Raw genomic sequence first — 122,697 nt, forward strand, 5'->3', positions numbered from 1 at the left:
GTGTGGTAGAAATGCCACCACAACTGTGATTGTGTGAGCAAAGCCAGCCAGCGCTTTTTGGGGCAGCAGCAGCAGCTGAGAGTGTGGCAGAGCGGTTTTGATACTCTTTTTAGAGTCCTGCAAGCATTGTTCCCGAAACAACCCACAGCTTTGCAAATGTGCCCGAAGAAAATGCAAAGAGAACTGGGGTGTGAAAATCAAAGACTGTTTATCTGTAGAAGAAAAGGAACAAGAATGAACTACACCACATATTTACACTGTAAGAATATTGGTAACAACAACAACAAACTATAGAACCTATTTACCTGAGAACAGATCTAACAAAACTCTATGAAACGTATTTACAGACAACTTAAACAAACTCTAAAACCTCTATCCTGAACACAACAACTGTAAAACGTATGTACAGCAGGGTGGCATCTGTGTCTGTGATGTCCCTAAGTCCTGGAAGGAAAAACAAGTAGCACGGTCAGTGCAGTCAGGCACGGAAGGGTGTTCCATGTGCTGCCGGGCTGGGACACTGGCCCAGTGGGACTCTGCTGCCAGAAGGGAGCCTGGCTGGGGGCTGTGGCCCAGGCACTGGAACAGGGCTTGTGTGGCCCACAGCAAGCCCAGGCCAGGCCAGGGATGGCCAGCAGAATCCAGTGCATGGGCTAGCGTGTCCCTGAGCAGGGAGTGCCCAGCCCGGCCCCAGGCTGGCAGCAGGGGACCCACTCTGCCTGTGGGGAGCACCTGCCTGTTCTGCTGCTGGCATCGGTCTTCATCCCAAGACCATGTCTTCCTCCTTGTCTTTTAGATCAATATCCATCTCTTCAATATAATCTTTCGTTTCCACCTCCATCTCTTCCTCTGTCTCGTACATATCCACATCCATCTCTTGCTCTCCAGTATCCTCTCCGTCCACTTCCATGGCTTCTTCTCTATCAGTCTGTGTATCGACGTCCGTCTCCTCCTCTCCGTCTGTGCCAGCCTGCAGAGGTAGCAAAATTTCAGCGTGGGGTCCCTTTCCCACCCTGTCCCACAGAGCTCCAGCCCAGCCAGGCAGCTGCAGGGTGTCCGCCTCCATGGAATAGTACCATACCTCTTTTGGAACAAATGCACACATCCTGCAGGGATGGAGAGCAAAATCCAAGCGATGGGGAGCTTTGGGGACTGCTGGGGGAATCAGGGAGCAGGTGGCAACAAGGTGACAGGGGTAGGCTTGGAGCAGGGTGAATGAAGAGCGTGCTGGCACAAAGAGCCAAGGGTTGTGTTGTGGCCGTTGCTGGATGCTGGAAGTTCTAGCTGGAGCGTGCACTGTGACATCACCGCCAGGAGTTCAGGCCCAGGCTGAAGAGGACAACGGAGACCGTAGAATGAATGACGGAATCCCTGGGTGCTTGGGCTTGGAAGGGACCCTAAAGACCATCTTGTTCCAAGCGGAGCAATCTTCGCCCAGAATAGGTTGCTCAGAGCCCCGCTCCCAGCTGGCCTTGGATGTTGCCAAGGATGGAGCATCCCCAGCCTCTGTGCACAGCCTGGGCCAGTGCCCCAGCAGCCGGAGTGGAAAAGAGCAGCTTCATTAGATCCAACTTCAAGCTCACTCCTGCAGTTGAAAGGCTTCTCCTCTCTGTGCCCATCTTTCCTAGAGCTGCAGGGAGGCCTCGCCAGCCCCCTTCTCTTTCCAGGCTGAGCATCCCCAGCCCCACACGGACAGCAGTCCGACGCGTGGCAGTCAAGGCTAAAGGCTAGCAAATGGCTACATCAGGAAGTGAGAGATGGAAGCTTTTGCAGATGGAAGCTTTACCTCTAAATGTAGAAAAGAAAGAAAAGTGGAGGGGGAAATGGTGGGACTCTGGCTCTGTTCTAACTGGCGAAGATTTTCTTCTCTTCTTTTCTGTCGTGCTAACCCAAGTTTTGTTGTTTGAAAGGAGGTTTAGCAAAATATCCATCGTCTTCTCCACTGCTGAAACACTGAACAACATCTGGGCAGGCTGAGGATGCAGAGCAAAACCTGCGCAAATATCTACTGCTGATCGTGATCCTGGGGAATGCAGCTAAAGCCAGCCAAAAGCAATTTCTGGAAAGTCAAGCCTGCTTTACGTTTTCTGGAGTTTGCTTGTGCCAACTTCACCAGTCATTTCTAAAAAAGGAAAAGAAACTCCAAGCAAAACAGAGAAAAACACAAAGAAACCAACCCAAAGAAACCAATCAAACAAACAGATAAAACACCCCCAATCAAACCAAAGGCAATGAGAAGTTAGGACTAGTTGTAAGGATATCACAGCAGGCGAATGGCTGCTTCCTACTTGGATCACCATCCAAAGCCACCTAGAACAACTTCTCCAAAACATATCCAACAGCAGAAATGGAAAAAGTGATCCATGGCAGCTCTGCATTGTGGTGAAGGATGAGCATGCAGTGGTCCAGATGCAGCATTGCCCACCCTCCAGGCTGCTGTTTGCTCTGCTGAAAGACTCTTGCAGGACTGTGGCCCCTCTCCATGCAATGGAAATCATTGCCACAGCTCTCAGTTGAGGCACTGGCATTTCCAGAGCCAGATTCAGGCACAATCCTACTGCCTGCTGAGCATCTGGGAAAGGTGCTGAGCATCTTCAGGCCTAGAAGCACAAAAGAGCTCAGGCTCTCCCCGAACTGGGTTTTCAGGGCAGCTTTCCATATCTCTGCAAGATTTCTTCAGCCCTCAACACGTCTGACTTTATTATGTCCAACGATGCATTTGGGCTTCTTCCGTCCTCTTGTGTGCCCGTGAGTAACCTTCCACGTGGATGAAGGAGATTGTGTACAGGACAATTGATTGCGGCATTGCCATTTGGCTTCACTGTCACTCAGTTGAACACGGTCCTTATCTAAGAAGGACTTCCAAGAAATGGGTAGGAGTTTTGGCTGTGAGAGGAGCAGAAAGCACATTTTCTACAGCAAATTGCTAGCTGATGCACTTTCCTCCCTGCCAAAATAGTGATTGCCATTCATCTTCCTGGGAAGAATGTAAAGACCCATTCAGAGATGCCAGGTTCAGCTGGCCTGTGGCTTTGTGTACCTCATTTCACATGTCCAGTTTCAAGGGCCACTAAAAGAGGCTCATGTTTGCCTTGCTACCCACAAGTGCTGTAGGTATTTCCAGGAGAAGAGGGAAAACATCGCTGTCCTGTGGTGTGGTAGAAATGCCACCACAACTGTGATTGTGTGAGCAAAGCCAGCCAGCGCTTTTTGGGGCAGCAGCAGCAGCTGAGAGTGTGGCAGAGCGGTTTTGATACTCTTTTTAGAGTCCTGCAAGCATTGTTCCCGAAACAACCCACAGCTTTGCAAATGTGCCCGAAGAAAATGCAAAGAGAACTGGGGTGTGAAAATCAAAGACTGTTTATCTGTAGAAGAAAAGGAACAAGAATGAACTACACCACATATTTACACTGTAAGAATATTGGTAACAACAACAACAAACTATAGAACCTATTTACCTGAGAACAGATCTAACAAAACTCTATGAAACGTATTTACAGACAACTTAAACAAACTCTAAAACCTCTATCCTGAACACAACAACTGTAAAACGTATGTACAGCAGGGTGGCATCTGTGTCTGTGATGTCCCTAAGTCCTGGAAGGAAAAACAAGTAGCACGGTCAGTGCAGTCAGGCACGGAAGGGTGTTCCATGTGCTGCCGGGCTGGGACACTGGCCCAGTGGGACTCTGCTGCCAGAAGGGAGCCTGGCTGGGGGCTGTGGCCCAGGCACTGGAACAGGGCTTGTGTGGCCCACAGCAAGCCCAGGCCAGGCCAGGGATGGCCAGCAGAATCCAGTGCATGGGCTAGCGTGTCCCTGAGCAGGGAGTGCCCAGCCCGGCCCCAGGCTGGCAGCAGGGGACCCACTCTGCCTGTGGGGAGCACCTGCCTGTTCTGCTGCTGGCATCGGTCTTCATCCCAAGACCATGTCTTCCTCCTTGTCTTTTAGATCAATATCCATCTCTTCAATATAATCTTTCGTTTCCACCTCCATCTCTTCCTCTGTCTCGTACATATCCACATCCATCTCTTGCTCTCCAGTATCCTCTCCGTCCACTTCCATGGCTTCTTCTCTATCAGTCTGTGTATCGACGTCCGTCTCCTCCTCTCCGTCTGTGCCAGCCTGCAGAGGTAGCAAAATTTCAGCGTGGGGTCCCTTTCCCACCCTGTCCCACAGAGCTCCAGCCCAGCCAGGCAGCTGCAGGGTGTCCGCCTCCATGGAATAGTACCATACCTCTTTTGGAACAAATGCACACATCCTGCAGGGATGGAGAGCAAAATCCAAGCGATGGGGAGCTTTGGGGACTGCTGGGGGAATCAGGGAGCAGGTGGCAACAAGGTGACAGGGGTAGGCTTGGAGCAGGGTGAATGAAGAGCGTGCTGGCACAAAGAGCCAAGGGTTGTGTTGTGGCCGTTGCTGGATGCTGGAAGTTCTAGCTGGAGCGTGCACTGTGACATCACCGCCAGGAGTTCAGGCCCAGGCTGAAGAGGACAACGGAGACCGTAGAATGAATGACGGAATCCCTGGGTGCTTGGGCTTGGAAGGGACCCTAAAGACCATCTTGTTCCAAGCGGAGCAATCTTCGCCCAGAATAGGTTGCTCAGAGCCCCGCTCCCAGCTGGCCTTGGATGTTGCCAAGGATGGAGCATCCCCAGCCTCTGTGCACAGCCTGGGCCAGTGGCCCAGCAGCCGGAGTGGAAAAGAGCAGCTTCATTAGATCCAACTTCAAGCTCACTCCTGCAGTTGAAAGGCTTCTCCTCTCTGTGCCCATCTTTCCTAGAGCTGCAGGGAGGCCTCGCCAGCCCCCTTCTCTTTCCAGGCTGAGCATCCCCAGCCCCACACGGACAGCAGTCCGATGCGTGGCAGTCAAGGCTAAAGGCTAGCAAATGGCTACATCAGGAAGTGAGAGATGGAAGCTTTTGCAGATGGAAGCTTTACCTCTAAATGTAGAAAAGAAAGAAAAGTGGAGGGGGAAATGGTGGGACTCTGGCTCTGTTCTAACTGGCGAAGATTTTCTTCTCTTCTTTTCTGTCGTGCTAACCCAAGTTTTGTTGTTTGAAAGGAGGTTTAGCAAAATATCCATCGTCTTCTCCACTGCTGAAACACTGAACAACATCTGGGCAGGCTGAGGATGCAGAGCAAAACCTGCGCAAATATCTACTGCTGATCGTGATCCTGGGGAATGCAGCTAAAGCCAGCCAAAAGCAATTTCTGGAAAGTCAAGCCTGCTTTACGTTTTCTGGAGTTTGCTTGTGCCAACTTCACCAGTCATTTCTAAAAAAGGAAAAGAAACTCCAAGCAAAACAGAGAAAAACACAAAGAAACCAACCCAAAGAAACCAATCAAACAAACAGATAAAACACCCCCAATCAAACCAAAGGCAATGAGAAGTTAGGACTAGTTGTAAGGATATCACAGCAGGCGAATGGCTGCTTCCTACTTGGATCACCATCCAAAGCCACCTAGAACAACTTCTCCAAAACATATCCAACAGCAGAAATGGAAAAAGTGATCCATGGCAGCTCTGCATTGTGGTGAAGGATGAGCATGCAGTGGTCCAGATGCAGCATTGCCCACCCTCCAGGCTGCTGTTTGCTCTGCTGAAAGACTCTTGCAGGACTGTGGCCCCTCTCCATGCAATGGAAATCATTGCCACAGCTCTCAGTTGAGGCACTGGCATTTCCAGAGCCAGATTCAGGCACAATCCTACTGCCTGCTGAGCATCTGGGAAAGGTGCTGAGCATCTTCAGGCCTAGAAGCACAAAAGAGCTCAGGCTCTCCCCGAACTGGGTTTTCAGGGCAGCTTTCCATATCTCTGCAAGATTTCTTCAGCCCTCAACACGTCTGACTTTATTATGTCCAACGATGCATTTGGGCTTCTTCCGTCCTCTTGTGTGCCCGTGAGTAACCTTCCACGTGGATGAAGGAGATTGTGTACAGGACAATTGATTGCGGCATTGCCATTTGGCTTCACTGTCACTCAGTTGAACACGGTCCTTATCTAAGAAGGACTTCCAAGAAATGGGTAGGAGTTTTGGCTGTGAGAGGAGCAGAAAGCACATTTTCTACAGCAAATTGCTAGCTGATGCACTTTCCTCCCTGCCAAAATAGTGATTGCCATTCATCTTCCTGGGAAGAATGTAAAGACCCATTCAGAGATGCCAGGTTCAGCTGGCCTGTGGCTTTGTGTACCTCATTTCACATGTCCAGTTTCAAGGGCCACTAAAAGAGGCTCATGTTTGCCTTGCTACCCACAAGTGCTGTAGGTATTTCCAGGAGAAGAGGGAAAACATCGCTGTCCTGTGGTGTGGTAGAAATGCCACCACAACTGTGATTGTGTGAGCAAAGCCAGCCAGCGCTTTTTGGGGCAGCAGCAGCAGCTGAGAGTGTGGCAGAGCGGTTTTGATACTCTTTTTAGAGTCCTGCAAGCATTGTTCCCGAAACAACCCACAGCTTTGCAAATGTGCCCGAAGAAAATGCAAAGAGAACTGGGGTGTGAAAATCAAAGACTGTTTATCTGTAGAAGAAAAGGAACAAGAATGAACTACACCACATATTTACACTGTAAGAATATTGGTAACAACAACAACAAACTATAGAACCTATTTACCTGAGAACAGATCTAACAAAACTCTATGAAACGTATTTACAGACAACTTAAACAAACTCTAAAACCTCTATCCTGAACACAACAACTGTAAAACGTATGTACAGCAGGGTGGCATCTGTGTCTGTGATGTCCCTAAGTCCTGGAAGGAAAAACAAGTAGCACGGTCAGTGCAGTCAGGCACGGAAGGGTGTTCCATGTGCTGCCGGGCTGGGACACTGGCCCAGTGGGACTCTGCTGCCAGAAGGGAGCCTGGCTGGGGGCTGTGGCCCAGGCACTGGAACAGGGCTTGTGTGGCCCACAGCAAGCCCAGGCCAGGCCAGGGATGGCCAGCAGAATCCAGTGCATGGGCTAGCGTGTCCCTGAGCAGGGAGTGCCCAGCCCGGCCCCAGGCTGGCAGCAGGGGACCCACTCTGCCTGTGGGGAGCACCTGCCTGTTCTGCTGCTGGCATCGGTCTTCATCCCAAGACCATGTCTTCCTCCTTGTCTTTTAGATCAATATCCATCTCTTCAATATAATCTTTCGTTTCCACCTCCATCTCTTCCTCTGTCTCGTACATATCCACATCCATCTCTTGCTCTCCAGTATCCTCTCCGTCCACTTCCATGGCTTCTTCTCTATCAGTCTGTGTATCGACGTCCGTCTCCTCCTCTCCGTCTGTGCCAGCCTGCAGAGGTAGCAAAATTTCAGCGTGGGGTCCCTTTCCCACCCTGTCCCACAGAGCTCCAGCCCAGCCAGGCAGCTGCAGGGTGTCCGCCTCCATGGAATAGTACCATACCTCTTTTGGAACAAATGCACACATCCTGCAGGGATGGAGAGCAAAATCCAAGCGATGGGGAGCTTTGGGGACTGCTGGGGGAATCAGGGAGCAGGTGGCAACAAGGTGACAGGGGTAGGCTTGGAGCAGGGTGAATGAAGAGCGTGCTGGCACAAAGAGCCAAGGGTTGTGTTGTGGCCGTTGCTGGATGCTGGAAGTTCTAGCTGGAGCGTGCACTGTGACATCACCGCCAGGAGTTCAGGCCCAGGCTGAAGAGGACAACGGAGACCGTAGAATGAATGACGGAATCCCTGGGTGCTTGGGCTTGGAAGGGACCCTAAAGACCATCTTGTTCCAAGCGGAGCAATCTTCGCCCAGAATAGGTTGCTCAGAGCCCCGCTCCCAGCTGGCCTTGGATGTTGCCAAGGATGGAGCATCCCCAGCCTCTGTGCACAGCCTGGGCCAGTGCCCCAGCAGCCGGAGTGGAAAAGAGCAGCTTCATTAGATCCAACTTCAAGCTCACTCCTGCAGTTGAAAGGCTTCTCCTCTCTGTGCCCATCTTTCCTAGAGCTGCAGGGAGGCCTCGCCAGCCCCCTTCTCTTTCCAGGCTGAGCATCCCCAGCCCCACACGGACAGCAGTCCGATGCGTGGCAGTCAAGGCTAAAGGGTAGCAAATGGCTACATCAGGAAGTGAGAGATGGAAGCTTTTGCAGATGGAAGCTTTACCTCTAAATGTAGAAAAGAAAGAAAAGTGGAGGGGGAAATGGTGGGACTCTGGCTCTGTTCTAACTGGCGAAGATTTTCTTCTCTTCTTTTCTGTCGTGCTAACCCAAGTTTTGTTGTTTGAAAGGAGGTTTAGCAAAATATCCATCGTCTTCTCCACTGCTGAAACACTGAACAACATCTGGGCAGGCTGAGGATGCAGAGCAAAACCTGCGCAAATATCTACTGCTGATCGTGATCCTGGGGAATGCAGCTAAAGCCAGCCAAAAGCAATTTCTGGAAAGTCAAGCCTGCTTTACGTTTTCTGGAGTTTGGTTGTGCCAACTTCACCAGTCATTTCTAAAAAAGGAAAAGAAACTCCAAGCAAAACAGAGAAAAACACAAAGAAACCAACCCAAAGAAACCAATCAAACAAACAGATAAAACACCCCCAATCAAACCAAAGGCAATGAGAAGTTAGGACTAGTTGTAAGGATATCACAGCAGGCGAATGGCTGCTTCCTACTTGGATCACCATCCAAAGCCACCTAGAACAACTTCTCCAAAACATATCCAACAGCAGAAATGGAAAAAGTGATCCATGGCAGCTCTGCATTGTGGTGAAGGATGAGCATGCAGTGGTCCAGATGCAGCATTGCCCACCCTCCAGGCTGCTGTTTGCTCTGCTGAAAGACTCTTGCAGGACTGTGGCCCCTCTCCATGCAATGGAAATCATTGCCACAGCTCTCAGTTGAGGCACTGGCATTTCCAGAGCCAGATTCAGGCACAATCCTACTGCCTGCTGAGCATCTGGGAAAGGTGCTGAGCATCTTCAGGCCTAGAAGCACAAAAGAGCTCAGGCTCTCCCCGAACTGGGTTTTCAGGGCAGCTTTCCATATCTCTGCAAGATTTCTTCAGCCCTCAACACGTCTGACTTTATTATGTCCAACGATGCATTTGGGCTTCTTCCGTCCTCTTGTGTGCCCGTGAGTAACCTTCCACGTGGATGAAGGAGATTGTGTACAGGACAATTGATTGCGGCATTGCCATTTGGCTTCACTGTCACTCAGTTGAACACGGTCCTTATCTAAGAAGGACTTCCAAGAAATGGGTAGGAGTTTTGGCTGTGAGAGGAGCAGAAAGCACATTTTCTACAGCAAATTGCTAGCTGATGCACTTTCCTCCCTGCCAAAATAGTGATTGCCATTCATCTTCCTGGGAAGAATGTAAAGACCCATTCAGAGATGCCAGGTTCAGCTGGCCTGTGGCTTTGTGTACCTCATTTCACATGTCCAGTTTCAAGGGCCACTAAAAGAGGCTCATGTTTGCCTTGCTACCCACAAGTGCTGTAGGTATTTCCAGGAGAAGAGGGAAAACATCGCTGTCCTGTGGTGTGGTAGAAATGCCACCACAACTGTGATTGTGTGAGCAAAGCCAGCCAGCGCTTTTTGGGGCAGCAGCAGCAGCTGAGAGTGTGGCAGAGCGGTTTTGATACTCTTTTTAGAGTCCTGCAAGCATTGTTCCCGAAACAACCCACAGCTTTGCAAATGTGCCCGAAGAAAATGCAAAGAGAACTGGGGTGTGAAAATCAAAGACTGTTTATCTGTAGAAGAAAAGGAACAAGAATGAACTACACCACATATTTACACTGTAAGAATATTGGTAACAACAACAACAAACTATAGAACCTATTTACCTGAGAACAGATCTAACAAAACTCTATGAAACGTATTTACAGACAACTTAAACAAACTCTAAAACCTCTATCCTGAACACAACAACTGTAAAACGTATGTACAGCAGGGTGGCATCTGTGTCTGTGATGTCCCTAAGTCCTGGAAGGAAAAACAAGTAGCACGGTCAGTGCAGTCAGGCACGGAAGGGTGTTCCATGTGCTGCCGGGCTGGGACACTGGCCCAGTGGGACTCTGCTGCCAGAAGGGAGCCTGGCTGGGGGCTGTGGCCCAGGCACTGGAACAGGGCTTGTGTGGCCCACAGCAAGCCCAGGCCAGGCCAGGGATGGCCAGCAGAATCCAGTGCATGGGCTAGCGTGTCCCTGAGCAGGGAGTGCCCAGCCCGGCCCCAGGCTGGCAGCAGGGGACCCACTCTGCCTGTGGGGAGCACCTGCCTGTTCTGCTGCTGGCATCGGTCTTCATCCCAAGACCATGTCTTCCTCCTTGTCTTTTAGATCAATATCCATCTCTTCAATATAATCTTACGTTTCCACCTCCATCTCTTCCTCTGTCTCGTACATATCCACATCCATCTCTTCCTCTCCAGTATCCTCTCCGTCCACTTCCATGGCTTCTTCTCTATCAGTCTGTGTATCGACGTCCGTCTCCTCCTCTCCGTCTGTGCCAGCCTGCAGAGGTAGCAAAATTTCAGCGTGGGGTCCCTTTCCCACCCTGTCCCACAGAGCTCCAGCCCAGCCAGGCAGCTGCAGGGTGTCCGCCTCCATGGAATAGTACCATACCTCTTTTGGAACAAATGCACACATCCTGCAGGGATGGAGAGCAAAATCCAAGCGATGGGGAGCTTTGGGGACTGCTGGGGGAATCAGGGAGCAGGTGGCAACAAGGTGACAGGGGTAGGCTTGGAGCAGGGTGAATGAAGAGCGTGCTGGCACAAAGAGCCAAGGGTTGTGTTGTGGCCGTTGCTGGATGCTGGAAGTTCTAGCTGGAGCGTGCACTGTGACATCACCGCCAGGAGTTCAGGCCCAGGCTGAAGAGGACAACGGAGACCGTAGAATGAATGACGGAATCCCTGGGTGCTTGGGCTTGGAAGGGACCCTAAAGACCATCTTGTTCCAAGCGGAGCAATCTTCGCCCAGAATAGGTTGCTCAGAGCCCCGCTCCCAGCTGGCCTTGGATGTTGCCAAGGATGGAGCATCCCCAGCCTCTGTGCACAGCCTGGGCCAGTGCCCCAGCAGCCGGAGTGGAAAAGAGCAGCTTCATTAGATCCAACTTCAAGCTCACTCCTGCAGTTGAAAGGCTTCTCCTCTCTGTGCCCATCTTTCCTAGAGCTGCAGGGAGGCCTCGCCAGCCCCCTTCTCTTTCCAGGCTGAGCATCCCCAGCCCCACACGGACAGCAGTCCGATGCGTGGCAGTCAAGGCTAAAGGGTAGCAAATGGCTACATCAGGAAGTGAGAGATGGAAGCTTTTGCAGATGGAAGCTTTACCTCTAAATGTAGAAAAGAAAGAGAAGTGGAGGGGGAAATGGTGGGACTCTGGCTCTGTTCTAACTGGCGAAGATTTTCTTCTCTTCTTTTCTGTCGTGCTAACCCAAGTTTTGTTGTTTGAAAGGAGGTTTAGCAAAATATCCATCGTCTTCTCCACTGCTGAAACACTGAACAACATCTGGGCAGGCTGAGGATGCAGAGCAAAACCTGCAAATATCTACTGCTGATCGTGATCCTGGGGAATGCAGCTAAAGCCAGCCAAAAGCAATTTCTGGAAAGTCAAGCCTGCTTTACGTTTTCTGGAGTTTGGTTGTGCCAACTTCACCAGTCATTTCTAAAAAAGGAAAAGAAACTCCAAGCAAAACAGAGAAAAACACAAAGAAACCAACCCAAAGAAACCAATCAAACAAACAGATAAAACACCCCCAATCAAACCAAAGGCAATGAGAAGTTAGGACTAGTTGTAAGGATATCACAGCAGGCGAATGGCTGCTTCCTACTTGGATCACCATCCAAAGCCACCTAGAACAACTTCTCCAAAACATATCCAACAGCAGAAATGGAAAAAGTGATCCATGGCAGCTCTGCATTGTGGTGAAGGATGAGCATGCAGTGGTCCAGATGCAGCATTGCCCACCCTCCAGGCTGCTGTTTGCTCTGCTGAAAGACTCTTGCAGGACTGTGGCCCCTCTCCATGCAATGGAAATCATTGCCACAGCTCTCAGTTGAGGCACTGGCATTTCCAGAGCCAGATTCAGGCACAATCCTACTGCCTGCTGAGCATCTGGGAAAGGTGCTGAGCATCTTCAGGCCTAGAAGCACAAAAGAGCTCAGGCTCTCCCCGAACTGGGTTTTCAGGGCAGCTTTCCATATCTCTGCAAGATTTCTTCAGCCCTCAACACGTCTGACTTTATTATGTCCAACGATGCATTTGGGCTTCTTCCGTCCTCTTGTGTGCCCGTGAGTAACCTTCCACGTGGATGAAGGAGATTGTGTACAGGACAATTGATTGCGGCATTGCCATTTGGCTTCACTGTCACTCAGTTGAACACGGTCCTTATCTAAGAAGGACTTCCAAGAAATGGGTAGGAGTTTTGGCTGTGAGAGGAGCAGAAAGCACATTTTCTACAGCAAATTGCTAGCTGATGCACTTTCCTCCCTGCCAAAATAGTGATTGCCATTCATCTTCCTGGGAAGAATGTAAAGACCCATTCAGAGATGCCAGGTTCAGCTGGCCTGTGGCTTTGTGTACCTCATTTCACATGTCCAGTTTCAAGGGCCACTAAAAGAGGCTCATGTTTGCCTTGCTACCCACAAGTGCTGTAGGTATTTCCAGGAGAAGAGGGAAAACATCGCTGTCCTGTGGTGTGGTAGAAATGCCACCACAACTGTGATTGTGTGAGCAAAGCCAGCCAGCGCTTTTTGGGGCAGCAGCAGCAGCTGAGAGTGTGGCAGAGCGGTTTTGATACTCTTTTTAGAGTCCTGCAAGCATTGTTCCCGAAACAACCCACAGCTTTGCAAATGTGCCCGAAGAAAATGCAAAGAGAACTGGGGTGTGAAAATCAAAGACTGTTTATCTGTAGAAGAAAAGGAACAAGAATGAACTACACCACATATTTACACTGTAAGAATATTGGTAACAACAACAACAACAAACTATAGAACCTATTTACCTGAGAACAGATCTAACAAAACTCTATGAAACGTATTTACAGACAACTTAAACAAACTCTAAAACCTCTATCCTGAACACAACAACTGTAAAACGTATGTACAGCAGGGTGGCATCTGTGTCTGTGATGTCCCTAAGTCCTGGAAGGAAAAACAAGTAGCACGGTCAGTGCAGTCAGGCACGGAAGGGTGTTCCATGTGCTGCCGGGCTGGGACACTGGCCCAGTGGGACTCTGCTGCCAGAAGGGAGCCTGGCTGGGGGCTGTGGCCCAGGCACTGGAACAGGGCTTGTGTGGCCCACAGCAAGCCCAGGCCAGGCCAGGGATGGCCAGCAGAATCCAGTGCATGGGCTAGCGTGTCCCTGAGCAGGGAGTGCCCAGCCCGGCCCCAGGCTGGCAGCAGGGGACCCACTCTGCCTGTGGGGAGCACCTGCCTGTTCTGCTGCTGGCATCGGTCTTCATCCCAAGACCATGTCTTCCTCCTTGTCTTTTAGATCAATATCCATCTCTTCAATATAATCTTACGTTTCCACCTCCATCTCTTCCTCTGTCTCGTACATATCCACATCCATCTCTTCCTCTCCAGTATCCTCTCCGTCCACTTCCATGGCTTCTTCTCTATCAGTCTGTGTATCGACGTCCGTCTCCTCCTCTCCGTCTGTGCCAGCCTGCAGAGGTAGCAAAATTTCAGCGTGGGGTCCCTTTCCCACCCTGTCCCACAGAGCTCCAGCCCAGCCAGGCAGCTGCAGGGTGTCCGCCTCCATGGAATAGTACCATACCTCTTTTGGAACAAATGCACACATCCTGCAGGGATGGAGAGCAAAATCCAAGCGATGGGGAGCTTTGGGGACTGCTGGGGGAATCAGGGAGCAGGTGGCAACAAGGTGACAGGGGTAGGCTTGGAGCAGGGTGAATGAAGAGCGTGCTGGCACAAAGAGCCAAGGGTTGTGTTGTGGCCGTTGCTGGATGCTGGAAGTTCTAGCTGGAGCGTGCACTGTGACATCACCGCCAGGAGTTCAGGCCCAGGCTGAAGAGGACAACGGAGACCGTAGAATGAATGACGGAATCCCTGGGTGCTTGGGCTTGGAAGGGACCCTAAAGACCATCTTGTTCCAAGCGGAGCAATCTTCGCCCAGAATAGGTTGCTCAGAGCCCCGCTCCCAGCTGGCCTTGGATGTTGCCAAGGATGGAGCATCCCCAGCCTCTGTGCACAGCCTGGGCCAGTGCCCCAGCAGCCGGAGTGGAAAAGAGCAGCTTCATTAGATCCAACTTCAAGCTCACTCCTGCAGTTGAAAGGCTTCTCCTCTCTGTGCCCATCTTTCCTAGAGCTGCAGGGAGGCCTCGCCAGCCCCCTTCTCTTTCCAGGCTGAGCATCCCCAGCCCCACACGGACAGCAGTCCGATGCGTGGCAGTCAAGGCTAAAGGGTAGCAAATGGCTACATCAGGAAGTGAGAGATGGAAGATTTTGGAGATGGAAGCTTTACCTCTAAATGTAGAAAAGAAAGAGAAGTGGAGGGGGAAATGGTGGGACTCTGGCTCTGTTCTAACTGGCGAAGATTTTCTTCTCTTCTTTTCTGTCGTGCTAACCCAAGTTTTGTTGTTTGAAAGGAGGTTTAGCAAAATATCCATCGTCTTCTCCACTGCTGAAACACTGAACAACATCTGGGCAGGCTGAGGATGCAGAGCAAAACCTGCAAATATCTACTGCTGATCGTGATCCTGGGGAATGCAGCTAAAGCCAGCCAAAAGCAATTTCTGGAAAGTCAAGCCTGCTTTACGTTTTCTGGAGTTTGCTTGTGCCAACTTCACCAGTCATTTCTAACAAAGGAAAAGAAACTCCAAGCAAAACAGAGAAAAACACAAAGAAACCAACCCAAAGAAACCAATCAAACAAACAGATAAAACACCCCCAATCAAACCAAAGGCAATGAGAAGTTAGGACTAGTTGTAAGGATATCACAGCAGGCGAATGGCTGCTTCCTACTTGGATCACCATCCAAAGCCACCTAGAACAACTTCTCCAAAACATATCCAACAGCAGAAATGGAAAAAGTGATCCATGGCAGCTCTGCATTGTGGTGAAGGATGAGCATGCAGTGGTCCAGATGCAGCATTGCCCACCCTCCAGGCTGCTGTTTGCTCTGCTGAAAGACTCTTGCAGGACTGTGGCCCCTCTCCATGCAATGGAAATCATTGCCACAGCTCTCAGTTGAGGCACTGGCATTTCCAGAGCCAGATTCAGGCACAATCCTACTGCCTGCTGAGCATCTGGGAAAGGTGCTGAGCATCTTCAGGCCTAGAAGCACAAAAGAGCTCAGGCTCTCCCCGAACTGGGTTTTCAGGGCAGCTTTCCATATCTCTGCAAGATTTCTTCAGCCCTCAACACGTCTGACTTTATTATGTCCAACGATGCATTTGGGCTTCTTCCGTCCTCTTGTGTGCCCGTGAGTAACCTTCCACGTGGATGAAGGAGATTGTGTACAGGACAATTGATTGCGGCATTGCCATTTGGCTTCACTGTCACTCAGTTGAACACGGTCCTTATCTAAGAAGGACTTCCAAGAAATGGGTAGGAGTTTTGGCTGTGAGAGGAGCAGAAAGCACATTTTCTACAGCAAATTGCTAGCTGATGCACTTTCCTCCCTGCCAAAATAGTGATTGCCATTCATCTTCCTGGGAAGAATGTAAAGACCCATTCAGAGATGCCAGGTTCAGCTGGCCTGTGGCTTTGTGTACCTCATTTCACATGTCCAGTTTCAAGGGCCACTAAAAGAGGCTCATGTTTGCCTTGCTACCCACAAGTGCTGTAGGTATTTCCAGGAGAAGAGGGAAAACATCGCTGTCCTGTGGTGTGGTAGAAATGCCACCACAACTGTGATTGTGTGAGCAAAGCCAGCCAGCGCTTTTTGGGGCAGCAGCAGCAGCTGAGAGTGTGGCAGAGCGGTTTTGATACTCTTTTTAGAGTCCTGCAAGCATTGTTCCCGAAACAACCCACAGCTTTGCAAATGTGCCCGAAGAAAATGCAAAGAGAACTGGGGTGTGAAAATCAAAGACTGTTTATCTGTAGAAGAAAAGGAACAAGAATGAACTACACCACATATTTACACTGTAAGAATATTGGTAACAACAACAACAACAAACTATAGAACCTATTTACCTGAGAACAGATCTAACAAAACTCTATGAAACGTATTTACAGACAACTTAAACAAACTCTAAAACCTCTATCCTGAACACAACAACTGTAAAACGTATGTACAGCAGGGTGGCATCTGTGTCTGTGATGTCCCTAAGTCCTGGAAGGAAAAACAAGTAGCACGGTCAGTGCAGTCAGGCACGGAAGGGTGTTCCATGTGCTGCCGGGCTGGGACACTGGCCCAGTGGGACTCTGCTGCCAGAAGGGAGCCTGGCTGGGGGCTGTGGCCCAGGCACTGGAACAGGGCTTGTGTGGCCCACAGCAAGCCCAGGCCAGGCCAGGGATGGCCAGCAGAATCCAGTGCATGGGCTAGCGTGTCCCTGAGCAGGGAGTGCCCAGCCCGGCCCCAGGCTGGCAGCAGGGGACCCACTCTGCCTGTGGGGAGCACCTGCCTGTTCTGCTGCTGGCATCGGTCTTCATCCCAAGACCATGTCTTCCTCCTTGTCTTTTAGATCAATATCCATCTCTTCAATATAATCTTACATTTCCACCTCCATCTCTTCCTCTGTCTCGTACATATCCACATCCATCTCTTCCTCTCCAGTATCCTCTCCGTCCACTTCCATGGCTTCTTCTCTATCAGTCTGTGTATCGACGTCCGTCTCCTCCTCTCCGTCTGTGCCAGCCTGCAGAGGTAGCAAAATTTCAGTGGGGTCCCTTTCCCACCCTGTCCCACAGAGCTCCAGCACAGCCAGGCAGCTGCAGGGTGTCCGCCTCCATGGAATAGTACCATACCTCTTTTGGAACAAATGCACACATCCTGCAGGGATGGAGAGCAAAATCCAAGCGATGGGGAGCTTTGGGGACTGCTGGGGGAATCAGGGAGCAGGTGGCAACAAGGTGACAGGGGTAGGCTTGGAGCAGGGTGAATGAAGAGCGTGCTGGCACAAAGAGCCAAGGGTTGTGTTGTGGCCGTTGCTGGATGCTGGAAGTTCTAGCTGGAGCGTGCACTGTGACATCACCGCCAGGAGTTCAGGCCCAGGCTGAAGAGGACAACGGAGACCGTAGAATGAATGATGGAATCCCTGGGTGCTTGGGCTTGGAAGGGACCCTAAAGACCATCTTGTTCCAAGCGGAGCAATCTTCGCCCAGAATAGGTTGCTCAGAGCCCCGCTCCCAGCTGGCCTTGGATGTAGCCAAGGATGGAGCATCCCCAGCCTCTGTGCACAGCCTGGGCCAGTGCCCCAGCAGCCGGAGTGGAAAAGAGCAGCTTCATTAGATCCAACTTCAAGCTCACTCCTGCAGTTGAAAGGCTTCTCCTCTCTGTGCCCATCTTTCCTAGAGCTGCAGGGAGGCCTCGCCAGCCCCCTTCTCTTTCCAGGCTGAGCATCCCCAGCCCCACACGGACAGCAGTCCGATGCGTGGCAGTCAAGGCTAAAGGGTAGCAAATGGCTACATCAGGAAGTGAGAGATGGAAGCTTTTGCAGATGGAAGCTTTACCTCTAAATGTAGAAAAGAAAGAAAAGTGGAGGGGGAAATGGTGGGACTCTGGCTCTGTTCTAACTGGCGAAGATTTTCTTCTCTTCTTTTCTGTCGTGCTAACCCAAGTTTTGTTGTTTGAAAGGAGGTTTAGCAAAATATCCATCGTCTTCTCCACTGCTGAAACACTGAACAACATCTGGGCAGGCTGAGGATGCAGAGCAAAACCTGCAAATATCTACTGCTGATCGTGATCCTGGGGAATGCAGCTAAAGCCAGCCAAAAGCAATTTCTGGAAAGTCAAGCCTGCTTTACGTTTTCTGGAGTTTCTTGTGCCAACTTCACCAGTCATTTCTAAAAAAGGAAAAGAAACTCCAAGCAAAAGAGAGAAAAACACAAAGAAACCAACCCAAAGAAACCAATCAAACAAACAGATAAAACACCCCCAATCAAACCAAAGGCAATGAGAAGTTAGGACTAGTTGTAAGGATATCACAGCAGGCGAATGGCTGCTTCCTACTTGGATCACCATCCAAAGCCACCTAGAACAACTTCTCCAAAACATATCCAACAGCAGAAATGGAAAAAGTGATCCATGGCAGCTCTGCATTGTGGTGAAGGATGAGCATGCAGTGGTCCAGATGCAGCATTGCCCACCCTCCAGGCTGCTGTTTGCTCTGCTGAAAGACTCTTGCAGGACTGTGGCCCCTCTCCATGCAATGGAAATCATTGCCACAGCTCTCAGTTGAGGCACTGGCATTTCCAGAGCCAGATTCAGGCACAATCCTACTGCCTGCTGAGCATCTGGGAAAGGTGCTGAGCATCTTCAGGCCTAGAAGCACAAAAGAGCTCAGGCTCTCCCCGAACTGGGTTTTCAGGGCAGCTTTCCATATCTCTGCAAGATTTCTTCAGCCCTCAACACGTCTGACTTTATTATGTCCAACGATGCATTTGGGCTTCTTCCGTCCTCTTGTGTGCCCGTGAGTAACCTTCCACGTGGATGAAGGAGATTGTGTACAGGACAATTGATTGCGGCATTGCCATTTGGCTTCACTGTCACTCAGTTGAACACGGTCCTTATCTAAGAAGGACTTCCAAGAAATGGGTAGGAGTTTTGGCTGTGAGAGGAGCAGAAAGCACATTTTCTACAGCAAATTGCTAGCTGATGCACTTTCCTCCCTGCCAAAATAGTGATTGCCATTCATCTTCCTGGGAAGAATGTAAAGACCCATTCAGAGATGCCAGGTTCAGCTGGCCTGTGGCTTTGTGTACCTCATTTCACATGTCCAGTTTCAAGGGCCACTAAAAGAGGCTCATGTTTGCCTTGCTACCCACAAGTGCTGTAGGTATTTCCAGGAGAAGAGGGAAAACATCGCTGTCCTGTGGTGTGGTAGAAATGCCACCACAACTGTGATTGTGTGAGCAAAGCCAGCCAGCGCTTTTTGGGGCAGCAGCAGCAGCTGAGAGTGTGGCAGAGCGGTTTTGATACTCTTTTTAGAGTCCTGCAAACATTGTTCCCGAAACAACCCACAGCTTTGCAAATGTGCCCGAAGAAAATGCAAAGAGAACTGGGGTGTGAAAATCAAAGACTGTTTATCTGTAGAAGAAAAGGAACAAGAATGAACTACACCACATATTTACACTGTAAGAATATTGGTAACAACAACAACAACAAACTATAGAACCTATTTACCTGAGAACAGATCTAACAAAACTCTATGAAACGTATTTACAGACAACTTAAACAAACTCTAAAACCTCTATCCTGAACACAACAACTGTAAAACGTATGTACAGCAGGGTGGCATCTGTGTCTGTGATGTCCCTAAGTCCTGGAAGGAAAAACAAGTAGCACGGTCAGTGCAGTCAGGCACGGAAGGGTGTTCCATGTGCTGCCGGGCTGGGACACTGGCCCAGTGGGACTCTGCTGCCAGAAGGGAGCCTGGCTGGGGGCTGTGGCCCAGGCACTGGAACAGGGCTTGTGTGGCCCACAGCAAGCCCAGGCCAGGCCAGGGATGGCCAGCAGAATCCAGTGCATGGGCTAGCGTGTCCCTGAGCAGGGAGTGCCCAGCCCGGCCCCAGGCTGGCAGCAGGGGACCCACTCTGCCTGTGGGGAGCACCTGCCTGTTCTGCTGCTGGCATCGGTCTTCATCCCAAGACCATGTCTTCCTCCTTGTCTTTTAGATCAATATCCATCTCTTCAATATAATCTTACGTTTCCACCTCCATCTCTTCCTCTGTCTCGTACATATCCACATCCATCTCTTCCTCTCCAGTATCCTCTCCGTCCACTTCCATGGCTTCTTCTCTATCAGTCTGTGTATCGACGTCCGTCTCCTCCTCTCCGTCTGTGCCAGCCTGCAGAGGTAGCAAAATTTCAGCGTGGGGTCCCTTTCCCACCCTGTCCCACAGAGCTCCAGCCCAGCCAGGCAGCTGCAGGGTGTCCGCCTCCATGGAATAGTACCATACCTCTTTTGGAACAAATGCACACATCCTGCAGGGATGGAGAGCAAAATCCAAGCGATGGGGAGCTTTGGGGACTGCTGGGGGAATCAGGGAGCAGGTGGCAACAAGGTGACAGGGGTAGGCTTGGAGCAGGGTGAATGAAGAGCGTGCTGGCACAAAGAGCCAAGGGTTGTGTTGTGGCCGTTGCTGGATGCTGGAAGTTCTAGCTGGAGCGTGCACTGTGACATCACCGCCAGGAGTTCAGGCCCAGGCTGAAGAGGACAACGGAGACCGTAGAATGAATGACGGAATCCCTGGGTGCTTGGGCTTGGAAGGGACCCTAAAGACCATCTTGTTCCAAGCGGAGCAATCTTCGCCCAGAATAGGTTGCTCAGAGCCCCGCTCCCAGCTGGCCTTGGATGTTGCCAAGGATGGAGCATCCCCAGCCTCTGTGCACAGCCTGGGCCAGTGCCCCAGCAGCCGGAGTGGAAAAGAGCAGCTTCATTAGATCCAACTTCAAGCTCACTCCTGCAGTTGAAAGGCTTCTCCTCTCTGTGCCCATCTTTCCTAGAGCTGCAGGGAGGCCTCGCCAGCCCCCTTCTCTTTCCAGGCTGAGCATCCCCAGCCCCACACGGACAGCAGTCCGATGCGTGGCAGTCAAGGCTAAAGGCTAGCAAATGGCTACATCAGGAAGTGAGAGATGGAAGCTTTTGCAGATGGAAGCTTTACCTCTAAATGTAGAAAAGAAAGAAAAGTGGAGGGGGAAATGGTGGGACTCTGGCTCTGTTCTAACTGGCGAAGATTTTCTTCTCTTCTTTTCTGTCGTGCTAACCCAAGTTTTGTTGTTTGAAAGGAGGTTTAGCAAAATATCCATCGTCTTCTCCACTGCTGAAACACTGAACAACATCTGGGCAGGCTGAGGATGCAGAGCAAAACCTGCAAATATCTACTGCTGATCGTGATCCTGGGGAATGCAGCTAAAGCCAGCCAAAAGCAATTTCTGGAAAGTCAAGCCTGCTTTACGTTTTCTGGAGTTTGCTTGTGCCAACTTCACCAGTCATTTCTAAAAAAGGAAAAGAAACTCCAAGCAAAAGAGAGAAAAACACAAAGAAACCAACCCAAAGAAACCAATCAAACAAACAGATAAAACACCCCCAATCAAACCAAAGGCAATGAGAAGTTAGGACTAGTTGTAAGGATATCACAGCAGGCGAATGGCTGCTTCCTACTTGGATCACCATCCAAAGCCACCTAGAACAACTTCTCCAAAACATATCCAACAGGAGAAATGGAAAAAGTGATCCATGGCAGCTCTGCATTGTGGTGAAGGATGAGCATGCAGTGGTCCAGATGCAGCATTGCCCACCCTCCAGGCTGCTGTTTGCTCTGCTGAAAGACTCTTGCAGGACTGTGGCCCCTCTCCATGCAATGGAAATCATTGCCACAGCTCTCAGTTGAGGCACTGGCATTTCCAGAGCCAGATTCAGGCACAATCCTACTGCCTGCTGAGCATCTGGGAAAGGTGCTGAGCATCTTCAGGCCTAGAAGCACAAAAGAGCTCAGGCTCTCCCCGAACTGGGTTTTCAGGGCAGCTTTCCATATCTCTGCAAGATTTCTTCAGCCCTCAACACGTCTGACTTTATTATGTCCAACGATGCATTTGGGCTTCTTCCGTCCTCTTGTGTGCCCGTGAGTAACCTTCCACGTGGATGAAGGAGATTGTGTACAGGACAATTGATTGCGGCATTGCCATTTGGCTTCACTGTCACTCAGTTGAACACGGTCCTTATCTAAGAAGGACTTCCAAGAAATGGGTAGGAGTTTTGGCTGTGAGAGGAGCAGAAAGCACATTTTCTACAGCAAATTGCTAGCTGATGCACTTTCCTCCCTGCCAAAATAGTGATTGCCATTCATCTTCCTGGGAAGAATGTAAAGACCCATTCAGAGATGCCAGGTTCAGCTGGCCTGTGGCTTTGTGTACCTCATTTCACATGTCCAGTTTCAAGGGCCACTAAAAGAGGCTCATGTTTGCCTTGCTACCCACAAGTGCTGTAGGTATTTCCAGGAGAAGAGGGAAAACATCGCTGTCCTGTGGTGTGGTAGAAATGCCACCACAACTGTGATTGTGTGAGCAAAGCCAGCCAGCGCTTTTTGGGGCAGCAGCAGCAGCTGAGAGTGTGGCAGAGCGGTTTTGATACTCTTTTTAGAGTCCTGCAAGCATTGTTCCCGAAACAACCCACAGCTTTGCAAATGTGCCCGAAGAAAATGCAAAGAGAACTGGGGTGTGAAAATCAAAGACTGTTTATCTGTAGAAGAAAAGGAACAAGAATGAACTACACCACATATTTACACTGTAAGAATATTGGTAACAACAACAACAAACTATAGAACCTATTTACCTGAGAACAGATCTAACAAAACTCTATGAAACGTATTTACAGACAACTTAAACAAACTCTAAAACCTCTATCCTGAACACAACAACTGTAAAACGTATGTACAGCAGGGTGGCATCTGTGTCTGTGATGTCCCTAAGTCCTGGAAGGAAAAACAAGTAGCACGGTCAGTGCAGTCAGGCACGGAAGGGTGTTCCATGTGCTGCCGGGCTGGGACACTGGCCCAGTGGGACTCTGCTGCCAGAAGGGAGCCTGGCTGGGGGCTGTGGCCCAGGCACTGGAACAGGGCTTGTGTGGCCCACAGCAAGCCCAGGCCAGGCCAGGGATGGCCAGCAGAATCCAGTGCATGGGCTAGCGTGTCCCTGAGCAGGGAGTGCCCAGCCCGGCCCCAGGCTGGCAGCAGGGGACCCACTCTGCCTGTGGGGAGCACCTGCCTGTTCTGCTGCTGGCATCGGTCTTCATCCCAAGACCATGTCTTCCTCCTTGTCTTTTAGATCAATATCCATCTCTTCAATATAATCTTACGTTTCCACCTCCATCTCTTCCTCTGTCTCGTACATATCCACATCCATCTCTTCCTCTCCAGTATCCTCTCCGTCCACTTCCATGGCTTCTTCTCTATCAGTCTGTGTATCGACGTCCGTCTCCTCCTCTCCGTCTGTGCCAGCCTGCAGAGGTAGCAAAATTTCAGCGTGGGGTCCCTTTCCCACCCTGTCCCACAGAGCTCCAGCCCAGCCAGGCAGCTGCAGGGTGTCCGCCTCCATGGAATAGTACCATACCTCTTTTGGAACAAATGCACACATCCTGCAGGGATGGAGAGCAAAATCCAAGCGATGGGGAGCTTTGGGGACTGCTGGGGGAATCAGGGAGCAGGTGGCAACAAGGTGACAGGGGTAGGCTTGGAGCAGGGTGAATGAAGAGCGTGCTGGCACAAAGAGCCAAGGGTTGTGTTGTGGCCGTTGCTGGATGCTGGAAGTTCTAGCTGGAGCGTGCACTGTGACATCACCGCCAGGAGTTCAGGCCCAGGCTGAAGAGGACAACGGAGACCGTAGAATGAATGACGGAATCCCTGGGTGCTTGGGCTTGGAAGGGACCCTAAAGACCATCTTGTTCCAAGCGGAGCAATCTTCGCCCAGAATAGGTTGCTCAGAGCCCCGCTCCCAGCTGGCCTTGGATGTTGCCAAGGATGGAGCATCCCCAGCCTCTGTGCACAGCCTGGGCCAGTGCCCCAGCAGCCGGAGTGGAAAAGAGCAGCTTCATTAGATCCAACTTCAAGCTCACTCCTGCAGTTGAAAGGCTTCTCCTCTCTGTGCCCATCTTTCCTAGAGCTGCAGGGAGGCCTCGCCAGCCCCCTTCTCTTTCCAGGCTGAGCATCCCCAGCCCCACACGGACAGCAGTCCGATGCGTGGCAGTCAAGGCTAAAGGGTAGCAAATGGCTACATCAGGAAGTGAGAGATGGAAGCTTTTGCAGATGGAAGCTTTACCTCTAAATGTAGAAAAGAAAGAAAAGTGGAGGGGGAAATGGTGGGACTCTGGCTCTGTTCTAACTGGCGAAGATTTTCTTCTCTTCTTTTCTGTCGTGCTAACCCAAGTTTTGTTGTTTGAAAGGAGGTTTAGCAAAATATCCATCGTCTTCTCCACTGCTGAAACACTGAACAACATCTGGGCAGGCTGAGGATGCAGAGCAAAACCTGCAAATATCTACTGCTGATCGTGATCCTGGGGAATGCAGCTAAAGCCAGCCAAAAGCAATTTCTGGAAAGTCAAGCCTGCTTTACGTTTTCTGGAGTTTGCTTGTGCCAACTTCACCAGTCATTTCTAAAAAAGGAAAAGAAACTCCAAGCAAAAGAGAGAAAAACACAAAGAAACCAACCCAAAGAAACCAATCAAACAAACAGATAAAACACCCCCAATCAAACCAAAGGCAATGAGAAGTTAGGACTAGTTGTAAGGATATCACAGCAGGCGAATGGCTGCTTCCTACTTGGATCACCATCCAAAGCCACCTAGAACAACTTCTCCAAAACATATCCAACAGCAGAAATGGAAAAAGTGATCCATGGCAGCTCTGCATTGTGGTGAAGGATGAGCATGCAGTGGTCCAGATGCAGCATTGCCCACCCTCCAGGCTGCTGTTTGCTCTGCTGAAAGACTCTTGCAGGACTGTGGCCCCTCTCCATGCAATGGAAATCATTGCCACAGCTCTCAGTTGAGGCACTGGCATTTCCAGAGCCAGATTCAGGCACAATCCTACTGCCTGCTGAGCATCTGGGAAAGGTGCTGAGCATCTTCAGGCCTAGAAGCACAAAAGAGCTCAGGCTCTCCCCGAACTGGGTTTTCAGGGCAGCTTTCCATATCTCTGCAAGATTTCTTCAGCCCTCAACACGTCTGACTTTATTATGTCCAACGATGCATTTGGGCTTCTTCCGTCCTCTTGTGTGCCCGTGAGTAACCTTCCACGTGGATGAAGGAGATTGTGTACAGGACAATTGATTGCGGCATTGCCATTTGGCTTCACTGTCACTCAGTTGAACACGGTCCTTATCTAAGAAGGACTTCCAAGAAATGGGTAGGAGTTTTGGCTGTGAGAGGAGCAGAAAGCACATTTTCTACAGCAAATTGCTAGCTGATGCACTTTCCTCCCTGCCAAAATAGTGATTGCCATTCATCTTCCTGGGAAGAATGTAAAGACCCATTCAGAGATGCCAGGTTCAGCTGGCCTGTGGCTTTGTGTACCTCATTTCACATGTCCAGTTTCAAGGGCCACTAAAAGAGGCTCATGTTTGCCTTGCTACCCACAAGTGCTGTAGGTATTTCCAGGAGAAGAGGGAAAACATCGCTGTCCTGTGGTGTGGTAGAAATGCCACCACAACTGTGATTGTGTGAGCAAAGCCAGCCAGCGCTTTTTGGGGCAGCAGCAGCAGCTGAGAGTGTGGCAGAGCGGTTTTGATACTCTTTTTAGAGTCCTGCAAGCATTGTTCCCGAAACAACCCACAGCTTTGCAAATGTGCCCGAAGAAAATGCAAAGAGAACTGGGGTGTGAAAATCAAAGACTGTTTATCTGTAGAAGAAAAGGAACAAGAATGAACTACACCACATATTTACACTGTAAGAATATTGGTAACAACAACAACAACAAACTATAGAACCTATTTACCTGAGAACAGATCTAACAAAACTCTATGAAACGTATTTACAGACAACTTAAACAAACTCTAAAACCTCTATCCTGAACACAACAACTGTAAAACGTATGTACAGCAGGGTGGCATCTGTGTCTGTGATGTCCCTAAGTCCTGGAAGGAAAAACAAGTAGCACGGTCAGTGCAGTCAGGCACGGAAGGGTGTTCCATGTGCTGCCGGGCTGGGACACTGGCCCAGTGGGACTCTGCTGCCAGAAGGGAGCCTGGCTGGGGGCTGTGGCCCAGGCACTGGAACAGGGCTTGTGTGGCCCACAGCAAGCCCAGGCCAGGCCAGGGATGGCCAGCAGAATCCAGTGCATGGGCTAGCGTGTCCCTGAGCAGGGAGTGCCCAGCCCGGCCCCAGGCTGGCAGCAGGGGACCCACTCTGCCTGTGGGGAGCACCTGCCTGTTCTGCTGCTGGCATCGGTCTTCATCCCAAGACCATGTCTTCCTCCTTGTCTTTTAGATCAATATCCATCTCTTCAATATAATCTTACGTTTCCACCTCCATCTCTTCCTCTGTCTCGTACATATCCACATCCATCTCTTCCTCTCCAGTATCCTCTCCGTCCACTTCCATGGCTTCTTCTCTATCAGTCTGTGTATCGACGTCCGTCTCCTCCTCTCCGTCTGTGCCAGCCTGCAGAGGTAGCAAAATTTCAGCGTGGGGTCCCTTTCCCACCCTGTCCCACAGAGCTCCAGCCCAGCCAGGCAGCTGCAGGGTGTCCGCCTCCATGGAATAGTACCATACCTCTTTTGGAACAAATGCACACATCCTGCAGGGATGGAGAGCAAAATCCAAGCGATGGGGAGCTTTGGGGACTGCTGGGGGAATCAGGGAGCAGGTGGCAACAAGGTGACAGGGGTAGGCTTGGAGCAGGGTGAATGAAGAGCGTGCTGGCACAAAGAGCCAAGGGTTGTGTTGTGGCCGTTGCTGGATGCTGGAAGTTCTAGCTGGAGCGTGCACTGTGACATCACCGCCAGGAGTTCAGGCCCAGGCTGAAGAGGACAACGGAGACCGTAGAATGAATGACGGAATCCCTGGGTGCTTGGGCTTGGAAGGGACCCTAAAGACCATCTTGTTCCAAGCGGAGCAATCTTCGCCCAGAATAGGTTGCTCAGAGCCCCGCTCCCAGCTGGCCTTGGATGTTGCCAAGGATGGAGCATCCCCAGCCTCTGTGCACAGCCTGGGCCAGTGCCCCAGCAGCCGGAGTGGAAAAGAGCAGCTTCATTAGATCCAACTTCAAGCTCACTCCTGCAGTTGAAAGGCTTCTCCTCTCTGTGCCCATCTTTCCTAGAGCTGCAGGGAGGCCTCGCCAGCCCCCTTCTCTTTCCAGGCTGAGCATCCCCAGCCCCACACGGACAGCAGTCCGATGCGTGGCAGTCAAGGCTAAAGGCTAGCAAATGGCTACATCAGGAAGTGAGAGATGGAAGCTTTTGCAGATGGAAGCTTTACCTCTAAATGTAGAAAAGAAAGAAAAGTGGAGGGGGAAATGGTGGGACTCTGGCTCTGTTCTAACTGGCGAAGATTTTCTTCTCTTCTTTTCTGTCGTGCTAACCCAAGTTTTGTTGTTTGAAAGGAGGTTTAGCAAAATATCCATCGTCTTCTCCACTGCTGAAACACTGAACAACATCTGGGCAGGCTGAGGATGCAGAGCAAAACCTGCAAATATCTACTGCTGATCGTGATCCTGGGGAATGCAGCTAAAGCCAGCCAAAAGCAATTTCTGGAAAGTCAAGCCTGCTTTACGTTTTCTGGAGTTTGCTTGTGCCAACTTCACCAGTCATTTCTAAAAAAGGAAAAGAAACTCCAAGCAAAAGAGAGAAAAACACAAAGAAACCAACCCAAAGAAACCAATCAAACAAACAGATAAAACACCCCCAATCAAACCAAAGGCAATGAGAAGTTAGGACTAGTTGTAAGGATATCACAGCAGGCGAATGGCTGCTTCCTACTTGGATCACCATCCAAAGCCACCTAGAACAACTTCTCCAAAACATATCCAACAGGAGAAATGGAAAAAGTGATCCATGGCAGCTCTGCATTGTGGTGAAGGATGAGCATGCAGTGGTCCAGATGCAGCATTGCCCACCCTCCAGGCTGCTGTTTGCTCTGCTGAAAGACTCTTGCAGGACTGTGGCCCCTCTCCATGCAATGGAAATCATTGCCACAGCTCTCAGTTGAGGCACTGGCATTTCCAGAGCCAGATTCAGGCACAATCCTACTGCCTGCTGAGCATCTGGGAAAGGTGCTGAGCATCTTCAGGCCTAGAAGCACAAAAGAGCTCAGGCTCTCCCCGAACTGGGTTTTCAGGGCAGCTTTCCATATCTCTGCAAGATTTCTTCAGCCCTCAACACGTCTGACTTTATTATGTCCAACGATGCATTTGGGCTTCTTCCGTCCTCTTGTGTGCCCGTGAGTAACCTTCCACGTGGATGAAGGAGATTGTGTACAGGACAATTGATTGCGGCATTGCCATTTGGCTTCACTGTCACTCAGTTGAACACGGTCCTTATCTAAGAAGGACTTCCAAGAAATGGGTAGGAGTTTTGGCTGTGAGAGGAGCAGAAAGCACATTTTCTACAGCAAATTGCTAGCTGATGCACTTTCCTCCCTGCCAAAATAGTGATTGCCATTCATCTTCCTGGGAAGAATGTAAAGACCCATTCAGAGATGCCAGGTTCAGCTGGCCTGTGGCTTTGTGTACCTCATTTCACATGTCCAGTTTCAAGGGCCACTAAAAGAGGCTCATGTTTGCCTTGCTACCCACAAGTGCTGTAGGTATTTCCAGGAGAAGAGGGAAAACATCGCTGTCCTGTGGTGTGGTAGAAATGCCACCACAACTGTGATTGTGTGAGCAAAGCCAGCCAGCGCTTTTTGGGGCAGCAGCAGCAGCTGAGAGTGTGGCAGAGCAGTTTTGATACTCTTTTTAGAGTCCTGCAAACATTGTTCCCGAAACAACCCACAGCTTTGCAAATGTGCCCGAAGAAAATGCAAAGAGAACTGGGGTGTGAAAATCAAAGACTGTTTATCTGTAGAAGAAAAGGAACAAGAATGAACTACACCACATATTTACACTGTAAGAATATTGGTAACAACAACAACAACAAACTATAGAACCTATTTACCTGAGAACAGATCTAACAAAACTCTATGAAACGTATTTACAGACAACTTAAACAAACTCTAAAACCTCTATCCTGAACACAACAACTGTAAAACGTATGTACAGCAGGGTGGCATCTGTGTCTGTGATGTCCCTAAGTCCTGGAAGGAAAAACAAGTAGCACGGTCAGTGCAGTCAGGCACGGAAGGGTGTTCCATGTGCTGCCGGGCTGGGACACTGGCCCAGTGGGACTCTGCTGCCAGAAGGGAGCCTGGCTGGGGGCTGTGGCCCAGGCACTGGAACAGGGCTTGTGTGGCCCACAGCAAGCCCAGGCCAGGCCAGGGATGGCCAGCAGAATCCAGTGCATGGGCTAGCGTGTCCCTGAGCAGGGAGTGCCCAGCCCGGCCCCAGGCTGGCAGCAGGGGACCCACTCTGCCTGTGGGGAGCACCTGCCTGTTCTGCTGCTGGCATCGGTCTTCATCCCAAGACCATGTCTTCCTCCTTGTCTTTTAGATCAATATCCATCTCTTCAATATAATCTTACGTTTCCACCTCCATCTCTTCCTCTGTCTCGTACATATCCACATCCATCTCTTCCTCTCCAGTATCCTCTCCGTCCACTTCCATGGCTTCTTCTCTATCAGTCTGTGTATCGACGTCCGTCTCCTCCTCTCCGTCTGTGCCAGCCTGCAGAGGTAGCAAAATTTCAGCGTGGGGTCCCTTTCCCACCCTGTCCCACAGAGCTCCAGCCCAGCCAGGCAGCTGCAGGGTGTCCGCCTCCATGGAATAGTACCATACCTCTTTTGGAACAAATGCACACATCCTGCAGGGATGGAGAGCAAAATCCAAGCGATGGGGAGCTTTGGGGACTGCTGGGGGAATCAGGGAGCAGGTGGCAACAAGGTGACAGGGGTAGGCTTGGAGCAGGGTGAATGAAGAGCGTGCTGGCACAAAGAGCCAAGGGTTGTGTTGTGGCCGTTGCTGGATGCTGGAAGTTCTAGCTGGAGCGTGCACTGTGACATCACCGCCAGGAGTTCAGGCCCAGGCTGAAGAGGACAACGGAGACCGTAGAATGAATGACGGAATCCCTGGGTGCTTGGGCTTGGAAGGGACCCTAAAGACCATCTTGTTCCAAGCGGAGCAATCTTCGCCCAGAATAGGTTGCTCAGAGCCCCGCTCCCAGCTGGCCTTGGATGTTGCCAAGGATGGAGCATCCCCAGCCTCTGTGCACAGCCTGGGCCAGTGCCCCAGCAGCCGGAGTGGAAAAGAGCAGCTTCATTAGATCCAACTTCAAGCTCACTCCTGCAGTTGAAAGGCTTCTCCTCTCTGTGCCCATCTTTCCTAGAGCTGCAGGGAGGCCTCGCCAGCCCCCTTCTCTTTCCAGGCTGAGCATCCCCAGCCCCACACGGACAGCAGTCCGATGCGTGGCAGTCAAGGCTAAAGGGTAGCAAATGGCTACATCAGGAAGTGAGAGATTGAAGATTTTGGAGATGGAAGCTTTACCTCTAAATGTAGAAAAGAAAGAAAAGTGGAGGGGGAAATGGTGGGACTCTGGCTCTGTTCTAACTGGCGAAGATTTTCTTCTCTTCTTTTCTGTCGTGCTAACCCAAGTTTTGTTGTTTGAAAGGAGGTTTAGCAAAATATCCATCGTCTTCTCCACTGCTGAAACACTGAACAACATCTGGGCAGGCTGAGGATGCAGAGCAAAACCTGCAAATATCTACTGCTGATCGTGATCCTGGGGAATGCAGCTAAAGCCAGCCAAAAGCAATTTCTGGAAAGTCAAGCCTGCTTTACGTTTTCTGGAGTTTGGTTGTGCCAACTTCACCAGTCATTTCTAAAAAAGGAAAAGAAACTCCAAGCAAAACAGAGAAAAACACAAAGAAACCAACCCAAAGAAACCAATCAAACAAACAGGTAAAACACCCCCAATCAAACCAAAGGCAATGAGAAGTTAGGACTAGTTGTAAGGATATCACAGCAGGCGAATGGCTGCTTCCTACTTGGATCACCATCCAAAGCCACCTAGAACAACTTCTCCAAAACATATCCAACAGGAGAAATGGAAAAAGTGATCCATGGCAGCTCTGCATTGTGGTGAAGGATGAGCATGCAGTGGTCCAGATGCAGCATTGCCCACCCTCCAGGCTGCTGTTTGCTCTGCTGAAAGACTCTTGCAGGACTGTGGCCCCTCTCCATGCAATGGAAATCATTGCCACAGCTCTCAGTTGAGGCACTGGCATTTCCAGAGCCAGATTCAGGCACAATCCTACTGCCTGCTGAGCATCTGGGAAAGGTGCTGAGCATCTTCAGGCCTAGAAGCACAAAAGAGCTCAGGCTCTCCCCGAACTGGGTTTTCAGGGCAGCTTTCCATATCTCTGCAAGATTTCTTCAGCCCTCAACACGTCTGACTTTATTATGTCCAACGATGCATTTGGGCTTCTTCCGTCCTCTTGTGTGCCCGTGAGTAACCTTCCACGTGGATGAAGGAGATTGTGTACAGGACAATTGATTGCGGCATTGCCATTTGGCTTCACTGTCACTCAGTTGAACACGGTCCTTATCTAAGAAGGACTTCCAAGAAATGGGTAGGAGTTTTGGCTGTGAGAGGAGCAGAAAGCACATTTTCTACAGCAAATTGCTAGCTGATGCACTTTCCTCCCTGCCAAAATAGTGATTGCCATTCATCTTCCTGGGAAGAATGTAAAGACCCATTCAGAGATGCCAGGTTCAGCTGGCCTGTGGCTTTGTGTACCTCATTTCACATGTCCAGTTTCAAGGGCCACTAAAAGAGGCTCATGTTTGCCTTGCTACCCACAAGTGCTGTAGGTATTTCCAGGAGAAGAGGGAAAACATCGCTGTCCTGTGGTGTGGTAGAAATGCCACCACAACTGTGATTGTGTGAGCAAAGCCAGCCAGTGCTTTTTGGGGCAGCAGCAGCAGCTGAGAGTGTGGCAGAGCGGTTTTGATACTCTTTTTAGAGTCCTGCAAGCATTGTTCCCGAAACAACCCACAGCTTTGCAAATGTGCCCGAAGAAAATGCAAAGAGAACTGGGGTGTGAAAATCAAAGACTGTTTATCTGTAGAAGAAAAGGAACAAGAATGAACTACACCACATATTTACACTGTAAGAATATTGGTAACAACAACAACAAATTATAGAACCTATTTACCTGAGAACAGATCTAACAAAACTCTATGAAACGTATTTACAGACAACTTAAACAAACTCTAAAACCTCTATCCTGAACACAACAACTGTAAAACGTATGTACAGCAGGGTGGCATCTGTGTCTGTGATGTCCCTAAGTCCTGGAAGGAAAAACAAGTAGCACGGTCAGTGCAGTCAGGCACGGAAGGGTGTTCCATGTGCTGCCGGGCTGGGACACTGGCCCAGTGGGACTCTGCTGCCAGAAGGGAGCCTGGCTGGGGGCTGTGGCCCAGGCACTGGAACAGGGCTTGTGTGGCCCACAGCAAGCCCAGGCCAGGCCAGGGATGGCCAGCAGAATCCAGTGCATGGGCTAGCGTGTCCCTGAGCAGGGAGTGCCCAGCCCGGCCCCAGGCTGGCAGCAGGGGACCCACTCTGCCTGTGGGGAGCACCTGCCTGTTCTGCTGCTGGCATCGGTCTTCATCCCAAGACCATGTCTTCCTCCTTGTCTTTTAGATCAATATCCATCTCTTCAATATAATCTTACGTTTCCACCTCCATCTCTTCCTCTGTCTCGTACATATCCACATCCATCTCTTCCTCTCCAGTATCCTCTCCGTCCACTTCCATGGCTTCTTCTCTATCAGTCTGTGTATCGACGTCCGTCTCCTCCTCTCCGTCTGTGCCAGCCTGCAGAGGTAGCAAAATTTCAGCGTGGGGTCCCTTTCCCACCCTGTCCCACAGAGCTCCAGCCCAGCCAGGCAGCTGCAGGGTGTCCGCCTCCATGGAATAGTACCATACCTCTTTTGGAACAAATGCACACATCCTGCAGGGATGGAGAGCAAAATCCAAGCGATGGGGAGCTTTGGGGACTGCTGGGGGAATCAGGGAGCAGGTGGCAACAAGGTGACAGGGGTAGGCTTGGAGCAGGGTGAATGAAGAGCGTGCTGGCACAAAGAGCCAAGGGTTGTGTTGTGGCCGTTGCTGGATGCTGGAAGTTCTAGCTGGAGCGTGCACTGTGACATCACCGCCAGGAGTTCAGGCCCAGGCTGAAGAGGACAACGGAGACCGTAGAATGAATGACGGAATCCCTGGGTGCTTGGGCTTGGAAGGGACCCTAAAGACCATCTTGTTCCAAGCGGAGCAATCTTCGCCCAGAATAGGTTGCTCAGAGCCCCGCTCCCAGCTGGCCTTGGATGTTGCCAAGGATGGAGCATCCCCAGCCTCTGTGCACAGCCTGGGCCAGTGCCCCAGCAGCCGGAGTGGAAAAGAGCAGCTTCATTAGATCCAACTTCAAGCTCACTCCTGCAGTTGAAAGGCTTCTCCTCTCTGTGCCCATCTTTCCTAGAGCTGCAGGGAGGCCTCGCCAGCCCCCTTCTCTTTCCAGGCTGAGCATCCCCAGCCCCACACGGACAGCAGTCCGATGCGTGGCAGTCAAGGCTAAAGGGTAGCAAATGGCTACATCAGGAAGTGAGAGATTGAAGATTTTGGAGATGGAAGCTTTACCTGTAAATGTAGAAAAGAAAGAAAAGTGGAGGGGGAAATGGTGGGACTCTGGCTCTGTTCTAACTGGCGAAGATTTTCTTCTCTTCTTTTCTGTCGTGCTAACCCAAGTTTTGTTGTTTGAAAGGAGGTTTAGCAAAATATCCATCGTCTTCTCCACTGCTGAAACACTGAACAACATCTGGGCAGGCTGAGGATGCAGAGCAAAACCTGCAAATATCTACTGCTGATCGTGATCCTGGGGAATGCAGCTAAAGCCAGCCAAAAGCAATTTCTGGAAAGTCAAGCCTGCTTTACGTTTTCTGGAGTTTGGTTGTGCCAACTTCACCAGTCATTTCTAAAAAAGGAAAAGAAACTCCAAGCAAAACAGAGAAAAACACAAAGAAACCAACCCAAAGAAACCAATCAAACAAACAGGTAAAACACCCCCAATCAAACCAAAGGCAATGAGAAGTTAGGACTAGTTGTAAGGATATCACAGCAGGCGAATGGCTGCTTCCTACTTGGATCACCATCCAAAGCCACCTAGAACAACTTCTCCAAAACATATCCAACAGGAGAAATGGAAAAAGTGATCCATGGCAGCTCTGCATTGTGGTGAAGGATGAGCATGCAGTGGTCCAGATGCAGCATTGCCCACCCTCCAGGCTGCTGTTTGCTCTGCTGAAAGACTCTTGCAGGACTGTGGCCCCTCTCCATGCAATGGAAATCATTGCCACAGCTCTCAGTTGAGGCACTGGCATTTCCAGAGCCAGATTCAGGCACAATCCTACTGCCTGCTGAGCATCTGGGAAAGGTGCTGAGCATCTTCAGGCCTAGAAGCACAAAAGAGCTCAGGCTCTCCCCGAACTGGGTTTTCAGGGCAGCTTTCCATATCTCTGCAAGATTTCTTCAGCCCTCAACACGTCTGACTTTATTATGTCCAACGATGCATTTGGGTTTCTTCTGTCCTCTTGTGTGCCCGTGAGTAACCTTCCACGTGGATGAAGGAGATTGTGTACAGGACAATTGATTGCGGCATTGCCATTTGGCTTCACTGTCACTCAGTTGAACACAGTCCTTATCTAAGAAGGACTTCCAAGAAATGGGTAGGAGTTTTGGCTGTGAGAGGAGCAGAAAGCACATTTTCTACAGCAAATTGCTAGCTGATGCACTTTCCTCCCTGCCAAAATAGTGATTGCCATTCATCTTCCTGGGAAGAATGTAAAGACCCATTCAGAGATGCCAGGTTCAGCTGGCCTGTGGCTTTGTGTACCTCATTTCACATGTCCAGTTTCAAGGGCCACTAAAAGAGGCTCATGTTTGCCTTGCTACCCACAAGTGCTGTAGGTATTTCCAGGAGAAGAGGGAAAACATCGCTGTCCTGTGGTGTGGTAGAAATGCCACCACAACTGTGATTGTGTGAGCAAAGACAGCCAGCGCTTTTTGGGGCAGCAGCAGCAGCTGAGAGTGTGGCAGAGCGGTTGTGATACTCTTTTTAGAGTCCTGCAAACATTGTTCCCGAAACAACCCACAGCTTTGCAAATGTGCCCGAAGAAAATGCAAAGAGAACTGGGGTGTGAAAATCAAAGACTGTTTATCTGTAGAAGAAAAGGAACAAGAATGAACTACACCACATATTTACACTGTAAGAATATTGGTAACAACAATAACAACAACAACAACAACAACAACAAACTATAGAACCTATTTACCTGAGAACAGATCTAACAAAACTCTATGAAACGTATTTACAGACAACTTAAACAAACTCTAAAACCTCTATCCTGAACACAACAACTGTAAAACGTATGTACAGCAGGGTGGCATCTGTGTCTGTGATGTCCCTAAGTCCTGGAAGGAAAAACAAGTAGCACGGTCAGTGCAGTCAGGCACGGAAGGGTGTTCCATGTGCTGCCGGGCTGGGACACTGGCCCAGTGGGACTCTGCTGCCAGAAGGGAGCCTGGCTGGGGGCTGTGGCCCAGGCACTGGAACAGGGCTTGTGTGGCCCACAGCAAGCCCAGGCCAGGCCAGGGATGGCCAGCAGAATCCAGTGCATGGGCTAGCGTGTCCCTGAGCAGGGAGTGCCCAGCCCGGCCCCAGGCTGGCAGCAGGGGACCCACTCTGCCTCTGGGGAGCACCTGCCTGTTCTGCTGCTGGCATCGGTCTTCATCCCAAGACCATGTCTTCCTCCTTGTCTTTTAGATCAATATCCATCTCTTCAATATAATCTTACGTTTCCACCTCCATCTCTTCCTCTGTCTCGTACATATCCACATCCATCTCTTCCTCTCCAGTATCCTCTCCGTCCACTTCCATGGCTTCTTCTCTATCAGTCTGTGTATCGACGTCCGTCTCCTCCTCTCCGTCTGTGCCAGCCTGCAGAGGTAGCAAAATTTCAGCGTGGGGTCCCTTTCCCACCCTGTCCCACAGAGCTCCAGCCCAGCCAGGCAGCTGCAGGGTGTCCGCCTCCATGGAATAGTACCATACCTCTTTTGGAACAAATGCACACATCCTCTGCAGGGATGGAGAGCAAAATCCAAGCGATGGGGAGCTTTGGGGACTGCTGGGGGAATCAGGGAGCAGGTGGCAACAAGGTGACAGGGGTAGGCTTGGAGCAGGGTGAATGAAGAGCGTGCTGGCACAAAGAGCCAAGGGTTGTGTTGTGGCCGTTGCTGGATGCTGGAAGTTCTAGCTGGAGCGTGCACTGTGACATCACCGCCAGGAGTTCAGGCCCAGGCTGAAGAGGACAACGGAGACCGTAGAATGAATGACGGAATCCCTGGGTGCTTGGGCTTGGAAGGGACCCTAAAGACCATCTTGTTCCAAGCGGAGCAATCTTCGCCCAGAATAGGTTGCTCAGAGCCCCGCTCCCAGCTGGCCTTGGATGTTGCCAAGGATGGAGCATCCCCAGCCTCTGTGCACAGCCTGGGCCAGTGGCCCAGCAGCCGGAGTGGAAAAGAGCAGCTTCATTAGATCCAACTTCAAGCTCACTCCTGCAGTTGAAAGGCTTCTCCTCTCTGTGCCCATCTTTCCTAGAGCTGCAGGGAGGCCTCGCCAGCCCCCTTCTCTTTCCAGGCTGAGCATCCCCAGCCCCACACGGACAGCAGTCCGATGCGTGGCAGTCAAGGCTAAAGGGTAGCAAATGGCTACATCAGGAAGTGAGAGATGGAAGATTTTGGAGATGGAAGCTTTACCTCTAAATGTAGAAAAGAAAGAGAAGTGGAGGGGGAAATGGTGGGACTCTGGCTCTGTTCTAACTGGCGAAGATTTTCTTCTCTTCTTTTCTGTCGTGCTAACCCAAGTTTTGTTGTTTGAAAGGAGGTTTAGCAAAATATCCATCGTCTTCTCCACTGCTGAAACACTGAACAACATCTGGGCAGGCTGAGGATGCAGAGCAAAACCTGCAAATATCTACTGCTGATCGTGATCCTGGGGAATGCAGCTAAAGCCAGCCAAAAGCAATTTCTGGAAAGTCAAGCCTGCTTTACGTTTTCTGGAGTTTGCTTGTGCCAACTTCACCAGTCATTTCTAAAAAAGGAAAAGAAACTCCAAGCAAAACAGAGAAAAACACAAAGAAACCAACCCAAAGAAACCAATCAAACAAACAGGTAAAACACCCCCAATCAAACCAAAGGCAATGAGAAGTTAGGACTAGTTGTAAGGATATCACAGCAGGCGAATGGCTGCTTCCTACTTGGATCACCATCCAAAGCCACCTAGAACAACTTCTCCAAAACATATCCAACAGGAGAAATGGAAAAAGTGATCCATGGCAGCTCTGCATTGTGGTGAAGGATGAGCATGCAGTGGTCCAGATGCAGCATTGCCCACCCTCCAGGCTGCTGTTTGCTCTGCTGAAAGACTCTTGCAGGACTGTGGCCCCTCTCCATGCAATGGAAATCATTGCCACAGCTCTCAGTTGAGGCACTGGCATTTCCAGAGCCAGATTCAGGCACAATCCTACTGCCTGCTGAGCATCTGGGAAAGGTGCTGAGCATCTTCAGGCCTAGAAGCACAAAAGAGCTCAGGCTCTCCCCGAACTGGGTTTTCAGGGCAGCTTTCCATATCTCTGCAAGATTTCTTCAGCCCTCAACACGTCTGACTTTATTATGTCCAACGATGCATTTGGGCTTCTTCCGTCCTCTTGTGTGCCCGTGAGTAACCTTCCACGTGGATGAAGGAGATTGTGTACAGGACAATTGATTGCGGCATTGTCATTTGGCTTCACTGTCACTCAGTTGAACACGGTCCTTATCTAAGAAGGACTTCCAAGAAATGGGTAGGAGTTTTGGCTGTGAGAGGAGCAGAAAGCACATTTTCTACAGCAAATTGCTAGCTGATGCACTTTCCTCCCTGCCAAAATAGTGATTGCCATTCATCTTCCTGGGAAGAATGTAAAGACCCATTCAGAGATGCCAGGTTCAGCTGGCCTGTGGCTTTGTGTACCTCATTTCACATGTCCAGTTTCAAGGGCCACTAAAAGAGGCTCATGTTTGCCTTGCTACCCACAAGTGCTGTAGGTATTTCCAGGAGAAGAGGGAAAACATCGCTGTCCTGTGGTGTGGTAGAAATGCCACCACAACTGTGATTCTGTGAGCAAAGACAGCCAGTGCTTTTTGGGGCAGCAGCAGCAGCTGAGAGTGTGGCAGAGCGGTTTTGATACTCTTTTTAGAGTCCTGCAAGCATTGTTCCCGAAACAACCCACAGCTTTGCAAATGTGCCCGAAGAAAATGCAAAGAGAACTGGGGTGTGAAAATCAAAGACTGTTTATCTGTAGAAGAAAAGGAACAAGAATGAACTACACCACATATTTACACTGTAAGAATATTGGTAACAACAACAACAACAACAACAACAACAACAACAAACTATAGAACCTATTTACCTGAGAACAGATCTAACAAAACTCTATGAAACGTATTTACAGACAACTTAAACAAACTCTAAAACCTCTATCCTGAACACAACAACTGTAAAACGTATGTACAGCAGGGTGGCATCTGTGTCTGTGATGTCCCTAAGTCCTGGAAGGAAAAACAAGTAGCACGGTCAGTGCAGTCAGGCACGGAAGGGTGTTCCATGTGCTGCCGGGCTGGGACACTGGCCCAGTGGGACTCTGCTGCCAGAAGGGAGCCTGGCTGGGGGCTGTGGCCCAGGCACTGGAACAGGGCTTGTGTGGCCCACAGCAAGCCCAGGCCAGGCCAGGGATGGCCAGCAGAATCCAGTGCATGGGCTAGCGTGTCCCTGAGCAGGGAGTGCCCAGCCCGGCCCCAGGCTGGCAGCAGGGGACCCACTCTGCCTGTGGGGAGCACCTGCCTGTTCTGCTGCTGGCATCGGTCTTCATCCCAAGACCATGTCTTCCTCCTTGTCTTTTAGATCAATATCCATCTCTTCAATATAATCTTACGTTTCCACCTCCATCTCTTCCTCTGTCTCGTACATATCCACATCCATCTCTTGCTCTCCAGTATCCTCTCCGTCCACTTCCATGGCTTCTTCTCTATCAGTCTGTGTATCGACGTCCGTCTCCTCCTCTCCGTCTGTGCCAGCCTGCAGAGGTAGCAAAATTTCAGCGTGGGGTCCCTTTCCCACCCTGTCCCACAGAGCTCCAGCCCAGCCAGGCAGCTGCAGGGTGTCCGCCTCCATGGAATAGTACCATACCTCTTTTGGAACAAATGCACACATCCTGCAGGGATGGAGAGCAAAATCCAAGCGATGGGGAGCTTTGGGGACTGCTGGGGGAATCAGGGAGCAGGTGGCAACAAGGTGACAGGGGTAGGCTTGGAGCAGGGTGAATGAAGAGCGTGCTGGCACAAAGAGCCAAGGGTTGTGTTGTGGCCGTTGCTGGATGCTGGAAGTTCTAGCTGGAGCGTGCACTGTGACATCACCGCCAGGAGTTCAGGCCCAGGCTGAAGAGGACAACGGAGACCGTAGAATGAATGACGGAATCCCTGGGTGCTTGGGCTTGGAAGGGACCCTAAAGACCATCTTGTTCCAAGCGGAGCAATCTTCGCCCAGAATAGGTTGCTCAGAGCCCCGCTCCCAGCTGGCCTTGGATGTTGCCAAGGATGGAGCATCCCCAGCCTCTGTGCACAGCCTGGGCCAGTGCCCCAGCAGCCGGAGTGGAAAAGAGCAGCTTCATTAGATCCAACTTCAAGCTCACTCCTGCAGTTGAAAGGCTTCTCCTCTCTGTGCCCATCTTTCCTAGAGCTGCAGGGAGGCCTCGCCAGCCCCCTTCTCTTTCCAGGCTGAGCATCCCCAGCCCCACACGGACAGCAGTCCGATGCGTGGCAGTCAAGGCTAAAGGCTAGCAAATGGCTACATCAGGAAGTGAGAGATGGAAGATTTTGGAGATGGAAGCTTTACCTGTAAATGTAGAAAAGAAAGAAAAGTGGAGGGGGAAATGGTGGGACTCTGGCTCTGTTCTAACTGGCGAAGATTTTCTTCTCTTCTTTTCTGTCGTGCTAACCCAAGTTTTGTTGTTTGAAAGGAGGTTTAGCAAAATATCCATCGTCTTCTCCACTGCTGAAACACTGAACAACATCTGGGCAGGCTGAGGATGCAGAGCAAAACCTGCAAATATCTACTGCTGATCGTGATCCTGGGGAATGCAGCTAAAGCCAGCCAAAAGCAATTTCTGGAAAGTCAAGCCTGCTTTACGTTTTCTGGAGTTTGGTTGTGCCAACTTCACCAGTCATTTCTAAAAAAGGAAAAGAAACTCCAAGCAAAACAGAGAAAAACACAAAGAAACCAACCCAAAGAAACCAATCAAACAAACAGATAAAACACCCCCAATCAAACCAAAGGCAATGAGAAGTTAGGACTAGTTGTAAGGATATCACAGCAGGCGAATGGCTGCTTCCTACTTGGATCACCATCCAAAGCCACCTAGAACAACTTCTCCAAAACATATCCAACAGCAGAAATGGAAAAAGTGATCCATGGCAGCTCTGCATTGTGGTGAAGGATGAGCATGCAGTGGTCCAGATGCAGCATTGCCCACCCTCCAGGCTGCTGTTTGCTCTGCTGAAAGACTCTTGCAGGACTGTGGCCCCTCTCCATGCAATGGAAATCATTGCCACAGCTCTCAGTTGAGGCACTGGCATTTCCAGAGCCAGATTCAGGCACAATCCTACTGCCTGCTGAGCATCTGGGAAAGGTGCTGAGCATCTTCAGGCCTAGAAGCACAAAAGAGCTCAGGCTCTCCCCGAACTGGGTTTTCAGGGCAGCTTTCCATATCTCTGCAAGATTTCTTCAGCCCTCAACACGTCTGACTTTATTATGTCCAACGATGCATTTGGGCTTCTTCCGTCCTCTTGTGTGCCCGTGAGTAACCTTCCACGTGGATGAAGGAGATTGTGTACAGGACAATTGATTGCGGCATTGCCATTTGGCTTCACTGTCACTCAGTTGAACACGGTCCTTATCTAAGAAGGACTTCCAAGAAATGGGTAGGAGTTTTGGCTGTGAGAGGAGCAGAAAGCACATTTTCTACAGCAAATTGCTAGCTGATGCACTTTCCTCCCTGCCAAAATAGTGATTGCCATTCATCTTCCTGGGAAGAATGTAAAGACCCATTCAGAGATGCCAGGTTCAGCTGGCCTGTGGCTTTGTGTACCTCATTTCACATGTCCAGTTTCAAGGGCCACTAAAAGAGGCTCATGTTTGCCTTGCTACCCACAAGTGCTGTAGGTATTTCCAGGAGAAGAGGGAAAACATCGCTGTCCTGTGGTGTGGTAGAAATGCCACCACAACTGTGATTGTGTGAGCAAAGCCAGCCAGCGCTTTTTGGGGCAGCAGCAGCAGCTGAGAGTGTGGCAGAGCGGTTTTGATACTCTTTTTAGAGTCCTGCAAGCATTGTTCCCGAAACAACCCACAGCTTTGCAAATGTGCCCGAAGAAAATGCAAAGAGAACTGGGGTGTGAAAATCAAAGACTGTTTATCTGTAGAAGAAAAGGAACAAGAATGAACTACACCACATATTTACACTGTAAGAATATTGGTAACAACAACAACAAACTATAGAACCTATTTACCTGAGAACAGATCTAACAAAACTCTATGAAACGTATTTACAGACAACTTAAACAAACTCTAAAACCTCTATCCTGAACACAACAACTGTAAAACGTATGTACAGCAGGGTGGCATCTGTGTCTGTGATGTCCCTAAGTCCTGGAAGGAAAAACAAGTAGCACGGTCAGTGCAGTCAGGCACGGAAGGGTGTTCCATGTGCTGCCGGGCTGGGACACTGGCCCAGTGGGACTCTGCTGCCAGAAGGGAGCCTGGCTGGGGGCTGTGGCCCAGGCACTGGAACAGGGCTTGTGTGGCCCACAGCAAGCCCAGGCCAGGCCAGGGATGGCCAGCAGAATCCAGTGCATGGGCTAGCGTGTCCCTGAGCAGGGAGTGCCCAGCCCGGCCCCAGGCTGGCAGCAGGGGACCCACTCTGCCTGTGGGGAGCACCTGCCTGTTCTGCTGCTGGCATCGGTCTTCATCCCAAGACCATGTCTTCCTCCTTGTCTTTTAGATCAATATCCATCTCTTCAATATAATCTTACATTTCCACCTCCATCTCTTCCTCTGTCTCGTACATATCCACATCCATCTCTTCCTCTCCAGTATCCTCTCCGTCCACTTCCATGGCTTCTTCTCTATCAGTCTGTGTATCGACGTCCGTCTCCTCCTCTCCGTCTGTGCCAGCCTGCAGAGGTAGCAAAATTTCAGTGGGGTCCCTTTCCCACCCTGTCCCACAGAGCTCCAGCCCAGCCAGGCAGCTGCAGGGTGTCCGCCTCCATGGAATAGTACCATACCTCTTTTGGAACAAATGCACACATCCTGCAGGGATGGAGAGCAAAATCCAAGCGATGGGGAGCTTTGGGGACTGCTGGGGGAATCAGGGAGCAGGTGGCAACAAGGTGACAGGGGTAGGCTTGGAGCAGGGTGAATGAAGAGCGTGCTGGCACAAAGAGCCAAGGGTTGTGTTGTGGCCGTTGCTGGATGCTGGAAGTTCTAGCTGGAGCGTGCACTGTGACATCACCGCCAGGAGTTCAGGCCCAGGCTGAAGAGGACAACGGAGACCGTAGAATGAATGATGGAATCCCTGGGTGCTTGGGCTTGGAAGGGACCCTAAAGACCATCTTGTTCCAAGCGGAGCAATCTTCGCCCAGAATAGGTTGCTCAGAGCCCCGCTCCCAGCTGGCCTTGGATGTAGCCAAGGATGGAGCATCCCCAGCCTCTGTGCACAGCCTGGGCCAGTGGCCCAGCAGCCGGAGTGGAAAAGAGCAGCTTCATTAGATCCAACTTCAAGCTCACTCCTGCAGTTGAAAGGCTTCTCCTCTCTGTGCCCATCTTTCCTAGAGCTGCAGGGAGGCCTCGCCAGCCCCCTTCTCTTTCCAGGCTGAGCATCCCCAGCCCCACACGGACAGCAGTCCGATGCGTGGCAGTCAAGGCTAAAGGCTAGCAAATGGCTACATCAGGAAGTGAGAGATGGAAGCTTTTGCAGATGGAAGCTTTACCTCTAAATGTAGAAAAGAAAGAAAAGTGGAGGGGGAAATGGTGGGACTCTGGCTCTGTTCTAACTGGCGAAGATTTTCTTCTCTTCTTTTCTGTCGTGCTAACCCAAGTTTTGTTGTTTGAAAGGAGGTTTAGCAAAATATCCATCGTCTTCTCCACTGCTGAAACACTGAACAACATCTGGGCAGGCTGAGGATGCAGAGCAAAACCTGCAAATATCTACTGCTGATCGTGATCCTGGGGAATGCAGCTAAAGCCAGCCAAAAGCAATTTCTGGAAAGTCAAGCCTGCTTTACGTTTTCTGGAGTTTGCTTGTGCCAACTTCACCAGTCATTTCTAAAAAAGGAAAAGAAACTCCAAGCAAAAGAGAGAAAAACACAAAGAAACCAACCCAAAGAAACCAATCAAACAAACAGATAAAACACCCCCAATCAAACCAAAGGCAATGAGAAGTTAGGACTAGTTGTAAGGATATCACAGCAGGCGAATGGCTGCTTCCTACTTGGATCACCATCCAAAGCCACCTAGAACAACTTCTCCAAAACATATCCAACAGGAGAAATGGAAAAAGTGATCCATGGCAGCTCTGCATTGTGGTGAAGGATGAGCATGCAGTGGTCCAGATGCAGCATTGCCCACCCTCCAGGCTGCTGTTTGCTCTGCTGAAAGACTCTTGCAGGACTGTGGCCCCTCTCCATGCAATGGAAATCATTGCCACAGCTCTCAGTTGAGGCACTGGCATTTCCAGAGCCAGATTCAGGCACAATCCTACTGCCTGCTGAGCATCTGGGAAAGGTGCTGAGCATCTTCAGGCCTAGAAGCACAAAAGAGCTCAGGCTCTCCCCGAACTGGGTTTTCAGGGCAGCTTTCCATATCTCTGCAAGATTTCTTCAGCCCTCAACACGTCTGACTTTATTATGTCCAACGATGCATTTGGGCTTCTTCCGTCCTCTTGTGTGCCCGTGAGTAACCTTCCACGTGGATGAAGGAGATTGTGTACAGGACAATTGATTGCGGCATTGCCATTTGGCTTCACTGTCACTCAGTTGAACACGGTCCTTATCTAAGAAGGACTTCCAAGAAATGGGTAGGAGTTTTGGCTGTGAGAGGAGCAGAAAGCACATTTTCTACAGCAAATTGCTAGCTGATGCACTTTCCTCCCTGCCAAAATAGTGATTGCCATTCATCTTCCTGGGAAGAATGTAAAGACCCATTCAGAGATGCCAGGTTCAGCTGGCCTGTGGCTTTGTGTACCTCATTTCACATGTCCAGTTTCAAGGGCCACTAAAAGAGGCTCATGTTTGCCTTGCTACCCACAAGTGCTGTAGGTATTTCCAGGAGAAGAGGGAAAACATCGCTGTCCTGTGGTGTGGTAGAAATGCCACCACAACTGTGATTGTGTGAGCAAAGCCAGCCAGCGCTTTTTGGGGCAGCAGCAGCAGCTGAGAGTGTGGCAGAGCGGTTTTGATACTCTTTTTAGAGTCCTGCAAGCATTGTTCCCGAAACAACCCACAGCTTTGCAAATGTGCCCGAAGAAAATGCAAAGAGAACTGGGGTGTGAAAATCAAAGACTGTTTATCTGTAGAAGAAAAGGAACAAGAATGAACTACACCACATATTTACACTGTAAGAATATTGGTAACAACAACAACAAACTATAGAACCTATTTACCTGAGAACAGATTTAACAAAACTCTATGAAACGTATTTACAGACAACTTAAACAAACTCTAAAACCTCTATCCTGAACACAACAACTGTAAAACGTATGTACAGCAGGGTGGCATCTGTGTCTGTGATGTCCCTAAGTCCTGGAAGGAAAAACAAGTAGCACGGTCAGTGCAGTCAGGCACGGAAGGGTGTTCCATGTGCTGCCGGGCTGGGACACTGGCCCAGTGGGACTCTGCTGCCAGAAGGGAGCCTGGCTGGGGGCTGTGGCCCAGGCACTGGAACAGGGCTTGTGTGGCCCACAGCAAGCCCAGGCCAGGCCAGGGATGGCCAGCAGAATCCAGTGCATGGGCTAGCGTGTCCCTGAGCAGGGAGTGCCCAGCCCGGCCCCAGGCTGGCAGCAGGGGACCCACTCTGCCTGTGGGGAGCACCTGCCTGTTCTGCTGCTGGCATCGGTCTTCATCCCAAGACCATGTCTTCCTCCTTGTCTTTTAGATCAATATCCATCTCTTCAATATAATCTTTCGTTTCCACCTCCATCTCTTCCTCTGTCTCGTACATATCCACATCCATCTCTTGCTCTCCAGTATCCTCTCCGTCCACTTCCATGGCTTCTTCTCTATCAGTCTGTGTATCGACGTCCGTCTCCTCCTCTCCGTCTGTGCCAGCCTGCAGAGGTAGCAAAATTTCAGCGTGGGGTCCCTTTCCCACCCTGTCCCACAGAGCTCCAGCCCAGCCAGGCAGCTGCAGGGTGTCCGCCTCCATGGAATAGTACCATACCTCTTTTGGAACAAATGCACACATCCTGCAGGGATGGAGAGCAAAATCCAAGCGATGGGGAGCTTTGGGGACTGCTGGGGGAATCAGGGAGCAGGTGGCAACAAGGTGACAGGGGTAGGCTTGGAGCAGGGTGAATGAAGAGCGTGCTGGCACAAAGAGCCAAGGGTTGTGTTGTGGCCGTTGCTGGATGCTGGAAGTTCTAGCTGGAGCGTGCACTGTGACATCACCGCCAGGAGTTCAGGCCCAGGCTGAAGAGGACAACGGAGACCGTAGAATGAATGACGGAATCCCTGGGTGCTTGGGCTTGGAAGGGACCCTAAAGACCATCTTGTTCCAAGCGGAGCAATCTTCGCCCAGAATAGGTTGCTCAGAGCCCCGCTCCCAGCTGGCCTTGGATGTTGCCAAGGATGGAGCATCCCCAGCCTCTGTGCACAGCCTGGGCCAGTGCCCCAGCAGCCGGAGTGGAAAAGAGCAGCTTCATTAGATCCAACTTCAAGCTCACTCCTGCAGTTGAAAGGCTTCTCCTCTCTGTGCCCATCTTTCCTAGAGCTGCAGGGAGGCCTCGCCAGCCCCCTTCTCTTTCCAGGCTGAGCATCCCCAGCCCCACACGGACAGCAGTCCGATGCGTGGCAGTCAAGGCTAAAGGGTAGCAAATGGCTACATCAGGAAGTGAGAGATGGAAGATTTTGGAGATGGAAGCTTTACCTGTAAATGTAGAAAAGAAAGAAAAGTGGAGGGGGAAATGGTAGGACTCTGGCTCTGTTCTAACTGGCGAAGATTTTCTTCTCTTCTTTTCTGTCGTGCTAACCCAAGTTTTGTTGTTTGAAAGGAGGTTTAGCAAAATATCCATCGTCTTCTCCACTGCTGAAACACTGAACAACATCTGGGCAGGCTGAGGATGCAGAGCAAAACCTGCAAATATCTACTGCTGATCGTGATCCTGGGGAATGCAGCTAAAGCCAGCCAAAAGCAATTTCTGGAAAGTCAAGCCTGCTTTACGTTTTCTGGAGTTTGCTTGTGCCAACTTCACCAGTCATTTCTAAAAAAGGAAAAGAAACTCCAAGCAAAACAGAGAAAAACACAAAGAAACCAACCCAAAGAAACCAATCAAACAAACAGGTAAAACACCCCCAATCAAACCAAAGGCAATGAGAAGTTAGGACTAGTTGTAAGGATATCACAGCAGGCGAATGGCTGCTTCCTACTTGGATCACCATCCAAAGCCACCTAGAACAACTTCTCCAAAACATATCCAACAGGAGAAATGGAAAAAGTGATCCATGGCAGCTCTGCATTGTGGTGAAGGATGAGCATGCAGTGGTCCAGATGCAGCATTGCCCACCCTCCAGGCTGCTGTTTGCTCTGCTGAAAGACTCTTGCAGGACTGTGGCCCCTCTCCATGCAATGGAAATCATTGCCACAGCTCTCAGTTGAGGCACTGGCATTTCCAGAGCCAGATTCAGGCACAATCCTACTGCCTGCTGAGCATCTGGGAAAGGTGCTGAGCATCTTCAGGCCTAGAAGCACAAAAGAGCTCAGGCTCTCCCCGAACTGGGTTTTCAGGGCAGCTTTCCATATCTCTGCAAGATTTCTTCAGCCCTCAACACGTCTGACTTTATTATGTCCAACGATGCATTTGGGCTTCTTCCGTCCTCTTGTGTGCCCGTGAGTAACCTTCCACGTGGATGAAGGAGATTGTGTACAGGACAATTGATTGCGGCATTGCCATTTGGCTTCACTGTCACTCAGTTGAACACGGTCCTTATCTAAGAAGGACTTCCAAGAAATGGGTAGGAGTTTTGGCTGTGAGAGGAGCAGAAAGCACATTTTCTACAGCAAATTGCTAGCTGATGCACTTTCCTCCCTGCCAAAATAGTGATTGCCATTCATCTTCCTGGGAAGAATGTAAAGACCCATTCAGAGATGCCAGGTTCAGCTGGCCTGTGGCTTTGTGTACCTCATTTCACATGTCCAGTTTCAAGGGCCACTAAAAGAGGCTCATGTTTGCCTTGCTACCCACAAGTGCTGTAGGTATTTCCAGGAGAAGAGGGAAAACATCGCTGTCCTGTGGTGTGGTAGAAATGCCACCACAACTGTGATTCTGTGAGCAAAGACAGCCAGTGCTTTTTGGGGCAGCAGCAGCAGCTGAGAGTGTGGCAGAGCGGTTTTGATACTCTTTTTAGAGTCCTGCAAGCATTGTTCCCGAAACAACCCACAGCTTTGCAAATGTGCCCGAAGAAAATGCAAAGAGAACTGGGGTGTGAAAATCAAAGACTGTTTATCTGTAGAAGAAAAGGAACAAGAATGAACTACACCACATATTTACACTGTAAGAATATTGGTAACAACAACAACAACAACAACAACAACAACAACAAACTATAGAACCTATTTACCTGAGAACAGATCTAACAAAACTCTATGAAACGTATTTACAGACAACTTAAACAAACTCTAAAACCTCTATCCTGAACACAACAACTGTAAAACGTATGTACAGCAGGGTGGCATCTGTGTCTGTGATGTCCCTAAGTCCTGGAAGGAAAAACAAGTAGCACGGTCAGTGCAGTCAGGCACGGAAGGGTGTTCCATGTGCTGCCGGGCTGGGACACTGGCCCAGTGGGACTCTGCTGCCAGAAGGGAGCCTGGCTGGGGGCTGTGGCCCAGGCACTGGAACAGGGCTTGTGTGGCCCACAGCAAGCCCAGGCCAGGCCAGGGATGGCCAGCAGAATCCAGTGCATGGGCTAGCGTGTCCCTGAGCAGGGAGTGCCCAGCCCGGCCCCAGGCTGGCAGCAGGGGACCCACTCTGCCTGTGGGGAGCACCTGCCTGTTCTGCTGCTGGCATCGGTCTTCATCCCAAGACCATGTCTTCCTCCTTGTCTTTTAGATCAATATCCATCTCTTCAATATAATCTTACGTTTCCACCTCCATCTCTTCCTCTGTCTCGTACATATCCACATCCATCTCTTGCTCTCCAGTATCCTCTCCGTCCACTTCCATGGCTTCTTCTCTATCAGTCTGTGTATCGACGTCCGTCTCCTCCTCTCCGTCTGTGCCAGCCTGCAGAGGTAGCAAAATTTCAGCGTGGGGTCCCTTTCCCACCCTGTCCCACAGAGCTCCAGCCCAGCCAGGCAGCTGCAGGGTGTCCGCCTCCATGGAATAGTACCATACCTCTTTTGGAACAAATGCACACATCCTGCAGGGATGGAGAGCAAAATCCAAGCGATGGGGAGCTTTGGGGACTGCTGGGGGAATCAGGGAGCAGGTGGCAACAAGGTGACAGGGGTAGGCTTGGAGCAGGGTGAATGAAGAGCGTGCTGGCACAAAGAGCCAAGGGTTGTGTTGTGGCCGTTGCTGGATGCTGGAAGTTCTAGCTGGAGCGTGCACTGTGACATCACCGCCAGGAGTTCAGGCCCAGGCTGAAGAGGACAACGGAGACCGTAGAATGAATGACGGAATCCCTGGGTGCTTGGGCTTGGAAGGGACCCTAAAGACCATCTTGTTCCAAGCGGAGCAATCTTCGCCCAGAATAGGTTGCTCAGAGCCCCGCTCCCAGCTGGCCTTGGATGTTGCCAAGGATGGAGCATCCCCAGCCTCTGTGCACAGCCTGGGCCAGTGCCCCAGCAGCCGGAGTGGAAAAGAGCAGCTTCATTAGATCCAACTTCAAGCTCACTCCTGCAGTTGAAAGGCTTCTCCTCTCTGTGCCCATCTTTCCTAGAGCTGCAGGGAGGCCTCGCCAGCCCCCTTCTCTTTCCAGGCTGAGCATCCCCAGCCCCACACGGACAGCAGTCCGATGCGTGGCAGTCAAGGCTAAAGGGTAGCAAATGGCTACATCAGGAAGTGAGAGATGGAAGATTTTGGAGATGGAAGCTTTACCTGTAAATGTAGAAAAGAAAGAAAAGTGGAGGGGGAAATGGTGGGACTCTGGCTCTGTTCTAACTGGCGAAGATTTTCTTCTCTTCTTTTCTGTCGTGCTAACCCAAGTTTTGTTGTTTGAAAGGAGGTTTAGCAAAATATCCATCGTCTTCTCCACTGCTGAAACACTGAACAACATCTGGGCAGGCTGAGGATGCAGAGCAAAACCTGCAAATATCTACTGCTGATCGTGATCCTGGGGAATGCAGCTAAAGCCAGCCAAAAGCAATTTCTGGAAAGTCAAGCCTGCTTTACGTTTTCTGGAGTTTGGTTGTGCCAACTTCACCAGTCATTTCTAAAAAAGGAAAAGAAACTCCAAGCAAAACAGAGAAAAACACAAAGAAACCAACCCAAAGAAACCAATCAAACAAACAGATAAAACACCCCCAATCAAACCAAAGGCAATGAGAAGTTAGGACTAGTTGTAAGGATATCACAGCAGGCGAATGGCTGCTTCCTACTTGGATCACCATCCAAAGCCACCTAGAACAACTTCTCCAAAACATATCCAACAGCAGAAATGGAAAAAGTGATCCATGGCAGCTCTGCATTGTGGTGAAGGATGAGCATGCAGTGGTCCAGATGCAGCATTGCCCACCCTCCAGGCTGCTGTTTGCTCTGCTGAAAGACTCTTGCAGGACTGTGGCCCCTCTCCATGCAATGGAAATCATTGCCACAGCTCTCAGTTGAGGCACTGGCATTTCCAGAGCCAGATTCAGGCACAATCCTACTGCCTGCTGAGCATCTGGGAAAGGTGCTGAGCATCTTCAGGCCTAGAAGCACAAAAGAGCTCAGGCTCTCCCCGAACTGGGTTTTCAGGGCAGCTTTCCATATCTCTGCAAGATTTCTTCAGCCCTCAACACGTCTGACTTTATTATGTCCAACGATGCATTTGGGCTTCTTCCGTCCTCTTGTGTGCCCGTGAGTAACCTTCCACGTGGATGAAGGAGATTGTGTACAGGACAATTGATTGCGGCATTGCCATTTGGCTTCACTGTCACTCAGTTGAACACGGTCCTTATCTAAGAAGGACTTCCAAGAAATGGGTAGGAGTTTTGGCTGTGAGAGGAGCAGAAAGCACATTTTCTACAGCAAATTGCTAGCTGATGCACTTTCCTCCCTGCCAAAATAGTGATTGCCATTCATCTTCCTGGGAAGAATGTAAAGACCCATTCAGAGATGCCAGGTTCAGCTGGCCTGTGGCTTTGTGTACCTCATTTCACATGTCCAGTTTCAAGGGCCACTAAAAGAGGCTCATGTTTGCCTTGCTACCCACAAGTGCTGTAGGTATTTCCAGGAGAAGAGGGAAAACATCGCTGTCCTGTGGTGTGGTAGAAATGCCACCACAACTGTGATTGTGTGAGCAAAGCCAGCCAGCGCTTTTTGGGGCAGCAGCAGCAGCTGAGAGTGTGGCAGAGCGGTTTTGATACTCTTTTTAGAGTCCTGCAAGCATTGTTCCCGAAACAACCCACAGCTTTGCAAATGTGCCCGAAGAAAATGCAAAGAGAACTGGGGTGTGAAAATCAAAGACTGTTTATCTGTAGAAGAAAAGGAACAAGAATGAACTACACCACATATTTACACTGTAAGAATATTGGTAACAACAACAACAAACTATAGAACCTATTTACCTGAGAACAGATCTAACAAAACTCTATGAAACGTATTTACAGACAACTTAAACAAACTCTAAAACCTCTATCCTGAACACAACAACTGTAAAACGTATGTACAGCAGGGTGGCATCTGTGTCTGTGATGTCCCTAAGTCCTGGAAGGAAAAACAAGTAGCACGGTCAGTGCAGTCAGGCACGGAAGGGTGTTCCATGTGCTGCCGGGCTGGGACACTGGCCCAGTGGGACTCTGCTGCCAGAAGGGAGCCTGGCTGGGGGCTGTGGCCCAGGCACTGGAACAGGGCTTGTGTGGCCCACAGCAAGCCCAGGCCAGGCCAGGGATGGCCAGCAGAATCCAGTGCATGGGCTAGCGTGTCCCTGAGCAGGGAGTGCCCAGCCCGGCCCCAGGCTGGCAGCAGGGGACCCACTCTGCCTGTGGGGAGCACCTGCCTGTTCTGCTGCTGGCATCGGTCTTCATCCCAAGACCATGTCTTCCTCCTTGTCTTTTAGATCAATATCCATCTCTTCAATATAATCTTACATTTCCACCTCCATCTCTTCCTCTGTCTCGTACATATCCACATCCATCTCTTCCTCTCCAGTATCCTCTCCGTCCACTTCCATGGCTTCTTCTCTATCAGTCTGTGTATCGACGTCCGTCTCCTCCTCTCCGTCTGTGCCAGCCTGCAGAGGTAGCAAAATTTCAGTGGGGTCCCTTTCCCACCCTGTCCCACAGAGCTCCAGCCCAGCCAGGCAGCTGCAGGGTGTCCGCCTCCATGGAATAGTACCATACCTCTTTTGGAACAAATGCACACATCCTGCAGGGATGGAGAGCAAAATCCAAGCGATGGGGAGCTTTGGGGACTGCTGGGGGAATCAGGGAGCAGGTGGCAACAAGGTGACAGGGGTAGGCTTGGAGCAGGGTGAATGAAGAGCGTGCTGGCACAAAGAGCCAAGGGTTGTGTTGTGGCCGTTGCTGGATGCTGGAAGTTCTAGCTGGAGCGTGCACTGTGACATCACCGCCAGGAGTTCAGGCCCAGGCTGAAGAGGACAACGGAGACCGTAGAATGAATGATGGAATCCCTGGGTGCTTGGGCTTGGAAGGGACCCTAAAGACCATCTTGTTCCAAGCGGAGCAATCTTCGCCCAGAATAGGTTGCTCAGAGCCCCGCTCCCAGCTGGCCTTGGATGTAGCCAAGGATGGAGCATCCCCAGCCTCTGTGCACAGCCTGGGCCAGTGCCCCAGCAGCCGGAGTGGAAAAGAGCAGCTTCATTAGATCCAACTTCAAGCTCACTCCTGCAGTTGAAAGGCTTCTCCTCTCTGTGCCCATCTTTCCTAGAGCTGCAGGGAGGCCTCGCCAGCCCCCTTCTCTTTCCAGGCTGAGCATCCCCAGCCCCACACGGACAGCAGTCCGATGCGTGGCAGTCAAGGCTAAAGGCTAGCAAATGGCTACATCAGGAAGTGAGAGATGGAAGCTTTTGCAGATGGAAGCTTTACCTCTAAATGTAGAAAAGAAAGAAAAGTGGAGGGGGAAATGGTGGGACTCTGGCTCTGTTCTAACTGGCGAAGATTTTCTTCTCTTCTTTTCTGTCGTGCTAACCCAAGTTTTGTTGTTTGAAAGGAGGTTTAGCAAAATATCCATCGTCTTCTCCACTGCTGAAACACTGAACAACATCTGGGCAGGCTGAGGATGCAGAGCAAAACCTGCAAATATCTACTGCTGATCGTGATCCTGGGGAATGCAGCTAAAGCCAGCCAAAAGCAATTTCTGGAAAGTCAAGCCTGCTTTACGTTTTCTGGAGTTTGCTTGTGCCAACTTCACCAGTCATTTCTAAAAAAGGAAAAGAAACTCCAAGCAAAAGAGAGAAAAACACAAAGAAACCAACCCAAAGAAACCAATCAAACAAACAGATAAAACACCCCCAATCAAACCAAAGGCAATGAGAAGTTAGGACTAGTTGTAAGGATATCACAGCAGGCGAATGGCTGCTTCCTACTTGGATCACCATCCAAAGCCACCTAGAACAACTTCTCCAAAACATATCCAACAGGAGAAATGGAAAAAGTGATCCATGGCAGCTCTGCATTGTGGTGAAGGATGAGCATGCAGTGGTCCAGATGCAGCATTGCCCACCCTCCAGGCTGCTGTTTGCTCTGCTGAAAGACTCTTGCAGGACTGTGGCCCCTCTCCATGCAATGGAAATCATTGCCACAGCTCTCAGTTGAGGCACTGGCATTTCCAGAGCCAGATTCAGGCACAATCCTACTGCCTGCTGAGCATCTGGGAAAGGTGCTGAGCATCTTCAGGCCTAGAAGCACAAAAGAGCTCAGGCTCTCCCCGAACTGGGTTTTCAGGGCAGCTTTCCATATCTCTGCAAGATTTCTTCAGCCCTCAACACGTCTGACTTTATTATGTCCAACGATGCATTTGGGCTTCTTCCGTCCTCTTGTGTGCCCGTGAGTAACCTTCCACGTGGATGAAGGAGATTGTGTACAGGACAATTGATTGCGGCATTGCCATTTGGCTTCACTGTCACTCAGTTGAACACGGTCCTTATCTAAGAAGGACTTCCAAGAAATGGGTAGGAGTTTTGGCTGTGAGAGGAGCAGAAAGCACATTTTCTACAGCAAATTGCTAGCTGATGCACTTTCCTCCCTGCCAAAATAGTGATTGCCATTCATCTTCCTGGGAAGAATGTAAAGACCCATTCAGAGATGCCAGGTTCAGCTGGCCTGTGGCTTTGTGTACCTCATTTCACATGTCCAGTTTCAAGGGCCACTAAAAGAGGCTCATGTTTGCCTTGCTACCCACAAGTGCTGTAGGTATTTCCAGGAGAAGAGGGAAAACATCGCTGTCCTGTGGTGTGGTAGAAATGCCACCACAACTGTGATTGTGTGAGCAAAGCCAGCCAGCGCTTTTTGGGGCAGCAGCAGCAGCTGAGAGTGTGGCAGAGCGGTTTTGATACTCTTTTTAGAGTCCTGCAAGCATTGTTCCCGAAACAACCCACAGCTTTGCAAATGTGCCCGAAGAAAATGCAAAGAGAACTGGGGTGTGAAAATCAAAGACTGTTTATCTGTAGAAGAAAAGGAACAAGAATGAACTACACCACATATTTACACTGTAAGAATATTGGTAACAACAACAACAAACTATAGAACCTATTTACCTGAGAACAGATCTAACAAAACTCTATGAAACGTATTTACAGACAACTTAAACAAACTCTAAAACCTCTATCCTGAACACAACAACTGTAAAACGTATGTACAGCAGGGTGGCATCTGTGTCTGTGATGTCCCTAAGTCCTGGAAGGAAAAACAAGTAGCACGGTCAGTGCAGTCAGGCACGGAAGGGTGTTCCATGTGCTGCCGGGCTGGGACACTGGCCCAGTGGGACTCTGCTGCCAGAAGGGAGCCTGGCTGGGGGCTGTGGCCCAGGCACTGGAACAGGGCTTGTGTGGCCCACAGCAAGCCCAGGCCAGGCCAGGGATGGCCAGCAGAATCCAGTGCATGGGCTAGCGTGTCCCTGAGCAGGGAGTGCCCAGCCCGGCCCCAGGCTGGCAGCAGGGGACCCACTCTGCCTGTGGGGAGCACCTGCCTGTTCTGCTGCTGGCATCGGTCTTCATCCCAAGACCATGTCTTCCTCCTTGTCTTTTAGATCAATATCCATCTCTTCAATATAATCTTTCGTTTCCACCTCCATCTCTTCCTCTGTCTCGTACATATCCACATCCATCTCTTGCTCTCCAGTATCCTCTCCGTCCACTTCCATGGCTTCTTCTCTATCAGTCTGTGTATCGACGTCCGTCTCCTCCTCTCCGTCTGTGCCAGCCTGCAGAGGTAGCAAAATTTCAGCGTGGGGTCCCTTTCCCACCCTGTCCCACAGAGCTCCAGCCCAGCCAGGCAGCTGCAGGGTGTCCGCCTCCATGGAATAGTACCATACCTCTTTTGGAACAAATGCACACATCCTGCAGGGATGGAGAGCAAAATCCAAGCGATGGGGAGCTTTGGGGACTGCTGGGGGAATCAGGGAGCAGGTGGCAACAAGGTGACAGGGGTAGGCTTGGAGCAGGGTGAATGAAGAGCGTGCTGGCACAAAGAGCCAAGGGTTGTGTTGTGGCCGTTGCTGGATGCTGGAAGTTCTAGCTGGAGCGTGCACTGTGACATCACCGCCAGGAGTTCAGGCCCAGGCTGAAGAGGACAACGGAGACCGTAGAATGAATGACGGAATCCCTGGGTGCTTGGGCTTGGAAGGGACCCTAAAGACCATCTTGTTCCAAGCGGAGCAATCTTCGCCCAGAATAGGTTGCTCAGAGCCCCGCTCCCAGCTGGCCTTGGATGTTGCCAAGGATGGAGCATCCCCAGCCTCTGTGCACAGCCTGGGCCAGTGCCCCAGCAGCCGGAGTGGAAAAGAGCAGCTTCATTAGATCCAACTTCAAGCTCACTCCTGCAGTTGAAAGGCTTCTCCTCTCTGTGCCCATCTTTCCTAGAGCTGCAGGGAGGCCTCGCCAGCCCCCTTCTCTTTCCAGGCTGAGCATCCCCAGCCCCACACGGACAGCAGTCCGATGCGTGGCAGTCAAGGCTAAAGGGTAGCAAATGGCTACATCAGGAAGTGAGAGATGGAAGATTTTGGAGATGGAAGCTTTACCTCTAAATGTAGAAAAGAAAGAGAAGTGGAGGGGGAAATGGTGGGACTCTGGCTCTGTTCTAACTGGCGAAGATTTTCTTCTCTTCTTTTCTGTCGTGCTAACCCAAGTTTTGTTGTTTGAAAGGAGGTTTAGCAAAATATCCATCGTCTTCTCCACTGCTGAAACACTGAACAACATCTGGGCAGGCTGAGGATGCAGAGCAAAACCTGCAAATATCTACTGCTGATCGTGATCCTGGGGAATGCAGCTAAAGCCAGCCAAAAGCAATTTCTGGAAAGTCAAGCCTGCTTTACGTTTTCTGGAGTTTGGTTGTGCCAACTTCACCAGTCATTTCTAAAAAAGGAAAAGAAACTCCAAGCAAAACAGAGAAAAACACAAAGAAACCAACCCAAAGAAACCAATCAAACAAACAGATAAAACACCCCCAATCAAACCAAAGGCAATGAGAAGTTAGGACTAGTTGTAAGGATATCACAGCAGGCGAATGGCTGCTTCCTACTTGGATCACCATCCAAAGCCACCTAGAACAACTTCTCCAAAACATATCCAACAGGAGAAATGGAAAAAGTGATCCATGGCAGCTCTGCATTGTGGTGAAGGATGAGCATGCAGTGGTCCAGATGCAGCATTGCCCACCCTCCAGGCTGCTGTTTGCTCTGCTGAAAGACTCTTGCAGGACTGTGGCCCCTCTCCATGCAATGGAAATCATTGCCACAGCTCTCAGTTGAGGCACTGGCATTTCCAGAGCCAGATTCAGGCACAATCCTACTGCCTGCTGAGCATCTGGGAAAGGTGCTGAGCATCTTCAGGCCTAGAAGCACAAAAGAGCTCAGGCTCTCCCCGAACTGGGTTTTCAGGGCAGCTTTCCATATCTCTGCAAGATTTCTTCAGCCCTCAACACGTCTGACTTTATTATGTCCAACGATGCATTTGGGCTTCTTCCGTCCTCTTGTGTGCCCATGAGTAACCTTCCACGTGGATGAAGGAGATTGTGTACAGGACAATTGATTGCGGCATTGCCATTTGGCTTCACTGTCACTCAGTTGAACACGGTCCTTATCTAAGAAGGACTTCCAAGAAATGGGTAGGAGTTTTGGCTGTGAGAGGAGCAGAAAGCACATTTTCTACAGCAAATTGCTAGCTGATGCACTTTCCTCCCTGCCAAAATAGTGATTGCCATTCATCTTCCTGGGAAGAATGTAAAGACCCATTCAGAGATGCCAGGTTCAGCTGGCCTGTGGCTTTGTGTACCTCATTTCACATGTCCAGTTTCAAGGGCCACTAAAAGAGGCTCATGTTTGCCTTGCTACCCACAAGTGCTGTAGGTATTTCCAGGAGAAGAGGGAAAACATCGCTGTCCTGTGGTGTGGTAGAAATGCCACCACAACTGTGATTGTGTGAGCAAAGCCAGCCAGCGCTTTTTGGGGCAGCAGCAGCAGCTGAGAGTGTGGCAGAGCGGTTTTGATACTCTTTTTAGAGTCCTGCAAGCATTGTTCCCGAAACAACCCACAGCTTTGCAAATGTGCCCGAAGAAAATGCAAAGAGAACTGGGGTGTGAAAATCAAAGACTGTTTATCTGTAGAAGAAAAGGAACAAGAATGAACTACACCACATATTTACACTGTAAGAATATTGGTAACAACAACAACAAACTATAGAACCTATTTACCTGAGAACAGATCTAACAAAACTCTATGAAACGTATTTACAGACAACTTAAACAAACTCTAAAACCTCTATCCTGAACACAACAACTGTAAAACGTATGTACAGCAGGGTGGCATCTGTGTCTGTGATGTCCCTAAGTCCTGGAAGGAAAAACAAGTAGCACGGTCAGTGCAGTCAGGCACGGAAGGGTGTTCCATGTGCTGCCGGGCTGGGACACTGGCCCAGTGGGACTCTGCTGCCAGAAGGGAGCCTGGCTGGGGGCTGTGGCCCAGGCACTGGAACAGGGCTTGTGTGGCCCACAGCAAGCCCAGGCCAGGCCAGGGATGGCCAGCAGAATCCAGTGCATGGGCTAGCGTGTCCCTGAGCAGGGAGTGCCCAGCCCGGCCCCAGGCTGGCAGCAGGGGACCCACTCTGCCTGTGGGGAGCACCTGCCTGTTCTGCTGCTGGCATCGGTCTTCATCCCAAGACCATGTCTTCCTCCTTGTCTTTTAGATCAATATCCATCTCTTCAATATAATCTTACGTTTCCACCTCCATCTCTTCCTCTGTCTCGTACATATCCACATCCATCTCTTCCTCTCCAGTATCCTCTCCGTCCACTTCCATGGCTTCTTCTCTATCAGTCTGTGTATCGACGTCCGTCTCCTCCTCTCCGTCTGTGCCAGCCTGCAGAGGTAGCAAAATTTCAGCGTGGGGTCCCTTTCCCACCCTGTCCCACAGAGCTCCAGCCCAGCCAGGCAGCTGCAGGGTGTCCGCCTCCATGGAATAGTACCATACCTCTTTTGGAACAAATGCACACATCCTGCAGGGATGGAGAGCAAAATCCAAGCGATGGGGAGCTTTGGGGACTGCTGGGGGAATCAGGGAGCAGGTGGCAACAAGGTGACAGGGGTAGGCTTGGAGCAGGGTGAATGAAGAGCGTGCTGGCACAAAGAGCCAAGGGTTGTGTTGTGGCCGTTGCTGGATGCTGGAAGTTCTAGCTGGAGCGTGCACTGTGACATCACCGCCAGGAGTTCAGGCCCAGGCTGAAGAGGACAACGGAGACCGTAGAATGAATGACGGAATCCCTGGGTGCTTGGGCTTGGAAGGGACCCTAAAGACCATCTTGTTCCAAGCGGAGCAATCTTCGCCCAGAATAGGTTGCTCAGAGCCCCGCTCCCAGCTGGCCTTGGATGTTGCCAAGGATGGAGCATCCCCAGCCTCTGTGCACAGCCTGGGCCAGTGCCCCAGCAGCCGGAGTGGAAAAGAGCAGCTTCATTAGATCCAACTTCAAGCTCACTCCTGCAGTTGAAAGGCTTCTCCTCTCTGTGCCCATCTTTCCTAGAGCTGCAGGGAGGCCTCGCCAGCCCCCTTCTCTTTCCAGGCTGAGCATCCCCAGCCCCACACGGACAGCAGTCCGATGCGTGGCAGTCAAGGCTAAAGGGTAGCAAATGGCTACATCAGGAAGTGAGAGATGGAAGATTTTGGAGATGGAAGCTTTACCTCTAAATGTAGAAAAGAAAGAGAAGTGGAGGGGGAAATGGTGGGACTCTGGCTCTGTTCTAACTGGCGAAGATTTTCTTCTCTTCTTTTCTGTCGTGCTAACCCAAGTTTTGTTGTTTGAAAGGAGGTTTAGCAAAATATCCATCGTCTTCTCCACTGCTGAAACACTGAACAACATCTGGGCAGGCTGAGGATGCAGAGCAAAACCTGCAAATATCTACTGCTGATCGTGATCCTGGGGAATGCAGCTAAAGCCAGCCAAAAGCAATTTCTGGAAAGTCAAGCCTGCTTTACGTTTTCTGGAGTTTGGTTGTGCCAACTTCACCAGTCATTTCTAAAAAAGGAAAAGAAACTCCAAGCAAAACAGAGAAAAACACAAAGAAACCAACCCAAAGAAACCAATCAAACAAACAGATAAAACACCCCCAATCAAACCAAAGGCAATGAGAAGTTAGGACTAGTTGTAAGGATATCACAGCAGGCGAATGGCTGCTTCCTACTTGGATCACCATCCAAAGCCACCTAGAACAACTTCTCCAAAACATATCCAACAGGAGAAATGGAAAAAGTGATCCATGGCAGCTCTGCATTGTGGTGAAGGATGAGCATGCAGTGGTCCAGATGCAGCATTGCCCACCCTCCAGGCTGCTGTTTGCTCTGCTGAAAGACTCTTGCAGGACTGTGGCCCCTCTCCATGCAATGGAAATCATTGCCACAGCTCTCAGTTGAGGCACTGGCATTTCCAGAGCCAGATTCAGGCACAATCCTACTGCCTGCTGAGCATCTGGGAAAGGTGCTGAGCATCTTCAGGCCTAGAAGCACAAAAGAGCTCAGGCTCTCCCCGAACTGGGTTTTCAGGGCAGCTTTCCATATCTCTGCAAGATTTCTTCAGCCCTCAACACGTCTGACTTTATTATGTCCAACGATGCATTTGGGCTTCTTCCGTCCTCTTGTGTGCCCGTGAGTAACCTTCCACGTGGATGAAGGAGATTGTGTACAGGACAATTGATTGCGGCATTGCCATTTGGCTTCACTGTCACTCAGTTGAACACGGTCCTTATCTAAGAAGGACTTCCAAGAAATGGGTAGGAGTTTTGGCTGTGAGAGGAGCAGAAAGCACATTTTCTACAGCAAATTGCTAGCTGATGCACTTTCCTCCCTGCCAAAATAGTGATTGCCATTCATCTTCCTGGGAAGAATGTAAAGACCCATTCAGAGATGCCAGGTTCAGCTGGCCTGTGGCTTTGTGTACCTCATTTCACATGTCCAGTTTCAAGGGCCACTAAAAGAGGCTCATGTTTGCCTTGCTACCCACAAGTGCTGTAGGTATTTCCAGGAGAAGAGGGAAAACATCGCTGTCCTGTGGTGTGGTAGAAATGCCACCACAACTGTGATTGTGTGAGCAAAGCCAGCCAGTGCTTTTTGGGGCAGCAGCAGCAGCTGAGAGTGTGGCAGAGCGGTTTTGATACTCTTTTTAGAGTCCTGCAAGCATTGTTCCCGAAACAACCCACAGCTTTGCAAATGTGCCCGAAGAAAATGCAAAGAGAACTGGGGTGTGAAAATCAAAGACTGTTTATCTGTAGAAGAAAAGGAACAAGAATGAACTACACCACATATTTACACTGTAAGAATATTGGTAACAACAACAACAAACTATAGAACCTATTTACCTGAGAACAGATCTAACAAAACTCTATGAAACGTATTTACAGACAACTTAAACAAACTCTAAAACCTCTATCCTGAACACAACAACTGTAAAACGTATGTACAGCAGGGTGGCATCTGTGTCTGTGATGTCCCTAAGTCCTGGAAGGAAAAACAAGTAGCACGGTCAGTGCAGTCAGGCACGGAAGGGTGTTCCATGTGCTGCCGGGCTGGGACACTGGCCCAGTGGGACTCTGCTGCCAGAAGGGAGCCTGGCTGGGGGCTGTGGCCCAGGCACTGGAACAGGGCTTGTGTGGCCCACAGCAAGCCCAGGCCAGGCCAGGGATGGCCAGCAGAATCCAGTGCATGGGCTAGCGTGTCCCTGAGCAGGGAGTGCCCAGCCCGGCCCCAGGCTGGCAGCAGGGGACCCACTCTGCCTGTGGGGAGCACCTGCCTGTTCTGCTGCTGGCATCGGTCTTCATCCCAAGACCATGTCTTCCTCCTTGTCTTTTAGATCAATATCCATCTCTTCAATATAATCTTACGTTTCCACCTCCATCTCTTCCTCTGTCTCGTACATATCCACATCCATCTCTTGCTCTCCAGTATCCTCTCCGTCCACTTCCATGGCTTCTTCTCTATCAGTCTGTGTATCGACGTCCGTCTCCTCCTCTCCGTCTGTGCCAGCCTGCAGAGGTAGCAAAATTTCAGCGTGGGGTCCCTTTCCCACCCTGTCCCACAGAGCTCCAGCCCAGCCAGGCAGCTGCAGGGTGTCCGCCTCCATGGAATAGTACCATACCTCTTTTGGAACAAATGCACACATCCTGCAGGGATGGAGAGCAAAATCCAAGCGATGGGGAGCTTTGGGGACTGCTGGGGGAATCAGGGAGCAGGTGGCAACAAGGTGACAGGGGTAGGCTTGGAGCAGGGTGAATGAAGAGCGTGCTGGCACAAAGAGCCAAGGGTTGTGTTGTGGCCGTTGCTGGATGCTGGAAGTTCTAGCTGGAGCGTGCACTGTGACATCACCGCCAGGAGTTCAGGCCCAGGCTGAAGAGGACAACGGAGACCGTAGAATGAATGACGGAATCCCTGGGTGCTTGGGCTTGGAAGGGACCCTAAAGACCATCTTGTTCCAAGCGGAGCAATCTTCGCCCAGAATAGGTTGCTCAGAGCCCCGCTCCCAGCTGGCCTTGGATGTTGCCAAGGATGGAGCATCCCCAGCCTCTGTGCACAGCCTGGGCCAGTGGCCCAGCAGCCGGAGTGGAAAAGAGCAGCTTCATTAGATCCAACTTCAAGCTCACTCCTGCAGTTGAAAGGCTTCTCCTCTCTGTGCCCATCTTTCCTAGAGCTGCAGGGAGGCCTCGCCAGCCCCCTTCTCTTTCCAGGCTGAGCATCCCCAGCCCCACACGGACAGCAGTCCGATGCGTGGCAGTCAAGGCTAAAGGCTAGCAAATGGCTACATCAGGAAGTGAGAGATGGAAGCTTTTGCAGATGGAAGCTTTACCTCTAAATGTAGAAAAGAAAGAAAAGTGGAGGGGGAAATGGTGGGACTCTGGCTCTGTTCTAACTGGCGAAGATTTTCTTCTCTTCTTTTCTGTCGTGCTAACCCAAGTTTTGTTGTTTGAAAGGAGGTTTAGCAAAATATCCATCGTCTTCTCCACTGCTGAAACACTGAACAACATCTGGGCAGGCTGAGGATGCAGAGCAAAACCTGCAAATATCTACTGCTGATCGTGATCCTGGGGAATGCAGCTAAAGCCAGCCAAAAGCAATTTCTGGAAAGTCAAGCCTGCTTTACGTTTTCTGGAGTTTGCTTGTGCCAACTTCACCAGTCATTTCTAAAAAAGGAAAAGAAACTCCAAGCAAAAGAGAGAAAAACACAAAGAAACCAACCCAAAGAAACCAATCAAACAAACAGATAAAACACCCCCAATCAAACCAAAGGCAATGAGAAGTTAGGACTAGTTGTAAGGATATCACAGCAGGCGAATGGCTGCTTCCTACTTGGATCACCATCCAAAGCCACCTAGAACAACTTCTCCAAAACATATCCAACAGCAGAAATGGAAAAAGTGATCCATGGCAGCTCTGCATTGTGGTGAAGGATGAGCATGCAGTGGTCCAGATGCAGCATTGCCCACCCTCCAGGCTGCTGTTTGCTCTGCTGAAAGACTCTTGCAGGACTGTGGCCCCTCTCCATGCAATGGAAATCATTGCCACAGCTCTCAGTTGAGGCACTGGCATTTCCAGAGCCAGATTCAGGCACAATCCTACTGCCTGCTGAGCATCTGGGAAAGGTGCTGAGCATCTTCAGGCCTAGAAGCACAAAAGAGCTCAGGCTCTCCCCGAACTGGGTTTTCAGGGCAGCTTTCCATATCTCTGCAAGATTTCTTCAGCCCTCAACACGTCTGACTTTATTATGTCCAACGATGCATTTGGGCTTCTTCCGTCCTCTTGTGTGCCCGTGAGTAACCTTCCACGTGGATGAAGGAGATTGTGTACAGGACAATTGATTGCGGCATTGCCATTTGGCTTCACTGTCACTCAGTTGAACACGGTCCTTATCTAAGAAGGACTTCCAAGAAATGGGTAGGAGTTTTGGCTGTGAGAGGAGCAGAAAGCACATTTTCTACAGCAAATTGCTAGCTGATGCACTTTCCTCCCTGCCAAAATAGTGATTGCCATTCATCTTCCTGGGAAGAATGTAAAGACCCATTCAGAGATGCCAGGTTCAGCTGGCCTGTGGCTTTGTGTACCTCATTTCACATGTCCAGTTTCAAGGGCCACTAAAAGAGGCTCATGTTTGCCTTGCTACCCACAAGTGCTGTAGGTATTTCCAGGAGAAGAGGGAAAACATCGCTGTCCTGTGGTGTGGTAGAAATGCCACCACAACTGTGATTGTGTGAGCAAAGCCAGCCAGCGCTTTTTGGGGCAGCAGCAGCAGCTGAGAGTGTGGCAGAGCGGTTTTGATACTCTTTTTAGAGTCCTGCAAGCATTGTTCCCGAAACAACCCACAGCTTTGCAAATGTGCCCGAAGAAAATGCAAAGAGAACTGGGGTGTGAAAATCAAAGACTGTTTATCTGTAGAAGAAAAGGAACAAGAATGAACTACACCACATATTTACACTGTAAGAATATTGGTAACAACAACAACAAACTATAGAACCTATTTACCTGAGAACAGATCTAACAAAACTCTATGAAACGTATTTACAGACAACTTAAACAAACTCTAAAACCTCTATCCTGAACACAACAACTGTAAAACGTATGTACAGCAGGGTGGCATCTGTGTCTGTGATGTCCCTAAGTCCTGGAAGGAAAAACAAGTAGCACGGTCAGTGCAGTCAGGCACGGAAGGGTGTTCCATGTGCTGCCGGGCTGGGACACTGGCCCAGTGGGACTCTGCTGCCAGAAGGGAGCCTGGCTGGGGGCTGTGGCCCAGGCACTGGAACAGGGCTTGTGTGGCCCACAGCAAGCCCAGGCCAGGCCAGGGATGGCCAGCAGAATCCAGTGCATGGGCTAGCGTGTCCCTGAGCAGGGAGTGCCCAGCCCGGCCCCAGGCTGGCAGCAGGGGACCCACTCTGCCTGTGGGGAGCACCTGCCTGTTCTGCTGCTGGCATCGGTCTTCATCCCAAGACCATGTCTTCCTCCTTGTCTTTTAGATCAATATCCATCTCTTCAATATAATCTTACGTTTCCACCTCCATCTCTTCCTCTGTCTCGTACATATCCACATCCATCTCTTCCTCTCCAGTATCCTCTCCGTCCACTTCCATGGCTTCTTCTCTATCAGTCTGTGTATCGACGTCCGTCTCCTCCTCTCCGTCTGTGCCAGCCTGCAGAGGTAGCAAAATTTCAGCGTGGGGTCCCTTTCCCACCCTGTCCCACAGAGCTCCAGCCCAGCCAGGCAGCTGCAGGGTGTCCGCCTCCATGGAATAGTACCATACCTCTTTTGGAACAAATGCACACATCCTCTGCAGGGATGGAGAGCAAAATCCAAGCGATGGGGAGCTTTGGGGACTGCTGGGGGAATCAGGGAGCAGGTGGCAACAAGGTGACAGGGGTAGGCTTGGAGCAGGGTGAATGAAGAGCGTGCTGGCACAAAGAGCCAAGGGTTGTGTTGTGGCCGTTGCTGGATGCTGGAAGTTCTAGCTGGAGCGTGCACTGTGACATCACCGCCAGGAGTTCAGGCCCAGGCTGAAGAGGACAACGGAGACCGTAGAATGAATGACGGAATCCCTGGGTGCTTGGGCTTGGAAGGGACCCTAAAGACCATCTTGTTCCAAGCGGAGCAATCTTCGCCCAGAATAGGTTGCTCAGAGCCCCGCTCCCAGCTGGCCTTGGATGTTGCCAAGGATGGAGCATCCCCAGCCTCTGTGCACAGCCTGGGCCAGTGCCCCAGCAGCCGGAGTGGAAAAGAGCAGCTTCATTAGATCCAACTTCAAGCTCACTCCTGCAGTTGAAAGGCTTCTCCTCTCTGTGCCCATCTTTCCTAGAGCTGCAGGGAGGCCTCGCCAGCCCCCTTCTCTTTCCAGGCTGAGCATCCCCAGCCCCACACGGACAGCAGTCCGATGCGTGGCAGTCAAGGCTAAAGGGTAGCAAATGGCTACATCAGGAAGTGAGAGATGGAAGATTTTGGAGATGGAAGCTTTACCTGTAAATGTAGAAAAGAAAGAAAAGTGGAGGGGGAAATGGTGGGACTCTGGCTCTGTTCTAACTGGCGAAGATTTTCTTCTCTTCTTTTCTGTCGTGCTAACCCAAGTTTTGTTGTTTGAAAGGAGGTTTAGCAAAATATCCATCGTCTTCTCCACTGCTGAAACACTGAACAACATCTGGGCAGGCTGAGGATGCAGAGCAAAACCTGCAAATATCTACTGCTGATCGTGATCCTGGGGAATGCAGCTAAAGCCAGCCAAAAGCAATTTCTGGAAAGTCAAGCCTGCTTTACGTTTTCTGGAGTTTGGTTGTGCCAACTTCACCAGTCATTTCTAAAAAAGGAAAAGAAACTCCAAGCAAAACAGAGAAAAACACAAAGAAACCAACCCAAAGAAACCAATCAAACAAACAGGTAAAACACCCCCAATCAAACCAAAGGCAATGAGAAGTTAGGACTAGTTGTAAGGATATCACAGCAGGCGAATGGCTGCTTCCTACTTGGATCACCATCCAAAGCCACCTAGAACAACTTCTCCAAAACATATCCAACAGGAGAAATGGAAAAAGTGATCCATGGCAGCTCTGCATTGTGGTGAAGGATGAGCATGCAGTGGTCCAGATGCAGCATTGCCCACCCTCCAGGCTGCTGTTTGCTCTGCTGAAAGACTCTTGCAGGACTGTGGCCCCTCTCCATGCAATGGAAATCATTGCCACAGCTCTCAGTTGAGGCACTGGCATTTCCAGAGCCAGATTCAGGCACAATCCTACTGCCTGCTGAGCATCTGGGAAAGGTGCTGAGCATCTTCAGGCCTAGAAGCACAAAAGAGCTCAGGCTCTCCCCGAACTGGGTTTTCAGGGCAGCTTTCCATATCTCTGCAAGATTTCTTCAGCCCTCAACACGTCTGACTTTATTATGTCCAACGATGCATTTGGGCTTCTTCCGTCCTCTTGTGTGCCCGTGAGTAACCTTCCACGTGGATGAAGGAGATTGTGTACAGGACAATTGATTGCGGCATTGCCATTTGGCTTCACTGTCACTCAGTTGAACACGGTCCTTATCTAAGAAGGACTTCCAAGAAATGGGTAGGAGTTTTGGCTGTGAGAGGAGCAGAAAGCACATTTTCTACAGCAAATTGCTAGCTGATGCACTTTCCTCCCTGCCAAAATAGTGATTGCCATTCATCTTCCTGGGAAGAATGTAAAGACCCATTCAGAGATGCCAGGTTCAGCTGGCCTGTGGCTTTGTGTACCTCATTTCACATGTCCAGTTTCAAGGGCCACTAAAAGAGGCTCATGTTTGCCTTGCTACCCACAAGTGCTGTAGGTATTTCCAGGAGAAGAGGGAAAACATCGCTGTCCTGTGGTGTGGTAGAAATGCCACCACAACTGTGATTGTGTGAGCAAAGACAGCCAGCGCTTTTTGGGGCAGCAGCAGCAGCTGAGAGTGTGGCAGAGCGGTTTTGATACTCTTTTTAGAGTCCTGCAAGCATTGTTCCCGAAACAACCCACAGCTTTGCAAATGTGCCCGAAGAAAATGCAAAGAGAACTGGGGTGTGAAAATCAAAGACTGTTTATCTGTAGAAGAAAAGGAACAAGAATGAACTACACCACATATTTACACTGTAAGAATATTGGTAACAACAACAACAAACTATAGAACCTATTTACCTGAGAACAGATCTAACAAAACTCTATGAAACGTATTTACAGACAACTTAAACAAACTCTAAAACCTCTATCCTGAACACAACAACTGTAAAACGTATGTACAGCAGGGTGGCATCTGTGTCTGTGATGTCCCTAAGTCCTGGAAGGAAAAACAAGTAGCACGGTCAGTGCAGTCAGGCACGGAAGGGTGTTCCATGTGCTGCCGGGCTGGGACACTGGCCCAGTGGGACTCTGCTGCCAGAAGGGAGCCTGGCTGGGGGCTGTGGCCCAGGCACTGGAACAGGGCTTGTGTGGCCCACAGCAAGCCCAGGCCAGGCCAGGGATGGCCAGCAGAATCCAGTGCATGGGCTAGCGTGTCCCTGAGCAGGGAGTGCCCAGCCCGGCCCCAGGCTGGCAGCAGGGGACCCACTCTGCCTGTGGGGAGCACCTGCCTGTTCTGCTGCTGGCATCGGTCTTCATCCCAAGACCATGTCTTCCTCCTTGTCTTTTAGATCAATATCCATCTCTTCAATATAATCTTACGTTTTCACCTCCATCTCTTCCTCTGTCTCGTACATATCCACATCCATCTCTTCCTCTCCAGTATCCTCTCCGTCCACTTCCATGGCTTCTTCTCTATCAGTCTGTGTATCGACGTCCGTCTCCTCCTCTCCGTCTGTGCCAGCCTGCAGAGGTAGCAAAATTTCAGCGTGGGGTCCCTTTCCCACCCTGTCCCACAGAGCTCCAGCCCAGCCAGGCAGCTGCAGGGTGTCCGCCTCCATGGAATAGTACCATACCTCTTTTGGAACAAATGCACACATCCTCTGCAGGGATGGAGAGCAAAATCCAAGCGATGGGGAGCTTTGGGGACTGCTGGGGGAATCAGGGAGCAGGTGGCAACAAGGTGACAGGGGTAGGCTTGGAGCAGGGTGAATGAAGAGCGTGCTGGCACAAAGAGCCAAGGGTTGTGTTGTGGCCGTTGCTGGATGCTGGAAGTTCTAGCTGGAGCGTGCACTGTGACATCACCGCCAGGAGTTCAGGCCCAGGCTGAAGAGGACAACGGAGACCGTAGAATGAATGACGGAATCCCTGGGTGCTTGGGCTTGGAAGGGACCCTAAAGACCATCTTGTTCCAAGCGGAGCAATCTTCGCCCAGAATAGGTTGCTCAGAGCCCCGCTCCCAGCTGGCCTTGGATGTTGCCAAGGATGGAGCATCCCCAGCCTCTGTGCACAGCCTGGGCCAGTGCCCCAGCAGCCGGAGTGGAAAAGAGCAGCTTCATTAGATCCAACTTCAAGCTCACTCCTGCAGTTGAAAGGCTTCTCCTCTCTGTGCCCATCTTTCCTAGAGCTGCAGGGAGGCCTCGCCAGCCCCCTTCTCTTTCCAGGCTGAGCATCCCCAGCCCCACACGGACAGCAGTCCGATGCGTGGCAGTCAAGGCTAAAGGGTAGCAAATGGCTACATCAGGAAGTGAGAGATGGAAGATTTTGGAGATGGAAGCTTTACCTGTAAATGTAGAAAAGAAAGAAAAGTGGAGGGGGAAATGGTGGGACTCTGGCTCTGTTCTAACTGGCGAAGATTTTCTTCTCTTCTTTTCTGTCGTGCTAACCCAAGTTTTGTTGTTTGAAAGGAGGTTTAGCAAAATATCCATCGTCTTCTCCACTGCTGAAACACTGAACAACATCTGGGCAGGCTGAGGATGCAGAGCAAAACCTGCAAATATCTACTGCTGATCGTGATCCTGGGGAATGCAGCTAAAGCCAGCCAAAAGCAATTTCTGGAAAGTCAAGCCTGGCTTACGTTTTCTGGAGTTTGGTTGTGCCAACTTCACCAGTCATTTCTAAAAAAGGAAAAGAAACTCCAAGCAAAACAGAGAAAAACACAAAGAAACCAACCCAAAGAAACCAATCAAACAAACAGATAAAACACCCCCAATCAAACCAAAGGCAATGAGAAGTTAGGACTAGTTGTAAGGATATCACAGCAGGCGAATGGCTGCTTCCTACTTGGATCACCATCCAAAGCCACCTAGAACAACTTCTCCAAAACATATCCAACAGCAGAAATGGAAAAAGTGATCCATGGCAGCTCTGCATTGTGGTGAAGGATGAGCATGCAGTGGTCCAGATGCAGCATTGCCCACCCTCCAGGCTGCTGTTTGCTCTGCTGAAAGACTCTTGCAGGACTGTGGCCCCTCTCCATGCAATGGAAATCATTGCCACAGCTCTCAGTTGAGGCACTGGCATTTCCAGAGCCAGATTCAGGCACAATCCTACTGCCTGCTGAGCATCTGGGAAAGGTGCTGAGCATCTTCAGGCCTAGAAGCACAAAAGAGCTCAGGCTCTCCCCGAACTGGGTTTTCAGGGCAGCTTTCCATATCTCTGCAAGATTTCTTCAGCCCTCAACACGTCTGACTTTATTATGTCCAACGATGCATTTGGGCTTCTTCCGTCCTCTTGTGTGCCCGTGAGTAACCTTCCACGTGGATGAAGGAGATTGTGTACAGGACAATTGATTGCGGCATTGCCATTTGGCTTCACTGTCACTCAGTTGAACACGGTCCTTATCTAAGAAGGACTTCCAAGAAATGGGTAGGAGTTTTGGCTGTGAGAGGAGCAGAAAGCACATTTTCTACAGCAAATTGCTAGCTGATGCACTTTCCTCCCTGCCAAAATAGTGATTGCCATTCATCTTCCTGGGAAGAATGTAAAGACCCATTCAGAGATGCCAGGTTCAGCTGGCCTGTGGCTTTGTGTACCTCATTTCACATGTCCAGTTTCAAGGGCCACTAAAAGAGGCTCATGTTTGCCTTGCTACCCACAAGTGCTGTAGGTATTTCCAGGAGAAGAGGGAAAACATCGCTGTCCTGTGGTGTGGTAGAAATGCCACCACAACTGTGATTGTGTGAGCAAAGCCAGCCAGCGCTTTTTGGGGCAGCAGCAGCAGCTGAGAGTGTGGCAGAGCGGTTGTGATACTCTTTTTAGAGTCCTGCAAGCATTGTTCCCGAAACAACCCACAGCTTTGCAAATGTGCCCGAAGAAAATGCAAAGAGAACTGGGGTGTGAAAATCAAAGACTGTTTATCTGTAGAAGAAAAGGAACAAGAATGAACTACACCACATATTTACACTGTAAGAATATTGGTAACAACAACAACAACAACAACAACAACAACAACAAACTATAGAACCTATTTACCTGAGAACAGATCTAACAAAACTCTATGAAACGTATTTACAGACAACTTAAACAAACTCTAAAACCTCTATCCTGAACACAACAACTGTAAAACGTATGTACAGCAGGGTGGCATCTGTGTCTGTGATGTCCCTAAGTCCTGGAAGGAAAAACAAGTAGCACGGTCAGTGCAGTCAGGCACGGAAGGGTGTTCCATGTGCTGCCGGGCTGGGACACTGGCCCAGTGGGACTCTGCTGCCAGAAGGGAGCCTGGCTGGGGGCTGTGGCCCAGGCACTGGAACAGGGCTTGTGTGGCCCACAGCAAGCCCAGGCCAGGCCAGGGATGGCCAGCAGAATCCAGTGCATGGGCTAGCGTGTCCCTGAGCAGGGAGTGCCCAGCCCGGCCCCAGGCTGGCAGCAGGGGACCCACTCTGCCTGTGGGGAGCACCTGCCTGTTCTGCTGCTGGCATCGGTCTTCATCCCAAGACCATGTCTTCCTCCTTGTCTTTTAGATCAATATCCATCTCTTCAATATAATCTTACGTTTCCACCTCCATCTCTTCCTCTGTCTCGTACATATCCACATCCATCTCTTCCTCTCCAGTATCCTCTCCGTCCACTTCCATGGCTTCTTCTCTATCAGTCTGTGTATCGACGTCCGTCTCCTCCTCTCCGTCTGTGCCAGCCTGCAGAGGTAGCAAAATTTCAGCGTGGGGTCCCTTTCCCACCCTGTCCCACAGAGCTCCAGCCCAGCCAGGCAGCTGCAGGGTGTCCGCCTCCATGGAATAGTACCATACCTCTTTTGGAACAAATGCACACATCCTCTGCAGGGATGGAGAGCAAAATCCAAGCGATGGGGAGCTTTGGGGACTGCTGGGGGAATCAGGGAGCAGGTGGCAACAAGGTGACAGGGGTAGGCTTGGAGCAGGGTGAATGAAGAGCGTGCTGGCACAAAGAGCCAAGGGTTGTGTTGTGGCCGTTGCTGGATGCTGGAAGTTCTAGCTGGAGCGTGCACTGTGACATCACCGCCAGGAGTTCAGGCCCAGGCTGAAGAGGACAACGGAGACCGTAGAATGAATGACGGAATCCCTGGGTGCTTGGGCTTGGAAGGGACCCTAAAGACCATCTTGTTCCAAGCGGAGCAATCTTCGCCCAGAATAGGTTGCTCAGAGCCCCGCTCCCAGCTGGCCTTGGATGTTGCCAAGGATGGAGCATCCCCAGCCTCTGTGCACAGCCTGGGCCAGTGGCCCAGCAGCCGGAGTGGAAAAGAGCAGCTTCATTAGATCCAACTTCAAGCTCACTCCTGCAGTTGAAAGGCTTCTCCTCTCTGTGCCCATCTTTCCTAGAGCTGCAGGGAGGCCTCGCCAGCCCCCTTCTCTTTCCAGGCTGAGCATCCCCAGCCCCACACGGACAGCAGTCCGATGCGTGGCAGTCAAGGCTAAAGGGTAGCAAATGGCTACATCAGGAAGTGAGAGATGGAAGATTTTGGAGATGGAAGCTTTACCTGTAAATGTAGAAAAGAAAGAAAAGTGGAGGGGGAAATGGTGGGACTCTGGCTCTGTTCTAACTGGCGAAGATTTTCTTCTCTTCTTTTCTGTCGTGCTAACCCAAGTTTTGTTGTTTGAAAGGAGGTTTAGCAAAATATCCATCGTCTTCTCCACTGCTGAAACACTGAACAACATCTGGGCAGGCTGAGGATGCAGAGCAAAACCTGCAAATATCTACTGCTGATCGTGATCCTGGGGAATGCAGCTAAAGCCAGCCAAAAGCAATTTCTGGAAAGTCAAGCCTGGCTTACGTTTTCTGGAGTTTGGTTGTGCCAACTTCACCAGTCATTTCTAAAAAAGAAAAAGAAACTCCAAGCAAAAGAGAGAAAAACACAAAGAAACCAACCCAAAGAAACCAATCAAACAAACAGATAAAACACCCCCAATCAAACCAAAGGCAATGAGAAGTTAGGACTAGTTGTAAGGATATCACAGCAGGCGAATGGCTGCTTCCTACTTGGATCACCATCCAAAGCCACCTAGAACAACTTCTCCAAAACATATCCAACAGGAGAAATGGAAAAAGTGATCCATGGCAGCTCTGCATTGTGGTGAAGGATGAGCATGCAGTGGTCCAGATGCAGCATTGCCCACCCTCCAGGCTGCTGTTTGCTCTGCTGAAAGACTCTTGCAGGACTGTGGTCCCTCTCCATGCAGTGGAAATCATTGCCACAGCTCTCAGTTGAGGCACTGGCATTTCCAGAGCCAGATTCAGGCACAATCCTACTGCCTGCTGAGCATCTGGGAAAGGTGCTGAGCATCTTCAGGCCTAGAAGCACAAAAGAGCTCAGGCTCTCCCCGAACTGGGTTTTCAGGGCAGCTTTCCATATCTCTGCAAGATTTCTTCAGCCCTCAACACGTCTGACTTTATTATGTCCAACGATGCATTTGGGCTTCTTCCGTCCTCTTGTGTGCCCGTGAGTAACCTTCCACGTGGATGAAGGAGATTGTGTACAGGACAATTGATTGCGGCATTGCCATTTGGCTTCACTGTCACTCAGTTGAACACGGTCCTTATCTAAGAAGGACTTCCAAGAAATGGGTAGGAGTTTTGGCTGTGAGAGGAGCAGAAAGCACATTTTCTACAGCAAATTGCTAGCTGATGCACTTTCCTCCCTGCCAAAATAGTGATTGCCATTCATCTTCCTGGGAAGAATGTAAAGACCCATTCAGAGATGCCAGGTTCAGCTGGCCTGTGGCTTTGTGTACCTCATTTCACATGTCCAGTTTCAAGGGCCACTAAAAGAGGCTCATGTTTGCCTTGCTACCCACAAGTGCTGTAGGTATTTCCAGGAGAAGAGGGAAAACATCGCTGTCCTGTGGTGTGGTAGAAATGCCACCACAACTGTGATTGTGTGAGCAAAGCCAGCCAGTGCTTTTTGGGGCAGCAGCAGCAGCTGAGAGTGTGGCAGAGCGGTTTTGGTACTCTTTTTAGAGTCCTGCAAGCATTGTTCCCGAAACAACCCACAGCTTTGCAAATGTGCCCGAAGAAAATGCAAAGAGAACTGGGGTGTGAAAATCAAAGACTGTTTATCTGTAGAAGAAAAGGAACAAGAATGAACTACACCACATATTTACACTGTAAGAATATTGGTAACAACAACAACAACAACAACAACAACAACAACAAACTATAGAACCTATTTACCTGAGAACAGATCTAACAAAACTCTATGAAACGTATTTACAGACAACTTAAACAAGCTCTAAAACCTCTATCCTGAACACAACAACTGTAAAACGTATGTACAGCAGGGTGGCATCTGTGTCTGTGATGTCCCTAAGTCCTGGAAGGAAAAACAAGTAGCACGGTCAGTGCAGTCAGGCACGGAAGGGTGTTCCATGTGCTGCCGGGCTGGGACACTGGCCCAGTGGGACTCTGCTGCCAGAAGGGAGCCTGGCTGGGGGCTGTGGCCCAGGCACTGGAACAGGGCTTGTGTGGCCCACAGCAAGCCCAGGCCAGGCCAGGGATGGCCAGCAGAATCCAGTGCATGGGCTAGCGTGTCCCTGAGCAGGGAGTGCCCAGCCCGGCCCCAGGCTGGCAGCAGGGGACCCACTCTGCCTGTGGGAAGCACCTGCCTGTTCTGCTGCTGGCATCGGTCTTCATCCCAAGACCATGTCTTCCTCCTTGTCTTTTAGATCAATATCCATCTCTTCAATATAATCTTACGTTTCCACCTCCATCTCTTCCTCTGTCTCGTACATATCCACATCCATCTCTTGCTCTCCAGTATCCTCTCCGTCCACTTCCATGGCTTCTTCTCTATCAGTCTGTGTATCGACGTCCGTCTCCTCCTCTCCGTCTGTGCCAGCCTGCAGAGGTAGCAAAATTTCAGCGTGGGGTCCCTTTCCCACCCTGTCCCACAGAGCTCCAGCCCAGCCAGGCAGCTGCAGGGTGTCCGCCTCCATGGAATAGTACCATACCTCTTTTGGAACAAATGCACACATCCTCTGCAGGGATGGAGAGCAAAATCCAAGCGATGGGGAGCTTTGGGGACTGCTGGGGGAATCAGGGAGCAGGTGGCAACAAGGTGACAGGGGTAGGCTTGGAGCAGGGTGAATGAAGAGCGTGCTGGCACAAAGAGCCAAGGGTTGTGTTGTGGCCGTTGCTGGATGCTGGAAGTTCTAGCTGGAGCGTGCACTGTGACATCACCGCCAGGAGTTCAGGCCCAGGCTGAAGAGGACAACGGAGACCGTAGAATGAATGACGGAATCCCTGGGTGCTTGGGCTTGGAAGGGACCCTAAAGACCATCTTGTTCCAAGCGGAGCAATCTTCGCCCAGAATAGGTTGCTCAGAGCCCCGCTCCCAGCTGGCCTTGGATGTTGCCAAGGATGGAGCATCCCCAGCCTCTGTGCACAGCCTGGGCCAGTGCCCCAGCAGCCGGAGTGGAAAAGAGCAGCTTCATTAGATCCAACTTCAAGCTCACTCCTGCAGTTGAAAGGCTTCTCCTCTCTGTGCCCATCTTTCCTAGAGCTGCAGGGAGGCCTCGCCAGCCCCCTTCTCTTTCCAGGCTGAGCATCCCCAGCCCCACACGGACAGCAGTCCGATGCGTGGCAGTCAAGGCTAAAGGGTAGCAAATGGCTACATCAGGAAGTGAGAGATGGAAGATTTTGGAGATGGAAGCTTTACCTGTAAATGTAGAAAAGAAAGAAAAGTGGAGGGGGAAATGGTGGGACTCTGGCTCTGTTCTAACTGGCGAAGATTTTCTTCTCTTCTTTTCTGTCGTGCTAACCCAAGTTTTGTTGTTTGAAAGGAGGTTTAGCAAAATATCCATCGTCTTCTCCACTGCTGAAACACTGAACAACATCTGGGCAGGCTGAGGATGCAGAGCAAAACCTGCAAATATCTACTGCTGATCGTGATCCTGGGGAATGCAGCTAAAGCCAGCCAAAAGCAATTTCTGGAAAGTCAAGCCTGGCTTACGTTTTCTGGAGTTTGGTTGTGCCAACTTCACCAGTCATTTCTAAAAAAGGAAAAGAAACTCCAAGCAAAACAGAGAAAAACACAAAGAAACCAACCCAAAGAAACCAATCAAACAAACAGATAAAACACCCCCAATCAAACCAAAGGCAATGAGAAGTTAGGACTAGTTGTAAGGATATCACAGCAGGCGAATGGCTGCTTCCTACTTGGATCACCATCCAAAGCCACCTAGAACAACTTCTCCAAAACATATCCAACAGGAGAAATGGAAAAAGTGATCCATGGCAGCTCTGCATTGTGGTGAAGGATGAGCATGCAGTGGTCCAGATGCAGCATTGCCCACCCTCCAGGCTGCTGTTTGCTCTGCTGAAAGACTCTTGCAGGACTGTGGCCCCTCTCCATGCAATGGAAATCATTGCCACAGCTCTCAGTTGAGGCACTGGCATTTCCAGAGCCAGATTCAGGCACAATCCTACTGCCTGCTGAGCATCTGGGAAAGGTGCTGAGCATCTTCAGGCCTAGAAGCACAAAAGAGCTCAGGCTCTCCCCGAACTGGGTTTTCAGGGCAGCTTTCCATATCTCTGCAAGATTTCTTCAGCCCTCAACACGTCTGACTTTATTATGTCCAACGATGCATTTGGGCTTCTTCCGTCCTCTTGTGTGCCCGTGAGTAACCTTCCACGTGGATGAAGGAGATTGTGTACAGGACAATTGATTGCGGCATTGCCATTTGGCTTCACTGTCACTCAGTTGAACACGGTCCTTATCTAAGAAGGACTTCCAAGAAATGGGTAGGAGTTTTGGCTGTGAGAGGAGCAGAAAGCACATTTTCTACAGCAAATTGCTAGCTGATGCACTTTCCTCCCTGCCAAAATAGTGATTGTCATTCATCTTCCTGGGAAGAATGTAAAGACCCATTCAGAGATGCCAGGTTCAGCTGGCCTGTGGCTTTGTGTACCTCATTTCACATGTCCAGTTTCAAGGGCCACTAAAAGAGGCTCATGTTTGCCTTGCTACCCACAAGTGCTGTAGGTATTTCCAGGAGAAGAGGGAAAACATCGCTGTCCTGTGGTGTGGTAGAAATGCCACCACAACTGTGATTCTGTGAGCAAAGACAGCCAGTGCTTTTTGGGGCAGCAGCAGCAGCTGAGAGTGTGGCAGAGCGGTTTTGATACTCTTTTTAGAGTCCTGCAAGCATTGTTCCCGAAACAACCCACAGCTTTGCAAATGTGCCCGAAGAAAATGCAAAGAGAACTGGGGTGTGAAAATCAAAGACTGTTTATCTGTAGAAGAAAAGGAACAAGAATGAACTACACCACATATTTACACTGTAAGAATATTGGTAACAACAACAACAACCACAACAACAACAACAAACTATAGAACCTATTTACCTGAGAACAGATCTAACAAAACTCTATGAAACGTATTTACAGACAACTTAAACAAACTCTAAAACCTCTATCCTGAACACAACAACTGTAAAACATATGTACAGCAGGGTGGCATCTGTGTCTGTGATGTCCCTAAGTCCTGGAAGGAAAAACAAGTAGCACAGTCAGTGCAGTCAGGCACGGAAGGGTGTTCCATGTGCTGCCGGGCTGGGACACTGGCCCAGTGGGACTCTGCTGCCAGAAGGGAGCCTGGCTGGGGGCTGTGGCCCAGGCACTGGAACAGGGCTTGTGTGGCCCACAGCAAGCCCAGGCCAGGCCAGGGATGGCCAGCAGAATCCAGTGCATGGGCTAGCGTGTCCCTGAGCAGGGAGTGCCCAGCCCGGCCCCAGGCTGGCAGCAGGGGACCCACTCTGCCTGTGGGGAGCACCTGCCTGTTCTGCTGCTGGCATCGGTCTTCATCCCAAGACCATGTCTTCCTCCTTGTCTTTTAGATCAATATCCATCTCTTCAATATAATCTTACGTTTCCACCTCCATCTCTTCCTCTGTCTCGTACATATCCACATCCATCTCTTCCTCTCCAGTATCCTCTCCGTCCACTTCCATGGCTTCTTCTCTATCAGTCTGTGTATCGACGTCCGTCTCCTCCTCTCCGTCTGTGCCAGCCTGCAGAGGTAGCAAAATTTCAGCGTGGGGTCCCTTTCCCACCCTGTCCCACAGAGCTCCAGCCCAGCCAGGCAGCTGCAGGGTGTCCGCCTCCATGGAATAGTACCATACCTCTTTTGGAACAAATGCACACATCCTGCAGGGATGGAGAGCAAAATCCAAGCGATGGGGAGCTTTGGGGACTGCTGGGGGAATCAGGGAGCAGGTGGCAACAAGGTGACAGGGGTAGGCTTGGAGCAGGGTGAATGAAGAGCGTGCTGGCACAAAGAGCCAAGGGTTGTGTTGTGGCCGTTGCTGGATGCTGGAAGTTCTAGCTGGAGCGTGCACTGTGACATCACCGCCAGGAGTTCAGGCCCAGGCTGAAGAGGACAACGGAGACCGTAGAATGAATGACGGAATCCCTGGGTGCTTGGGCTTGGAAGGGACCCTAAAGACCATCTTGTTCCAAGCGGAGCAATCTTCGCCCAGAATAGGTTGCTCAGAGCCCCGCTCCCAGCTGGCCTTGGATGTTGCCAAGGATGGAGCATCCCCAGCCTCTGTGCACAGCCTGGGCCAGTGCCCCAGCAGCCGGAGTGGAAAAGAGCAGCTTCATTAGATCCAACTTCAAGCTCACTCCTGCAGTTGAAAGGCTTCTCCTCTCTGTGCCCATCTTTCCTAGAGCTGCAGGGAGGCCTCGCCAGCCCCCTTCTCTTTCCAGGCTGAGCATCCCCAGCCCCACACGGACAGCAGTCCGATGCGTGGCAGTCAAGGCTAAAGGGTAGCAAATGGCTACATCAGGAAGTGAGAGATGGAAGCTTTTGCAGATGGAAGCTTTACCTCTAAATGTAGAAAAGAAAGAAAAGTGGAGGGGGAAATGGTGGGACTCTGGCTCTGTTCTAACTGGCGAAGATTTTCTTTTCTTCTTTTCTGTCGTGCTAACCCAAGTTTTGTTTTTTGAAAGGAGGTTTAGCAAAATATCCATCGTCTTCTCCACTGCTGAAACACTGAACAACATCTGGGCAGGCTGAGGATGCAGAGCAAAACCTGCAAATATCTACTGCTGATCGTGATCCTGGGGAATGCAGCTAAAGCCAGCCAAAAGCAATTTCTGGAAAGTCAAGCCTGCTTTACGTTTTCTGGAGTTTGGTTGTGCCAACTTCACCAGTCATTTCTAAAAAAGGAAAAGAAACTCCAAGCAAAACAGAGAAAAACACAAAGAAACCAACCCAAAGAAACCAATCAAACAAACAGGTAAAACACCCCCAATCAAACCAAAGGCAATGAGAAGTTAGGACTAGTTGTAAGGATATCACAGCAGGCGAATGGCTGCTTCCTACTTGGATCACCATCCAAAGCCACCTAGAACAACTTCTCCAAAACATATCCAACAGGAGAAATGGAAAAAGTGATCCATGGCAGCTCTGCATTGTGGTGAAGGATGAGCATGCAGTGGTCCAGATGCAGCATTGCCCACCCTCCAGGCTGCTGTTTGCTCTGCTGAAAGACTCTTGCAGGACTGTGGTCCCTCTCCATGCAGTGGAAATCATTGCCACAGCTCTCAGTTGAGGCACTGGCATTTCCAGAGCCAGATTCAGGCACAATCCTACTGCCTGCTGAGCATCTGGGAAAGGTGCTGAGCATCTTCAGGCCTAGAAGCACAAAAGAGCTCAGGCTCTCCCCGAACTGGGTTTTCAGGGCAGCTTTCCATATCTCTGCAAGATTTCTTCAGCCCTCAACACGTCTGACTTTATTATGTCCAACGATGCATTTGGGCTTCTTCCGTCCTCTTGTGTGCCCGTGAGTAACCTTCCACGTGGATGAAGGAGATTGTGTACAGGACAATTGATTGCGGCATTGCCATTTGGCTTCACTGTCACTCAGTTGAACACGGTCCTTATCTAAGAAGGACTTCCAAGAAATGGGTAGGAGTTTTGGCTGTGAGAGGAGCAGAAAGCACATTTTCTACAGCAAATTGCTAGCTGATGCACTTTCCTCCCTGCCAAAATAGTGATTGCCATTCATCTTCCTGGGAAGAATGTAAAGACCCATTCAGAGATGCCAGGCTCAGCTGGCCTGTGGCTTTGTGTACCTCATTTCACATGTCCAGTTTCAAGGGCCACTAAAAGAGGCTCATGTTTGCCTTGCTACCCACAAGTGCTGTAGGTATTTCCAGGAGAAGAGGGAAAACATCGCTGTCCTGTGGTGTGGTAGAAATGCCACCACAACTGTGATTGTGTGAGCAAAGACAGCCAGCGCTTTTTGGGGCAGCAGCAGCAGCTGAGAGTGTGGCAGAGCGGTTTTGATACTCTTTTTAGAGTCCTGCAAACATTGTTCCCGAAACAAGCCACAGCTTTGCAAATGTGCCCGAAGAAAATGCAAAGAGAACTGGGGTGTGAAAATCAAAGACTGTTTATCTGTAGAAGAAAAGGAACAAGAATGAACTACACCACATATTTACACTGTAAGAATATTGGTAACAACAACAACAACAAACTATAGAACCTATTTACCTGAGAACAGATCTAACAAAACTCTATGAAACGTATTTACAGACAACTTAAACAAGCTCTAAAACCTCTATCCTGAACACAACAACTGTAAAACGTATGTACAGCAGGGTGGCATCTGTGTCTGTGATGTCCCTAAGTCCTGGAAGGAAAAACAAGTAGCACGGTCAGTGCAGTCAGGCACGGAAGGGTGTTCCATGTGCTGCCGGGCTGGGACACTGGCCCAGTGGGACTCTGCTGCCAGAAGGGAGCCTGGCTGGGGGCTGTGGCCCAGGCACTGGAACAGGGCTTGTGTGGCCCACAGCAAGCCCAGGCCAGGCCAGGGATGGCCAGCAGAATCCAGTGCATGGGCTAGCGTGTCCCTGAGCAGGGAGTGCCCAGCCCGGCCCCAGGCTGGCAGCAGGGGACCCACTCTGCCTGTGGGGAGCACCTGCCTGTTCTGCTGCTGGCATCGGTCTTCATCCCAAGACCATGTCTTCCTCCTTGTCTTTTAGATCAATATCCATCTCTTCAATATAATCTTACGTTTCCACCTCCATCTCTTCCTCTGTCTCGTACATATCCACATCCATCTCTTGCTCTCCAGTATCCTCTCCGTCCACTTCCATGGCTTCTTCTCTATCAGTCTGTGTATCGACGTCCGTCTCCTCCTCTCCGTCTGTGCCAGCCTGCAGAGGTAGCAAAATTTCAGCGTGGGGTCCCTTTCCCACCCTGTCCCACAGAGCTCCAGCCCAGCCAGGCAGCTGCAGGGTGTCCGCCTCCATGGAATAGTACCATACCTCTTTTGGAACAAATGCACACATCCTGCAGGGATGGAGAGCAAAATCCAAGCGATGGGGAGCTTTGGGGACTGCTGGGGGAATCAGGGAGCAGGTGGCAACAAGGTGACAGGGGTAGGCTTGGAGCAGGGTGAATGAAGAGCGTGCTGGCACAAAGAGCCAAGGGTTGTGTTGTGGCCGTTGCTGGATGCTGGAAGTTCTAGCTGGAGCGTGCACTGTGACATCACCGCCAGGAGTTCAGGCCCAGGCTGAAGAGGACAACGGAGACCGTAGAATGAATGACGGAATCCCTGGGTGCTTGGGCTTGGAAGGGACCCTAAAGACCATCTTGTTCCAAGCGGAGCAATCTTCGCCCAGAATAGGTTGCTCAGAGCCCCGCTCCCAGCTGGCCTTGGATGTTGCCAAGGATGGAGCATCCCCAGCCTCTGTGCACAGCCTGGGCCAGTGGCCCAGCAGCCGGAGTGGAAAAGAGCAGCTTCATTAGATCCAACTTCAAGCTCACTCCTGCAGTTGAAAGGCTTCTCCTCTCTGTGCCCATCTTTCCTAGAGCTGCAGGGAGGCCTCGCCAGCCCCCTTCTCTTTCCAGGCTGAGCATCCCCAGCCCCACACGGACAGCAGTCCGATGCGTGGTAGTCAAGGCTAAAGGGTAGCAAATGGCTACATCAGGAAGTGAGAGATGGAAGCTTTTGCAGATGGAAGCTTTACCTCTAAAAGTAGAAAAGAAAGAGAAGTGGAGGGGGAAATGGTGGGACTCTGGCTCTGTTCTAACTGGCGAAGATTTTCTTCTCTTCTTTTCTGTCGTGCTAACCCAAGTTTTGTTGTTTGAAAGGAGGTTTAGCAAAATATCCATCGTCTTCTCCACTGCTGAAACACTGAACAACATCTGGGCAGGCTGAGGATGCAGAGCAAAACCTGCAAATATCTACTGCTGATCGTGATCCTGGGGAATGCAGCTAAAGCCAGCCAAAAGCAATTTCTGGAAAGTCAAGCCTGGCTTACGTTTTCTGGAGTTTGGTTGTGCCAACTTCACCGGTCATTTCTAAAAAAGGAAAAGAAACTCCAAGCAAAACAGAGAAAAACACAAAGAAACCAACCCAAAGAAACCAATCAAACAAACAGATAAAATACCCCCAATCAAACCAAAGGCAATGAGAAGTTAGGACTAGTTGTAAGGATATCACAGCAGGCGAATGGCTGCTTCCTACTTGGATCACCATCCAAAGCCACCTAGAACAACTTCTCCAAAACATATCCAACAGCAGAAATGGAAAAAGTGATCCATGGCAGCTCTGCATTGTGGTGAAGGATGAGCATGCAGTGGTCCCGATGCAGCATTGCCCACCCTCCAGGCTGCTGTTTGCTCTGCTGAAAGACTCTTGCAGGACTGTGGCCCCTCTCCATGCAATGGAAATCATTGCCACAGCTCTCAGTTGAGGCACTGGCATTTCCAGAGCCAGATTCAGGCACAATCCTACTGCCTGCTGAGCATCTGGGAAAGGTGCTGAGCATCTTCAGGCCTAGAAGCACAAAAGAGCTCAGGCTCTCCCCGAACTGGGTTTTCAGGGCAGCTTTCCATATCTCTGCAAGATTTCTTCAGCCCTCAACACGTCTGACTTTATTATGTCCAACGATGCATTTGGGCTTCTTCCGTCCTCTTGTGTGCCCGTGAGTAACCTTCCACGTGGATGAAGGAGATTGTGTACAGGACAATTGATTGCGGCATTGCCATTTGGCTTCACTGTCACTCAGTTGAACACGGTCCTTATCTAAGAAGGACTTCCAAGAAATGGGTAGGAGTTTTGGCTGTGAGAGGAGCAGAAAGCACATTTTCTACAGCAAATTGCTAGCTGATGCACTTTCCTCCCTGCCAAAATAGTGATTGCCATTCATCTTCCTGGGAAGAATGTAAAGACCCATTCAGAGATGCCAGGTTCAGCTGGCCTGTGGCTTTGTGTACCTCATTTCACATGTCCAGTTTCAAGGGCCACTAAAAGAGGCTCATGTTTGCCTTGCTACCCACAAGTGCTGTAGGTATTTCCAGGAGAAGAGGGAAAACATCGCTGTCCTGTGGTGTGGTAGAAATGCCACCACAACTGTGATTCTGTGAGCAAAGCCAGCCAGTGCTTTTTGGGGCAGCAGCAGCAGCTGAGAGTGTGGCAGAGCGGTTTTGATACTCTTTTTAGAGTCCTGCAAGCATTGTTCCCGAAACAACCCACAGCTTTGCAAATGTGCCCGAAGAAAATGCAAAGAGAACTGGGGTGTGAAAATCAAAGACTGTTTATCTGTAGAAGAAAAGGAACAAGAATGAACTACACCACATATTTACACTGTAAGAATATTGGTAACAACAACAACAACAACAACAACAACAACAACAAACTATAGAACCTATTTACCTGAGAACAGATCTAACAAAACTCTATGAAACGTATTTACAGACAACTTAAACAAACTCTAAAACCTCTATCCTGAACACAACAACTGTAAAACGTATGTACAGCAGGGTGGCATCTGTGTCTGTGATGTCCCTAAGTCCTGGAAGGAAAAACAAGTAGCACGGTCAGTGCAGTCAGGCACGGAAGGGTGTTCCATGTGCTGCCGGGCTGGGACACTGGCCCAGTGGGACTCTGCTGCCAGAAGGGAGCCTGGCTGGGGGCTGTGGCCCAGGCACTGGAACAGGGCTTGTGTGGCCCACAGCAAGCCCAGGCCAGGCCAGGGATGGCCAGCAGAATCCAGTGCATGGGCTAGCGTGTCCCTGAGCAGGGAGTGCCCAGCCCGGCCCCAGGCTGGCAGCAGGGGACCCACTCTGCCTGTGGGAAGCACCTGCCTGTTCTGCTGCTGGCATCGGTCTTCATCCCAAGACCATGTCTTCCTCCTTGTCTTTTAGATCAATATCCATCTCTTCAATATAATCTTACGTTTCCACCTCCATCTCTTCCTCTGTCTCGTACATATCCACATCCATCTCTTCCTCTCCAGTATCCTCTCCGTCCACTTCCATGGCTTCTTCTCTATCAGTCTGTGTATCGACGTCCGTCTCCTCCTCTCCGTCTGTGCCAGCCTGCAGAGGTAGCAAAATTTCAGCGTGGGGTCCCTTTCCCACCCTGTCCCACAGAGCTCCAGCCCAGCCAGGCAGCTGCAGGGTGTCCGCCTCCATGGAATAGTACCATACCTCTTTTGGAACAAATGCACACATCCTCTGCAGGGATGGAGAGCAAAATCCAAGCGATGGGGAGCTTTGGGGACTGCTGGGGGAATCAGGGAGCAGGTGGCAACAAGGTGACAGGGGTAGGCTTGGAGCAGGGTGAATGAAGAGCGTGCTGGCACAAAGAGCCAAGGGTTGTGTTGTGGCCGTTGCTGGATGCTGGAAGTTCTAGCTGGAGCGTGCACTGTGACATCACCGCCAGGAGTTCAGGCCCAGGCTGAAGAGGACAACGGAGACCGTAGAATGAATGACGGAATCCCTGGGTGCTTGGGCTTGGAAGGGACCCTAAAGACCATCTTGTTCCAAGCGGAGCAATCTTCGCCCAGAATAGGTTGCTCAGAGCCCCGCTCCCAGCTGGCCTTGGATGTTGCCAAGGATGGAGCATCCCCAGCCTCTGTGCACAGCCTGGGCCAGTGGCCCAGCAGCCGGAGTGGAAAAGAGCAGCTTCATTAGATCCAACTTCAAGCTCACTCCTGCAGTTGAAAGGCTTCTCCTCTCTGTGCCCATCTTTCCTAGAGCTGCAGGGAGGCCTCGCCAGCCCCCTTCTCTTTCCAGGCTGAGCATCCCCAGCCCCACACGGACAGCAGTCCGATGCGTGGCAGTCAAGGCTAAAGGGTAGCAAATGGCTACATCAGGAAGTGAGAGATGGAAGATTTTGGAGATGGAAGCTTTACCTGTAAATGTAGAAAAGAAAGAAAAGTGGAGGGGGAAATGGTGGGACTCTGGCTCTGTTCTAACTGGCGAAGATTTTCTTCTCTTCTTTTCTGTCGTGCTAACCCAAGTTTTGTTGTTTGAAAGGAGGTTTAGCAAAATATCCATCGTCTTCTCCACTGCTGAAACACTGAACAACATCTGGGCAGGCTGAGGATGCAGAGCAAAACCTGCAAATATCTACTGCTGATCGTGATCCTGGGGAATGCAGCTAAAGCCAGCCAAAAGCAATTTCTGGAAAGTCAAGCCTGCTTTACGTTTTCTGGAGTTTGGTTGTGCCAACTTCACCAGTCATTTCTAAAAAAGGAAAAGAAACTCCAAGCAAAACAGAGAAAAACACAAAGAAACCAACCCAAAGAAACCAATCAAACAAACAGATAAAACACCCCCAATCAAACCAAAGGCAATGAGAAGTTAGGACTAGTTGTAAGGATATCACAGCAGGCGAATGGCTGCTTCCTACTTGGATCACCATCCAAAGCCACCTAGAACAACTTCTCCAAAACATATCCAACAGGAGAAATGGAAAAAGTGATCCATGGCAGCTCTGCATTGTGGTGAAGGATGAGCATGCAGTGGTCCAGATGCAGCATTGCCCACCCTCCAGGCTGCTGTTTGCTCTGCTGAAAGACTCTTGCAGGACTGTGGCCCCTCTCCATGCAATGGAAATCATTGCCACAGCTCTCAGTTGAGGCACTGGCATTTCCAGAGCCAGATTCAGGCACAATCCTACTGCCTGCTGAGCATCTGGGAAAGGTGCTGAGCATCTTCAGGCCTAGAAGCACAAAAGAGCTCAGGCTCTCCCCGAACTGGGTTTTCAGGGCAGCTTTCCATATCTCTGCAAGATTTCTTCAGCCCTCAACACGTCTGACTTTATTATGTCCAACGATGCATTTGGGTTTCTTCCGTCCTCTTGTGTGCCCGTGAGTAACCTTCCACGTGGATGAAGGAGATTGTGTACAGGACAATTGATTGCGGCATTGCCATTTGGCTTCACTGTCACTCAGTTGAACACGGTCCTTATCTAAGAAGGACTTCCAAGAAATGGGTAGGAGTTTTGGCTGTGAGAGGAGCAGAAAGCACATTTTCTACAGCAAATTGCTAGCTGATGCACTTTCCTCCCTGCCAAAATAGTGATTGCCATTCATCTTCCTGGGAAGAATGTAAAGACCCATTCAGAGATGCCAGGTTCAGCTGGCCTGTGGCTTTGTGTACCTCATTTCACATGTCCAGTTTCAAGGGCCACTAAAAGAGGCTCATGTTTGCCTTGCTACCCACAAGTGCTGTAGGTATTTCCAGGAGAAGAGGGAAAACATCGCTGTCCTGTGGTGTGGTAGAAATGCCACCACAACTGTGATTGTGTGAGCAAAGCCAGCCAGTGCTTTTTGGGGCAGCAGCAGCAGCTGAGAGTGTGGCAGAGCGGTTTTGATACTCTTTTTAGAGTCCTGCAAGCATTGTTCCCGAAACAACCCACAGCTTTGCAAATGTGCCCGAAGAAAATGCAAAGAGAACTGGGGTGTGAAAATCAAAGACTGTTTATCTGTAGAAGAAAAGGAACAAGAATGAACTACACCACATATTTACACTGTAAGAATATTGGTAACAACAACAACAAACTATAGAACCTATTTACCTGAGAACAGATCTAACAAAACTCTATGAAACGTATTTACAGACAACTTAAACAAACTCTAAAACCTCTATCCTGAACACAACAACTGTAAAACGTATGTACAGCAGGGTGGCATCTGTGTCTGTGATGTCCCTAAGTCCTGGAAGGAAAAACAAGTAGCACGGTCAGTGCAGTCAGGCACGGAAGGGTGTTCCATGTGCTGCCGGGCTGGGACACTGGCCCAGTGGGACTCTGCTGCCAGAAGGGAGCCTGGCTGGGGGCTGTGGCCCAGGCACTGGAACAGGGCTTGTGTGGCCCACAGCAAGCCCAGGCCAGGCCAGGGATGGCCAGCAGAATCCAGTGCATGGGCTAGCGTGTCCCTGAGCAGGGAGTGCCCAGCCCGGCCCCAGGCTGGCAGCAGGGGACCCACTCTGCCTGTGGGGAGCACCTGCCTGTTCTGCTGCTGGCATCGGTCTTCATCCCAAGACCATGTCTTCCTCCTTGTCTTTTAGATCAATATCCATCTCTTCAATATAATCTTACGTTTCCACCTCCATCTCTTCCTCTGTCTCGTACATATCCACATCCATCTCTTGCTCTCCAGTATCCTCTCCGTCCACTTCCATGGCTTCTTCTCTATCAGTCTGTGTATCGACGTCCGTCTCCTCCTCTCCGTCTGTGCCAGCCTGCAGAGGTAGCAAAATTTCAGCGTGGGGTCCCTTTCCCACCCTGTCCCACAGAGCTCCAGCCCAGCCAGGCAGCTGCAGGGTGTCCGCCTCCATGGAATAGTACCATACCTCTTTTGGAACAAATGCACACATCCTGCAGGGATGGAGAGCAAAATCCAAGCGATGGGGAGCTTTGGGGACTGCTGGGGGAATCAGGGAGCAGGTGGCAACAAGGTGACAGGGGTAGGCTTGGAGCAGGGTGAATGAAGAGCGTGCTGGCACAAAGAGCCAAGGGTTGTGTTGTGGCCGTTGCTGGATGCTGGAAGTTCTAGTTGGAGCGTGCACTGTGACATCACCGCCAGGAGTTCAGGCCCAGGCTGAAGAGGACAACGGAGACCGTAGAATGAATGACGGAATCCCTGGGTGCTTGGGCTTGGAAGGGACCCTAAAGACCATCTTGTTCCAAGCGGAGCAATCTTCGCCCAGAATAGGTTGCTCAGAGCCCCGCTCCCAGCTGGCCTTGGATGTTGCCAAGGATGGAGCATCCCCAGCCTCTGTGCACAGCCTGGGCCAGTGGCCCAGCAGCCGGAGTGGAAAAGAGCAGCTTCATTAGATCCAACTTCAAGCTCACTCCTGCAGTTGAAAGGCTTCTCCTCTCTGTGCCCATCTTTCCTAGAGCTGCAGGGAGGCCTCGCCAGCCCCCTTCTCTTTCCAGGCTGAGCATCCCCAGCCCCACACGGACAGCAGTCCGATGCGTGGCAGTCAAGGCTAAAGGGTAGCAAATGGCTACATCAGGAAGTGAGAGATGGAAGATTTTGGAGATGGAAGCTTTACCTGTAAATGTAGAAAAGAAAGAAAAGTGGAGGGGGAAATGGTGGGACTCTGGCTCTGTTCTAACTGGCGAAGATTTTCTTCTCTTCTTTTCTGTCGTGCTAACCCAAGTTTTGTTGTTTGAAAGGAGGTTTAGCAAAATATCCATCGTCTTCTCCACTGCTGAAACACTGAACAACATCTGGGCAGGCTGAGGATGCAGAGCAAAACCTGCAAATATCTACTGCTGATCGTGATCCTGGGGAATGCAGCTAAAGCCAGCCAAAAGCAATTTCTGGAAAGTCAAGCCTGCTTTACGTTTTCTGGAGTTTGGTTGTGCCAACTTCACCAGTCATTTCTAAAAAAGGAAAAGAAACTCCAAGCAAAACAGAGAAAAACACAAAGAAACCAACCCAAAGAAACCAATCAAACAAACAGGTAAAACACCCCCAACCAAACCAAAGGCAATGAGAAGTTAGGACTAGTTGTAAGGATATCACAGCAGGCGAATGGCTGCTTCCTACTTGGATCACCATCCAAAGCCACCTAGAACAACTTCTCCAAAACATATCCAACAGGAGAAATGGAAAAAGTGATCCATGGCAGCTCTGCATTGTGGTGAAGGATGAGCATGCAGTGGTCCAGATGCAGCATTGCCCACCCTCCAGGCTGCTGTTTGCTCTGCTGAAAGACTCTTGCAGGACTGTGGTCCCTCTCCATGCAGTGGAAATCATTGCCACAGCTCTCAGTTGAGGCACTGGCATTTCCAGAGCCAGATTCAGGCACAATCCTACTGCCTGCTGAGCATCTGGGAAAGGTGCTGAGCATCTTCAGGCCTAGAAGCACAAAAGAGCTCAGGCTCTCCCCGAACTGGGTTTTCAGGGCAGCTTTCCATATCTCTGCAAGATTTCTTCAGCCCTCAACACGTCTGACTTTATTATGTCCAACGATGCATTTGGGCTTCTTCCGTCCTCTTGTGTGCCCGTGAGTAACCTTCCACGTGGATGAAGGAGATTGTGTACAGGACAATTGATTGCGGCATTGCCATTTGGCTTCACTGTCACTCAGTTGAACACGGTCCTTATCTAAGAAGGACTTCCAAGAAATGGGTAGGAGTTTTGGCTGTGAGAGGAGCAGAAAGCACATTTTCTACAGCAAATTGCTAGCTGATGCACTTTCCTCCCTGCCAAAATAGTGATTGCCATTCATCTTCCTGGGAAGAATGTAAAGACCCATTCAGAGATGCCAGGTTCAGCTGGCCTGTGGCTTTGTGTACCTCATTTCACATGTCCAGTTTCAAGGGCCACTAAAAGAGGCTCATGTTTGCCTTGCTACCCACAAGTGCTGTAGGTATTTCCAGGAGAAGAGGGAAAACATCGCTGTCCTGTGGTGTGGTAGAAATGCCACCACAACTGTGATTCTGTGAGCAAAGACAGCCAGTGCTTTTTGGGGCAGCAGCAGCAGCTGAGAGTGTGGCAGAGCGGTTTTGATACTCTTTTTAGAGTCCTGCAAGCATTGTTCCCGAAACAACCCACAGCTTTGCAAATGTGCCCGAAGAAAATGCAAAGAGAACTGGGGTGTGAAAATCAAAGACTGTTTATCTGTAGAAGAAAAGGAACAAGAATGAACTACACCACATATTTACACTGTAAGAATATTGGTAACAACAACAACAACAACAACAACAACAACAACAAATTATAGAACCTATTTACCTGAGAACAGATCTAACAAAACTCTATGAAACGTATTTACAGACAACTTAAACAAACTCTAAAACCTCTATCCTGAACACAACAACTGTAAAACGTATGTACAGCAGGGTGGCATCTGTGTCTGTGATGTCCCTAAGTCCTGGAAGGAAAAACAAGTAGCACGGTCAGTGCAGTCAGGCACGGAAGGGTGTTCCATGTGCTGCCGGGCTGGGACACTGGCCCAGTGGGACTCTGCTGCCAGAAGGGAGCCTGGCTGGGGGCTGTGGCCCAGGCACTGGAACAGGGCTTGTGTGGCCCACAGCAAGCCCAGGCCAGGCCAGGGATGGCCAGCAGAATCCAGTGCATGGGCTAGCGTGTCCCTGAGCAGGGAGTGCCCAGCCCGGCCCCAGGCTGGCAGCAGGGGACCCACTCTGCCTGTGGGAAGCACCTGCCTGTTCTGCTGCTGGCATCGGTCTTCATCCCAAGACCATGTCTTCCTCCTTGTCTTTTAGATCAATATCCATCTCTTCAATATAATCTTACGTTTCCACCTCCATCTCTTCCTCTGTCTCGTACATATCCACATCCATCTCTTGCTCTCCAGTATCCTCTCCGTCCACTTCCATGGCTTCTTCTCTATCAGTCTGTGTATCGACGTCCGTCTCCTCCTCTCCGTCTGTGCCAGCCTGCAGAGGTAGCAAAATTTCAGCGTGGGGTCCCTTTCCCACCCTGTCCCACAGAGCTCCAGCCCAGCCAGGCAGCTGCAGGGTGTCCGCCTCCATGGAATAGTACCATACCTCTTTTGGAACAAATGCACACATCCTGCAGGGATGGAGAGCAAAATCCAAGCGATGGGGAGCTTTGGGGACTGCTGGGGGAATCAGGGAGCAGGTGGCAACAAGGTGACAGGGGTAGGCTTGGAGCAGGGTGAATGAAGAGCGTGCTGGCACAAAGAGCCAAGGGTTGTGTTGTGGCCGTTGCTGGATGCTGGAAGTTCTAGCTGGAGCGTGCACTGTGACATCACCGCCAGGAGTTCAGGCCCAGGCTGAAGAGGACAACGGAGACCGTAGAATGAATGACGGAATCCCTGGGTGCTTGGGCTTGGAAGGGACCCTAAAGACCATCTTGTTCCAAGCGGAGCAATCTTCGCCCAGAATAGGTTGCTCAGAGCCCCGCTCCCAGCTGGCCTTGGATGTTGCCAAGGATGGAGCATCCCCAGCCTCTGTGCACAGCCTGGGCCAGTGGCCCAGCAGCCGGAGTGGAAAAGAGCAGCTTCATTAGATCCAACTTCAAGCTCACTCCTGCAGTTGAAAGGCTTCTCCTCTCTGTGCCCATCTTTCCTAGAGCTGCAGGGAGGCCTCGCCAGCCCCCTTCTCTTTCCAGGCTGAGCATCCCCAGCCCCACACGGACAGCAGTCCGATGCGTGGTAGTCAAGGCTAAAGGGTAGCAAATGGCTACATCAGGAAGTGAGAGATGGAAGCTTTTGCAGATGGAAGCTTTACCTCTAAAAGTAGAAAAGAAAGAGAAGTGGAGGGGGAAATGGTGGGACTCTGGCTCTGTTCTAACTGGCGAAGATTTTCTTCTCTTCTTTTCTGTCGTGCTAACCCAAGTTTTGTTGTTTGAAAGGAGGTTTAGCAAAATATCCATCGTCTTCTCCACTGCTGAAACACTGAACAACATCTGGGCAGGCTGAGGATGCAGAGCAAAACCTGCAAATATCTACTGCTGATCGTGATCCTGGGGAATGCAGCTAAAGCCAGCCAAAAGCAATTTCTGGAAAGTCAAGCCTGGCTTACGTTTTCTGGAGTTTGGTTGTGCCAACTTCACCGGTCATTTCTAAAAAAGGAAAAGAAACTCCAAGCAAAACAGAGAAAAACACAAAGAAACCAACCCAAAGAAACCAATCAAACAAACAGATAAAATACCCCCAATCAAACCAAAGGCAATGAGAAGTTAGGACTAGTTGTAAGGATATCACAGCAGGCGAATGGCTGCTTCCTACTTGGATCACCATCCAAAGCCACCTAGAACAACTTCTCCAAAACATATCCAACAGCAGAAATGGAAAAAGTGATCCATGGCAGCTCTGCATTGTGGTGAAGGATGAGCATGCAGTGGTCCCGATGCAGCATTGCCCACCCTCCAGGCTGCTGTTTGCTCTGCTGAAAGACTCTTGCAGGACTGTGGCCCCTCTCCATGCAATGGAAATCATTGCCACAGCTCTCAGTTGAGGCACTGGCATTTCCAGAGCCAGATTCAGGCACAATCCTACTGCCTGCTGAGCATCTGGGAAAGGTGCTGAGCATCTTCAGGCCTAGAAGCACAAAAGAGCTCAGGCTCTCCCCGAACTGGGTTTTCAGGGCAGCTTTCCATATCTCTGCAAGATTTCTTCAGCCCTCAACACGTCTGACTTTATTATGTCCAACGATGCATTTGGGCTTCTTCCGTCCTCTTGTGTGCCCGTGAGTAACCTTCCACGTGGATGAAGGAGATTGTGTACAGGACAATTGATTGCGGCATTGCCATTTGGCTTCACTGTCACTCAGTTGAACACGGTCCTTATCTAAGAAGGACTTCCAAGAAATGGGTAGGAGTTTTGGCTGTGAGAGGAGCAGAAAGCACATTTTCTACAGCAAATTGCTAGCTGATGCACTTTCCTCCCTGCCAAAATAGTGATTGCCATTCATCTTCCTGGGAAGAATGTAAAGACCCATTCAGAGATGCCAGGTTCAGCTGGCCTGTGGCTTTGTGTACCTCATTTCACATGTCCAGTTTCAAGGGCCACTAAAAGAGGCTCATGTTTGCCTTGCTACCCACAAGTGCTGTAGGTATTTCCAGGAGAAGAGGGAAAACATCGCTGTCCTGTGGTGTGGTAGAAATGCCACCACAACTGTGATTCTGTGAGCAAAGACAGCCAGTGCTTTTTGGGGCAGCAGCAGCAGCTGAGAGTGTGGCAGAGCGGTTTTGATACTCTTTTTAGAGTCCTGCAAGCATTGTTCCCGAAACAACCCACAGCTTTGCAAATGTGCCCGAAGAAAATGCAAAGAGAACTGGGGTGTGAAAATCAAAGACTGTTTATCTGTAGAAGAAAAGGAACAAGAATGAACTACACCACATATTTACACTGTAAGAATATTGGTAACAACAACAACAACAACAACAACAACAACAACAAACTATAGAACCTATTTACCTGAGAACAGATCTAACAAAACTCTATGAAACGTATTTACAGACAACTTAAACAAACTCTAAAACCTCTATCCTGAACACAACAACTGTAAAACGTATGTACAGCAGGGTGGCATCTGTGTCTGTGATGTCCCTAAGTCCTGGAAGGAAAAACAAGTAGCACGGTCAGTGCAGTCAGGCACGGAAGGGTGTTCCATGTGCTGCCGGGCTGGGACACTGGCCCAGTGGGACTCTGCTGCCAGAAGGGAGCCTGGCTGGGGGCTGTGGCCCAGGCACTGGAACAGGGCTTGTGTGGCCCACAGCAAGCCCAGGCCAGGCCAGGGATGGCCAGCAGAATCCAGTGCATGGGCTAGCGTGTCCCTGAGCAGGGAGTGCCCAGCCCGGCCCCAGGCTGGCAGCAGGGGACCCACTCTGCCTGTGGGAAGCACCTGCCTGTTCTGCTGCTGGCATCGGTCTTCATCCCAAGACCATGTCTTCCTCCTTGTCTTTTAGATCAATATCCATCTCTTCAATATAATCTTACGTTTCCACCTCCATCTCTTCCTCTGTCTCGTACATATCCACATCCATCTCTTCCTCTCCAGTATCCTCTCCGTCCACTTCCATGGCTTCTTCTCTATCAGTCTGTGTATCGACGTCCGTCTCCTCCTCTCCGTCTGTGCCAGCCTGCAGAGGTAGCAAAATTTCAGCGTGGGGTCCCTTTCCCACCCTGTCCCACAGAGCTCCAGCCCAGCCAGGCAGCTGCAGGGTGTCCGCCTCCATGGAATAGTACCATACCTCTTTTGGAACAAATGCACACATCCTCTGCAGGGATGGAGAGCAAAATCCAAGCGATGGGGAGCTTTGGGGACTGCTGGGGGAATCAGGGAGCAGGTGGCAACAAGGTGACAGGGGTAGGCTTGGAGCAGGGTGAATGAAGAGCGTGCTGGCACAAAGAGCCAAGGGTTGTGTTGTGGCCGTTGCTGGATGCTGGAAGTTCTAGCTGGAGCGTGCACTGTGACATCACCGCCAGGAGTTCAGGCCCAGGCTGAAGAGGACAACGGAGACCGTAGAATGAATGACGGAATCCCTGGGTGCTTGGGCTTGGAAGGGACCCTAAAGACCATCTTGTTCCAAGCGGAGCAATCTTCGCCCAGAATAGGTTGCTCAGAGCCCCGCTCCCAGCTGGCCTTGGATGTTGCCAAGGATGGAGCATCCCCAGCCTCTGTGCACAGCCTGGGCCAGTGGCCCAGCAGCCGGAGTGGAAAAGAGCAGCTTCATTAGATCCAACTTCAAGCTCACTCCTGCAGTTGAAAGGCTTCTCCTCTCTGTGCCCATCTTTCCTAGAGCTGCAGGGAGGCCTCGCCAGCCCCCTTCTCTTTCCAGGCTGAGCATCCCCAGCCCCACACGGACAGCAGTCCGATGCGTGGCAGTCAAGGCTAAAGGGTAGCAAATGGCTACATCAGGAAGTGAGAGATGGAAGATTTTGGAGATGGAAGCTTTACCTCTAAATGTAGAAAAGAAAGAAAAGTGGAGGGGGAAATGGTGGGACTCTGGCTCTGTTCTAACTGGCGAAGATTTTCTTCTCTTCTTTTCTGTCGTGCTAACCCAAGTTTTGTTGTTTGAAAGGAGGTTTAGCAAAATATCCATCGTCTTCTCCACTGCTGAAACACTGAACAACATCTGGGCAGGCTGAGGATGCAGAGCAAAACCTGCAAATATCTACTGCTGATCGTGATCCTGGGGAATGCAGCTAAAGCCAGCCAAAAGCAATTTCTGGAAAGTCAAGCCTGCTTTACGTTTTCTGGAGTTTGGTTGTGCCAACTTCACCAGTCATTTCTAAAAAAGGAAAAGAAACTCCAAGCAAAACAGAGAAAAACACAAAGAAACCAACCCAAAGAAACCAATCAAACAAACAGATAAAACACCCCCAATCAAACCAAAGGCAATGAGAAGTTAGGACTAGTTGTAAGGATATCACAGCAGGCGAATGGCTGCTTCCTACTTGGATCACCATCCAAAGCCACCTAGAACAACTTCTCCAAAACATATCCAACAGGAGAAATGGAAAAAGTGATCCATGGCAGCTCTGCATTGTGGTGAAGGATGAGCATGCAGTGGTCCAGATGCAGCATTGCCCACCCTCCAGGCTGCTGTTTGCTCTGCTGAAAGACTCTTGCAGGACTGTGGCCCCTCTCCATGCAATGGAAATCATTGCCACAGCTCTCAGTTGAGGCACTGGCATTTCCAGAGCCAGATTCAGGCACAATCCTACTGCCTGCTGAGCATCTGGGAAAGGTGCTGAGCATCTTCAGGCCTAGAAGCACAAAAGAGCTCAGGCTCTCCCCGAACTGGGTTTTCAGGGCAGCTTTCCATATCTCTGCAAGATTTCTTCAGCCCTCAACACGTCTGACTTTATTATGTCCAACGATGCATTTGGGCTTCTTCCGTCCTCTTGTGTGCCCGTGAGTAACCTTCCACGTGGATGAAGGAGATTGTGTACAGGACAATTGATTGCGGCATTGCCATTTGGCTTCACTGTCACTCAGTTGAACACGGTCCTTATCTAAGAAGGACTTCCAAGAAATGGGTAGGAGTTTTGGCTGTGAGAGGAGCAGAAAGCACATTTTCTACAGCAAATTGCTAGCTGATGCACTTTCCTCCCTGCCAAAATAGTGATTGCCATTCATCTTCCTGGGAAGAATGTAAAGACCCATTCAGAGATGCCAGGTTCAGCTGGCCTGTGGCTTTGTGTACCTCATTTCACATGTCCAGTTTCAAGGGCCACTAAAAGAGGCTCATGTTTGCCTTGCTACCCACAAGTGCTGTAGGTATTTCCAGGAGAAGAGGGAAAACATCGCTGTCCTGTGGTGTGGTAGAAATGCCACCACAACTGTGATTGTGTGAGCAAAGCCAGCCAGTGCTTTTTGGGGCAGCAGCAGCAGCTGAGAGTGTGGCAGAGCGGTTTTGATACTCTTTTTAGAGTCCTGCAAGCATTGTTCCCGAAACAACCCACAGCTTTGCAAATGTGCCCGAAGAAAATGCAAAGAGAACTGGGGTGTGAAAATCAAAGACTGTTTATCTGTAGAAGAAAAGGAACAAGAATGAACTACACCACATATTTACACTGTAAGAATATTGGTAACAACAACAACAAACTATAGAACCTATTTACCTGAGAACAGATCTAACAAAACTCTATGAAACGTATTTACAGACAACTTAAACAAACTCTAAAACCTCTATCCTGAACACAACAACTGTAAAACGTATGTACAGCAGGGTGGCATCTGTGTCTGTGATGTCCCTAAGTCCTGGAAGGAAAAACAAGTAGCACGGTCAGTGCAGTCAGGCACGGAAGGGTGTTCCATGTGCTGCCGGGCTGGGACACTGGCCCAGTGGGACTCTGCTGCCAGAAGGGAGCCTGGCTGGGGGCTGTGGCCCAGGCACTGGAACAGGGCTTGTGTGGCCCACAGCAAGCCCAGGCCAGGCCAGGGATGGCCAGCAGAATCCAGTGCATGGGCTAGCGTGTCCCTGAGCAGGGAGTGCCCAGCCCGGCCCCAGGCTGGCAGCAGGGGACCCACTCTGCCTGTGGGGAGCACCTGCCTGTTCTGCTGCTGGCATCGGTCTTCATCCCAAGACCATGTCTTCCTCCTTGTCTTTTAGATCAATATCCATCTCTTCAATATAATCTTACGTTTCCACCTCCATCTCTTCCTCTGTCTCGTACATATCCACATCCATCTCTTGCTCTCCAGTATCCTCTCCGTCCACTTCCATGGCTTCTTCTCTATCAGTCTGTGTATCGACGTCCGTCTCCTCCTCTCCGTCTGTGCCAGCCTGCAGAGGTAGCAAAATTTCAGCGTGGGGTCCCTTTCCCACCCTGTCCCACAGAGCTCCAGCCCAGCCAGGCAGCTGCAGGGTGTCCGCCTCCATGGAATAGTACCATACCTCTTTTGGAACAAATGCACACATCCTGCAGGGATGGAGAGCAAAATCCAAGCGATGGGGAGCTTTGGGGACTGCTGGGGGAATCAGGGAGCAGGTGGCAACAAGGTGACAGGGGTAGGCTTGGAGCAGGGTGAATGAAGAGCGTGCTGGCACAAAGAGCCAAGGGTTGTGTTGTGGCCGTTGCTGGATGCTGGAAGTTCTAGTTGGAGCGTGCACTGTGACATCACCGCCAGGAGTTCAGGCCCAGGCTGAAGAGGACAACGGAGACCGTAGAATGAATGACGGAATCCCTGGGTGCTTGGGCTTGGAAGGGACCCTAAAGACCATCTTGTTCCAAGCGGAGCAATCTTCGCCCAGAATAGGTTGCTCAGAGCCCCGCTCCCAGCTGGCCTTGGATGTTGCCAAGGATGGAGCATCCCCAGCCTCTGTGCACAGCCTGGGCCAGTGGCCCAGCAGCCGGAGTGGAAAAGAGCAGCTTCATTAGATCCAACTTCAAGCTCACTCCTGCAGTTGAAAGGCTTCTCCTCTCTGTGCCCATCTTTCCTAGAGCTGCAGGGAGGCCTCGCCAGCCCCCTTCTCTTTCCAGGCTGAGCATCCCCAGCCCCACACGGACAGCAGTCCGATGCGTGGCAGTCAAGGCTAAAGGGTAGCAAATGGCTACATCAGGAAGTGAGAGATGGAAGATTTTGGAGATGGAAGCTTTACCTCTAAATGTAGAAAAGAAAGAAAAGTGGAGGGGGAAATGGTGGGACTCTGGCTCTGTTCTAACTGGCGAAGATTTTCTTCTCTTCTTTTCTGTCGTGCTAACCCAAGTTTTGTTGTTTGAAAGGAGGTTTAGCAAAATATCCATCGTCTTCTCCACTGCTGAAACACTGAACAACATCTGGGCAGGCTGAGGATGCAGAGCAAAACCTGCAAATATCTACTGCTGATCGTGATCCTGGGGAATGCAGCTAAAGCCAGCCAAAAGCAATTTCTGGAAAGTCAAGCCTGCTTTACGTTTTCTGGAGTTTGGTTGTGCCAACTTCACCAGTCATTTCTAAAAAAGGAAAAGAAACTCCAAGCAAAAGAGAGAAAAACACAAAGAAACCAACCCAAAGAAACCAATCAAACAAACAGGTAAAACACCCCCAACCAAACCAAAGGCAATGAGAAGTTAGGACTAGTTGTAAGGATATCACAGCAGGCGAATGGCTGCTTCCTACTTGGATCACCATCCAAAGCCACCTAGAACAACTTCTCCAAAACATATCCAACAGGAGAAATGGAAAAAGTGATCCATGGCAGCTCTGCATTGTGGTGAAGGATGAGCATGCAGTGGTCCAGATGCAGCATTGCCCACCCTCCAGGCTGCTGTTTGCTCTGCTGAAAGACTCTTGCAGGACTGTGGTCCCTCTCCATGCAGTGGAAATCATTGCCACAGCTCTCAGTTGAGGCACTGGCATTTCCAGAGCCAGATTCAGGCACAATCCTACTGCCTGCTGAGCATCTGGGAAAGGTGCTGAGCATCTTCAGGCCTAGAAGCACAAAAGAGCTCAGGCTCTCCCCGAACTGGGTTTTCAGGGCAGCTTTCCATATCTCTGCAAGATTTCTTCAGCCCTCAACACGTCTGACTTTATTATGTCCAACGATGCATTTGGGCTTCTTCCGTCCTCTTGTGTGCCCGTGAGTAACCTTCCACGTGGATGAAGGAGATTGTGTACAGGACAATTGATTGCGGCATTGCCATTTGGCTTCACTGTCACTCAGTTGAACACGGTCCTTATCTAAGAAGGACTTCCAAGAAATGGGTAGGAGTTTTGGCTGTGAGAGGAGCAGAAAGCACATTTTCTACAGCAAATTGCTAGCTGATGCACTTTCCTCCCTGCCAAAATAGTGATTGCCATTCATCTTCCTGGGAAGAATGTAAAGACCCATTCAGAGATGCCAGGTTCAGCTGGCCTGTGGCTTTGTGTACCTCATTTCACATGTCCAGTTTCAAGGGCCACTAAAAGAGGCTCATGTTTGCCTTGCTACCCACAAGTGCTGTAGGTATTTCCAGGAGAAGAGGGAAAACATCGCTGTCCTGTGGTGTGGTAGAAATGCCACCACAACTGTGATTCTGTGAGCAAAGACAGCCAGTGCTTTTTGGGGCAGCAGCAGCAGCTGAGAGTGTGGCAGAGCGGTTTTGATACTCTTTTTAGAGTCCTGCAAGCATTGTTCCCGAAACAACCCACAGCTTTGCAAATGTGCCCGAAGAAAATGCAAAGAGAACTGGGGTGTGAAAATCAAAGACTGTTTATCTGTAGAAGAAAAGGAACAAGAATGAACTACACCACATATTTACACTGTAAGAATATTGGTAACAACAACAACAACAACAACAACAACAACAACAAATTATAGAACCTATTTACCTGAGAACAGATCTAACAAAACTCTATGAAACGTATTTACAGACAACTTAAACAAACTCTAAAACCTCTATCCTGAACACAACAACTGTAAAACGTATGTACAGCAGGGTGGCATCTGTGTCTGTGATGTCCCTAAGTCCTGGAAGGAAAAACAAGTAGCACGGTCAGTGCAGTCAGGCACGGAAGGGTGTTCCATGTGCTGCCGGGCTGGGACACTGGCCCAGTGGGACTCTGCTGCCAGAAGGGAGCCTGGCTGGGGGCTGTGGCCCAGGCACTGGAACAGGGCTTGTGTGGCCCACAGCAAGCCCAGGCCAGGCCAGGGATGGCCAGCAGAATCCAGTGCATGGGCTAGCGTGTCCCTGAGCAGGGAGTGCCCAGCCCGGCCCCAGGCTGGCAGCAGGGGACCCACTCTGCCTGTGGGAAGCACCTGCCTGTTCTGCTGCTGGCATCGGTCTTCATCCCAAGACCATGTCTTCCTCCTTGTCTTTTAGATCAATATCCATCTCTTCAATATAATCTTACGTTTCCACCTCCATCTCTTCCTCTGTCTCGTACATATCCACATCCATCTCTTCCTCTCCAGTATCCTCTCCGTCCACTTCCATGGCTTCTTCTCTATCAGTCTGTGTATCGACGTCCGTCTCCTCCTCTCCGTCTGTGCCAGCCTGCAGAGGTAGCAAAATTTCAGCGTGGGGTCCCTTTCCCACCCTGTCCCACAGAGCTCCAGCCCAGCCAGGCAGCTGCAGGGTGTCCGCCTCCATGGAATAGTACCATACCTCTTTTGGAACAAATGCACACATCCTGCAGGGATGGAGAGCAAAATCCAAGCGATGGGGAGCTTTGGGGACTGCTGGGGGAATCAGGGAGCAGGTGGCAACAAGGTGACAGGGGTAGGCTTGGAGCAGGGTGAATGAAGAGCGTGCTGGCACAAAGAGCCAAGGGTTGTGTTGTGGCCGTTGCTGGATGCTGGAAGTTCTAGCTGGAGCGTGCACTGTGACATCACCGCCAGGAGTTCAGGCCCAGGCTGAAGAGGACAACGGAGACCGTAGAATGAATGACGGAATCCCTGGGTGCTTGGGCTTGGAAGGGACCCTAAAGACCATCTTGTTCCAAGCGGAGCAATCTTCGCCCAGAATAGGTTGCTCAGAGCCCCGCTCCCAGCTGGCCTTGGATGTTGCCAAGGATGGAGCATCCCCAGCCTCTGTGCACAGCCTGGGCCAGTGCCCCAGCAGCCGGAGTGGAAAAGAGCAGCTTCATTAGATCCAACTTCAAGCTCACTCCTGCAGTTGAAAGGCTTCTCCTCTCTGTGCCCATCTTTCCTAGAGCTGCAGGGAGGCCTCGCCAGCCCCCTTCTCTTTCCAGGCTGAGCATCCCCAGCCCCACACGGACAGCAGTCCGATGCGTGGCAGTCAAGGCTAAAGGGTAGCAAATGGCTACATCAGGAAGTGAGAGATGGAAGCTTTTGCAGATGGAAGCTTTACCTCTAAATGTAGAAAAGAAAGAAAAGTGGAGGGGGAAATGGTGGGACTCTGGCTCTGTTCTAACTGGCGAAGATTTTCTTTTCTTCTTTTCTGTCGTGCTAACCCAAGTTTTGTTGTTTGAAAGGAGGTTTAGCAAAATATCCATCGTCTTCTCCACTGCTGAAACACTGAACAACATCTGGGCAGGCTGAGGATGCAGAGCAAAACCTGCAAATATCTACTGCTGATCGTGATCCTGGGGAATGCAGCTAAAGCCAGCCAAAAGCAATTTCTGGAAAGTCAAGCCTGGCTTACGTTTTCTGGAGTTTGGTTGTGCCAACTTCACCAGTCATTTCTAAAAAAGGAAAAGAAACTCCAAGCAAAAGAGAGAAAAACACAAAGAAACCAACCCAAAGAAACCAATCAAACAAACAGGTAAAACACCCCCAATCAAACCAAAGGCAATGAGAAGTTAGGACTAGTTGTAAGGATATCACAGCAGGCGAATGGCTGCTTCCTACTTGGATCACCATCCAAAGCCACCTAGAACAACTTCTCCAAAACATATCCAACAGGAGAAATGGAAAAAGTGATCCATGGCAGCTCTGCATTGTGGTGAAGGATGAGCATGCAGTGGTCCAGATGCAGCATTGCCCACCCTCCAGGCTGCTGTTTGCTCTGCTGAAAGACTCTTGCAGGACTGTGGTCCCTCTCCATGCAGTGGAAATCATTGCCACAGCTCTCAGTTGAGGCACTGGCATTTCCAGAGCCAGATTCAGGCACAATCCTACTGCCTGCTGAGCATCTGGGAAAGGTGCTGAGCATCTTCAGGCCTAGAAGCACAAAAGAGCTCAGGCTCTCCCCGAACTGGGTTTTCAGGGCAGCTTTCCATATCTCTGCAAGATTTCTTCAGCCCTCAACACGTCTGACTTTATTATGTCCAACGATGCATTTGGGCTTCTTCCGTCCTCTTGTGTGCCCGTGAGTAACCTTCCACGTGGATGAAGGAGATTGTGTACAGGACAATTGATTGCGGCATTGCCATTTGGCTTCACTGTCACTCAGTTGAACACGGTCCTTATCTAAGAAGGACTTCCAAGAAATGGGTAGGAGTTTTGGCTGTGAGAGGAGCAGAAAGCACATTTTCTACAGCAAATTGCTAGCTGATGCACTTTCCTCCCTGCCAAAATAGTGATTGCCATTCATCTTCCTGGGAAGAATGTAAAGACCCATTCAGAGATGCCAGGCTCAGCTGGCCTGTGGCTTTGTGTACCTCATTTCACATGTCCAGTTTCAAGGGCCACTAAAAGAGGCTCATGTTTGCCTTGCTACCCACAAGTGCTGTAGGTATTTCCAGGAGAAGAGGGAAAACATCGCTGTCCTGTGGTGTGGTAGAAATGCCACCACAACTGTGATTGTGTGAGCAAAGACAGCCAGCGCTTTTTGGGGCAGCAGCAGCAGCTGAGAGTGTGGCAGAGCGGTTTTGATACTCTTTTTAGAGTCCTGCAAACATTGTTCCCGAAACAAGCCACAGCTTTGCAAATGTGCCCGAAGAAAATGCAAAGAGAACTGGGGTGTGAAAATCAAAGACTGTTTATCTGTAGAAGAAAAGGAACAAGAATGAACTACACCACATATTTACACTGTAAGAATATTGGTAACAACAACAACAACAAACTATAGAACCTATTTACCTGAGAACAGATCTAACAAAACTCTATGAAACGTATTTACAGACAACTTAAACAAGCTCTAAAACCTCTATCCTGAACACAACAACTGTAAAACGTATGTACAGCAGGGTGGCATCTGTGTCTGTGATGTCCCTAAGTCCTGGAAGGAAAAACAAGTAGCACGGTCAGTGCAGTCAGGCACGGAAGGGTGTTCCATGTGCTGCCGGGCTGGGACACTGGCCCAGTGGGACTCTGCTGCCAGAAGGGAGCCTGGCTGGGGGCTGTGGCCCAGGCACTGGAACAGGGCTTGTGTGGCCCACAGCAAGCCCAGGCCAGGCCAGGGATGGCCAGCAGAATCCAGTGCATGGGCTAGCGTGTCCCTGAGCAGGGAGTGCCCAGCCCGGCCCCAGGCTGGCAGCAGGGGACCCACTCTGCCTGTGGGGAGCACCTGCCTGTTCTGCTGCTGGCATCGGTCTTCATCCCAAGACCATGTCTTCCTCCTTGTCTTTTAGATCAATATCCATCTCTTCAATATAATCTTACGTTTCCACCTCCATCTCTTCCTCTGTCTCGTACATATCCACATCCATCTCTTCCTCTCCAGTATCCTCTCCGTCCACTTCCATGGCTTCTTCTCTATCAGTCTGTGTATCGACGTCCGTCTCCTCCTCTCCGTCTGTGCCAGCCTGCAGAGGTAGCAAAATTTCAGCGTGGGGTCCCTTTCCCACCCTGTCCCACAGAGCTCCAGCCCAGCCAGGCAGCTGCAGGGTGTCCGCCTCCATGGAATAGTACCATACCTCTTTTGGAACAAATGCACACATCCTGCAGGGATGGAGAGCAAAATCCAAGCGATGGGGAGCTTTGGGGACTGCTGGGGGAATCAGGGAGCAGGTGGCAACAAGGTGACAGGGGTAGGCTTGGAGCAGGGTGAATGAAGAGCGTGCTGGCACAAAGAGCCAAGGGTTGTGTTGTGGCCGTTGCTGGATGCTGGAAGTTCTAGCTGGAGCGTGCACTGTGACATCACCGCCAGGAGTTCAGGCCCAGGCTGAAGAGGACAACGGAGACCGTAGAATGAATGACGGAATCCCTGGGTGCTTGGGCTTGGAAGGGACCCTAAAGACCATCTTGTTCCAAGCGGAGCAATCTTCGCCCAGAATAGGTTGCTCAGAGCCCCGCTCCCAGCTGGCCTTGGATGTTGCCAAGGATGGAGCATCCCCAGCCTCTGTGCACAGCCTGGGCCAGTGCCCCAGCAGCCGGAGTGGAAAAGAGCAGCTTCATTAGATCCAACTTCAAGCTCACTCCTGCAGTTGAAAGGCTTCTCCTCTCTGTGCCCATCTTTCCTAGAGCTGCAGGGAGGCCTCGCCAGCCCCCTTCTCTTTCCAGGCTGAGCATCCCCAGCCCCACACGGACAGCAGTCCGATGCGTGGTAGTCAAGGCTAAAGGGTAGCAAATGGCTACATCAGGAAGTGAGAGATGGAAGCTTTTGCAGATGGAAGCTTTACCTCTAAAAGTAGAAAAGAAAGAGAAGTGGAGGGGGAAATGGTGGGACTCTGGCTCTGTTCTAACTGGCGAAGATTTTCTTTTCTTCTTTTCTGTCGTGCTAACCCAAGTTTTGTTGTTTGAAAGGAGGTTTAGCAAAATATCCATCGTCTTCTCCACTGCTGAAACACTGAACAACATCTGGGCAGGCTGAGGATGCAGAGCAAAACCTGCAAATATCTACTGCTGATCGTGATCCTGGGGAATGCAGCTAAAGCCAGCCAAAAGCAATTTCTGGAAAGTCAAGCCTGGCTTACGTTTTCTGGAGTTTGGTTGTGCCAACTTCACCGGTCATTTCTAAAAAAGGAAAAGAAACTCCAAGCAAAACAGAGAAAAACACAAAGAAACCAACCCAAAGAAACCAATCAAACAAACAGATAAAATACCCCCAATCAAACCAAAGGCAATGAGAAGTTAGGACTAGTTGTAAGGATATCACAGCAGGCGAATGGCTGCTTCCTACTTGGATCACCATCCAAAGCCACCTAGAACAACTTCTCCAAAACATATCCAACAGCAGAAATGGAAAAAGTGATCCATGGCAGCTCTGCATTGTGGTGAAGGATGAGCATGCAGTGGTCCCGATGCAGCATTGCCCACCCTCCAGGCTGCTGTTTGCTCTGCTGAAAGACTCTTGCAGGACTGTGGCCCCTCTCCATGCAATGGAAATCATTGCCACAGCTCTCAGTTGAGGCACTGGCATTTCCAGAGCCAGATTCAGGCACAATCCTACTGCCTGCTGAGCATCTGGGAAAGGTGCTGAGCATCTTCAGGCCTAGAAGCACAAAAGAGCTCAGGCTCTCCCCGAACTGGGTTTTCAGGGCAGCTTTCCATATCTCTGCAAGATTTCTTCAGCCCTCAACACGTCTGACTTTATTATGTCCAACGATGCATTTGGGCTTCTTCCGTCCTCTTGTGTGCCCGTGAGTAACCTTCCACGTGGATGAAGGAGATTGTGTACAGGACAATTGATTGCGGCATTGCCATTTGGCTTCACTGTCACTCAGTTGAACACGGTCCTTATCTAAGAAGGACTTCCAAGAAATGGGTAGGAGTTTTGGCTGTGAGAGGAGCAGAAAGCACATTTTCTACAGCAAATTGCTAGCTGATGCACTTTCCTCCCTGCCAAAATAGTGATTGCCATTCATCTTCCTGGGAAGAATGTAAAGACCCATTCAGAGATGCCAGGTTCAGCTGGCCTGTGGCTTTGTGTACCTCATTTCACATGTCCAGTTTCAAGGGCCACTAAAAGAGGCTCATGTTTGCCTTGCTACCCACAAGTGCTGTAGGTATTTCCAGGAGAAGAGGGAAAACATCGCTGTCCTGTGGTGTGGTAGAAATGCCACCACAACTGTGATTCTGTGAGCAAAGACAGCCAGTGCTTTTTGGGGCAGCAGCAGCAGCTGAGAGTGTGGCAGAGCGGTTTTGATACTCTTTTTAGAGTCCTGCAAGCATTGTTCCCGAAACAACCCACAGCTTTGCAAATGTGCCCGAAGAAAATGCAAAGAGAACTGGGGTGTGAAAATCAAAGACTGTTTATCTGTAGAAGAAAAGGAACAAGAATGAACTACACCACATATTTACACTGTAAGAATATTGGTAACAACAACAACAACAACAACAACAACAACAACAAATTATAGAACCTATTTACCTGAGAACAGATCTAACAAAACTCTATGAAACGTATTTACAGACAACTTAAACAAACTCTAAAACCTCTATCCTGAACACAACAACTGTAAAACGTATGTACAGCAGGGTGGCATCTGTGTCTGTGATGTCCCTAAGTCCTGGAAGGAAAAACAAGTAGCACGGTCAGTGCAGTCAGGCACGGAAGGGTGTTCCATGTGCTGCCGGGCTGGGACACTGGCCCAGTGGGACTCTGCTGCCAGAAGGGAGCCTGGCTGGGGGCTGTGGCCCAGGCACTGGAACAGGGCTTGTGTGGCCCACAGCAAGCCCAGGCCAGGCCAGGGATGGCCAGCAGAATCCAGTGCATGGGCTAGCGTGTCCCTGAGCAGGGAGTGCCCAGCCCGGCCCCAGGCTGGCAGCAGGGGACCCACTCTGCCTGTGGGAAGCACCTGCCTGTTCTGCTGCTGGCATCGGTCTTCATCCCAAGACCATGTCTTCCTCCTTGTCTTTTAGATCAATATCCATCTCTTCAATATAATCTTACGTTTCCACCTCCATCTCTTCCTCTGTCTCGTACATATCCACATCCATCTCTTCCTCTCCAGTATCCTCTCCGTCCACTTCCATGGCTTCTTCTCTATCAGTCTGTGTATCGACGTCCGTCTCCTCCTCTCCGTCTGTGCCAGCCTGCAGAGGTAGCAAAATTTCAGCGTGGGGTCCCTTTCCCACCCTGTCCCACAGAGCTCCAGCCCAGCCAGGCAGCTGCAGGGTGTCCGCCTCCATGGAATAGTACCATACCTCTTTTGGAACAAATGCACACATCCTCTGCAGGGATGGAGAGCAAAATCCAAGCGATGGGGAGCTTTGGGGACTGCTGGGGGAATCAGGGAGCAGGTGGCAACAAGGTGACAGGGGTAGGCTTGGAGCAGGGTGAATGAAGAGCGTGCTGGCACAAAGAGCCAAGGGTTGTGTTGTGGCCGTTGCTGGATGCTGGAAGTTCTAGCTGGAGCGTGCACTGTGACATCACCGCCAGGAGTTCAGGCCCAGGCTGAAGAGGACAACGGAGACCGTAGAATGAATGACGGAATCCCTGGGTGCTTGGGCTTGGAAGGGACCCTAAAGACCATCTTGTTCCAAGCGGAGCAATCTTCGCCCAGAATAGGTTGCTCAGAGCCCCGCTCCCAGCTGGCCTTGGATGTTGCCAAGGATGGAGCATCCCCAGCCTCTGTGCACAGCCTGGGCCAGTGGCCCAGCAGCCGGAGTGGAAAAGAGCAGCTTCATTAGATCCAACTTCAAGCTCACTCCTGCAGTTGAAAGGCTTCTCCTCTCTGTGCCCATCTTTCCTAGAGCTGCAGGGAGGCCTCGCCAGCCCCCTTCTCTTTCCAGGCTGAGCATCCCCAGCCCCACACGGACAGCAGTCCGATGCGTGGCAGTCAAGGCTAAAGGGTAGCAAATGGCTACATCAGGAAGTGAGAGATGGAAGATTTTGGAGATGGAAGCTTTACCTGTAAATGTAGAAAAGAAAGAAAAGTGGAGGGGGAAATGGTGGGACTCTGGCTCTGTTCTAACTGGCGAAGATTTTCTTCTCTTCTTTTCTGTCGTGCTAACCCAAGTTTTGTTGTTTGAAAGGAGGTTTAGCAAAATATCCATCGTCTTCTCCACTGCTGAAACACTGAACAACATCTGGGCAGGCTGAGGATGCAGAGCAAAACCTGCAAATATCTACTGCTGATCGTGATCCTGGGGAATGCAGCTAAAGCCAGCCAAAAGCAATTTCTGGAAAGTCAAGCCTGGCTTACGTTTTCTGGAGTTTGGTTGTGCCAACTTCACCGGTCATTTCTAAAAAAGGAAAAGAAACTCCAAGCAAAACAGAGAAAAACACAAAGAAACCAACCCAAAGAAACCAATCAAACAAACAGATAAAACACCCCCAATCAAACCAAAGGCAATGAGAAGTTAGGACTAGTTGTAAGGATATCACAGCAGGCGAATGGCTGCTTCCTACTTGGATCACCATCCAAAGCCACCTAGAACAACTTCTCCAAAACATATCCAACAGCAGAAATGGAAAAAGTGATCCATGGCAGCTCTGCATTGTGGTGAAGGATGAGCATGCAGTGGTCCAGATGCAGCATTGCCCACCCTCCAGGCTGCTGTTTGCTCTGCTGAAAGACTCTTGCAGGACTGTGGCCCCTCTCCATGCAATGGAAATCATTGCCACAGCTCTCAGTTGAGGCACTGGCATTTCCAGAGCCAGATTCAGGCACAATCCTACTGCCTGCTGAGCATCTGGGAAAGGTGCTGAGCATCTTCAGGCCTAGAAGCACAAAAGAGCTCAGGCTCTCCCCGAACTGGGTTTTCAGGGCAGCTTTCCATATCTCTGCAAGATTTCTTCAGCCCTCAACACGTCTGACTTTATTATGTCCAACGATGCATTTGGGCTTCTTCCGTCCTCTTGTGTGCCCGTGAGTAACCTTCCACGTGGATGAAGGAGATTGTGTACAGGACAATTGATTGCGGCATTGCCATTTGGCTTCACTGTCACTCAGTTGAACACGGTCCTTATCTAAGAAGGACTTCCAAGAAATGGGTAGGAGTTTTGGCTGTGAGAGGAGCAGAAAGCACATTTTCTACAGCAAATTGCTAGCTGATGCACTTTCCTCCCTGCCAAAATAGTGATTGCCATTCATCTTCCTGGGAAGAATGTAAAGACCCATTCAGAGATGCCAGGTTCAGCTGGCCTGTGGCTTTGTGTACCTCATTTCACATGTCCAGTTTCAAGGGCCACTAAAAGAGGCTCATGTTTGCCTTGCTACCCACAAGTGCTGTAGGTATTTCCAGGAGAAGAGGGAAAACATCGCTGTCCTGTGGTGTGGTAGAAATGCCACCACAACTGTGATTGTGTGAGCAAAGCCAGCCAGTGCTTTTTGGGGCAGCAGCAGCAGCTGAGAGTGTGGCAGAGCGGTTTTGATACTCTTTTTAGAGTCCTGCAAGCATTGTTCCCGAAACAACCCACAGCTTTGCAAATGTGCCCGAAGAAAATGCAAAGAGAACTGGGGTGTGAAAATCAAAGACTGTTTATCTGTAGAAGAAAAGGAACAAGAATGAACTACACCACATATTTACACTGTAAGAATATTGGTAACAACAACAACAAACTATAGAACCTATTTACCTGAGAACAGATCTAACAAAACTCTATGAAACGTATTTACAGACAACTTAAACAAACTCTAAAACCTCTATCCTGAACACAACAACTGTAAAACGTATGTACAGCAGGGTGGCATCTGTGTCTGTGATGTCCCTAAGTCCTGGAAGGAAAAACAAGTAGCACGGTCAGTGCAGTCAGGCACGGAAGGGTGTTCCATGTGCTGCCGGGCTGGGACACTGGCCCAGTGGGACTCTGCTGCCAGAAGGGAGCCTGGCTGGGGGCTGTGGCCCAGGCACTGGAACAGGGCTTGTGTGGCCCACAGCAAGCCCAGGCCAGGCCAGGGATGGCCAGCAGAATCCAGTGCATGGGCTAGCGTGTCCCTGAGCAGGGAGTGCCCAGCCCGGCCCCAGGCTGGCAGCAGGGGACCCACTCTGCCTGTGGGGAGCACCTGCCTGTTCTGCTGCTGGCATCGGTCTTCATCCCAAGACCATGTCTTCCTCCTTGTCTTTTAGATCAATATCCATCTCTTCAATATAATCTTACGTTTCCACCTCCATCTCTTCCTCTGTCTCGTACATATCCACATCCATCTCTTGCTCTCCAGTATCCTCTCCGTCCACTTCCATGGCTTCTTCTCTATCAGTCTGTGTATCGACGTCCGTCTCCTCCTCTCCGTCTGTGCCAGCCTGCAGAGGTAGCAAAATTTCAGCGTGGGGTCCCTTTCCCACCCTGTCCCACAGAGCTCCAGCCCAGCCAGGCAGCTGCAGGGTGTCCGCCTCCATGGAATAGTACCATACCTCTTTTGGAACAAATGCACACATCCTGCAGGGATGGAGAGCAAAATCCAAGCGATGGGGAGCTTTGGGGACTGCTGGGGGAATCAGGGAGCAGGTGGCAACAAGGTGACAGGGGTAGGCTTGGAGCAGGGTGAATGAAGAGCGTGCTGGCACAAAGAGCCAAGGGTTGTGTTGTGGCCGTTGCTGGATGCTGGAAGTTCTAGCTGGAGCGTGCACTGTGACATCACCGCCAGGAGTTCAGGCCCAGGCTGAAGAGGACAACGGAGACCGTAGAATGAATGACGGAATCCCTGGGTGCTTGGGCTTGGAAGGGACCCTAAAGACCATCTTGTTCCAAGCGGAGCAATCTTCGCCCAGAATAGGTTGCTCAGAGCCCCGCTCCCAGCTGGCCTTGGATGTTGCCAAGGATGGAGCATCCCCAGCCTCTGTGCACAGCCTGGGCCAGTGGCCCAGCAGCCGGAGTGGAAAAGAGCAGCTTCATTAGATCCAACTTCAAGCTCACTCCTGCAGTTGAAAGGCTTCTCCTCTCTGTGCCCATCTTTCCTAGAGCTGCAGGGAGGCCTCGCCAGCCCCCTTCTCTTTCCAGGCTGAGCATCCCCAGCCCCACACGGACAGCAGTCCGATGCGTGGCAGTCAAGGCTAAAGGGTAGCAAATGGCTACATCAGGAAGTGAGAGATGGAAGATTTTGGAGATGGAAGCTTTACCTCTAAATGTAGAAAAGAAAGAAAAGTGGAGGGGGAAATGGTGGGACTCTGGCTCTGTTCTAACTGGCGAAGATTTTCTTCTCTTCTTTTCTGTCGTGCTAACCCAAGTTTTGTTGTTTGAAAGGAGGTTTAGCAAAATATCCATCGTCTTCTCCACTGCTGAAACACTGAACAACATCTGGGCAGGCTGAGGATGCAGAGCAAAACCTGCAAATATCTACTGCTGATCGTGATCCTGGGGAATGCAGCTAAAGCCAGCCAAAAGCAATTTCTGGAAAGTCAAGCCTGCTTTACGTTTTCTGGAGTTTGCTTGTGCCAACTTCACCAGTCATTTCTAAAAAAGGAAAAGAAACTCCAAGCAAAACAGAGAAAAACACAAAGAAACCAACCCAAAGAAACCAATCAAACAAACAGGTAAAACACCCCCAACCAAACCAAAGGCAATGAGAAGTTAGGACTAGTTGTAAGGATATCACAGCAGGCGAATGGCTGCTTCCTACTTGGATCACCATCCAAAGCCACCTAGAACAACTTCTCCAAAACATATCCAACAGGAGAAATGGAAAAAGTGATCCATGGCAGCTCTGCATTGTGGTGAAGGATGAGCATGCAGTGGTCCAGATGCAGCATTGCCCACCCTCCAGGCTGCTGTTTGCTCTGCTGAAAGACTCTTGCAGGACTGTGGCCCCTCTCCATGCAATGGAAATCATTGCCACAGCTCTCAGTTGAGGCACTGGCATTTCCAGAGCCAGATTCAGGCACAATCCTACTGCCTGCTGAGCATCTGGGAAAGGTGCTGAGCATCTTCAGGCCTAGAAGCACAAAAGAGCTCAGGCTCTCCCCGAACTGGGTTTTCAGGGCAGCTTTCCATATCTCTGCAAGATTTCTTCAGCCCTCAACACGTCTGACTTTATTATGTCCAACGATGCATTTGGGCTTCTTCCGTCCTCTTGTGTGCCCGTGAGTAACCTTCCACGTGGATGAAGGAGATTGTGTACAGGACAATTGATTGCGGCATTGCCATTTGGCTTCACTGTCACTCAGTTGAACACGGTCCTTATCTAAGAAGGACTTCCAAGAAATGGGTAGGAGTTTTGGCTGTGAGAGGAGCAGAAAGCACATTTTCTACAGCAAATTGCTAGCTGATGCACTTTCCTCCCTGCCAAAATAGTGATTGCCATTCATCTTCCTGGGAAGAATGTAAAGACCCATTCAGAGATGCCAGGTTCAGCTGGCCTGTGGCTTTGTGTACCTCATTTCACATGTCCAGTTTCAAGGGCCACTAAAAGAGGCTCATGTTTGCCTTGCTACCCACAAGTGCTGTAGGTATTTCCAGGAGAAGAGGGAAAACATCGCTGTCCTGTGGTGTGGTAGAAATGCCACCACAACTGTGATTCTGTGAGCAAAGACAGCCAGTGCTTTTTGGGGCAGCAGCAGCAGCTGAGAGTGTGGCAGAGCGGTTTTGATACTCTTTTTAGAGTCCTGCAAGCATTGTTCCCGAAACAACCCACAGCTTTGCAAATGTGCCCGAAGAAAATGCAAAGAGAACTGGGGTGTGAAAATCAAAGACTGTTTATCTGTAGAAGAAAAGGAACAAGAATGAACTACACCACATATTTACACTGTAAGAATATTGGTAACAACAACAACAACAACAACAACAACAACAACAAATTATAGAACCTATTTACCTGAGAACAGATCTAACAAAACTCTATGAAACGTATTTACAGACAACTTAAACAAACTCTAAAACCTCTATCCTGAACACAACAACTGTAAAACGTATGTACAGCAGGGTGGCATCTGTGTCTGTGATGTCCCTAAGTCCTGGAAGGAAAAACAAGTAGCACGGTCAGTGCAGTCAGGCACGGAAGGGTGTTCCATGTGCTGCCGGGCTGGGACACTGGCCCAGTGGGACTCTGCTGCCAGAAGGGAGCCTGGCTGGGGGCTGTGGCCCAGGCACTGGAACAGGGCTTGTGTGGCCCACAGCAAGCCCAGGCCAGGCCAGGGATGGCCAGCAGAATCCAGTGCATGGGCTAGCGTGTCCCTGAGCAGGGAGTGCCCAGCCCGGCCCCAGGCTGGCAGCAGGGGACCCACTCTGCCTGTGGGAAGCACCTGCCTGTTCTGCTGCTGGCATCGGTCTTCATCCCAAGACCATGTCTTCCTCCTTGTCTTTTAGATCAATATCCATCTCTTCAATATAATCTTACGTTTCCACCTCCATCTCTTCCTCTGTCTCGTACATATCCACATCCATCTCTTCCTCTCCAGTATCCTCTCCGTCCACTTCCATGGCTTCTTCTCTATCAGTCTGTGTATCGACGTCCGTCTCCTCCTCTCCGTCTGTGCCAGCCTGCAGAGGTAGCAAAATTTCAGCGTGGGGTCCCTTTCCCACCCTGTCCCACAGAGCTCCAGCCCAGCCAGGCAGCTGCAGGGTGTCCGCCTCCATGGAATAGTACCATACCTCTTTTGGAACAAATGCACACATCCTCTGCAGGGATGGAGAGCAAAATCCAAGCGATGGGGAGCTTTGGGGACTGCTGGGGGAATCAGGGAGCAGGTGGCAACAAGGTGACAGGGGTAGGCTTGGAGCAGGGTGAATGAAGAGCGTGCTGGCACAAAGAGCCAAGGGTTGTGTTGTGGCCGTTGCTGGATGCTGGAAGTTCTAGCTGGAGCGTGCACTGTGACATCACCGCCAGGAGTTCAGGCCCAGGCTGAAGAGGACAACGGAGACCGTAGAATGAATGACGGAATCCCTGGGTGCTTGGGCTTGGAAGGGACCCTAAAGACCATCTTGTTCCAAGCGGAGCAATCTTCGCCCAGAATAGGTTGCTCAGAGCCCCGCTCCCAGCTGGCCTTGGATGTTGCCAAGGATGGAGCATCCCCAGCCTCTGTGCACAGCCTGGGCCAGTGGCCCAGCAGCCGGAGTGGAAAAGAGCAGCTTCATTAGATCCAACTTCAAGCTCACTCCTGCAGTTGAAAGGCTTCTCCTCTCTGTGCCCATCTTTCCTAGAGCTGCAGGGAGGCCTCGCCAGCCCCCTTCTCTTTCCAGGCTGAGCATCCCCAGCCCCACACGGACAGCAGTCCGATGCGTGGCAGTCAAGGCTAAAGGGTAGCAAATGGCTACATCAGGAAGTGAGAGATGGAAGATTTTGGAGATGGAAGCTTTACCTGTAAATGTAGAAAAGAAAGAAAAGTGGAGGGGGAAATGGTGGGACTCTGGCTCTGTTCTAACTGGCGAAGATTTTCTTCTCTTCTTTTCTGTCGTGCTAACCCAAGTTTTGTTGTTTGAAAGGAGGTTTAGCAAAATATCCATCGTCTTCTCCACTGCTGAAACACTGAACAACATCTGGGCAGGCTGAGGATGCAGAGCAAAACCTGCAAATATCTACTGCTGATCGTGATCCTGGGGAATGCAGCTAAAGCCAGCCAAAAGCAATTTCTGGAAAGTCAAGCCTGGCTTACGTTTTCTGGAGTTTGGTTGTGCCAACTTCACCGGTCATTTCTAAAAAAGGAAAAGAAACTCCAAGCAAAACAGAGAAAAACACAAAGAAACCAACCCAAAGAAACCAATCAAACAAACAGATAAAACACCCCCAATCAAACCAAAGGCAATGAGAAGTTAGGACTAGTTGTAAGGATATCACAGCAGGCGAATGGCTGCTTCCTACTTGGATCACCATCCAAAGCCACCTAGAACAACTTCTCCAAAACATATCCAACAGCAGAAATGGAAAAAGTGATCCATGGCAGCTCTGCATTGTGGTGAAGGATGAGCATGCAGTGGTCCAGATGCAGCATTGCCCACCCTCCAGGCTGCTGTTTGCTCTGCTGAAAGACTCTTGCAGGACTGTGGCCCCTCTCCATGCAATGGAAATCATTGCCACAGCTCTCAGTTGAGGCACTGGCATTTCCAGAGCCAGATTCAGGCACAATCCTACTGCCTGCTGAGCATCTGGGAAAGGTGCTGAGCATCTTCAGGCCTAGAAGCACAAAAGAGCTCAGGCTCTCCCCGAACTGGGTTTTCAGGGCAGCTTTCCATATCTCTGCAAGATTTCTTCAGCCCTCAACACGTCTGACTTTATTATGTCCAACGATGCATTTGGGCTTCTTCCGTCCTCTTGTGTGCCCGTGAGTAACCTTCCACGTGGATGAAGGAGATTGTGTACAGGACAATTGATTGCGGCATTGCCATTTGGCTTCACTGTCACTCAGTTGAACACGGTCCTTATCTAAGAAGGACTTCCAAGAAATGGGTAGGAGTTTTGGCTGTGAGAGGAGCAGAAAGCACATTTTCTACAGCAAATTGCTAGCTGATGCACTTTCCTCCCTGCCAAAATAGTGATTGCCATTCATCTTCCTGGGAAGAATGTAAAGACCCATTCAGAGATGCCAGGTTCAGCTGGCCTGTGGCTTTGTGTACCTCATTTCACATGTCCAGTTTCAAGGGCCACTAAAAGAGGCTCATGTTTGCCTTGCTACCCACAAGTGCTGTAGGTATTTCCAGGAGAAGAGGGAAAACATCGCTGTCCTGTGGTGTGGTAGAAATGCCACCACAACTGTGATTGTGTGAGCAAAGCCAGCCAGTGCTTTTTGGGGCAGCAGCAGCAGCTGAGAGTGTGGCAGAGCGGTTTTGATACTCTTTTTAGAGTCCTGCAAGCATTGTTCCCGAAACAACCCACAGCTTTGCAAATGTGCCCGAAGAAAATGCAAAGAGAACTGGGGTGTGAAAATCAAAGACTGTTTATCTGTAGAAGAAAAGGAACAAGAATGAACTACACCACATATTTACACTGTAAGAATATTGGTAACAACAACAACAAACTATAGAACCTATTTACCTGAGAACAGATCTAACAAAACTCTATGAAACGTATTTACAGACAACTTAAACAAACTCTAAAACCTCTATCCTGAACACAACAACTGTAAAACGTATGTACAGCAGGGTGGCATCTGTGTCTGTGATGTCCCTAAGTCCTGGAAGGAAAAACAAGTAGCACGGTCAGTGCAGTCAGGCACGGAAGGGTGTTCCATGTGCTGCCGGGCTGGGACACTGGCCCAGTGGGACTCTGCTGCCAGAAGGGAGCCTGGCTGGGGGCTGTGGCCCAGGCACTGGAACAGGGCTTGTGTGGCCCACAGCAAGCCCAGGCCAGGCCAGGGATGGCCAGCAGAATCCAGTGCATGGGCTAGCGTGTCCCTGAGCAGGGAGTGCCCAGCCCGGCCCCAGGCTGGCAGCAGGGGACCCACTCTGCCTGTGGGGAGCACCTGCCTGTTCTGCTGCTGGCATCGGTCTTCATCCCAAGACCATGTCTTCCTCCTTGTCTTTTAGATCAATATCCATCTCTTCAATATAATCTTACGTTTCCACCTCCATCTCTTCCTCTGTCTCGTACATATCCACATCCATCTCTTGCTCTCCAGTATCCTCTCCGTCCACTTCCATGGCTTCTTCTCTATCAGTCTGTGTATCGACGTCCGTCTCCTCCTCTCCGTCTGTGCCAGCCTGCAGAGGTAGCAAAATTTCAGCGTGGGGTCCCTTTCCCACCCTGTCCCACAGAGCTCCAGCCCAGCCAGGCAGCTGCAGGGTGTCCGCCTCCATGGAATAGTACCATACCTCTTTTGGAACAAATGCACACATCCTGCAGGGATGGAGAGCAAAATCCAAGCGATGGGGAGCTTTGGGGACTGCTGGGGGAATCAGGGAGCAGGTGGCAACAAGGTGACAGGGGTAGGCTTGGAGCAGGGTGAATGAAGAGCGTGCTGGCACAAAGAGCCAAGGGTTGTGTTGTGGCCGTTGCTGGATGCTGGAAGTTCTAGCTGGAGCGTGCACTGTGACATCACCGCCAGGAGTTCAGGCCCAGGCTGAAGAGGACAACGGAGACCGTAGAATGAATGACGGAATCCCTGGGTGCTTGGGCTTGGAAGGGACCCTAAAGACCATCTTGTTCCAAGCGGAGCAATCTTCGCCCAGAATAGGTTGCTCAGAGCCCCGCTCCCAGCTGGCCTTGGATGTTGCCAAGGATGGAGCATCCCCAGCCTCTGTGCACAGCCTGGGCCAGTGGCCCAGCAGCCGGAGTGGAAAAGAGCAGCTTCATTAGATCCAACTTCAAGCTCACTCCTGCAGTTGAAAGGCTTCTCCTCTCTGTGCCCATCTTTCCTAGAGCTGCAGGGAGGCCTCGCCAGCCCCCTTCTCTTTCCAGGCTGAGCATCCCCAGCCCCACACGGACAGCAGTCCGATGCGTGGCAGTCAAGGCTAAAGGGTAGCAAATGGCTACATCAGGAAGTGAGAGATGGAAGATTTTGGAGATGGAAGCTTTACCTCTAAATGTAGAAAAGAAAGAAAAGTGGAGGGGGAAATGGTGGGACTCTGGCTCTGTTCTAACTGGCGAAGATTTTCTTCTCTTCTTTTCTGTCGTGCTAACCCAAGTTTTGTTGTTTGAAAGGAGGTTTAGCAAAATATCCATCGTCTTCTCCACTGCTGAAACACTGAACAACATCTGGGCAGGCTGAGGATGCAGAGCAAAACCTGCAAATATCTACTGCTGATCGTGATCCTGGGGAATGCAGCTAAAGCCAGCCAAAAGCAATTTCTGGAAAGTCAAGCCTGCTTTACGTTTTCTGGAGTTTGCTTGTGCCAACTTCACCAGTCATTTCTAAAAAAGGAAAAGAAACTCCAAGCAAAACAGAGAAAAACACAAAGAAACCAACCCAAAGAAACCAATCAAACAAACAGGTAAAACACCCCCAACCAAACCAAAGGCAATGAGAAGTTAGGACTAGTTGTAAGGATATCACAGCAGGCGAATGGCTGCTTCCTACTTGGATCACCATCCAAAGCCACCTAGAACAACTTCTCCAAAACATATCCAACAGGAGAAATGGAAAAAGTGATCCATGGCAGCTCTGCATTGTGGTGAAGGATGAGCATGCAGTGGTCCAGATGCAGCATTGCCCACCCTCCAGGCTGCTGTTTGCTCTGCTGAAAGACTCTTGCAGGACTGTGGCCCCTCTCCATGCAATGGAAATCATTGCCACAGCTCTCAGTTGAGGCACTGGCATTTCCAGAGCCAGATTCAGGCACAATCCTACTGCCTGCTGAGCATCTGGGAAAGGTGCTGAGCATCTTCAGGCCTAGAAGCACAAAAGAGCTCAGGCTCTCCCCGAACTGGGTTTTCAGGGCAGCTTTCCATATCTCTGCAAGATTTCTTCAGCCCTCAACACGTCTGACTTTATTATGTCCAACGATGCATTTGGGCTTCTTCCGTCCTCTTGTGTGCCCGTGAGTAACCTTCCACGTGGATGAAGGAGATTGTGTACAGGACAATTGATTGCGGCATTGCCATTTGGCTTCACTGTCACTCAGTTGAACACGGTCCTTATCTAAGAAGGACTTCCAAGAAATGGGTAGGAGTTTTGGCTGTGAGAGGAGCAGAAAGCACATTTTCTACAGCAAATTGCTAGCTGATGCACTTTCCTCCCTGCCAAAATAGTGATTGCCATTCATCTTCCTGGGAAGAATGTAAAGACCCATTCAGAGATGCCAGGTTCAGCTGGCCTGTGGCTTTGTGTACCTCATTTCACATGTCCAGTTTCAAGGGCCACTAAAAGAGGCTCATGTTTGCCTTGCTACCCACAAGTGCTGTAGGTATTTCCAGGAGAAGAGGGAAAACATCGCTGTCCTGTGGTGTGGTAGAAATGCCACCACAACTGTGATTCTGTGAGCAAAGACAGCCAGTGCTTTTTGGGGCAGCAGCAGCAGCTGAGAGTGTGGCAGAGCGGTTTTGATACTCTTTTTAGAGTCCTGCAAGCATTGTTCCCGAAACAACCCACAGCTTTGCAAATGTGCCCGAAGAAAATGCAAAGAGAACTGGGGTGTGAAAATCAAAGACTGTTTATCTGTAGAAGAAAAGGAACAAGAATGAACTACACCACATATTTACACTGTAAGAATATTGGTAACAACAACAACAACAACAACAACAACAACAACAAATTATAGAACCTATTTACCTGAGAACAGATCTAACAAAACTCTATGAAACGTATTTACAGACAACTTAAACAAACTCTAAAACCTCTATCCTGAACACAACAACTGTAAAACGTATGTACAGCAGGGTGGCATCTGTGTCTGTGATGTCCCTAAGTCCTGGAAGGAAAAACAAGTAGCACGGTCAGTGCAGTCAGGCACGGAAGGGTGTTCCATGTGCTGCCGGGCTGGGACACTGGCCCAGTGGGACTCTGCTGCCAGAAGGGAGCCTGGCTGGGGGCTGTGGCCCAGGCACTGGAACAGGGCTTGTGTGGCCCACAGCAAGCCCAGGCCAGGCCAGGGATGGCCAGCAGAATCCAGTGCATGGGCTAGCGTGTCCCTGAGCAGGGAGTGCCCAGCCCGGCCCCAGGCTGGCAGCAGGGGACCCACTCTGCCTGTGGGAAGCACCTGCCTGTTCTGCTGCTGGCATCGGTCTTCATCCCAAGACCATGTCTTCCTCCTTGTCTTTTAGATCAATATCCATCTCTTCAATATAATCTTACGTTTCCACCTCCATCTCTTCCTCTGTCTCGTACATATCCACATCCATCTCTTCCTCTCCAGTATCCTCTCCGTCCACTTCCATGGCTTCTTCTCTATCAGTCTGTGTATCGACGTCCGTCTCCTCCTCTCCGTCTGTGCCAGCCTGCAGAGGTAGCAAAATTTCAGCGTGGGGTCCCTTTCCCACCCTGTCCCACAGAGCTCCAGCCCAGCCAGGCAGCTGCAGGGTGTCCGCCTCCATGGAATAGTACCATACCTCTTTTGGAACAAATGCACACATCCTGCAGGGATGGAGAGCAAAATCCAAGCGATGGGGAGCTTTGGGGACTGCTGGGGGAATCAGGGAGCAGGTGGCAACAAGGTGACAGGGGTAGGCTTGGAGCAGGGTGAATGAAGAGCGTGCTGGCACAAAGAGCCAAGGGTTGTGTTGTGGCCGTTGCTGGATGCTGGAAGTTCTAGCTGGAGCGTGCACTGTGACATCACCGCCAGGAGTTCAGGCCCAGGCTGAAGAGGACAACGGAGACCGTAGAATGAATGACGGAATCCCTGGGTGCTTGGGCTTGGAAGGGACCCTAAAGACCATCTTGTTCCAAGCGGAGCAATCTTCGCCCAGAATAGGTTGCTCAGAGCCCCGCTCCCAGCTGGCCTTGGATGTTGCCAAGGATGGAGCATCCCCAGCCTCTGTGCACAGCCTGGGCCAGTGGCCCAGCAGCCGGAGTGGAAAAGAGCAGCTTCATTAGATCCAACTTCAAGCTCACTCCTGCAGTTGAAAGGCTTCTCCTCTCTGTGCCCATCTTTCCTAGAGCTGCAGGGAGGCCTCGCCAGCCCCCTTCTCTTTCCAGGCTGAGCATCCCCAGCCCCACACGGACAGCAGTCCGATGCGTGGCAGTCAAGGCTAAAGGGTAGCAAATGGCTACATCAGGAAGTGAGAGATGGAAGATTTTGGAGATGGAAGCTTTACCTCTAAATGTAGAAAAGAAAGAAAAGTGGAGGGGGAAATGGTGGGACTCTGGCTCTGTTCTAACTGGCGAAGATTTTCTTCTCTTCTTTTCTGTCGTGCTAACCCAAGTTTTGTTGTTTGAAAGGAGGTTTAGCAAAATATCCATCGTCTTCTCCACTGCTGAAACACTGAACAACATCTGGGCAGGCTGAGGATGCAGAGCAAAACCTGCAAATATCTACTGCTGATCGTGATCCTGGGGAATGCAGCTAAAGCCAGCCAAAAGCAATTTCTGGAAAGTCAAGCCTGCTTTACGTTTTCTGGAGTTTGCTTGTGCCAACTTCACCAGTCATTTCTAAAAAAGGAAAAGAAACTCCAAGCAAAACAGAGAAAAACACAAAGAAACCAACCCAAAGAAACCAATCAAACAAACAGGTAAAACACCCCCAACCAAACCAAAGGCAATGAGAAGTTAGGACTAGTTGTAAGGATATCACAGCAGGCGAATGGCTGCTTCCTACTTGGATCACCATCCAAAGCCACCTAGAACAACTTCTCCAAAACATATCCAACAGGAGAAATGGAAAAAGTGATCCATGGCAGCTCTGCATTGTGGTGAAGGATGAGCATGCAGTGGTCCCGATGCAGCATTGCCCACCCTCCAGGCTGCTGTTTGCTCTGCTGAAAGACTCTTGCAGGACTGTGGCCCCTCTCCATGCAATGGAAATCATTGCCACAGCTCTCAGTTGAGGCACTGGCATTTCCAGAGCCAGATTCAGGCACAATCCTACTGCCTGCTGAGCATCTGGGAAAGGTGCTGAGCATCTTCAGGCCTAGAAGCACAAAAGAGCTCAGGCTCTCCCCGAACTGGGTTTTCAGGGCAGCTTTCCATATCTCTGCAAGATTTCTTCAGCCCTCAACACGTCTGACTTTATTATGTCCAACGATGCATTTGGGCTTCTTCCGTCCTCTTGTGTGCCCGTGAGTAACCTTCCACGTGGATGAAGGAGATTGTGTACAGGACAATTGATTGCGGCATTGCCATTTGGCTTCACTGTCACTCAGTTGAACACGGTCCTTATCTAAGAAGGACTTCCAAGAAATGGGTAGGAGTTTTGGCTGTGAGAGGAGCAGAAAGCACATTTTCTACAGCAAATTGCTAGCTGATGCACTTTCCTCCCTGCCAAAATAGTGATTGCCATTCATCTTCCTGGGAAGAATGTAAAGACCCATTCAGAGATGCCAGGTTCAGCTGGCCTGTGGCTTTGTGTACCTCATTTCACATGTCCAGTTTCAAGGGCCACTAAAAGAGGCTCATGTTTGCCTTGCTACCCACAAGTGCTGTAGGTATTTCCAGGAGAAGAGGGAAAACATCGCTGTCCTGTGGTGTGGTAGAAATGCCACCACAACTGTGATTCTGTGAGCAAAGACAGCCAGTGCTTTTTGGGGCAGCAGCAGCAGCTGAGAGTGTGGCAGAGCGGTTTTGATACTCTTTTTAGAGTCCTGCAAGCATTGTTCCCGAAACAACCCACAGCTTTGCAAATGTGCCCGAAGAAAATGCAAAGAGAACTGGGGTGTGAAAATCAAAGACTGTTTATCTGTAGAAGAAAAGGAACAAGAATGAACTACACCACATATTTACACTGTAAGAATATTGGTAACAACAACAACAACAACAACAACAACAACAACAAATTATAGAACCTATTTACCTGAGAACAGATCTAACAAAACTCTATGAAACGTATTTACAGACAACTTAAACAAACTCTAAAACCTCTATCCTGAACACAACAACTGTAAAACGTATGTACAGCAGGGTGGCATCTGTGTCTGTGATGTCCCTAAGTCCTGGAAGGAAAAACAAGTAGCACGGTCAGTGCAGTCAGGCACGGAAGGGTGTTCCATGTGCTGCCGGGCTGGGACACTGGCCCAGTGGGACTCTGCTGCCAGAAGGGAGCCTGGCTGGGGGCTGTGGCCCAGGCACTGGAACAGGGCTTGTGTGGCCCACAGCAAGCCCAGGCCAGGCCAGGGATGGCCAGCAGAATCCAGTGCATGGGCTAGCGTGTCCCTGAGCAGGGAGTGCCCAGCCCGGCCCCAGGCTGGCAGCAGGGGACCCACTCTGCCTGTGGGAAGCACCTGCCTGTTCTGCTGCTGGCATCGGTCTTCATCCCAAGACCATGTCTTCCTCCTTGTCTTTTAGATCAATATCCATCTCTTCAATATAATCTTACGTTTCCACCTCCATCTCTTCCTCTGTCTCGTACATATCCACATCCATCTCTTCCTCTCCAGTATCCTCTCCGTCCACTTCCATGGCTTCTTCTCTATCAGTCTGTGTATCGACGTCCGTCTCCTCCTCTCCGTCTGTGCCAGCCTGCAGAGGTAGCAAAATTTCAGCGTGGGGTCCCTTTCCCACCCTGTCCCACAGAGCTCCAGCCCAGCCAGGCAGCTGCAGGGTGTCCGCCTCCATGGAATAGTACCATACCTCTTTTGGAACAAATGCACACATCCTGCAGGGATGGAGAGCAAAATCCAAGCGATGGGGAGCTTTGGGGACTGCTGGGGGAATCAGGGAGCAGGTGGCAACAAGGTGACAGGGGTAGGCTTGGAGCAGGGTGAATGAAGAGCGTGCTGGCACAAAGAGCCAAGGGTTGTGTTGTGGCCGTTGCTGGATGCTGGAAGTTCTAGCTGGAGCGTGCACTGTGACATCACCGCCAGGAGTTCAGGCCCAGGCTGAAGAGGACAACGGAGACCGTAGAATGAATGACGGAATCCCTGGGTGCTTGGGCTTGGAAGGGACCCTAAAGACCATCTTGTTCCAAGCGGAGCAATCTTCGCCCAGAATAGGTTGCTCAGAGCCCCGCTCCCAGCTGGCCTTGGATGTTGCCAAGGATGGAGCATCCCCAGCCTCTGTGCACAGCCTGGGCCAGTGCCCCAGCAGCCGGAGTGGAAAAGAGCAGCTTCATTAGATCCAACTTCAAGCTCACTCCTGCAGTTGAAAGGCTTCTCCTCTCTGTGCCCATCTTTCCTAGAGCTGCAGGGAGGCCTCGCCAGCCCCCTTCTCTTTCCAGGCTGAGCATCCCCAGCCCCACACGGACAGCAGTCCGATGCGTGGCAGTCAAGGCTAAAGGGTAGCAAATGGCTACATCAGGAAGTGAGAGATGGAAGATTTTGGAGATGGAAACTTTACCTGTAAATGTAGAAAAGAAAGAAAAGTGGAGGGGGAAATGGTGGGACTCTGGCTCTGTTCTAACTGGCGAAGATTTTCTTCTCTTCTTTTCTGTCGTGCTAACCCAAGTTTTGTTGTTTGAAAGGAGGTTTAGCAAAATATCCATCGTCTTCTCCACTGCTGAAACACTGAACAACATCTGGGCAGGCTGAGGATGCAGAGCAAAACCTGCAAATATCTACTGCTGATCGTGATCCTGGGGAATGCAGCTAAAGCCAGCCAAAAGCAATTTCTGGAAAGTCAAGCCTGGCTTACGTTTTCTGGAGTTTGGTTGTGCCAACTTCACCAGTCATTTCTAAAAAAGGAAAAGAAACTCCAAGCAAAACAGAGAAAAACACAAAGAAACCAACCCAAAGAAACCAATCAAACAAACAGATAAAACACCCCCAATCAAACCAAAGGCAATGAGAAGTTAGGACTAGTTGTAAGGATATCACAGCAGGCGAATGGCTGCTTCCTACTTGGATCACCATCCAAAGCCACCTAGAACAACTTCTCCAAAACATATCCAACAGGAGAAATGGAAAAAGTGATCCATGGCAGCTCTGCATTGTGGTGAAGGATGAGCATGCAGTGGTCCAGATGCAGCATTGCCCACCCTCCAGGCTGCTGTTTGCTCTGCTGAAAGACTCTTGCAGGACTGTGGCCCCTCTCCATGCAATGGAAATCATTGCCACAGCTCTCAGTTGAGGCACTGGCATTTCCAGAGCCAGATTCAGGCACAATCCTACTGCCTGCTGAGCATCTGGGAAAGGTGCTGAGCATCTTCAGGCCTAGAAGCACAAAAGAGCTCAGGCTCTCCCCG

At 50.4% G+C, this 122,697-nt stretch overlaps 5 long non-coding RNA genes across 6 annotated transcripts; all 5 read right to left on the bottom strand.

Moving 5' to 3' along the window:
* Positions 1-22,260: 22,260 nt before the first annotated feature.
* On the bottom strand, positions 22,261-27,453 carry LOC147645855 (uncharacterized). The gene is made up of 5 exons (XR_015282102.1): positions 26,305-27,453; positions 25,960-26,193; positions 23,151-25,667; positions 22,806-23,039; positions 22,261-22,513 (listed from the first exon to the last, which is right to left on the bottom strand). It is a non-coding gene; the product is annotated as an uncharacterized LOC147645855 (long non-coding RNA).
* A 12,280-nt stretch (positions 27,454-39,733) lies between these two features.
* On the bottom strand, positions 39,734-51,987 carry LOC147645856 (uncharacterized). Its single transcript, XR_015282101.1, has 7 exons — positions 51,577-51,987; positions 51,234-51,467; positions 48,428-50,941; positions 48,083-48,316; positions 45,256-47,790; positions 44,911-45,144; positions 39,734-41,469 (listed from the first exon to the last, which is right to left on the bottom strand). It is a non-coding gene; the product is annotated as an uncharacterized LOC147645856 (long non-coding RNA).
* Positions 51,988-53,837: 1,850 nt separating this feature from the next.
* On the bottom strand, positions 53,838-63,543 carry LOC147645857 (uncharacterized). Its single transcript, XR_015282104.1, has 6 exons — positions 61,735-63,543; positions 57,879-58,583; positions 57,534-57,767; positions 54,728-57,241; positions 54,383-54,616; positions 53,838-54,090 (listed from the first exon to the last, which is right to left on the bottom strand). It is a non-coding gene; the product is annotated as an uncharacterized LOC147645857 (long non-coding RNA).
* A 65-nt stretch (positions 63,544-63,608) lies between these two features.
* On the bottom strand, positions 63,609-77,080 carry LOC147645858 (uncharacterized). The gene is made up of 5 exons (XR_015282105.1): positions 76,853-77,080; positions 76,508-76,741; positions 72,865-73,044; positions 64,181-66,540; positions 63,609-64,069 (listed from the first exon to the last, which is right to left on the bottom strand). It is a non-coding gene; the product is annotated as an uncharacterized LOC147645858 (long non-coding RNA).
* A 34,600-nt stretch (positions 77,081-111,680) lies between these two features.
* On the bottom strand, positions 111,681-121,525 carry LOC147645859 (uncharacterized). Of its 2 annotated transcripts, XR_015282106.1 has the most exons (5): positions 121,149-121,525; positions 120,804-121,037; positions 117,977-120,511; positions 117,632-117,865; positions 114,805-117,339 (listed from the first exon to the last, which is right to left on the bottom strand). It is a non-coding gene; the product is annotated as an uncharacterized LOC147645859 (long non-coding RNA). The 2 variants fall into 2 exon arrangements; XR_015282107.1 differs by lacking the exons at positions 120,804-121,037; positions 121,149-121,525 and adding an exon at positions 111,681-112,880 and having other exon boundaries at positions 116,032-117,339; positions 117,977-118,489.
* Between the last annotated feature and the right edge of the window lie 1,172 nt (positions 121,526-122,697).

Source organism: Cyanistes caeruleus, unplaced genomic scaffold, assembly GCF_971803275.1.
Source record: "Cyanistes caeruleus unplaced genomic scaffold, bCyaCae1.hap1.1 HAP1_SCAFFOLD_154, whole genome shotgun sequence".
In the NCBI taxonomy this organism is placed as follows: domain Eukaryota; kingdom Metazoa; phylum Chordata; class Aves; order Passeriformes; family Paridae; genus Cyanistes; species Cyanistes caeruleus.